The sequence below is a fragment of the Gordionus sp. m RMFG-2023 genome, chromosome 4 (genome assembly GCF_954871325.1).
Source record: "Gordionus sp. m RMFG-2023 chromosome 4, tfGorSpeb1-WG-v2, whole genome shotgun sequence".
Taxonomy (NCBI): domain Eukaryota; kingdom Metazoa; phylum Nematomorpha; class Gordioida; order Chordodea; family Parachordodidae; genus Gordionus; species Gordionus sp. m RMFG-2023.
The window spans coordinates 18,506,890-18,637,779 of NC_088778.1; the positions used below are offsets into that span (position 1 = coordinate 18,506,890).

The following is a 130,890-nucleotide window of genomic DNA, read 5'->3' on the forward strand; positions in this document are numbered from 1 at the left end:
GAAATTTATCTTATAGGGTATACTTAAAATAAATAAATATTCTATTAAAATTGCTAAAATTTATTATTAGAAAAATTTACAATCATTTACTTTGCAAAGTTGAGTATTGGTAGAATAATAGGTTTTTATGCCATTTAATATACTTTATCGAAAATTAATTAAATTAAGATATTATAAGGATATATTATTTATTACTTTGCAAAATTTGTAGCTAAGCAATATTTACAATTGATCTTGATATAGTAGGTATAATCAAAATAAATAAATATTCTATTAAAATTGCTAAAATTTATTATTAGAAAAATTTACAATCATTTACTTTGCAAAGTTGAGTATTGGTAGAATAATAGGTTTTTATGCCATTTAATATACTTTATCTAAAATTAATTAAATTAAGATATTAGAAGGATATATTATTTATTACTTTGCAAAATTTGTAGCCCAGCAATATTTACAATTGATCTTGATATAGTAGGTATACTCAAAATAATTAACTATTCTATTAAAATTGCTAAAATTTATTATTAGAAAAATTTACAATCATTTACTTTGCAAAGTTGAGTATTGGTAGAATAATAGGTTTTTATGCCATTTAATATACTTTATCTAAAATTAATTAAATTAAGATATTAGAAGGATATATTATTTATTACTTTGCAAAATTTGTAGCCCAGCAATATTTACAATTGATCTTGATATAGTAGGTATACTCAAAATAATTAAATATTCTATTAAAATTGCTAAAATTTATTATTAGAAAAATTTACAGTCATTTACTTAAGATATTAGAAGGATATATTATTTACTACTTTGCAAAATTTGTAGCCCAGCAATATTTACAATTGATCTTGATATAGTAGGTATACTCAAAATAATTAAATATTCTATTAAAATTGCTAAAATTTATTATTAGAAAAATTTACAATCATTTACTTTGCAAAGTTGAGTATTGGTAGAATAATAGGTTTTTATGCCATTTAATATACTTTATCTAAAATTAATTAAATTAAGATATTAGAAGGATATATTATTTATTACTTTGCAAAATTTGTAGCCCAGCAATATTTACAATTGATCTTGATATAGTAGGTATACTCAAAATAATTAAATATTCTATTAAAATTGCTAAAATTTATTATTAGAAAAATTTACAGTCATTTACTTAAGATATTAGAAGGATATATTATTTACTACTTTGCAAAATTTGTAGCCCAGCAATATTTACAATTGATCTTGATATAGTAGGTATACTCAAAATAATTAAATATTCTATTAAAATTGCTAAAATTTATTATTAGAAAAATTTACAGTCATTTACTTAAGAAATTAGAAGGATATATTATTTACTACTTTGCAAAATTTGTAGCCCAGCAATATTTACAATTGATCTTGATATAGTAGGTATACTCAAAATAATTAAATATTCTATTAAAATTGCTAAAATTTATTATTAGAAAAATTTACAATCATTTACTTTGCAAAGTTGAGTATTGGTAGAATAATAGGTTTTTATGCCATTTAATATACTTTATCTAAAATTAATTAAATTAAGATATTAGAAGGATATATTATTTATTACTTTGCAAAATTTGTAGCCCAGCAATATTTACAATTGATCTTGATATAGTAGGTATACTCAAAATAATTAAATATTCTATTAAAATTGCTAAAATTTATTATTAGAAAAATTTACAGTCATTTACTTAAGATATTAGAAGGATATATTATTTACTACTTTGCAAAATTTGTAGCCCAGCAATATTTACAATTGATCTTGATATAGTAGGTATACTCAAAATAATTAAATATTCTATTAAAATTGCTAAAATTTATTATTAGAAAAATTTACAATCATTTACTTTGCAAAGTTGAGTATTGGTAGAATAATAGGTTTTTATGCCATTTAATATACTTTATCTAAAATTAATTAAATTAAGATATTAGAAGAGCCCAGCAATATTTACAATTGATCTTGATATAGTAGGTATACTCAAAATAATTAAATATTCTATTAAAATTGCTAAAATTTATTATTAGAAAAATTTACAATCATTTACTTTGCAAAGTTGAGTATTGGTAGAATAATAGGTTTTTATGCCATTTAATATACTTTATCTAAAATTAATTAAATTAAGATATTAGAAGGATATATTATTTATTACTTTGCAAAATTTGTAGCCCAGCAATATTTACAATTGATCTTGATATAGTAACTCAAAATAAATAAATATTCTATTAAAATTGCTAAAATTTATTATTAGATACAATCATTTACTTTGCAAAGTTGAGTATTGGTAGAATAATAGGTTTTTATGCCATTTAATACACTTTATCTAAAATTGATTAAATTAAGATATTAGAAAGATATCTACTTTGCAAAATTTGTAAGACAGAAATATTTACAATTGATCTTGATAGATTCTTCATAAATCTGATTTATACGTACTCCCACTTCAATCAAATATGTCAATATCACTAAAATAAATAAGGTTAAATCTTAACATGTCAGTCATAAATGCCAATATCACTAAATTAGAATCTATTTAAATCGGGAGTTCATCTAAAACGTTACAAAACTGGTTTAATTCTAGGTCCAGTTTCTAACGCCTGAATTAACCAGGACCAATGGGGGTATGATTAAATACAGCATTGTTAAAATGAATTGCTAAAAAGCAAATAATCATAATCAATCAAAAAATATTATATAATATTTTTTTTAAATTAATTTTCAAAAACATTTTTTTTAATATACATAAATCAATTTTTTATTAAGTAAAAAATTGAAATAAAATATCAAATAATTAAAAATTCTATTACTTAATATTTTTGGAAAAAAAATATATTTACTAGCTTATTACAACTTAAACTTTATTTTTCAATTGAAAAATTTAACAAATATATATCCATAAGAGGGCGTTAAAAGAATAAATATCAAAATATATTCTTAAGAAACCAAAAACATTATTGGATAGCGCTTTTTTATATTTGGGTGTAAATACATGTGAAAAACCTAAAAAAAATTTAAAAAAATATAGGTTTCTTTTATATATCAATAACGGTGGTGTTGTATGGACAAGAAAAAATGTTTTATTTATTATAAATATATCTAAAACTAAAAATGATACTAAAAATAAATATAAAATAAGGTATATATATATGTATTATAAAAAAAAACAATTTAAATGAAATACATGGTTAAAGGTTAACATGTTTAAAATAATAGAAATTTAAGTTAAACAAATTTAAAAGGTCAATCTCGATTAACATTCCCCTTCTTCTGAAAAGCCTTCCCATAATCCATTTGAGCTGTCATAGAAAATTTGTCGTTCAAATGGTTGTTCATTTTGATTGTTCAAATCATTCATAGTCGTTGTAATCGTTGGCTTGATAATATCGTTCCGAATACGTAGGCTTGTCGTCAATCTCCGTCGTTATCATTGTCAATTTTACAAAATTATTATTATCACCAGTTGTAAAATTATCATTATTAAATAGGATTTCGGAATATATGAATAATTAGAGAATTGATCAAATTTGGATGTTATAATAATAAAGGATGATAAATCGACAAGATTGTTAGATAATATTTTTAGCGTTTTTATTTTTTATATGATATTTTTAGCGTTTTTATTTTTATTTTGCGTTTTCCAATTTATTTTTTTTCGCGTTTTAGTATTTAATTTAATTTTTCGTGTTTTAGTATTTAATTTATTCTTACATATTTTAATATTTTAAGTTATATAATCTTTTAGATGAACATGTTTTTGTCTACTTCGTATCGGTCTAGGAATCGGTGTTACAATATTTTTATCGTTAGTTTTAATATTTTTGTCCACACTTCCGTCCTTCTTAGAAAAGTCGTGGTATGCATATGTGTTATAGCATTCTCTCTTTCTTAATTGGTTCAAGTGTTACACTTCCGTAAGTTTCTGTTGCTATTGTTATACCGATAATTGTAATTTTGATAGATACCATCATTATACTGATTATTTCTATAGTTAATTATAATTGTTATTGTTTCTAACTTTACTAAAATTCCTGTTCCTGTTGTCGTTAACATTACTAAAATTGTTATAACCAAAATTTCTATTCCTACTGTCAAAATTTTGCCTCGAATAATAATTAGGTCTATTATAGTTACTATTAATCTCATTCCTATTAGAAGTACTTTGGATATCTAAATTCTTATCATTATTTCTATTATTGTCATTATTAATTTTTTATCCCTACTAAAAACATAATTAACATTGTCACTTTCTGATTTAACTATCTAATTTTCTTCCTATTTCAATCATTTCGTCTAATGTATAGTTAATGTTTTTATTTAATTTATTTTTTATATTGTCATTTAAACTAGATGTTCTCAATTTTTCCTTTATGCGATCACCATATAAAATTACATTGTCTACTTAACTTAGACAGTCTAAAAAACCAATCCAAAAAAGAATCCTTAACACCTTGTGAAGCAAGGTTTTCCCAGTAAATATCCAAACATCTTGACTGGGTAATAAAAATTTTAATTTTTTAATAATAATTTTATAATCTTTGATATCTTCCTTAGTACATAATGATTTAATTAAATTGCTCATCAATGTTTCAATTTTTACTGAGTTGTATAAAATTGTTTGAGAGAAATAATCGTCAAGTCTCTCCAAATAGGTATCCGTCAAGCACCCCTCCAATTTTGGGAACTTAACTTCCCTGTTGGACGAAATGCTAATTTTATCATCCATAATGCAGATTTTTATTTTAAAACCTTATTTAAATTAGCATAGAGATATATATTGTCACTTTTTTTTTTAATCCAAATTGCAAATTTTTATCTTAAAACTTTATTTAAATTAGCATAAAGATATATATTATCACTATAAAGTCATAATGTAATCGTAAAGTCGATAGACTTCCCTTGTCATAGGGTCGGAAACTTATTTAGGATACCCTCCTCGGGTGAGCAGAAATAAAGTATTTTGCATATAAATGCCAACACAAGGTTATAAAATTACTTTTTATCAAATTTGAATTAATAACCGTTTTAACTCACCAGGGCTATCCTGAAAAATTTCCGACCATTTTGTAATAAGCCGTGATTTATATACAATACTCCGCCATATTTTAGTTTACCAAATTGTAACCAATTGTATTATATTGATAATTGTTTATATCAATCGTCTTTACTTTAAAATTGTAGATATATAGTTTAAATAAAGACAATTAGAAGGGCCTAACAGGGCCTCAGCTTACCAAAATATGGCAGGAAATCAGACATTTTAAAAACAATATGATTTATAATCATATAATAATTTTAGATTTTAACTGCTAATAATTGAAATTATTATTTATTTGTTTATTATTTTTTTACGTACTTTCACTTTTCATTATTAGCTTTAGGAAAATGCCAAAATAATTTTTATAAATTTATAATTTTTTAAAAAATTTTTAGAATTTTAAATTTTCATGAAATTGAAAAATACTAAGCATTCAGGTAATCTCGACGGAAAAGAAGGGAGGAATAATTTTTTGTAATATTGAAATTATTTTTTGTGGATTAAATATTTATTATAATTAAGATTATTTATTAATTAGTGGGGTTTGAGCTCGGCATTCCGCCAAATCATAATATTTTTAAAATATTTTTTAGGATAATGATTAACACCTAAATATACACGTATAAACCAAAAATGAAGAGATTTTGATCTATAACGCTAGCAATATGTGCCTTACAAATTTTTTATTATTTTTCTATTCTAAACCTACTCATTAATTAAATGTCAAATAACCCTATATTTTTAAATTTTTTTTAGGTTTTTCACATGTATTTACACCCAAATATAAAAAAAGAGCTATTTTATTCTTTTAAAGCCCTCTTATGGATATATATTTGTTAAATTTTGCAACTGATAAATAAAATTTAAGTTGCAATAAGCTAGTAAATATATTTTTTTTTCCAATAAAATTAAGTAAAAATAGAATTTTAAATTATTTGATATTTTATCTCAATTTTTACTTAATAAAAAATTGATTTATGAACATAAAAAAAAATGTTTCTGAAATTATGATTATTTTCTTTTTAGCAATTCATTTTAGCAATGCAGTTGTATTTAGTCATAACGGGACTAATGGTACTGAAGTAATTAATATAAATAGATTATAGTCCAGTAATCAAGTTTGTAACTAAAACATAAAAATTAGCTAAAATACTTAATAACCTTATTCCAAATTCCCTTTCTTTGAAACTTTTTAGAGATTCCACTTCCCCACCTCATCATAGTGTTGTTGGATATAGTTCTGCATTATTTTGACACATTACTTTTGGATCCATCCAGACTTATCTTCATAAATTCAATATATCTCTACATCAACTTCAACACATATTTTCACCGGAAAAATCGAACCTCTTTCTGCTTCAATCATTTCATTTTAACAAATATTTAGTAACTCCCAAATACTATTGGCTGGCAAAATGTCTGAAGGATATGGACTTGATCAACCTTTCGTTTACAGATATTTTGGCACTCAGCAAAAACAAAAAACATTTAAAGGAACATCTATAATACATGCTTAAATATGGTCTAAACTAGAGCAGAAATCGTGAAAGTATTGGACTATTCTCGCACCGTCTTATTTCCAACCACTTATCCCGGGGCAAATGACAATTTAAGCTTCGGCACAGGTTATATTGGAATTATGGATTTAATGAAATAGGATGATTCCCTGTCTTTTTCCTTTCCCTACTGGATAAACGATTTTGACGAAGGCAATGATAATCTTAAGACCGTGAATAATAATAATAATGATTAACGATTCCAGGTTCACTATAATAATGATAATGTGGTAAATAATGAGGATCCCGAGCATCGCTTGCTTAATACAAACAAGGATTTACGGGGATACTATTAACTCTAGAATGATAGAAATAAATGAAGGTAAAAAGAAGGAAAAAATCAGACAAAGATAGTAAGCTCTTTAGGATAATGGGTTTAAGGGATTGAGACTACAATTACAGGGAAATTAGATGCCTCCGGAATAGGACACGCTATAAAGACATAACGTTATCTTCCAAGGATATACTTACCTAACATAAGACTTACTTTATTTTCCATCTCTTAGATATCTAAACAGGTGTCAGGTACATTATTATTAATATTGGTGACAATTTCTTAACACTATCTTGCCGGTAACGGAACTAATAGATCCCCTCTTTCTTACTCCTCTCTTCTTTACTATGCTAGCTGATTACATAGTGGTACCATCCACTATAATAAAACGGGTATACATCATGTATAGGATCTATATATTAGTGAATATACTTGGTGCACGCTACAACTCCTGGTGGGTAATAATTTCATTTGTGCGTGGTAATGAATGAATGAAAATGAAAATTTTTTATTCATTCATTCATTACAACAACCGTAGTTTAAAAAAGTCATGAATAACGAGTCTCTAATTAAATTACTTGAAGCAACTTTAAATCCTTCTCAAAAGGATATCGCAGAGAACCAATTAAAAGAGGTAATATATATTGCTTATTTTTCTTATTTAAAATTAGCTCAATGTTATACCTGGATTTTCTCAAATGGTTCTACAAGTTATTGTTTCCGAAAATTATAATATGCCAATACGTCAAGCAGGTATTATCAAGTTTATATATTATTTATATTGGTTATTTATAGCTGCAATATACTTTAAAAATTATATTACAAAAAATTGGCATCATATTGAGACAGATTTTCAGCATCAAGAATCAAAAATTGTAATTATTATTGAATCAGATAAAATTATTATTAAAGATAATATTATTGAGGCAATTATTCATTCACCTGATATACTAAGGTAAATAATATTTTAATATATGATTATCTTATATATGATGAAGATCACAATTGGCATTATGCGTAAATACGATGATTAAATATGATTATCCCAATAAATGGCCAAAATTGCTCAATAAATTAGAAATATTTTTAAAAGATAATAATTATGATATATGCCTTGGTGGTTTGAATTGCCTGCATCAACTAGTCAAAAATTATGAGTATTTTATTTGATAATATATTAAACATCTAGAAATTAGATATAGGAAATCCAAAGATCGAGTTCCATTATATAATTGTTTATCAAAAATATTACCAATATTGGGGGAAAAATTTTCATTCTTGTTAAATGATAACAGTGAGCAATCAGTTGCTATACAAAAACATATTTTTAAAACTTTTTATTGTGCTATTCAAGTTATAAAACTTATTATAAATTAGTTAATAAAATTACATCTAGTTTCAATTACCACCTTTACTTATGAATCAAATGTTTTTATCATCCTGGATGCAAATTTGTCTGACCTCTTTAAATATCCCTCTACCACAAGTACTTTTTTAAATTATATTATAAAGGTATTAAAATTAACCATAATAATTCATTTTATCTATGAAATAATCAATTTAAATTTATACTCAAATTATATTTATTTTTAATAAATTCTTCTATTATAAAAATTATTTTGATTTGTTGAAGCCCTGCTCATGCAGAAAATATTTATATTAGAAATTCTCAGATACCTATCAGCTACTATTAGCAGACAATTCAATTTTAACAGATACCAGGTGCCCCACACTCAACATATTTTTTTAGCCTGTAATTGCATATGAATTTACAAAATAAATCATATAAAAATCTATAAACCAATAAATTAGAAAAAATAAGATGAACTTTTCTAATGTTTTTAATAATTTTTTTGACCATTATTACAATATTGTATAATATTTAATAAAATTTAAATATATATAATATAATAATATTAATTAATTTTATATATTTTTATTTTAACATACACTCATCAGCACAGTTTCATGTCAATTCAGAGCCATTTTGAGTCAAGTTGATCTATAGTGTCTATTTTTGGCTCATTTTAAAAATTTTCTAGAATTACAGGGTTTCCCATTCAAAAAGGAAAAGTCCCAATCAAAAAAGGAAAATTCCCAAAAAGAAAGAAAAAAGGAAAAGTGTCAATCAAAAAAGGAAAAGTAAGTGTCAAACAAAAAAAGAAAAGGTCCAAACAAAAAAATTGTCAATTGAAAAAGGAAAATTCCCAAAAGGAAAGGAAAAGTGGCAATCAAAAAAGGAAAATTCCCATTCAAAAAAGGAAAATCGTAATTTTTTTAAAATTTTCTTATTTTTATTTATTTTTGTTATTCCATCTTAATTTATTTCTAAATTTTTGCGATTTCTTTACGTTTTTTTCTTACTGTATCTTTTCTCAATATATTTCTAACTTTTTGCGATTTTCTTTACTTTTATTTTTCTTACTATATCTTCTGTCAATTTGTTTTTCTTCTCATTTTTGATAATTCTTTAGTATTTTTAAAAATAATTTATAAATCTAGATCCATTTTTTTAAACAATTCTTTACTTTTTTTTTCATCATACATACAATATTCTTTTTACGATTTTTTCATTATAATCTTTTACATACATTTTGACCTTTTCAATCTTTTTAAGTCATTTTTAATCTTAATTTTTTTGAGCATTTCTCAATTTTTCTTCTTCTCATTTTTGATAATTTAAAAATAAGAATTTAAAATGATTATATTTTATTAATTTACATATTGTTTGGTATTACAGTTCAAACTTATTTAATTTTAAAAAGGTCATTATAACCAAACGATTAATTTATAATTTAGCAATTGTAATTATATTGTCTGCCAAAAACATTAAATATAATTTTAAAAAATAATTATCAAAAATGAGAAGAAAATAATTGAGAAATGCTCAAAAAAATAAAGATTAAAAATGACTTAAAGAGATTGAAAAGGTTAGAAATATATGTAAAAGATTACAATAAAAAAATCATAAAAAGAATATTGTATGTATGATGAAAAAAAAAACGTAAAGAATTGTTAAAAAAATGGACTTAAATTTATTAATTATTTTTAAAATACAAAAGAATTATCAAAAAGGAGAAGAAAAATAAATTGAGAGAAGATATAGTAAAAAAAATAAAAGTAAAGAAAATCGCAAAAAGTTAGAAATATATTTAGAAAAGATACAGTAAGAAAAGTAAACGTAAAGAAATCGCAAAAACTTAGAAGTAAATTAAGAAGGAATAACAAAAATTTTAAGAGAAATTTACAAAAAATTAAAAAAAATTACGATTTTCATTTTTTGAATGGTTTTCCTCTTTTGATTGACACTTTTCCTTTCCTTTTGGAAATTTTCCTTTATCGATTGACACTTTTCCTTTTTTGATTGGACCTTTTCCTTTTTTGTTTGACACTTTTCCTGTTTGACACTTTTCCTGTTTGACACTTTTCCTTTTTTGATTGAACCTTTTTCTTTTTTGTGTGACACTTTTCCTTTTTTGATCGGACTTTTTCCTTTCTTTTGGGAATTTTCCTTTTTTGATTGACAGCTTTTCTTTTTTTTTGGGCCTTTTCCTTTTTTTTATTGAACTCTTTATGATTGACCCTTTTCCTTTTTTGATCGAATCTTTTCCTTTTATAATTGAAACTTTTCCTTTTTTGATTGGGACTTTTCCTTTTTTAAACGGGAAACCCTGTATTTAGGTTGGTAAAAAAATAGATAAGAAAGCCATTTATTTTAGTTTGTTAGCACACAAATCCTCCTGTAAAAAATTTTAAATTGCTTATATCTCAAAAACTATTTAAGGTAAATGTAAAATAAATACCACATGTAGATAAAAAGATCTCTAAAGGTCTATCAAAAGAAAAGAAATTATTGCTAATTTGAAACTTAAAATCCGGATTACGTTTATGGTTCTACGCATGTTTTTAATTTTATACAATTAAGGAAGTTGGTTTTCGGAAAAGAATTTTTAACCTTTATTTGGGCACCTTTTGTTAGGGTTTAATGGCTGGATTTGGGTCTATTTTTAAAAATGGCCTGACATAAATTTTAGCCAAAATAATATTATGAACAGAGATTTTTCTCATAGATGTCAGAAAGGCTTGGACCTAGATTTGCTAAATCTCAGGCTTACATAATATTATTTTGGCTAAAATCTTAATCGGGCCATTTAACTGCAAAAACAATAGTGTGATAAATGATAATGGTGTCTATTTTATTTTAAAACATTAATTTTTTAAGAGGCTATAAATTTTTTTAAAATATTGTTAATTTTTATTTATTTAAATTAATGATAAAATATTAAAACAAATATATAATATGTAAAATTACTAAATAAAAATAAATATATATATTATAATATAAGTATCTAATGCTCTAAAATTTAATAATGAATATGTACCTAAAAAACAAGTATAATTGTGTTTAAAAATTTATAGTTCAAGTTTTTGTTTAAGAAATAAGGATTCGCGATTTTCATTTGTATGTTAAAAATTTTTCGTGATAAAGTTTTTAAAAAAAATATATAGACTGTGAAAATTGCCGTTAGTTGATATGACTATTGGCTGAAATATAGTTATTTATTTTTGAATATTTGTTAATTTTTTATTTTCCCCACAAGTAAGAGGGTTTGAATTAATTGATGAAGGAAAGGAGGAGACGCAGGTTGCGTCCCAAATAAGGGATTTCCCATTGGACCAGGGGGTGCAGGTTAAACCGTTGGGTCTGAGGCCGTACTGTAATGAGAGGTTGGTAGATTCAAGGATGTTAGGTATTTTAGCCTTATTAAAAGCGTTATGGATGATTTTATTAATTGCCTTATGCCGGAGATGGCGACCTTGGCTGCGGGTGCAGTTTAAACCGTATCTGGCTTTAGGTAGAAATGGTAAGCTGCATTGGTGGCAAGTGTGTGACTGTGTAAGCCAACATCCTAGTCTTAATCCTATAGTAACTCAGTTGGTCATTGGTTAGAGATTATTTAAGGTTTGGCTTGGAAGTGCTTCGAGTCATTCATGCCCGCCGTATTTATCTTTGAATTGTAATAGATATCGCTTCGGTAGGGTTAAGACTATTTTGTAATTTCCAATCGAAAGATGGTATCTACTAACCCCAGACGGTCAGACATACCCAACCGAAATTTCTAATAAATCAATCTTGGAACCTCTTATAAATAAACTACAAAATAGTCTTCTTAACCCTTCCGATATCAGCGATATACAACTTCTTCAACTAAAAGATAAATATGGCTAGCATGAATGGCTCGAGGCACTTCCAAGCCTAACCCTTGATGATCTCTTAACCAATGACCAACTGAGAGTTACCATAGGATTTAGGCTTGGATGCTCGCTTACACATTCACACACTTGCCAACTTTGCAACCTACCCCTTCAACCAAACGCAAGACACATCCTAAACTGCTCCCGCAGCCAAGGTCGCCACCTACGGCATAAAGCTATAAATAAAATCATACATAACGCTCTTAATAAGACTAAATCTAACATCCTAGAACCAACAAACCTCTCTTTACAAGATGGTCTCAGACCTGACGGTTTAACCTGCACCCCATGGTCCAATGGGAAATGGGTCATTCCACGTCAAATCGACCAAAAAAACGCGATTTTTGGACGACCATTTTTAAAATAAACGAAACCTGGCATGATAGTTATTTATTTTGTATATTTTTGTAAATTCTAAATTTTAGAGTGCTAGCTCAACCAAATCCAAAGATATACGCCTTCAAAGTAGAGAATCGCATAATGCGTGATTTCTTAAATCTTGTTTTTCTTAAAAAATACTTAAGATAAAATTACAAATAATATATCATTTTATAGCCCTTAAAATTTTACATTGGAAAATATTTAAAAAAAATTAAAAATTTTTAAGTGTTTTTTTATTTCCGGTAAAAATAAAAAATTAACATTCCTGGGAAGGGATATTTTTTTGGTGTTGATACTCTCTAAAGATGTTTATTACCTTTATATTAAACTATTTAATGAAAAATCTCGATAGCCATTTTTGTTTTTTTATTTTTATTAAAATTTTTATTATTTTTATAAATAAAAAAGGATAATATAGATGGCGTTATATTAATTTTAATAATAATATAAGGAATGACGTATATAGTGGAATTTTTTCTAAAAAAAAAATTAAAAATTCTTGAGAAGATTTTGTTATTGTTTCCAGATTACTATTATCAACAGGCACCCACTGTTTAAATGATATATGATCTATGTCATTTTGGGCAAACATCTAATTGTTTTTTAATTGAGAATGTGCCTGGACAATAGTTACAATCTCCTAAATAACAAATAGGGAATGCTGGATTGCATATTGTTTGAGCTAAAATATTTTTATAGTTATGTAATGGATATTCTGGCATAGCTAATAGTTTTGCCAAATTAGCATCTACAAACATAAGCTTAAAATTTTGATGAATTACACAAACACACACACTGTGTGTTCCACTGGCTCTAGCCAGAATACAATTTTTTGGCCGTAAATCTACAAATTTAGAAAATCCAACTTTAATTATCGGGTACCTCTCTTTAAATCGTTCATATAATTCTTTTAAATTGTTTAAAATTAATCTTTTTTGAGACTGCTCTCTTTTCCCCTTGATCATTATGGATTTATAGTCTTTTTTTCCCGGGCATCGCACGACTGACTTCATCAGAAGAGTAAAATTTTTCTATAATATTCACGGTTTCCTGAGCAATTGTTCGCCCAGGTTTTATATTGGGAGATGACATAAATCCTTTTAATTCTATTAGTTTTTTTGATTTACTTACCAAGTAATTCGTGGCTTTGAACTCCATCTCAATTTTTTTAAAGGTCCAAGAAGGGGGCAATATAGTAAGAAGTTGATATTTTTTTTCCTTAGAAATAATTGGATAATGATGTTTTAAATTTTGAAGAAGTTCGTCATTTTTATTATTTTGTATATCAAACTCAAGAAGGCGGCTTCTTAATATGTTTTGACTTAATGCTTTTGTTATTTTTTTAAGTTTTTCTTGCGAATATTTCTTTTCTCCTATTCTTTTCTTTTTTATTGGGGATTGGCCTATTTCTTCTAGCAATATATATATTATATCCAAAGTTGAACTGGATGGGGCTAGTTCGGGCTCTTCATTTTCAGATATATCCTCAATGGATTCCATATTTATCAAATATAAGCGACATGAGTGGCATAATGATTGGCTTATTGTTAATAAACCTTTGGATTTTTTAATCATCTTTGGTGTAACCTAATTTTATATATAATAAAAATAATCACGATATCCAATAATAAAAAAGATATTATATTAGTAAAAAATCCAGAATCTAAAATTAAAAAGGTTTTAATCCATAATATAAATAAACTTACCTTTTGTAGATTTTTTGAAATAGACTTATGGCCTTCTCTAATGAATGGATTACTACACAGTGATTTCATATTATTACAATTTTTAAAATTTAAAAAAAAATTTTAAGTAAAAAAAGAAATATTTTTTTAATCCTTATGTTCTTTTCAATCATGATTGATAATTAAATTTCCTATTTATCGATATAAAAATTTAATAGAAAGAAAGGAATGAAAAATAAAATAAGATGATAAAATCTTTAATTTCAAATAATAACGATAGTAGATCCAGAAGTGTGAAATATATATAAATTACCGCCTTAAGAATTTCTATTTAAGCGCAAAATGGATTGCGATAAATAGATATATTTTTATAATAGCTTGAATATAATTTTAAAGTATCTTTATATGGGCTGCTTCCTCATTTATTGCCCCAGGACATCATACTGGTTATACTTAATCGATTTCTTTTGATTTTAATACCGATATAAAATATATTATTATTAAATATAATATATTATTAATAAATTTAGTATAACGCCATCTATATTATCCTTTTTTATTTACAAAAATAATAAAAATTTTAATAAAATTAAAAAAACAAAAATGGCTATCGAGATTTTTCATTAAATAGTTTAATATAAAGGTAATAAACATTTTTAGAATCAACACCAAAAAAAAATCCCTTCCCAGGAATGTTAATTTTTTATTTTTACCGGAAATACAAAAACACTTAAAATTTTTTAACTTTTTTTCAATATTTTCCAATGTAAAATTTTAAGGGCTATAAAGTGATATATTATTTGTAATTCTATCTTAAGTATTTTTTAAGAAAAACAAGATATAAGAAATCACGCATTACGCGATTCTCTACTTTGAAGGCGTATATCTTTGGATCTGGTTGAGCTGGGGCTCTAAAATTTGGATTTTATTATAATTTACAACATAAATAACTAACATGCCAAGTTTCATTCATTTTTGAGATGGTCGGCCGAATCACTGGTCGATTTGTCATGGAATTATCCAAATCCCTAATTTGGGACGTAACCTGCGTCTCTTTCTTTTCCTCATCAATTAATTCAAACCCTCTTACTAGCGGGGAAAATAAAAAAATTAATAAATACTCAATACTAAATAACTTTATTTAACCCATAGTCATTTCAACTAATGACAATTTCTCACAATCAACATATATTTTTTTAAAAATTTTAGCACGTAAAATTTTTAACATTACAAACAAAAAACGCGAATCAATTTTTCTTAAACAAAAATTCCAATTAGAAATTTTTAAACATAAGTATACCTGTTTTTTAGGAACATTTTTACTATAAGCTCTTTTTAGAGCCATCGATATTTTTAAAATATACATTCATTTTTTATTTTTATATTTTGTTTACATGTTTTAAAAATAAATGAATAATAAAAAATAGTTTAGAGATTTTTAGGGATTCGATGATAGATGTATTAGAGATTTCGATTGAAAATATATAACCGTCTGGGGTAAGTAGATTCCATCTTTCAATTGCTCTGTTAAGATCATCATTGGGAGTTATGAATGATGAGATCGCATAATTGAGCTATTTGAAATAAATAGAGATAGGTAAAGTAATTCTAGAGGATCAAGTCGATACCACCTAGTTTAGCGGGTAATTGGGCTAGGTGCCAATTAAAGTCTGATGAAAGGTTGAGAATCCTTTCTATACTTTAAGCGAATATTGTGTTGAATGAAAAATTTTGAGGAGGTGAATGAGGAGGATGAGTGGAAGATAATTTTCGGATATATTATTATTGATTAATGGGGAGCCCAAGAGTTGGATCTCTTCTTTTTCGATAATAGTGTAACCTTTAAATAAATCTAAGGGAATCTCAAGGTTGAGGAAGCATATTTCAGTTTTAGTTTTGTTTAATTCTAAGCCAATTTTAAAGCATTCTCTTTCGAGGTGGTTAAGGGTTTTGCTAATTTGATATGGATTACCGCCCATCATCTAGGTACCATAGGTTAAGGTCCATGTCAAAATCATATTTAGGATCTTTCATCATATTGTGGATAGCTAAGTAGAAAAGAATAGGGCCGAGGGGGTTGCCCTGTTGTACTCCCTCTTCGGAATATATAACGCTACCATTAAAAATGAGGGGAGTGCTATTGTTATAGCAGATGTCTACGAAGCACGAGTATTGGGGGAAATTATCGTAAAAAGATTCGAGTGTCGAGGAACGTGATATTATATTGAAGGCATTTTTAAAATCGATAAGCAGGGAATGAGTATCGGATTTTATTTTTTTTGTAATAATTTTAGCTATCAGGCGTCTGAAAAATGAACCGATTGCCATTGATCGGATGCCTCCATTAGGTTTTTCAAAAGCAATCAAGTTAGCTCCAAATATAATTTGATGAGCTAATGTGGGAATATCTTTAGTAGTTATTATTAAGGAAGGTGGTAAGTGAGTTAAAAAAATTATTGGAATTATGAGATTTTAGAAATGTTTGGAAGTAAGATGGTCTATAGCCCCTGCTGCTGAAAATTTATTAAATTCACTTATTGTTTCGCGAATATCTTGGTTTGTAATTATGATAGGGGGGATATTGAGCGGTGGGTTTGGTAAGCTAGTATAAGAGGCATCTGGATGAAGAGATTTTAGGTCGTCAAGGGTCACGTCGTTAGATGGGACGAGTTTTGTGTGTGAAGAGATTAATTTTTGTGCACCGCATATGTCGCCTTCATTTATTTTTTTGGATATTTTGTTGCAGGTATTACGGAAACTTTCATTAGAATTATTGGGATTTTTAACGTATTCTAATAGTGTTAAATTTTCCAAATTTTTAAGTCTGTCTTTTATTAGGTTAGGTAATGAGATAGATTTGTATCTTTTGGGATTGAGAGACTTTTGAAAGGAAATGTGAAGAGATTATTCCAATGATTTAAATTTGACAAATCTTTGTTAATATTATCAAATAATTTAGTAAGATGGTCAGTGATCTGGTAATTAACACTAGATAGGATGTTTTATTGTTGGTATTTATTTTTAAAGTTAAATTCTTCTAGTGATTCGTTATTTACATCTAAGTGTTTGGTATTAATTGGGAGTTCTATTGGTTTTGTGCAAAGTATTAGAACCTGAGCAAGGGAGGGCTTGGGGGGTAATCTTTTTTTATACTGATAAGTTTGTGATAGGATGGGCAGATTCTTTTATGCTTATGATGAGAAGATGGTTTAATACCTGAAAAGTTTGTTAATTTGAGTCTAAGACAAAAATATTGGAGTAGGGTTATTTGCTGGTATGTTGGTATATGGGTAATTCCATGACAAATCGACCAACGATTCGGCCGACCATCTCAAAAATGAATGAAACTTGGCATGTTCGTTATTTATGTTGTAAATGTTAATAAAATCAAAATTTTAGAGTGCTAGCTCAACCAGATCCAAAGATATACGGGCCATTCCATGTCAAATCGATCAAAAAAGGCCCATTTTCGACCGACCCCTTTTAAAATTGTTAAAAATTTCTGGAATTATTTAGAAGGGGAAATAAAAGAGAAAGCCGTTTATTTTAGCTCGCTAGCACACCTGGTTCTTGAGATATAGGGGCTTATAGGTACAAAAAAGAGCCAATTTGGAATCTGTAAAATTTTTAAAATGCTTATATCTCAAGAACTATTTATAGTAAAATATAATATAATATATCATATTGTAGGTAAATAAAATCTCTAAAGGACTATCAAAATAAAATAAAAATTGAAGCCAATTTGAGTCTTTAACTTCCGGTTTACCTATAATGCTTTACCTGTATTTTTAAGCAAAAAAGGGAGTTTGTTTTCGAAATTTTTTTATTGCTTTTTATTTAGACACCTTTTATAAATATATGTATGATGTCAAAACCTTGGCGACGCTATCGACTCTTCCAAAATATACATTTTTATCAAAAATCGTAAAAAAAAATAGATGGCGCTAATGTTTAAAAAAATATTATTTCTAAAAATGAAAATATTTATAAGTTTATAAGAAATGCGATAAAATTTTCCAGTTCTGCTCCCCCCCCCACCATCCTTAAATTTTTTTACATATTTTAGATCTCTGCTTTACTACTATAACAGCGAATGACTTTTTGGCACGATAATGTATAACAGCTGCATTAAAAAAGAATTTATATTAGACATATTATCGATTATATTTTACGATAATAATATTTTAAAAAATTAAAAGTTTAAAACAATCTCTCTTTCTGTTTAATATAATTTTTTTTCCGATCAGATTAATTTTAAACAAGCCATATTCTAGGTTCAAATTAAATAAAATTTTATTCTATATAAAAGATGGATATACCAAATATTAAAATATCAAGATGTTGTAACCCATTTAATTTACAAAAACATGCATATTATCGCAAAAATCTAAGAAAGATTCAACCTTGGATGACCAAAAAAAATTTACCAATCAATTTAAATATGCTAATATGCTCTTCATGCCGACAAAAATTAGCAAAGCTTCCTTATAATGACAATGATATTGATTCTCCTCCTCATATAGTTAATCAAGAGGCAATTGAAAACATTAATATATCCCTACAATCAATTGGGGAATCTCCCATTAAAATAAAACGCTTACGTGAAAAGAAATATCCAAAGAAGAAAATATCTAGCGTGAAAAAAGTTTTAGCGACTAAAATTATACCATTATCTTCATCAAATGATGAAAAATTCGATGAAATTCTCGATACCTTAAAAATCAATTTCCCACAGTTTTCGATAACAAACAAATATAGATTACTAACATTATTACCATCAAATTGGACAGTAAGAAGAATTATAGAAGAATTCAATATTTCATATCATATGGCGATAAAATCTAAAAATTTAATAAAAGAAAAGGGGTTTTTTTCAACACCTAATCCTAAACCCGGCAAAACAATAGATGCCGCCACCGTTGATATTGTCAAATCTTTTTATAACAATGATCAATATAGTAGATCGATGCCTGGGAAAAGGGATTTTGTAACCATAATAAAGAACAGTGAAAAGATTCAAGTCCAAAAAAGATTAATTTTAATTAATTTACGAGAGCTATATCTTAAATTTAAAGATATTCATTCAAATATTAAAATTGGATTCTCTAAATTTTGTGATCTTCGTCCCGAGAATTGTGTATTTGTTGGCAGTAGTGGTACCCATTCAATATGTGTTTGCTCCATTCATCAAAACACAAAATTAATGCTGTTGAGTTTGCCCAAAATTACTTTAGATTTAATTAAGATTACATATAAGGATATATTACCAAAAATAATTTGTAATCCAGCATTACCAAAATGTTTTTTTGGTGATTGTGCTCAATGCCCTGGATCTTCTAATTTAAAGGCCATGATAAGTGAAATATTATATTCAATTGATATCGAATATATTACCTACAAGCAATGGGTAACAACAGATCGTACAGATCTTTTAACTATCACTTCATCAACCTTTAATTTTTTAGAAACGCTTTTCGAAAAGCTAAATATTTTACTATTACACTCATTCATAACAAAGCAGCAAACAATATTCATGAATTCTCTTAAAATTAATTTAAAGGAAGGAGAATATATCGTGCAGGCAGATTTTGCTGAAAATTATGCCTTTGTGGTTCAAGATGAAGTACAGGGGTTTCACTGGAATAAATCTCAAGTTACCATTCATCCTTTTGTCATTTATTACAAGTCACTTAATAATTTAAATCATTTAAGTTTCGTAATAATATCTGAATCTCTCGTTCATAATACAATTGCGGTTCATATATTCCAAAAATATTTAGTTCAATACTTAACAAAGAAATTTCAATGCCTGCCAAAAAAATTCTTCTATTTTTCAGATGGAGCAGCAGCTCAATATAAAAATCGGAAAAATTTAATCAATCTTTGCCACCATGAATATGATTTCGAGATAAAAGCTGAGTGGCATTTCTGGGCTACATCTCATGGCAAATCAGCTTGTGACGGGGTCGGAGGTACCGTCAAGCGTTTAGTGGCTAGAGCAAGTTTACAAAGACCTACTTCAGAACAAATAACTTCTCCTAAAGAGTTTTTTGCCTATTGTAAGGAAAATATAAAAGGTATATGATTTATAATTTATTAATATATATATTATAATTTTTTTATTAAGGAATAGAGTTCTCCTATATTATGGAAGATGAATATGAGAAAGAACAAATAATTTTAAAAGAGAGATTCGACAAAGCCCGTACTATACCAGGGACGCAAAAATTTCATGCTTTTTATCCAATTTCTCAGGATAAAATTGAAACAAAATTTTATTCTAATTCAACAGAATCGCAAATATTAAATATAACATTTCACAAATTTTAAATTATGGAATGAATATGATTGTCTATCTGTATTTCTATATTATTAATATGAATGAATAATAAAAAAATTATACAAAAGATTTATTATTGGAAATATATTACATTATTAAGTGTCTAATGGGCATTTACCCACACTGCCCCTCAATTTATTTAGTATATTTAATAGAAATTTAAAATATTTTTAGTATAAAAAGTGAAAATATCCGTTTATTGATAAGTTTGCAGCAAAATTTTAACCAAAATCCGTAATTTCATAAAGCGCCATCTATTATTTTTTAAATTTTTGGAGTCGATAGCGTCGCCAAAGTTTTGACATCGTATATATATTTATAAAAGGTGTCTAAATAAAAAGCAATAAAAAAATTTCGAAAACAAACTCCCTTTTTTGCTTAAAAATACAGGTAAAGCATTATAGACAAACCGGAAGTTAAAGATTCAAATTGGCCCCAATTTTTATTATTTTTTGATAGCCTTTTAGAGATTATTTTTACCTACAATATGATATATTATATATCTTTTTACTATAAATAGTTCTTGAGATATAAGCTTTTTAAAAATTTTACAGATTCCAAAGTGGCTCTTTTTTGTACCTATGAGCCCCTATATCTCGAGAACCATGTGAGCTAGAGAGCTAAAATAAACGGCTTTCTCATTTATTTACCCTTCTAAATAATTCCAGAAATTTTTAACAATTTTAAAAGGGGTCGGTCGAATCGTGATCGATTTGACGTGGAATGGCCCATACGCCTTCAAAGTCGAAAATCGCGAAGTGCGTGATTTCATTAAATTGTTATTTTAAAAAATACTTAGGATAGAGTTACAAATTATATATCATTTTATAGCCTTTAAAATTTTACATTGGAAAATATTTTAAAAAAATTAAAAAATTTCAAGTGTTTTCTTATTTCCGGTAAAAATAAAAAATTAACATTGTTAGGATTCACTAAAAATGTTTATTACCTTTATATTAAACGATTTAATAAAAAATCTCGATAGCCATTTTTGTTTTTTAAATTTTATTTGAATTTTTATTATTTATATAAATAAAAAAATGCAATATAGATGGCGTTATATTAAATATTTTTATAATATGTAATTTTTAATAAAAATATGAATAGTAATGTGATTAAAATTAAAAAATCAATTGAGTATAACCAAAAATGATGTCCTGGGGCGATATGTAAGCAGGCATCCGATATAGATATGATTTTATTAGGACGCTATATTGCAAAATAAACATATTTCAAAATTTTATACACAAACAATATAAAAAAAATATCTCTAATTTTAATCTTATACCATTTTGTGCTTATTAATAGAATTTTTTGAGACGATAATTTCTAGGTACATCCTGTCACTGCAATAGAATCTACTACTGTTATTATTTGATTAATGGGTAACCATATATTTTCCGCAATTGTGTGGTAAAAGAAGGATGGTGATGGTCCATGGGGGATGTAAAAAGGAAATATATATCTCCTCAGTAATTTCATTCTTTTTTAGTACTGTGGCTAACCACCAAAAATCGTCATAAACACATGTTACGAATCCTTTAATATCGGCAGAAGACAAATTATCGGCATTTGAGATATTGTTAATTTGAAAGTCCTGGATATATTTTTGATCTAAGTTTACTTAAACTCAAAAGAAATAGAGCATGTATTTCCCGAGTTAGAATGGGACAAGCTAAATTAAATCTTTCTCGTAATTTAATCTCTTGTAAATTGTATTGTTCGCTTGTTATATATGTAAAATTTACTGATGACATATTTTGTTTTGCAAATTGATATATAATTCAACTGGCGTTAAAATGTGTCCAGAACTGATGCGCTGAAGGCTTAAATGCGCTGCTAATCTTTTTATGTTCCGCCAAGGCCGTCACATGGACCTTTTCCATGGGATATAACTGAAAAATACCATTCAGCTGCTACACCAAAATCTGATTCATGATAACAGATTTATAAAATAATTTCTGTTTTTATATTGCGCAGCTGATCCGTCAAAGCAGTAATATAATTTGTTTGGCTTTTTGCTGAATTGATTGGTCAAAAATTTTATAATTTTAGTCTGGTATAAATCTACTGCAATAACATTATGTTGAAGTGACTCTGATATTATCATATAATTAAGGTTTTTTATATTGCCCTTATTATTATAATATGCTATCATAGGATGGATAGTGGCTTGATTATTATTCCAGTGGAATCATTGACAGCGTCTTGGATTATAAATGCATAATTTTCAGAGAAATCACAAATTATCATAAATTCATTTGGTTGTAAAAAATGTTTAAGTTTTGAAATATATGATGATTGATTGGTAGCGATGATAGGAATAAAAAAATAAAATAAGCTGATAAAATCGCTATTTTCAAATAATAACGAAAGTAGATTCACAACAACGAAAGGATATATCTACAAATTATGGCCTTAGGAATTTTTATTAATAAGCGCAAAATTATAATAGTTTGAATATAAACTTTTAAAATATGTTTATTTTACAATATAGCGTCAATGAAATAATATCTGTATGGGCTGCCTGCTTACATATCGCCTCAGGACATCATTCTTGGTTATACTCAATAGATTTTTAATTTTAATCACAATACTATTCATATTTTTATTAAAAATATATTATAAAAATAAGTTAATATAACGCCATCTATATTACATTTTTTTATTTATAAATATAATATAAATTCAAATAAAATTAAAAAATCAAAAATGGTTATCGACATTTTTTATTAAATCGTTTAATATAAAGGTAATAAACATTTTTAGTGAATATTAACACCCAAAAAATCCTTTCCTAGCATTGTTAATTTTTTATTTTTACCGGAAATAAGAAAACACCTTAAATTTTTTTAAAATAACAAGATTTAATGAAATCATGCACTTCGCGATTTTTGACTTTGAAGGCGTATATCTTTGGATCTGGTTGAGCTAGCACTCTGAAATTTTGATTTTATTAACATTTACAACATAAATAACTAACATGCCAAGTTTCATTCATTTTTGAGATGGTCGGCCGAAAATCTCGTTTTTTTGGTCGATTTGACGCAGAATCACCCATATAAGGGTTTTGTTGTAGATGGAATCAGAATAATTAATTATGTATAGTGCATGTGAGTGGTGTATCCTAGACAATGTGTTGTAAGTAATTTCAATTGAGAGTGAGCTTGTTATAAACTCTGAAGCTATAGGTGCAGGTGGTATAGAAAAAATTATTTTTCAATCCTTTATATAAGTATTGTCAAATTAGTCTTTTAAATGGTTTTTAACTGATTAATATATATTTTGAGTTTAATTGCATATTAGCTTTAATACAAAAATCAGCTGTTAGGATCCATGAAAATTAAATATATAAAAAAAAATAGGTTGAGAGATCGACTCAATGATGGAGAGCTTTTATTTTTTACCTTGATAAATTTATATAAGGATTCTCAAGCTCAGAATTAGCTTAGAAAATTTATTATATAAATATAATTTTTTTTTGTTACCCTCTTCTATCCTTTTCTTCGAAGTCTTATTTAAGTTGAGCCAATATTTATTGCCTGATTAATACTTATCATTTATTATTTTATCAATCAGTTTTGCGTCACTAAACAAAAACGAGTTATAAGCTAAATAAAAACTAAAACGTCACGCCGTAGACTGCGTCTTTATCGAATTTTGAACAGCGATTAAAAAATCAATTATATCTATGGCATTTTTTTGTCATTCATTTATGTTAAATAATTTATCATCCATATTCCGATCTTTTGATACCGGAAACTCAAACAAATATTTTAAAATTCTTAAAGTTTTTTCTAATTATTTATAGAGTATAAATCTTATAATAATATATATAACTCATTTATTTAGCCACTATTAGAGAATTAAAATTATCAGACCACCAATTTACAATCTTAGTTGTCGATAGTTACAATATCAAGCATAAAGGAGTTTGAAATATGGAGAAAAAGTTTATATCAATGAAATCATCTAAAACAAAAAAATCTAAATAATTATAAATTAAAATACATATGATATTTTCCCACAATATCCCTAATTCTCTACTATTATAAATTTATCTTGTATAATAGAGTATTTTAAAATTTTTTTGATTATAACTTTGCAGTTATTGAAATAAGGAAAGAATCCAGAAGGGGGTGAACAAAATTTTCAAATTAATTAGAATAATATTATATCAGAAAGTTATATCGAAGTTAATTATATAAAAAAGTGAAAACTTGGAAGGCATGCAATAATGTGGTATGAATCTATAACTGTCTTGAAATATATCGCATTGGACGTTATACATAATTTCCATTTTAGGTTTATATTATTCAAAAATTGAAATTTATCAATATAAAAAAAATCTTTTGCCACACCTTTAAGTTCACGGGGTTCAGATATTTAAACAATTAAAAAATATCAAAATTCAAACAAAAAAATAAATTCGGAGAATTTAATGAAAAAATTCTGAGAAAATTAAAATTTTTACCTAGCAAAATATCATCTATAATTTTAAAAAAATCAGAGAAAATTATAAAAATTTTAGCTTACAGTATTTTTGATCCTGAATAAGTGAGGGGAAATTATAAGTATTTCTGCTTAGTTGTTCAATTTTACTTTGAATGCATAAAGCGCATTTTCAAAATTTATGTTGAAGATGGTTGGGGGAGGAATTTATTAGGCATAAAACTGAATCAAAAGTAGGAAATTGGTTATTTTATCGTCAGATAAGGTGACATATAAGCCTTTTGCTTACTTAATAAACAATAAGTAACGAAATATCCTAAATATTTTATTGAATATGTCGTTTCTTTTAATAAATGCATTCGCTATATATTTATTGTTTCACGGTAATGCTCTCGCGTTAATAACTTCACGCAAATACATTCGTGGTTAAACAATAGCTAGAAAGGCGCGATTAAAGTTTTGCTAATGAGTTCGCGATGAAAGTTTCACAAAAATGAATTCGCTCCAAAGGGTTCAAGGTTTAGAATTTGCCTAAATAAATTCGCAATATACTACTTTTGCTGTAAATGTTTTGTGATATCACCTTCATTTTAAAATTCTTTCGCGTTATACGACATTAACGATCAATGTTTCGTTATAAAGTGTTCCGCTGTGGAAGTTTCGCTGAATTGACCTGATACATATCATCACGGTATATAAAACAACAGAGGATGAATATTAGTTTAAGGGGGATCAAAGAAAAAATTTCTAGATATAATAGGTCACATTGGATTAGGGGCCCCTACATTTTCTGAGCGATAGAAGCAGAAATACCCCCTAAAAATCCCCTCCTTCGAAAAAATGGTTAATTATTTTTTGAGGCCCATAAATTTTAAAAATAATTTTTGCATCAATCTTTAATATATATAAATAAAATGTAAAAAAATATATACTTTAAAAAATATTAATTTTAAATGAATAATTTAGACAAATTAGGGGAAGAGAAAACGAAGGAATTTATAATTTTGAAGAATTAACATAGAATTATTATTAATTCTCTTTTTTATATAATATTCATATTCAAATAAGTCAGATTTTTATTTTGTTTTATTATTATAATTTACATTTTTGATGTCTTTTAATCAAAAACAATTTTCCTTTTATATCTTTTTTTAACAATAAATAAATCATCAAATAACTAATTATGTCGTTTAAATTTAGAAACAAATTGATATCAAAAAAAATAAATCAATTGCCAAAATAAATAAAACGTTAATATAAAATTATCGATCACCATCAATATTTAATTGTTTAAATAAAAAATTTTCCATTGAAAAATGGCTAAATTATTAAGAAATGGATCTTTATGGTACTACGAAGTCTTGTTTTAATTAATTTAATTTTACTCATGACCCTTTCGGCAGTACATGAGGTAGTAGGAATGGTTAATAAAAATTTATATAAAATTGTTAAATTAGGGAAAGCAGAAAAATTTAAAGGTAGACGATAAGGAAAAATAAACCAATAATTTTTCCAGTCTAAGTCTCAGAATTATTATCATTAGAGGAAGAATAACTAAATAATGTATTAGTGAATATATTTTAATTAAATAAATTCACAATTCTCAGAATATGACAAATCTTTAGATTCTTTAACCTCTAGGTCATGTGTAATAATTACATCCCCCGTTTTAGCATCTTATAAATATTTCAAAACTTCAACATTTCTTCTATAATTTAACTTGAATTTAAATGATAAAATTCACAAATATCCTCGATATCATTTTTAACGATTAAATTTTCCGCCATTCCCTTTGGTGTAATAAATATGTTTGATTTAAAAATTTCATCTATTCATCATTAAAAATTACTTTTCTAAGCGTCAAATTTTGAGAAATATTCTTAAAAGCTATTATTTCAAAACTTTTCTTTATATTGTTAATATTAAGCCCACCATGTCTTTTTCTAATGTAGTCTGTCCATTTATCATTTCTTATATTATGACATGTGCAATTATAAATTAAGCATTTGTATTTTTTTTGGTTTATATTTTTGAGCATATTTTGAAATTGGAAAAATAATTTTATGACATGTAATCTCGGATAACAACCTAATTTGCTAGACATCGACCAAAATTTATTAAAATGTAATTTAATATTAACGGAATCACGAGGTCAAGTCCTATATCATAATCAGAAATCACCTTTATGGATGAGTGTAGTAAAACAATAAAAGAATTTTTTTTAAATTGTAGGGGCAACTGCATTGGATATGCCAGATCATAATAACACCAATCCTTATACTGATAACTTTTTTCCAATTGCCGATTCTAATTATGATATCACAATATACAACTCTTATAAAGACTTTAAATTTAATTTTCTAATCAAATGGCACAGTAAATTAGTTATACTCTAAAATTTTTCCGGAGTTAAAATAAATTAAACTTTGTTTTAAAAAGAATTGAAAAACATCAGGGTTTTGAAATAAAAGTATTCTGTATTTCCGATAAAAAAAATATTTTGAAAAGTGGCCCATTTAAAACGATGAAACTCAGGAAATGTGTTTATTATCAATATTATATATTTAAGTAAAAATATATATGAAAAAAAATAAGAATATTTAGTTTTTTTATAATTTTAATTGAAAGATCAATTATAAAGAACGTTTAAAATAATGAAACTCATCAAATATGTTTATACCATATTTAAATATTTAAGTCAAAATCTGGAAAAAATAAGGATCTAAATTTTATTAATTTTTTATAATTTTAGGAAAAATCAATTATAGAGGTCACTCTCTATTAAGATAATTTATTTTCATCTTATTATGGTACAAAAAAATGTATTTTTGGAAAAATTTTAGTGTATATAATAATTTTATAAAATAATTAATTGTTATTTATAATATAAAATGCATATTTTTATTTATAAAATACATTATAATTAGGGGTGTACCGATACCACTGAGGCCTATACGATATTCCCGATATTAAATTGATATCGGCCGATTACCCATCCGATATCCTATCTAATTTTGTATTATGTAAACATACCAATGGTTTTAATTTTTAATATACTTTTTATTAGTATAACCTCTATAATTTAATACCATAACATTTAAATATATTATAATGATCAGTTATAGTTTATATTCAATTCAATTGCAATTCTAAAAGTAAATAAAATATTTTTATTGTTATATCACTTTTATATAATAAGTAATAACATTAATCTATATACTTAAATAATCAAATATATTATGAAATTTGAAATAAATATTTAAAATAATATTTAACAATATATCTAAGATTTCTTTTTAGAAATACCAAAATTTCCAATTTATCATAGGTCAGCCTGAGGCGATGGTAACTGTCGATATCACCAGCTTCACTAAAAATAGATTCTGAAGAGATTATCGCACACTTTTATAGACAGAATGCCCAAAGAATAACAATATGGCAGAATGTTTATTAATTAATTATTATTTAAAAAAATATACATAAAAATGGATTTCGATTTATTTATAAAAATAAATGATTTTAGATATAACTTTTTTTAAAAATTTTATAACATTTTATTTTTGTTAAAGGCGCCATTTTATATCGGATCGGATCGGGAAATTTTATAATATTGACCGATAACCGATATTTTTAAATGGGTGAAATATCGGCCCGATCCGATAAAAAATATCTGTACATTGCTAATTATAATTATAAATATCTTTTAAAATAACGCCCTCTATGATTTATTTATTTCTAAATTTGTAAAAATTGATAAAATTTAAATTCTTATTTTATCCGTTAATATTTTTACTTAAATATTTAAATATAATGGTTTTGGTATAAGCATATTTGATGGTTTCATCGTTTTAAATGCCCTTTATAATTAACTTTTCTATTCCTAAAATGATAATAAACTAAATAAAATTTTATTTTCTAAATTAATATTTTTATTTAAATTTATAATATTAGTAATAAACATATTTATCAAGTTTCGTCGTTTCAAATTAGGTCCTTCTCAAAATATATATATTTTTTCGAAATATAACTACACTAAAGATATTTTTAAAATAATTTTTGTATTTTCTTCAGAAGAATTTTGAGATTTACAAAATTATATATAATTTGTTACTTTGTACCAATTTTCTTTGATTAATTTGAGATTCCTTAAAAGAGGAAAAGGTTCTTACAGTGAAACGAGTGTCATTAAATATACAATAAAAGGGAGTAAACAAAATAAGATTTTATTTTAATTTAATATATATCAGAGACCTGCAGAGGTACCATTTGCACGGCCCGGCCCGGTTTTAAATTTTTTAGGCCCGGCCCGGATATTTAAAAAAAAATTTTTTACGGCCCGGCCTGGCCCGGATTTAAAAATTTAAGGCCCGGCCCGGATATTTTTTAAAAAAATTTTTAACGGCCCGGCCCGGATTTAAAAATTTAAGGCCCGGCCCGGATATTTTTTAAAAAAAAATTTCAGGCCCAGCTCGGAATTTTTTAAAATTATATTCGACCTGGTATATACAAAAATTCACCTATGAGGTATTTTACCATATTTTTCAGCGAGTATTATCGCTTATTATTTAAAAAATGCATGTAAAAAGCTAATATTTTGAGAATATTATATTGAATTTATAAAAATTATAAAACTGTTATTTATAAAAATGGATATTTTGAGCATATACTATATTTTATATTGCATTTATAAAAATAAAACTAATATTCATAAAAATGGTAATAATATTTGTCATATACTATATTTTATATTACATTTAAAAAAAATAAAACTAATATTTAATTTATAAAAATGGAAAATATTTTGAGAATATAATATAATGTATTTAATTTACTATTTAATTTATAAAATAAAAATAAATCGCTATTTAAAAAAATGCATGTATAATAAATAGTATTTTGAAAATATAATCTAATTGCACAATATTAATATAATTTATTTTATAATATAAATTTTTAACAAAAGAAGATAATTGTATTATATAATATTGTAAAAAAAAATAATGAAAAATGTTGGATTAAAAACTTTCATGACTCAAGGTAAATATAATAAATGCAATAAATATTTGACAGTTTGCAAAGTAAAAAACCAGCATGATTGACGAAACCCTATACTCAAGAAAGATATTAAAAATTCACAAATTATCATGAAGAAAGAGAAGCATATCTACCTTTTCAGGTTGAAGATTACTTCTTCTTTCTTCAAGAATTCTCCCAGTAGTGGAAAAATTCCGCTCACAGCTTGCACTTAAAGCAGGAATTGCCAATTTTGCTAAAATTGGAAATTCGCTTTGATGAGCCGCCCACCACTTTAACAAATTATCCACCTTAAATGTTTTGTCTATTATTTATGTAATTATAATATTCATCATCGGGTATTGACATATTACCAGAATTACCATCGCCCCATTTGTCATAAAACGATTCAGTTTGTTTAACAACAGTCGTAATTTGACTGGTCGATGGTATTTCATTTACTTCCTGAGCCTCTTGTAATTTAATATAATTTTTTATATAGTTTTCCGTCATTTTGCGATCTGTCCCTGACTACATACGTAATTGCTTGAATTTGGGACAGAGAAAAAGAGAAATAAAATGATACTTGTGTAAAACAAATTTTTCAATTAAAAAATGCTTTATATTAAGTAAAATCAATTACAAACTTTAAGAAGTGATAATCCTTTATTTGATTGTTTTGGTAAAATATATTCTAAAAATTTAGATATGAATTATAAAAAAATATATTAATAATACTTGAATATTGGGGCTTATTTAAAATATTCCTTTATTTGATTGTTTTGGTAAAATATGTTGTAAAAATTTAGATATGAATTATAAAAAATATATTAATACTTTGAATAAATTTGCAGGAAATTAATAATTAGATCGATCTTTGGGTTGTTAGGTAGTGTTAACCATCACCCAATATTATATTAATCATAACTATAATATAATATAATCTTATAACCATTAACTCATAATGTAAAAATTTTTATTAAAAATATTAAAACCCGGCCCGGCCCGGGTTTAACAATCTTAAGCCCGGCCCGGCCCGGATATATTTAAAAAAAATTTTTTTAGGCCCGGCCCGGATATATTTAAAAAAAAATTTTTTAGGCCCGGCCCGGATATGTTTAAAAAAAATTTTTTTAGGCCCGGCCCGGCCCTGGTATATTTAGAAAATTTAAAATACGGCCCGGCCCTGCCCGGGCCGGGTCTAGGGCCGGGCCTGCAGGTCTCTGATATATATTGTAGTTAAATATAGACTAGCAATTAATTAAAAATAATCGTCATATTTAAATAATAAAAAGAAATTATGTTGTAAATATATAATTTGTGATGAAAAATGGAAATTTTTTTAAAATCTTTTTTGAGAATGCTCATGTAAGATTTTTGATTAATATTCATCTAAAATTCTAAATCATTTTTTATAAAAAGTCTTTATTTGAATCGAATTTCAATCTTTTTTTTAATTTTGTATCCATTTATTTCGATAAAAATATGATAAAACTATAATCTTTTATATAACTTCGATAAAATAATTAATACATAAAAAATATAATTAAAATTTATCAAATCATTCCTTTGTTCCACGAATTTGATGATGATACCTTTTTAAAAATTAAAAGAGTTAATATTATAATCAAGAGAACTATTAACTAGTTCTATATCTAAGAATATTGTCAATGGCAATTATTAAATATAAGGTGACGCAACTCAATTTTAAAACATGTGGCTGCTTATGAATATTTAAAAACATTATTCGATTTGATTCATCAAATATTCTATTCGAAAATTAAATTCCTTAAATATATTTTCAAAAATGAGAAAATTAGAGGATGTTAAAAATTTTTGAATTAATCTTTGAATATTTTTTTTTTTAAATTTGTGATTTCATTTAGAAAGTTCTTGTGCATGAAAATTATGAAAGGTTTAACTTATAAAAGATTTTTTTACTAAATATATTTAAAATTTTAGATAAATTTCTTTAAAAAAATTCAAGAGATTTTTTTTTTCAAACCCTGGAAAAATTAGATTATTAAAATTTAAAAAGTAATTTATGAATGTATATAGAAATAAAATAAAATATTCCGTACGGAACATTTTAGATACAAATAATTTTAAGAATATCGGATATATATATACTATAAATTTTGTGTAATACAGATAAATCAAATTTTACTAATAATTTCAAATGATTCGATCGTATAATGGATAAAAAATTATTACATATAATATGTTTTCGTTATTCATATTCAATTCAATATTTAATAACGAATAACTCGTTTTAGATATACTCTTTAATAATTTTTATAAATTATGTTAATTATATTTATATTTAATAAAACTGGAAAAATTGAAAATAAAATTTGTTTCATACCTATTTTTTTAAAGTTAAAGATTAGAAAATTAAGGTAGCCGAACATTAATTACGTTGAGTTATTAATAATATTATTAATACATTTAAAAAGCATGTAAATGATTTGGAAGAAGATGAAAGAGCCAGTAGCGTATGGTGGAAATGTAAAAAATGGATACTACATATTTTGTGCAGGATATGTGAAAGGTTATAATGACCAATCAAAATCATATAATAAAATCAGTTATTTTTTATTTTAATAAGATGGGGGTCAAAATGACTTCAAGCTTTTTTAAAATATTAATAAAAGAAATGGGTGAATATTTTAGCCCAATTTTTTAATATTTCATTTAAATTTATCGATTCTTTTTTGATTATTTGCATTTAATTGAATTTAAAGTAACCCAACTCCATGTGTGACTTTTTTTAATTTGAAAAAAAAAGTATACTCAGAGCAATATATATTTTTGGAAGAATTATGAATATAACAAAATCCTTGCGATATAATTGCTTAAATTTTTATTATAAAGAACCAAATATAATATTTATAATAAAATTTTACCCAATATATGATGTCATTTTTTATATTTGATTTTTTTGGGAAAAATAAATTAAAATATCATGATTGAAAGACATTTTGTGGATTAAATTGGTAATTAAAAAATATTGAAGGGAAATGGGTACCTTAGAAAAAAATCATGCAATAACTGTTAAACTTAAATATTTTTTTTAGATTAGTATATCATAAATGTTGTGAGAATACATAATTTTAGGTTTGAATATGCACAATTTGAGATATATCTTTTTTAAGGCTATACCGATAAAATAATTATTTGATTATTTTTCATCGAAATATTCATGATTGGGTGAAATTTTCTTATATATCTAGTTACACTTTTGAAATTAATATATTCGATTATTTATTATATATTTTTTTAATAAATAGATATGGGACTCCTGCCATTGTTAGCAAAGAATACAAGGATTTCGCACACTATTATATGATTACTTTTACAAGTTTACATTTAATTTTTTAAAATATGAATAATAAAATATACGAATTATAATTTATCCATTTGAATTTTTTTAATAATTAAATTTTCTCATTCTCTTAATGATAACCTTAAATATTTATGGTGGCCATAATATAAATCTTATTTTTTTTAACCCGTAAAAGATTATGTGGGATATAACTAATGATGTGAAATTCTATGGAAATTAATTCTTGGGGAAATTCCCTAGAAATAAGCGGGAAAATAAAGAAAAAGTTTTTTATTTATATATATTATTATAATACAATTAATATAATATAGCTCTTTATTGATTGTTCCCATTGTATTGGAATCTGCGAGAATTTTATCACGCAGTTGTTGATTAAATTTTCTCACTATTTCAGAGTATAGTCGATTTATTTATTATCTTTGTTTGTGTTTTTCCAAAAGTAGACCAAATTTTTTCTGAGGCTGCACAAATATTTTTGACCCTAAGTCTGAAAATTAAATATTAGAAATATCCTCAATTATCATTTTGTTTCATCAAAATGTCAATCATAATCATATTTCATTTATTCATTTACATAATTTCCATTTTCCCAAATTAGTTTCTACTGATTCTGATTTGTATTGTTACTAGTTAAAACTCGAATACTTACATACATCATATTCTATCAAATTTATTAATATATATTATATTCTACATTTGCCAACATAAAATCTTGAATATTAATCAAATTATAATAGTTAAGAATATTTTCATTGGTAATTTTTGTTTTATCTAAGATCTAGGATCCAAATTTATAAACAATTTCTGGTAAGATTAGAATTCAAGAAGTTGAGACTAAATAAAATACAAATGGAAAATCTGAATTATGGAGGAAATCCCTACTTATATTTAATAAAAAGGGTGCAAATTTCAAATTTTTTTAGTCTGGCTGGAACATAAAATTGGCCTTGGATGGGTTCGGACACAAAAAATTATAAATTCTGGCTGGGGCGCAAAAAAACGAAATTTTAAAAAACCTTCTATGCTCCAATATTTATTTAGAGGGTAAAGTAACACGGGTCTAAAAAATTTTCAACAAAATGGAAATCTAGACAGCAAAATTTTTGTAAATATTTCTGGTACATCAGATAAATGGGATTTTCCCAATGCACCTATCAGATGAAGATAATTATAATATGGTTTAAGAAATAACTAATTTATAAACATCTCAGAATCTATATATAGTGAATTCCTTATCAAATTAACCAAGATTTCAACCCGACCCTTTCAAATTTATTTAAATATTTTTTATATTGGTTGTATATACTATAACTAAGAAAAAAAATGAAATTTCATACGCCACTTACTCGCTAAGATATAGGCGTTTAAAGAGTGGAAAAATTGTACATTTTTGACAAAATGCACTTCATTAATTTTCAAATATCTCAAGAATAAATTAAGTTAGAGCAATAATTTAAATTTTATTATGTAGTTTTCGTTTTTTTGAAAAAAACAATGAACGGCGTTCCTTTTATTTTTGACGAACTTTGAACGTGAACGCGTTCCTTTTTTATGACGAACGCGTTCCTTTTATGACGAACGCGTTCCTTTTTTATGACGAACGCGTTCGAATTTAACGTTCGTTCAATTTTAAAAATATTATTTTTATTTATTTGAAAAATTTAATATTTCCGAATTTTTTTATAAAATGTATTATTTATATTTTTTAATCGGCTGTGTATTTCCTTTTCACATTTCAATTTTTTTAACACATAGTTTATTAACTTGAATATTATTGTTTATATTTTAATTTAATAGATTAGCATAAGCATGGATATTATTATTTAATCCTCATCATCTGATTCTGAAAATTTATCATTACTATGACCAAATATGATAATTGTTCTTTCTTTCTTTCTTTCTTTCTCATTAACATCTTATTTGATTTTATATGATATAACTTAGTTAAATCATTAAATTTGAAAAAATAATGCATTTGGGATATTTGACCCCAACAATAATGATAGTTATTTTAATATTAAAAAAATTAGTGACCTCAAATATGGCCAACTATTGATATATTAAATAGGATTAATAACAGGTATTAAACCTATCACTCTCAATTAATTACATATATTTTATTTTTTTAAAGATTTGAACATATATATAAGGTTCAATATGTTCTTTCTGCAATTATACATCCAGCATTCAAACTTTAATGGCCATGGATTAAACTTCTACAGAACGAACCTATTAAAAATAGACTTATAGCGTTATTAAAAAAAATGCTTTGAAAACCCTAGAGAACTCTTAATTTCGAGATATTCTTATTTTTTGTCAAGTGTAGAGAATGGATTGGAGGAGGATAACTTATCTCAATTTTTTGCAAATAACAAAACAATATTTTTAAATTAATTTTCCTCGTTAAAAGGCTGTTTATTAAGTATAATACCGCAATCCCCTCATCTTCCTCTGTAGAGCGCGTTTTTAGTATATATAATGCCATATTAACTGCCAATGGTTCCTGTCTATCAGATAAATATTTTGAAAACAATTGTTATTAAAATTTAATAAGAAAAATTTTTATAAATAAAATATCTTTTTATTCGCTATATTATATTATATTATATTTTATTTATAATTATATTATCAAAATAAAACTATTATATTTTAACATGGCTAAAATATATTGTATTAAAAAATATAAGTTTATTATATTTAATTAAATTTAAAAAAAAATCATAAAATTTTAAACGGTTTTATTAACGTGAACGCGTTCCTTTTCTTTGAACATGAACGTGAACGCGGATTTTTGTCAATGAACGTTGAACTCGAACGCGTTCGATTTTTTAAAAAATGTTTACAGCACTACATAAATTTGATAGAAACTCGATTAACGGAAATGGTCATAGAAAAAAAATATTTTTTCAAATTTTTTAATTTTTTTGGATGAACATGGGTCTAGGAGTTATGACCTTATATGTAGCTAGAATTGATCAAATTTAACTTAAATATCATCATATTTAAGTTTAATGGTTTAAATTTAATGGATACTTATGTAAATTTTTATTTAAAAATTATATAAATGAGATAGATGCCTTTATCCCAAAATCATTTTAATGATTGTAGAGGTTAATAAACGTTTTTGTATTTTTATATTGGGTATGCCCCATCAGAATAATTTTGATTACTTTGCCAAATCTTTTTTTAAAGATAAGATCAATTGTTTGAAATAAATAAAATGCACATGCGTTGTTCTTTAAACAATCAGATTTAACAACAAAATTTATTTGTTTAATTAAGCCATCTTAACGGTTATAAATCATAAAAGGTGTATAGTGACCTGATTATTGAACCAATGGTATCCTTGTGCATGGTTTTGCTCTATAAATGCACAATTTCTGAAAGGTCATTAATAACTGAGAATTCTTCAACATATAAATTGGATTTTAATAAGTATTGAAATAGAAATTGAAACTATAAGAATGATGTATCAAATTATTTAATTTTTCGATTAAATAATTTCCAAATTAGTTGGCAGATTATATCAATGTTTCAAGAAATGCTATATAATCTATTGAATTTGGAATAATAAATAAGTCTTTCTTTTATTTTTAATTTATGCTAAAATTAAAGTTTTATCATTTTGCCAAGTGATTTCAAAGAAAGTTTAACCAAAGTGTTCGGGCCCCGTCCATTATTTATAACAATTTAACTCGCCCGTCCATTTATCTAAAAATTTGTTTAACCTGCCCGTCCAATGTTTTAAAATTGTTTGATTGGTAGGTTTGTCTTTTATTTATTGTATTTTTATTCAAAACTATAATAATTATGATGAAATAAAAGAATATTTTTAATAAATATTAGCCCGTTCTGCTAATTTCGTTCTAAAAATATTTCAGATTCATGGTAAACCGCCCACTCATATGTTCAATGTTTTTAACCCTTCCTCTCATAGTATAGATTGGCTAAAAATCCGTCCCCTCATGGTATAGATGGGCTAAAAACCTGTCCGTTGCAGACATTTGCTTCACTCTACCACTTCCAATATTATTTTTTTTACCTGAAGTAATTTACAAATGGATTAAATGACTTATTTTTTAATAGCTCCATTACTCGAAACCATCTTAAAATTTTTAGACTTTTATCGGCAAGGGAACTATGTATCGCCTCGCGTTATAAACTTTTGTTTTGCATACCTGTCGGAATGGTAATCATTTATTTAATAAATTGCTTAATAAGAATTATTTTATCTTTTTAACAATAATCCTAACCGACCCATATTTTTAAATTGCTCTTACATCGAATAAAAACTCCATTTTTATCCATTTCGATATTATATATGGAATCGTCCGATATTATTTCCACTTATATCTCATTGATCAAATTTTAAAATATAAGTTTGTTTATATTATATTAAAAATATGATTATTAAATGGATTGACAGAGATACTTTATATTTTGATTTATATTTTTATAATATTCAATTTTATTTTTTAGTTTGATTCAATCTTATTGTTGGAAGTTATTGAAGCCTCACGTTGATGTAAATTATCGAATTAATTATATTATAGAATATTTATAATTTTAAACGTTCCGGCCAGACGGGGGCATCTAAAAAACCTTAAAGAGCCTCGTTTCGTCATGAAAATATTAGCTGGAACGGACGTTTGACCTTTTCTAATTATTATTTGTTTAAATTTAAATTGCATTTCTTATTTAGATCATAATTCGTGAAATAATATTTAAATTAATGAAATACGATGATGAAGACGAATTTTTATGGGAAAATGATCCTATCGAATATATTCGAACAAAATTCGGTAATTTTTTAAGCTTATAGTTTTTATCTTATTGAATTATTTTGCAAACCTATCATCTAAATTCCTGTTGGGCCGAATGACTCTATCCTATTTAAAAATTTTTTTAACCGGATCATCTCGTGTTTATTTAACCAAAACAGCTCCGACGCAGGATATATAATGTCATCTATCTTTCTGATAAAATCATATGATAAAGATTTTATTTAAATTTATGATGTAACGATTTAAGGTCATGACAATATGCCCCATATCTGTATCTTCACGGGTTTCATATTTATAGTCCACTTATATTTTTTAGGTCTCCCTTAAGGCTTATTTCAACCTTTTACAAATGTATATTTCAAGCAAATCGCTGCCGTAGATAAACTACAATAACACTTCTGATTAGCCATAGCAAAAATCGAAGTCATGTATCTATAATTTTAATCATAAGTGGGATTCAGTATTTTTAAAATCATTGCTTAGTATCACAGTAAAGAAATTAAAACAGTTAATTAGTTAAGATTTAGACATTAAATGATATATAATATACATTTTTAGATATATACGAGGATTTTGTATCTCCGGTGACAGCAGCTAAGGATTTTTTATTCGCTTTGTGTTCCAAACGCCAGGGAATGCTTCACCAAACCGTCAACTACTGCGTTTCCGATTTATCTACGTCCCCTCATCCTTCCTATCCATTGTCACTTGATACTTCAAGCGAAAATAAATTTAGGGCTATGGATGGATACCTTAATATGATAGGTTTAATTATTTTATTCGAAATCATTTAATTATGCAATTCATGATAAGATTATGGTTTGTGAGTCATAATTACCATTGGTTATCTTTTATTTATATATTTATCAGGATTGGTTGATTTATTTATTTTTATTTTTTAAATTTTTTTTTGTTGAATGATATTTTTATTATCGAAAACCATTGGTTATGTTATTAATTTTTACGCATATTTTTTTTAAAATATTTTTTTGTTGTATGATTATTTTTAATATAGAAAATTGTTGGTTGTTAATTTTTACAAATATTTTTTTTATATTTTGTAAAAAATTTGATTTTTTTAATTTTAAGCAGTTATTTTTCTCAATATTCTTTGAAACTATATAAAAATGAGATGGACAGTATACAATTTAAATATACGCTTAGGCAAATCGGGTTAAAAATCTTTACGGATTATAAAGATGCCTTGTAGATTTATAATACCAATATTGTTGTAGATGACATAGTATTTACACTTTGATACCTTTTCCAATTGTTTTTCTTGCTTAAATTGCATACTTTTATGAATTATAATTTTTTTAAAAATAAATATGATTTTTTCTAAGTGGCCACTTATATTATTACTTGTAAACTTATCTGAGCAATTAAATACTTGACTTTTTATTTAAAATACTAGAAGATAGCCCGTCAAAAATGACGGGGAATGAGAATTTTTTTCTTACTTTTATGATAGATGTTACCTGTTATTTGTAAATAATATCCAATTTTTATTATTTTTACCCCCTCCTAGAGGTCTGCATTGGGCGGGTTTTTGGACAAAAAGCCCCCCACCCTATGTTAAAAATTTTTTTAACCCGGCTGCCCAACCAGCCCAAAGTTTTCAAAAAAATTCCATTTGTCTAAATTTTTTTACCCGCCCGCCCATTATTTATAAAAAATTTTAACCCAAGTCCACTTATAAAATTTAATAATGGTCATTCTTTTAATTTTTTAAGCATCTAATAAAAATATTTCAGCATTACACCTCTACAAAAAGTTTATAATTTAGGAAATTTTAATTTTTTAAGCATCTAATAAAAATATTTCAGCATTACACCTCTACAAAAAGTTTATAATTTAGGAAATTAATTTAAGCATAAAAAAATATTCAATTTAAATTATGAACAATTTATCTGATCAAATAGAATATTTATGATATAAATATAAATATAAAATTGATAAATGCAAAAATAATAATGAATTAACATTTTCTAAATTCAAACACGTTCTTCTTTGTTCTAAAAACCTTCTAGCAATGCTAAATCCTCGTTCAGAAGAAGCACTAGTTGCAATAATTGCCAATATTTTTCTTACTAATCTTGATAGCTTTGGCAAATATCTTGTCGTTTCCACCAAAGTAGGATATCTGTCTGAAGTATATCCTCTTCCTCAAGTGAGATCCGGATGTTCCGTATGAAATATATGTAAAACTCTTCTTTGAAGTGTGTACGAAGATTAATCTACCTTTCCAAAATAAAATACCTTGCTATTTTCGTAATCGTTTCATGCTATTCAGAATAGAGAACAAAATACTATACAGTTTTATAAACCAGACCTCGAGTTAATATTAAACAGATGCATCTAACTAAGGATTTAGAGCTGTATTTATGCAAAAATATGTTCGAATTTCCAATAGCTTACACCTCAAGAACTTTACAAGACGGTGAAAAAAATTATTCTACAATAGACAAAGAAGCAAAAGCAATAATAAACGGCGTAGAAAAATCTCATAACTATTTGGGACGAAAATTTAAAATTTGAACAGACCACAAACCTTTAATAAAGATATATGGTAATAACATAGATTTAAGCCATTAACAAACCAAAGATTATTATGTTGGGTTTATAAATTATCAGCTATAATATAATGTACAAGAATGGAGTTAATAAAATAATTGCAGATGCTTTATCGCGAAACCCAATAGAGAAAAATGATGATAGAATAACAAGTGAAAATAAAACAGTGAAATATATAAGAAATCTTACTTATGGACACATTAACTCTATCAAGAAAAGAAATGGTACAAATATACAAAATACCAGATTTACAAGCTTTTAGAACAAGAATAGATGAAAATAGAAAATGATGACGGTATTTTATTTTGGAATGGCAGATTAATCATTCCGTACTCACTTCAAAAAAGAGTTTTGCATATATTGCATACGGGGCATCCGGGTATTACAACAATGAAATCCATTACGAGGCATCATAATATGGTGGAAAAAATTAGATAAAGATGTCGAAAAACTAGTAAAGTGTTCTTCACTTAAAAGAACGATTGGTACAATAAAAAAAGAAATATTGTTATTGATCATAATTAATTAGGATATCTTTAATTTGTTTTTGAACAAAAATTTTAAATTTCCTTAATCCGCCCGCCCGCCCATAGTTTAAAATTTTTTTAACCCGCCCACCTGCCCATTCTCAAAAAATTTTTCAGCCGCCCATTAGCCCGCCCACTTAGATGGGCTGACCGAAACCCCGCCCATTGCAGACCTATACTCCCTCTTCAGGCTGGGTTCAATCCATTAAAACTAAGTGTAAATACTATGGTTTGAGTAAGAATAAATTTAAAGTTTTAACTTGATAATACCAATATTATTTGTTAAGTATTACTGAGCACTTATACCTAATATTTAATATTAAAAAAAATTCCCGGGCAAAGTACAAAGCCATAATAATTTTGAAAAATTCTTCCAAGCCCAATGAAAGATCATAATAATTTTGGTAGTTAAGAACTGAAATAAAATATTTAAATAATCATAATGAATTTAAAAATACAATCAAAATCAGATATTCATGGGCCTTGGTTTTTCGATCAGGTCAAGCCCAGGCCTGCAAAAAAATTGTTTTAGGCCAATGTCTGACCCATAATTAATAATAAAAAAATTATCAAGCATCCAAGTTAATAATAATTTTGAAAAATTTTCCCCAAGCCTAGCCCAATATAAAAATATTTTCCAAGCCCAGCCCAACCCATTATAATTTTATAAAAAAAATTTCTCAAACCTGGCCAACCCATAGTAATTTTCAAATTTTTTTCGATAAATCTCTAAAAACCATATCTATTTTTTATTGTATTTTAACCCAGCTCACCCCGACCAAGGCCAACCCATTAAGACTAAGAGTGAATACTATTTTTTTGAATAAAAATATATTTAAATTAGCTTTTACCTGAGGGCCATATAAATATTCTGTATTAAATATTACACATATGCTTAATATTAAAAAAATTCCCAAGCCAGCTCCTCGCACTTGGGAAAATTTTCTCAAACTCGCCAAAGACTTTTGATAGTTGAGAACTGAAATAAGATATATATAAAAAGTCACAATGCATTTAAAAATACAATCAGAATATGAAAGTTGCATGGGCCTTAGTTTTTAATCAGGCCTTGCCATGTCTTCAAAAGAAATTTTCAGGCCAATTTCTAGCCCATATTTAAAATTAAAAAATTTACAGGAATCTAAGACTATAATAATTATGAAAAATGTTTCATAAGATATGTCCAAGTCCATAATAATGGTGAAAAATATTTCCCAAGTCCAGGAAAACCCAAAATAATTTATTTATTCCTTTCACCCAGAAAAATAGGTCTGATTAAGGGGTTTATAAGAATTAAATCTGTCTAATATGTGCATTTTTTGCCATTTTATATGTAAAATTATCATCAAATGAAGGGTAAATAACTGATTAACCTATCATTCTACTGGTTAGCTCCTGGTATTTATATGAAATTCATGAATACATATTAAAGTACTATGCAGAAAATATGTTCATCTTAATTTAAATTTTAGACAAACCACTACCCTTCCAAATGATATATTACTTAGTTACAAAATATAAAATTAAATTTAAGACTGATTAAATTACAATAGAAAAAATAAAAAGATATGTCTTAGTTAACAAATAATAGGAGGTTAACTTCAATCATAATCAAATAAGTAAAACAAAAAGGTTATACATTTAATCAAAAATGTTATAATAAGTTATGAATAACATACATTCTACAATTATGAAGTTATGAGAAAATATACAAAATTTTCCTATCTTATGAGGTGTTATTTAAAAATTTATATTTATTTGGGGTTATTCTAAAATTTTCCATTATTTTTATAAAATATGTTAATCAAGTATATATTTAGGAATATGAGTTATTCATTTGTATTTGTAATTTATAATCTAAAAATTTATTCCTGCTAGATGAGAGTTTTATGTTACCAAGGTGTGCTTTGTGCCTTACTTATTAAAAGACCTTAAGGAAGGATCAATTCCATAATCTAAATATTTGAATTTTATACAACTATATATCTTTCAATTAGGTAATTTTTATGCATAAGTAAATATTTGCATCTCTCTTATCTTTTCTGAAACCCCAATATAATGGTATTAAATTCTAAATTATACATAAATTCAAGAATTAAAATAGTATTTAAATAAATCTCTTATTCCTATTGAATTGATACTTGATGCATTTAAAGTTCTATTGATCCCTAAATATTCAGGAATATGTATAATATTAGTGTGTATTCAATGCATTCAATGCACATTGTTGTTCTTCTGGACTGATATTTTTCATATAATTTCATATGGATCTATGATATGCATAGATTTTAGGAGAAGGAATAAAAAATGTTCGATTTTCTAACTCTAAATTAATTAAAAATTATTTATTAAATATTAAAAATTTACTTTGATATAAACTACTATTTCTGAAAGTGCCATCATTATTTTATTTTCACATCTTATAACAAACAATTGTATCTATAATTGTAAAAAGCTTTTAATTTTATAATGAGCCAAGGCAGTTTGGAAATCCATATTTCTCAAAGTATTCTTGTGAAATTTCAAAATATATTAAAATCTAAATTTAATACTTTCTCAGAATGTTTTCTAGTTGGAACTAGATATCTTTTAAAGTTTTCCATATACAGTGGCGTAGACAAGGGGGGGGGGTCCGAAATTTTTTTTTTTAGAATTTTTGTTTTAAATTTTTTTTTTTAATGTTTCAATTTATAAATAAAATAGATAAGAAAATGAAATATATTTAAAAAAACAAATAAGAATTTTAAATGATAACATGGTTTAAAAATATATATTAAAAATTATAGGTAAAATATTAAATAATAATAAAAATATATTGTAAATTTTTTCTGGCATAGTTAAATTAGATATTTATTAATTTAATAATAAAATTTATATTGTTAAACTAATTAGATAGTTTTAAAATTTTTTATGATTTTTAAATAAAGGAAAATCATTTAATTTGATAAATGTAAAGTAAAGGTGATCGCTAATATGTTTGGAATTAAAAATTTTAAACCTAAATTAGTTTATAGATAGTCCAATCACTTAAATATTGATGCATCTACGATTGAGGATTTTTATAAAATAAATATTTTTACTCCCTTTGATACATTTTTATTTCAATTAAAGGAAATATTTATTTGTCACAATTTTATTTTAAACAGCATTTATTTTCTTTTGCCGGTTGAGTCACTTAAAACGCTAGAGGATATTAAGAAAATCTCAGAGTTTTATTTTGCTGAATTATCAGGATCGTATGATAAATTACTTTGTCGAATTTTGGTATAAAAATTTTGACAGAATAGAGTACTCTTTGAGACCAAAATATGCTTAGCAGGCCCTTTCCATGTGTCATTGCACTTAAGATTCCCTGTCTAATATCAAAACATTGCCTTTTATTTTAGATACCTTACCGATTAGCACCTGCACTAATGAAAGGTCTTTAACAACTTTGAAAAGGTTAAAAACCTATTTAAGAAATAGCACCGGTGAAAGCCTTTTAAAGATTCGCTATATTAAATATTTATAAGGCATTATTTTAGATAAAAATTTGATTCTAGATGAATTAGTCAAATCTCAGAGAAAAGTATACCTCTCTTTATAAATTCATACAATAAAATTAATATATTTTAATATGTTTTTAGTAATAAAGTTTTTATATACAAAACGTAATTAAAATGAATTCTTAGTCATAATATTTATTTATTATACTATTTTTAATAAAAATATTGCATTTGCAATAAAAATTAGTGATCTGCATAGGGCCTAATTTTTCAAACCCGGCCCTATTTTAAAAAAGTTTTTGCAGTCCCGAACCCCAAATTTTTTTAAAAAAGTTTTGACGGCCTGGCCCGAATTTATTTATATATAGAAATTCATTATAATTACTCAAAATATAAGATATATGTTATATGGCTTCTAGTTTTTATAAATAAAATCAAATATTTTTATTTTACATAAAAAATTTAACATAAAATTGATATATTTAGATATATTTTAAAAAATTTCCAAGGCCCGACCCAACCCGGCCTGAATTTTTTTTAAAAATATTAGGCCCGACCCAGCCCGAATCCGATTTTTCTACTTTTGCAGATCTCTAATAGAAATTATTTATGTTTTATAAATATACTCATTTGTATTTATTAAATTAGATTTTTTTAAATACCATACAAGAATTACTCATATTTTATTGTAATTTTATTTTTTTTAAATATAGTTATTTAGAATAAATTTTTAATATAATCTGTATAAAATTTCTACATTTTGGAATTTATTTTATGATATATTATCATTAAAATAAATACATTGTTAAATAAAAGGGTGTTATTTACTAAAGTATTTTAATAATAAATAAAATCTTTAATGAAATTCTCTGCAAAATTTTGTTATATGTAAAAATTAAATTAAATAATAATTTTTATCAATAAATAAATTGAGTGATCATAAAAAATGGGAGGTTTATGGATGGGGGGCGATTTTTTTCTTCTTTCTACACCGAATGGATTGAATTAATTTACAATTGACTAAACATTGATAAAATTCTCAGAATAATGCTTTCAGTCACGTAATTAATGATAAATTTGGTCAAAATTTTATTACTAATTTTTTTTTTCATTTATGCTGGCTACTATAGTAGCACAAAATATTAAATTTTAAAATGTGGTTTGGGGAAACACTCAAAAATATTTTTAAAACCACCCCTCCCCTATGGATCGATCCTGGCTACGCCACTGTCCATATAGCATCACATACCTCTGAAATGATGATATAGTTATTATGCGAACATATTTGCCATATTATAAATCACATGGCATGGGAATTATTATTGGCTTGAAATTGCTTGATAATTTATATTGGACAAATATTTTTTTTAAAAGAACACTATTGGTTAAATTTGATTGACGTTTTTTGAGGATTACTATAATAGATATGGATTATAGAGATGCCTTGCAAATTTATAATATCAATGTTGTAAATAGTTTGTATATGAGTTCTTAAACTATTTTTAGATCTGTTACCATTTTTATAAATTTTATGGGATATATCTAACATTGGTAATGAATGAACCGCAATTAGAATAAGGTTTAGAAACTAAAAAAATATTTTAAGTATTTATTCTCATTAATAAAAAGATTATAAAAATATTAAAAATTCATAATGAAAATTTAGATTATTAAAATTTAAAAAATTTATTGAAAAAATAAATAGTAAAATTAAAAGAACACTTATGAATCTTTAAAAATTTCCACAAAAAAAGATATAAAATAAATTAATTAATCGTAAATTAATAAAATCCCTCCAAAAATATATAATTAAATAAGCCAACGGTTATGGTCACAAACCATAATCTTACCTTATTTAAATCCCAATTTTTAAAAAGTAAATCATTATTATAATACTAAAAATGATTTTTAATTCTTAAGGTTCTATTTATTTATCTGATCTGAGTATATTAAATTTTTAAAATTATTAATTTTTTATATACTTTACTTTTTTGTGTGTTTCATTTTCAACATTAATTTCAAATAATTACTAGTTTACTTAATAACAAATGTTTTATATTTATAACTATCCATTTATGACCAGAACTTAGAAGTTGAACCCTCTTTTAAAATTTATGAGAACCAGAACCCATTTTATAATTTCTGAAACGTTTCCAAAACCGTTTCTAACAAAAGTTCAAATAATTTATGTACATAAATAAGAGTTTTCATTCAAAAGTTTATTTATTTTTTTGATGCTTTAACGGAGCTTTAAACCCCAACCTGGAACCATAGGAACTAAGAACCCGCCTATATTTTAGGAACTGGAACCAGAACCAGAATCACTTTTTAAAAATATTTTGAACCGAAATCAGAACACTTTTCATCCAGGTTTCAAACTTTGACCCATTAAATGGAATTAAAATGCATAATCTATTTAGCTTTGAGACTTTTCTTGATTCTTTTAATATTTATATTTTAATTTTCGACATTATATTCAATGAATTATATAGGCACACTGGCCGATGCGCTTATAGCCAATGCTAGCCATTCATCGGATACAACTAAGAATGCAAAAAAGAACGAATCGAAGGATTATTCTCACATCACTTATATTTTAGTCAATTTTGTTTGTCCACTTCTAACCCATCCTAAGGGTTATTTAAGAGCTAGGGTAAATTTTAAATCTTTTTAAAAAATAAAATCACAATAGTACATTTTAATATGTTAAGTGAACTTCCTCTAGTGCCTGAGTCTTCTCGGCACCTTATGAAAGTTTTATTACATCATATAATTAAAAAATTATTTAATATATATAACAATAGGCTTGCTGGATGGTACACCAATTTAAGAAAATCAAATACGACCCCTCACAAACCGATAATCTAATATCTATATTAAATTCGCTTATCGAATTGTTACTCAGGGATCCATGTTTACCAGTTAAAGTTGAGGCCTCAATCGCTATAAAATCTTTAGTCAGTCGAAACGAAAAAGGTTTTCTTTCATGAAAATGATTTATTATTCTATTATGTCACCCACCAGATATTATAATATATTGCTTATAATTAGGGCTGTGCCGATCCATAAATTTTTCACCGTTCCGTTCCAATATTTCTCGATGTTACAGCAAACTCGATCCGATAACAGATACGATATTTATATTGATTGAACACGTCATAAAAAATTAATTTTCTATTCAAAAAAAACCAACTAACTTTCACTAATGATTAAGTGTATTTAGTTTTTTTTATTCTCCAAAAGGTAATAATATAATTTAAAATAAAAATGTTTATGGTTATTAATGTAGTGTTGCTAAAATTTCGATTTGGCTGATTTTTAAAAACGATTATTACCTATATTTGGAAATTTCAAAAATGCCAAACCTTTAGCATATCTGAGCAAAATCTCCATGCATAGATATTTTTGGAAATTTTAATTTAACCTTTTTTGTAAATATGCTAAACAAGTCGTTTGCAACTCTAGCTGAATATTATCCGCTAGATACTAAATAACATCATATTTTTCTTTTAAAATAATTCGATTTTTATAAACAATATATTGAATTTTAGTTTTTTTTATTTTTTTATTATGAAATTAATTATGTGTAAAAAAATATTTTTATATACAAGAGTTTTTAAAGCAACTTGATATAACACTAGATATTGAAAGAATCAGTATCAATACCTAGATACTATTTAAGAAATATCTGTATTTATTTTTTGATAAATTTAGATACAATTTTATTATGCTTTTTTATTTTAAAAATATTATTTGAATTAAATTCATTTAATAATATGACCGAGTTTATTTCATTACAAAAGCAAACCAGACAAATTTTATTTTACGCAATGGATGAAAACAACATGGTAAGTTTTATATTATAACTTATTTTATTTATATTTAAAAAATATGTATCATAATTAATAGATAAATATCTAAGCAATTTCTGGAAAAATCAAATAATTTAAATTCGATTTTTTGGGACAACCTTTAGATGTTATAAATATTGATATATGCTTAGACACTTATCAAATTATGAAAAATTAAAAAAAAAATGAGTGTTTATTTTATTGTATTTTATTAATTATTACAATCATCTACTGCTAAGTGTCCTGGTATAAAGGGTTTAGTATGGCTAAAAGTGTCTTTACAATATAACGTGGGTGCCTTAATGATATTTTGAGAATATTTTATTACAATTATTTATAATCATTTAATTATATATTTTGTATATGAATTATTAAAATCTAACAATCATTATGGTAATTATATATTTGTATATAGAAGTGGTATCAGCTTAATAAATTTTTTAGCTCACTTTAAAATTTGAATTTTAACAACAGAATCCTAAATTTGAGCATTATGCCACACTTTACATAAGTTTAACTTAAAAAGTATCTATATGTAGATTAAATACGTTTATAGATGTATCTAGATCCATTTTTAGAATATGTATCTGTAAATCTTTTGGAAAATGTCTTTTACCATCTCTGATATACAATCATAAAATAACCAACAATAAAAATATCAGATCGGATTGGCTTTTTTGAAAATATTAGTTTCCCTGGTAATAAAAAAAACACAAAATATCGGCCCCGATTCTTTATTTAATATTGGCACAGCTCTATTTATGATGTTAAAAATGTAAAATTTAATTAGATGTTGGTTATGGGTTGTGCTAGATTCAATTTTTTATATATAATATACTGTTGCATCAAGATAGGTATAAACAATAATTTTTTTAGTGTTTTTAAGATATATTTAGTAGCGAGTTTCAAAAATTAATATATTTTTTAAAAAAACCTTTTTCATGATTATATAAAATTATAATTTTTTTTAAAAATTTTATATTTAATATTCAGCTAAAGAAGCACTTATTCCTCGTCTTAAGGAAATTTTATCTGGTAATAAAAATTATAATTTCAGTTTTATAGTTGATATTTATAATAATAACATTTAAAAATATATCAAATTATATATGCTTGATTTCTAGAGTTATTAAACATCTTAAAGCTAACCTTGAACGAAGAGATGACAATAGTGTTGAAAAAAATTATATGCATTTATAGCGACCAAGTTAAACCCCTTATATTGGAAATGTTGAAACATACGGTTTTTAGTTATACCATACAATTTTTTTATGTATAATTTTAATTCAATTCAAGTACGAATTGACCCTTGAGTGGTGTGAAAAATAAATAACCCTGTATCTATCAATGTCAAATCGATCAGGACAAACTAAGGTTCGTGTAACCTATATTTGAGCCTCTAAATTATACTTTTAGAGATGTCAGGAGTGGTAGCATGAAATTTTTTATGAGTGCCAATTTTCATTTAATTATTAATTAATTAAAAATTACACATTTGTAAATAATAAATTTAGTATAAATTATACACTTAATATTTTTAGAAAATAAATACAAATAATTTTGGGCATCTTTTGCCCACATATTATTTAAAAACATCATATAAAAAATGGGTAGCTCCGATTTTGATAAAATTTTAACAAACATTATTTCCTTTATATGAAAACAATTTTTTAATTAGAAATCAACCTTTACAACATCACTAATAAAATCGATGAAAACTAGTAAAAGAAATTTTTATACTATAGATGGCGTATATTTAGGGTGCTGGTTAAACTTTGAATTAGGTTGTGAGGTCCCTAAACATAAAAATATGGCACATGTTCTTTTATTTATTAATTTCTTTTTATTAACGATCAATAAAAGTATTTAGACCATATTTTAATTAGTGGAGACCTGCATGGCATAGTATGCAAGCAAAATCCAATTATAGTAAATAATTAATGGATAAATTTTATTAAAACATTGGTTTGTACCATAAAATAGATTTTGAGTTGCCTGGCTCATAAATTTTTAACCTAGTCTAGCTTGCGGGCTGAGTCAAATATTTAAAGCTGCATAAATACTTTTATTGATTAAGATAGAAAGAAATCCATCAATAAAGGAACCTATGACATTTTTATGTAAAAGATCTGAACAGCCCATCCGAAAGCTTATCCCTCATTCTGAAGTCTCGTACACGGTCCAGGCATTGAAAATGATGTGATAGGAACCTTTTACATGATTTATTATTTAAGAAAATACTATATAGAAATATTATCATTTATTAAAAGAAAATAAAATGCGTAATTTTTTATAAATATTATTGCTCATTTTTTACTAGTTTAGTTTTTATAGATTTTACTATGATGTCATAAGGGCTCATTTGCCTCTAATTTTTTTTATGTAAAAATATTGATGATTTAAAATTTTATTGAAATCGAATCGACCTATTTTTTGTACGAAATTTTCAAAAACTGCTCCTGGCGAAAAATGCCCAATAAATTTTAAATTTATTATTTACAAGCATGTAGTTTTAAATCAATAATTAATTAAATGAAAATCGATACTAAGTTTCTCCCCCGGATAACTCTAAGAGTTATCAGCTGGGACTGTTTGCACAATTATAGGTTACACGAACCTTAGTCTATATACTAAATTTTGTAAAAAAAAAGCATGAATTTAAAAGAGGTATATTTCAATTTCACTCATTTATTTATATAAAACTTGAATATTATAAATAATAGCATTCAATTTGTTATAAGTTTTAAAATGGTGACAATAAAATCACTATAATTTATATTCAGAACTCCTTTAGACAAGGACCAAAATTTTATAATATTAAATCAAATTTATTTTCAGAACAAATTGTTGATTTTATTTGGTTATACTCTTAATTTACAATTTATTGGGAATATAAGATTATCAATTCACTTAGTATTAAAATGAATTTAATTTTTGGAAGTATAAAATTTTAACGTAATATATAATTTTACAGGGTTTCCCATTCAAAAAAGGAAATGTCCCAATCAAAAAAGGAAAATTTTTTATTATAAAAGGAAAAGGTCCGATCAAAAAAGGAAAAGGTTCAATCAAAAAAGGAAAAGGTCCAAACAAAAAAGGAAAATTCCCTAAAAAAAGGAAAAAGTCCGATCAAAAAAGGATAAGTGTCAAATAAAAAAGGAAAATGTTCAATCAAAAAAGGAAAAGTGTCAAAATAAAAAGGAAAAGATCCAATAAAAAAGGAAAAGTGTCAATCGAAAAAGGAAAATTCCCAAAAGAATAGGAAAAGTGTCAATCAAAAAAGGAAAATTCCCATTCAAAAATAATGATTTTTTAAAATTTTTTGTCAATTTTTCTTAAATTTTTAATTATTTTTGTTATTCCTTCTAAATTTATTTCTAAATTTTTGCGATTTCTTTACGTTTTATTTCTTACTGATCTTTTCTCAATTTATTTCTACTTTTTGCGATTTTCCTAACTTTTATTTTTCTTACTTTTTTTTTTTAATTCAAAATCCTTTATTTTCAATTTTCAAATAATAAATAATATAAAGTATTAAAAAAAACGAAAATATAATATTTTATGTTTTAATATAATTAAAAATGATTGAAAAATATATAATAATACTATAAAAAAAAAGAACGGAGATGGTGTGACGCAGGGAAACAAAAATGAAAAAGGGACGTAAGTGTTGTCTAGGATAGCTCTTTGGCTAGAAGACTACCATTGAAACTGATATAATTAGCTTTGAGAATCGCTATGGATAATCGTTGACGAAGAAAAAAACCCTCTCGAGGTTCTTCTGAGAGTTTGCTGATTTGTGATCCTAAGTTTTTGAAAAATGCTAAGGCGAGTTTGCCGAAGGTGCCAAGAGTGGTTGATATGATTGGGATGAAGTAATGATCGTTCATTATTTCTGTGTATTTAGAAGTTTTAAGTTGTTCCTTCTGGTCAAGGATGTTGATGGCATGGTTGGATGAGGCCAAGGGGTCAATACAGGAATAGTCCCATACCAAAAGTTGGCCTCTCCTCCATGAGATTTGAGAGATCACATCAGGACGTTTACCGTCAGATCTAAAAAGACCCTGTGGTTCTAGAGTGGAAGGAATTTGGGCGGATTTCAGTGCATGTTGGATGATTGTATTACATTGCTTGTGTCTGATGAATCGTCCATTGCAGGAGCGACAATGTAAACTATGTCTACCCTTCGAGTCAACTGGCGAGTTGCACCCTGAGCAGATGTGAGGGTGAGTGATGGAACAATTTAGACGAATGCCGATGGCGTGGGTAAATTCATTGTTGGATAGTTGAAGCTGAAGATTGGTAGATGGGATGGCCTCAAGAAACTCATGTCCCGTACCATTGAGCAGGGAAGAGAATAGGGTGCGGTCGGTAGATTGCATGCTAGATAAGAGAGTTTCAACGCAGCGAGCAACCACTGGTGCATCCCAGTCTTTCTGTCTATGGGTTGTGGGGGGATGAGAATCAGCATTGATCCTTGTTTTCCAAATATCCATAGCCACGATTAAGGAAAGGTCTTCTTTAGAATTATGGGCGGTGGTTATTAGCTTTGTCAAGAGACTACTCGATATGAAAGTAGTTATTGCTAAGTCATGTGGAGATCTGATGCCGAGACCACCAAATTTGGTTGGAAGAGTTGCTTGGGCCCAAGCGGTTTCGTTGAATCTGATATTTACTATTTTTTCGGTTAAGTCCTTTATTCCTTTTTCGTAAGTTTGGAGAGGAATAGGATATTTAAAAATTGGTGTTGACCGAAGTGCGTAAAGAATCCTTGGTATAAAAAAGAAATTTTTTAGCAAAAAAAAGGACTTGTGTGATGGAAGAAGTGTAAAGATGTCCTCCAGTTTAAGGAGTATGTCAAGTGTGGAATGAAGAAAGGTGCTTATTGCCGCGTGTCCTCCTACAGGCGATCCTAGATGTGTTAATTCAACGCTTGATGTGAATTTGAAATCGTGAGTGTTGGGAGCATTAGAATTTAAATGTGAGAATTCAGATTTGCTCTGGTTAAGCGAAAGTCCAATGGCTGTGCCCTTTTCTTTAATTATGTTGAATGCTTTGGCAATTTCACTACAGGGACCACTCAAGATTCCATCATCAATATACCAAGCGTGGAGCGATAGAGTACATGAAGAGTTTATTGATTTTATCATGTCGTTGATTCCAAGACTAAAGAGAAGGGATCCGAGAGGGTCACCCTGTTGGATACTCTCGACAGAAAGTATCTTTTCTTTGTTGAATTGTAAGATTGTTGGTGATTGGTAGCAAGAGAAAAGAAATTTAGTGTAAGCGGGAAATGGAAGCAAGTTGAATGTAGGAACGTGTTGCGCGAAAGAGTGTTGTAGGCGTTAGAGAAGTCAATTTTTACTAGGGATTCGTTTTTTGGGTTATTTTCAAGGTGAATTCTTGTTAAGTGCACAGCAGCTTCACACCCACCAGGTATCCCTACACCAAGTTGGTAGGGGCTTAGAATGTGTGCGGCATCGTGTTTGATTCTAGATGCGATTAATTTAGCGACCAATCTACGGTAAGTAGAACCAATGGCGATGGGCCGAATGTCCTTATTTGGTTTTTGGAGTGCGATGAGTCTGGCACCGAAGAGTAAGGGGGTAATAAAGCTGGGTACGTCTCCATTTAGGATTTTGTTGACTAAGTTTGTGATTTTAGTGAGAATTGAAACCTGTGTACAGATCACAAGAGAGGTAATGTCCTGTAAAAAAATTGGTCTAATCCCATCTAGACCATGAGCCGAATCCCGATGAAAAGATAGGATTGCTTTCCTTACTTCTTCCTGTGTGAAGTCTGCTGTACAATGGGAGTAGGGTTGGGGCAATATTGGCATAAATGTTGTTGTGGGATGCTTTGATCGAAACTTAATTAAGGTATCTAAATTGGATTCCGCCAGAGTGTCATTGGTTGAAATGAGTTTGAGGGCCCCTTTGATATTAAGACTGTCAATTTTCTTCGAAATCAATGAGGCTTTTTGTTGAAGTGGGGTTATTATTTTTTTGTTTTTGGGATGTCTGGAGATTTGGGACTCATGAAGATGAGTGTTGATGTTTAAACAGGCATCTTTTATTTGTTGAGTTAAGGATTTTTGGAGTGATATGTCAGGTATTTTGAAAGTATTGTACCCGAAGTTTAGAAATTTTAACCATTCTTCTTCTTTGTTAAAATTTTGCAAAAGAGAAGATATGCAGTTGCTGAGAGATTTAGCTACTTGTATTCTCGCTCCTTTGGGTATTCTCGTTATGATACTTGGTTTTGTGGAGTTAAGAAAAATATCTGAGAATGAGGCACCAATTACTTGGTTTAGGAGGGGAAGCGAGTAAGTGATCTGAGAAAGAGGCGTGTGTTTTGAATGCGGACACCTGTTAGAGATTGGTCCATGAACAAAAAATTCTCCATCATTTGTTAAATGTATTGGTTTCATGCAGGATGGGCAGATTTTGCGTTCATGGGGGATGGCCATAGGTATAAAAAAAAATGCTGCCAATAATAAAGCAAAAGCGCCTGTGAGAGGTCTGTTGATTGAAGAGCAAAAATAGCGAAGGAATGATTATATCTTACTTAATTTATTTTTCTTACTATATCTTATCTCAATTTATTTTTCTTCTCATTTTTGATAATTCTTTTGTATTTTAAAAAATAATTTATAAATTTAGGTCCATTTTTTTTTTCATACATACAATATTCTTTTTATGATTTTTCCATTGTAATCTTTTACATACATTTCTATCCTTTTCAATCTCTTTAAGTCATTTTTAATCTTTATTTTATTGAGCATTTCTCAATTTTTTTCTTCTCATTTTTGATAATTATTTTTAAAAATTATATTTAATGTTTTTGGCAGACAATATAATTACAATTGTTAAATTAAATTAATCGTTTGGTTATAATGTACCTTTTTAAAATTAAATAAGTTTGAACTGTAATACCAAACGATAGTAAATTAATAAAATATAATCATTTTTAAATTCTTAATACAAAAGAATTATCAAAAATGAGAAGAAAAATAAATTGAGAGAAGATATAGTAAGAAAAATAAAAGTAAAGAAAATAGCAAAAAGTAAGAAATAAATTGAGAAAAGATCAGTAAGAAAAAAAACATAAAGAAATCGCAAAAATCAGAAATAAATTGAAGGAATAACAAAAATAAATAAAAATTGACAAAAAATTACGATTTTTCTTTTTTGAATGGGAATTTTCCTTTTTTGATTGACACATTTCCTTTCCTTTTGGTAATTTTCCTTTTTTGATTGACACTTTTTCTTTTTTGTTTGGACTTTTTCCTTTTTTGATTGAACCTTTTCCTTTTATGACTGACCCTTTTCCCTTTTTGATCAGACCTTTTCCTTTTATGATTGAAACTTTTCCTTTTTTGATTTAGACTTTCCCTTTTTTAAATGGGAAACCCTGTATATCAAAATACAAATATCCACCTTAGGTGTAAAAATACACTTTAATAAATGAAATGACAAGTTTAAGATATTTAAGGCGTAAACCCCAGTTTATCATTTAAGGGTTTAAGTAAGCTCAATTTAAAAATTAATTTAATTTCTCTACTGGTAATTTTTTTCATTTAATCATAGAGAGATGAATGATAACAGATTTTTCTTACTACGATACTTAAATATTTTTGTAAATACCAATACCTTAGAGCTCATTAATGCTGAATGTTTAAAAAGAACATTATCAATAAGCCAGTCTCACAACGATCCCCTAGAGCCAAAAATTTATTCCATAAGTGACAATTTTTTTATTTTAAACTTCGCTAGCACTTTTTTCTCACAAATGAATTCTAACCCAAAAATGATCGGCTAAAATAAAAAATATGAAAAACTGGCAAATTTTATTTTTAATTAACTAGTTATACTCTTTCGGAATAATATCCTACCCTAACCCTTACTTTTTTGTGCACTTTACCAAATTGAGAACTTTTCTGCCCGACCTTTTCAATTTTAAATAAATTTTGCATGTCCAGAGAACATCATTATAAAGCATTGAATCTAAAATTCGCCAAACATTTATAGCGAAGACAATATAGCTAATCCGATGTCGGCAATTTATTTCCGCGAATATATTTTAGCGAAGCTTTTATCGCGAACTCTATAGCGAATTTTCTACCGCAAATATATTTGTGCAAAGTCATTATCGCGAGCGCATGACCGCGAAACTAAATATATTTCTAATTTATTTATTTAAAAGAAAACAATATATTCAATATAATTTACCTACTAAAGTTCATTAAATCATAAACGCGAAAAGTTGTTACTTACTGTAACTTTTATCGATGTGATAGAAAATAAATTAACTTTGCTGTCTCTCACTCATAGTTTTAGGTACGGCAGAGACATTTTGGTTCAAGTTTTTACCACAATAAATTCCCCCTCTGACATATATTTTAAAAATGTGCCTTTTGCCACTAAAAGTATATTTTAATAAATATTCTGTGTTTTCCAATCAAGGTAAAAACTGAAAGCTTAGAATTAAACTGATTTTCTCAGATTATTTTTAAAAATCATAGTGTTAAGTAATTATTTTATTAAATTTTTTGATTTAAATTTTTTAAGATTTTTCTAAATTGTTGTGTAAATAATGAAAGTGAATCTTTTTAAAAAAAAATTGTTGTCTTTATCGGAACCCAGAGATAAAACTTGAAATGTAAATTATATATAACGACTTAATATAATATATTTTAAAAAAGTTTCATAAAATGTATGCCATATTTTTTTATACACCTCCCAATTATAATTTTTGCATAATGATCGATATGACTTTTTATAATAGTCTTAATATTATATTCAGATTACTATCAAATTTTTTGAAAATATAACTATTATTTTAATAGTAAACAAAAAAGATAAAAGAATGATATAAAAATATTTTGAATTTAGGAATTCCCTTATTTTACTTAGATGGAAATATTTTTTTGAATCGCCATTTAAAATTCGATTAAGACATTCTAATTAGTGATCTGCATCGGGCCTAATTTTTCAAGCCAGGGCCCAAAATTTTAAAGTTTTGCCGGCCCGAACCCGAAATTTTTTAAAAAGTTTTGCCAACCCGGCCCGAACCCGAAATTTTTTTAAAAAAATTTACCGACCCGGCCCGGCCCAAATTTATTTAAATATAGAAATTAATTTTTATAATTTCTCAAAATAAAAGACATATGTTATATGTCGAATAGTTTCAATTAATAAAATCAAATATTTTTATTTTACATAAAAAATTCAATATAAAATTGATAAATTTAGATATATTTAAAAAAATTTCCAAGGTCCGACCCGACCCGGCCCTATTTTTTTAAAAAATATTAGGCCCGGCCCAGCCCGAACCCGATTATTTTAAATAGAATTAGGGCTTCGTTCGGGTACTGGCCGGGCCTAAATTTGCAGATCTCTAATTCTAATAAGTAATTTTATATATTTTATTTAGCTTATAACTTTGCTTTTAGTTAGTAACTGTCAAATGGATGAATTTATAAATATATTTAGTCCTCATCAGAATTGGCCTAACTCAGATATCAATTTCTTCAGTTAGGATCAAGGTTTAAACTCTTTGATTAATATATTAATAAAGTCTGAGTTCCTTGTGCGCGATTCTTATAAAATAAGACTTCGAAAAAAAGCATTGGACAGGATAGCGACAAAATTATATTTCAATAATAAATTTTATAAACCAAATCTAAGTTCATTAACTATTATATTAATTTATTAAGGTTAAAAAAAATTAAAAACTCCATCAATGATGTACTTATTTTTTTAAAAATATTATTCAATAGTGATAAATATATTTTTATTTTAATGGTGATATTAAAAACTTTTTTACAAAAATTAAAACATCAACATTTTCTAAATATAATAGTCACTATTAGCAATTATCACGATATTAATATCTTCGCGAAATAGTTTTCACTAACTATTATTGATTCGCGATAAAGTTTCGTTCAAATGTATTCGCTTTACAGGTTTCGCTATAAAAAATTAGCGGTATTTGTTTCCCGGAATAGTATTCGCTAATGTAGATTAAATTTCGCGATAGAAGTTTCGCAGAATTGTCATGGAAACATAAGATTTTTCTAGTCTCCATTCCCATAAAAATATTTTTTGATTATTAATTTAAGCAATAAAAATATCTCTCATATTAACTTAACTTATAGTAGTAATTTAATTTATTGTATGTTTATTCCAGAGTTTAGTGTTTGAAATGCTCTTTAAAATTAAAAATCTTCGGAGATTTTTGTTCTCTGAAGATTTTTAAGCGCTCAAACAGGATTTATAATTTATAAATAAATTTTTTGTGAATTTTGTATAAAAAACCTTTTATGATGAAATCATAAATTTTTGATCTTTAATAAAATCTTTAATAGGAAAATTTTACCAGCGCCTTATCTTTTGGATTTTTTTTTTTATCAAATCATGGATTAATGCAGGCCAATTTTTTTTAATTGATGAGAGTTAATCACGATTTTTGGTTATCGGTCACTGATATTGGTTAAAATTGAAAGTAGTACAAATTAAATTCATCACTTTCATACATAAAGTTATGTCTATTTAATAATCAGAAATTATATTTTTGGGCTCATTTTTATAAGATGCTGTCAGGTTTAAGATTTTTGGTTTTTTTACAAATTATTAAATTCATTAAAATATAACTTCGTGTAATAATTTTTTAATTCACTTAGTATAATTTTTTAATTTCTAGTTAATTAAATTATTTTTAAAATATATATAGGGATATATGAATCGACCAATACTTAATACGTTAATAATCGGTGCTGCTCCCATTCTAGCAATTTTTTTTTGATTTAATTTTTAATTTTTTTGTATAAATTATTTATTTTTTTTAAAAATTATTTAACTATTAACAGTATTCGATACTTGATACTACCCATTCTAGAAAAGAGGACGAGGAAGTGAGGATGTTTGTCAGTGGTCTTTTAGAAATTATTGAAACCCTTATCGATTTACTTGACGACAATAAAGATGTTATTATTAACTATCATATTTAATTTATAATATGAATTTCTATATATTTCACATAATTCTAATGTATAGCATCTATATTAAGTAGTGCCGAATAGAAACGTGGCATAAAGTAACGTCGTTACATTGTTACTAATAAAACAGATAATTACGTCACTGTTGAAAATAAGTAACGAATTATGGTAGCGGGTTATCTTTTTTCGTAACATTGCTGCTTTACAACTTAATTATATTAATTTTAATATTTTTTTTTAAATAATAAAAATTAGTGCTCCGATTTTACAAGTTCAATCTAATACTTCCTTTATACGAATAACATTCGCCAATATCTATCAAATTGTTCGAACAAATTAATCATATTCGAATATTTATCACCAATATAAAAAAATTGTTATAAAAAAAATTTTGAATAAAATTAATACTCTAATGAACATAATAATATAATTGAAAATATTTTATTATATTATTACATAACACTGGTGTCGAATGCTAAAAATTTTAAGCATTTGCAAAAAAATAACGATAGACCTACATAGATACCATTTACACGGCTCGGCCAGGATTTTAAAAAAATTTCTGCACCGCCCGGGTTTTATATTTTTAGACCTGGTCCAGCCCGGATTTTTTAAAAATATATTATATATTTTTTTAATTTTTACAGATAATGACTATCTAAATGTTCTGCTCAGTCTGGCCCGGGTTTTTCTTAAATTTTTTTTTTATAATCGCCAGGATATATTTAAAAAATTAAAATAGGGGCCTGAGGGCCTCTGATATATATATTTTATTTTTTCATTATAAATTTTAATAATTTTTTTCATAGTGGGAATTAGTGATCTGGATCGGGCCTAATTTTTCAAGCCCGGCCCGGCCCGAATTTTTTTTAAAAAGTTTTGCCAACCCGGCCCGAACCAGAAATTTATTTTAAAAAAATTTACCGGCCCGGCCAGGCCCGAATTTATTTAAATATAGAAATTAATTTTTATAATTATTTAAAATAAAAGACATATGTTATATAGCGTTTAGTTTCAATAAATTAAATCAAAAATTTTTTATTTTACATAAAAAATTCAATATAAAATTGATAAATTTAGATATATTTAATAAAATTTCTAAGGTCCGACCCAACCCAGCCCGAAATTCTTTTAAAAATATTAGGCCCGGCCCGAACTCGATTATTTTAAAAAGAATTAGGCCCGGCCCGAAGCCCGTTCGGGCCAGGTACGGGCCGGACCTAACTTTGCACATCTCTAGTGGGAATAAATGCTTAAAGTATATATTTGAGAAATAATATTGTTTTTATACCTAAACTTTGTTTCAATTACGGTTATATAGCAAATTTTTACATAGATACATCACATACAATTATAGATATATGTATAACCGACAAAGCTTATAAAAATTATATAATTGAATCGAGAAATAATTCTTTGTTAAAGAAATTTTATATTCATAAAAGTATGCAAGCTAAATCAAAAATATTGGTACAAATCTTCAAGGCATCTCTTCAATTCCTGTTTATTTTTTACCCGATTGCTCTGCCCTTTATTTAAATTTTATCCCATCCATCTAATCATATTATAAAGACAAAATATATGCTTAAAATTAATTAAGAGCTAATATTTTTTTACAAAAAATATGTTTGAAAATTAATAACCATTATTTTAGATAATAAATATTAAAAAAAATATATATAAAAATTAACAAGCAATTTGTTTTCGATAATTAAAATATCTTTCAATAAAAAAATTTAAAAATAGTAAAATAAATTAAAATAAATTCTGTAATAAATATATGTAATAAAAGATCCAAAAATTGAAAGAAAATTAATCCAATTAATTATATCAGATAAAGCGGATATGGGCAAAAAATATTTATAAAAGAAAAATAAACTAATGAAAAAGTATTACATTGGTTTCATATATGATAAAAATATTCTGGTATTATATAATAGGCATCAGGGTACATAGCGAGAACCTTTGCCTTCAGGGCGGTAGGGGGCACAGGTTCAAATCCTGTCGTTTGCAAAAAATTTCTTTTCTGAAGTCAGATCTCAATCAAAAACCGATTCCGAACTCGATTTGGTCGGGCCGGGCGGATAGATAGAAAATTTAACATTAGGTTATATAGTCTCCCTCAATTTTATAACATTAAAATGATAGAAAAGTTGATAAATAAAATGAATTAACATTAAGAAGATAGGAAAACCATCACTTATAGCTTACATAGATACATATTAGATTCGCAATTGAATAACTTTACCATTATAATGATGAATCATTTTATAATTATAATGATAAATCATATTTTAATCTATATATTTTACATAAATTGTTTAACATTTTAATCTGAAATATTTTTGATTTCAAAAAATAAAATTCAGGCAATTAATATGGTAAGTGATACCGTTATGGAAATCGTAAATTTAGTATTAAATAAATTCCATTCTGAAGACTACGATGAAGGTGTGTATATATTATTTTATTTTGCTAAAATGAAATATTGAATTGTTACAAACAATTATTTTAGGTTGAATTATTTTAAATCACTCTGAATACTTCATTAGAATACAGAGTAATCACTCAGCGTGTATAATTATAATTAAAAGGCGTAAATATTTTATATTTGAGCAAACAATTTTTTATGACAACACTTAAAAAATTGCATAAAAAATTGTACTTCTCACACTAATAAAAATTATTTAAGGCGAAAACAAAATGTCAAAATTTTTTTTATATATAATTATCCTTTTATATACTCTTTGTATATTTTGTACATTTTTTTATATTTTATTTAAAAAAAATTATATTTATTAAACATATTTTTTTTAAGATTTTTATGACGAATTAATATCGATATGTTATGCATTAACCTGTCACATTATTCCTACAAATGCTTGGAGTTTGTTACCTATCCTTTATGGAATATTTTTGAAGGACAAAGAATCTTTTTTTACAGGTTTTTTAAAAATATTTTTTTCAGAAAATATCTCATTACTAGTGGGTGCCTCGATGATAGGAACGCCATTAGTAATGCCGTAGCTAAATTTAAATTATATAATACCGTGATTTTCGTGTTTTAAAAATTTTTATCGATTCAGAAAATTGTATAATATTTCTATACCATATAAAATCGTCCTTATTATTTATTAAAACATAGAAATGCTCTCTATTTGGCATAATTTTATAACGAATGACACCGAGTCATTTTTAAGTGACCCATCCAGGCTGCAAATTACGTTCGCCATGTGTCAAAATGTAATTTCTTTTGCTCTTATTCTATATATAGCATAATATAAAATACTGTTTAAATGCATTATTTTTAAACTGTATTCATTCTAAATTTCTATTTCAAATCTTTAATAGGTAATAAGCGACCCAGAACATGATGATGATATGGAATTACATGCTTTGAAATTGTTTGAAGTTTTATTATTTCAATGTACAGGTAGACAAGAACAGGTTTTTTTAAAAAAAATATATTTTGATAAGGTTTTTAAAGTCCTCAAGACTGGCCCATGTACAGGGTAACATTAATAAAATATAGACTGTCGGTGGCCCGAAAAAATATTTTCTTTCCTATTCTCCCTTTTTAAAATGAAATTTTTAAAAAAATTAGGAAGTGAAAAATATTCATTTTAAAATCATATATAGAAAATAGTAATACATTATTAAATGGCATATATTTAAATATTCCTTAATAATATAATATCGTCCTTAAATTTCATACTAAAAATCAGGACTATTGTCTTTAAAAGAAATAATTTAATATTACTTAATTTTACATGATATCGTCCTTAAATTTTCATACTAAATATCTATATTATTATCCTTAAACGATCAAAGGAATAATTTAATATTACATATTTTTTTATATAAATTACATTGTAATTTATTTTTATCTTTATTAGCACTTTGGTCATAGACCTATCCAAAGGTGAGCGTATGTGAATTATATGAAGGCCCATCCTCCATATAATTATGCCGATTTTTTTTTTCATGGATACCAACAAACCTTGTAACCCAGATATGAAGTTATATGAGGGTGGAACAATACCCGAGCCATATACATAAGTGTAGTAATGAGTATAGCAATGAAAGAAGTAGAATATAAGAATATAAAAGGTCCTCCTTCCAAAAAACTTATAAAATTAATTCTTTTTAATTAAATAAATTTCCTAGAGAAGATATTATAAAATTTAGGAAAAAATTTAATAATAAACATAATGGATTTATAATAATCATATTGCGATTATTAAAATTATGTGGGAAAAAAAAATCGGTATTCTATTTAAATACAGTAAAACTTGTCTAATTTGGGCTCTTGATATTTCAATTGAGTTCCTATCAAATTCCTATTAATACTATTTGAAAGTAAAAAGAGGCTCAATATTTAAAAACAACAACCCAATATTTAGACAATCTGGATAGCAATATTAAACATTTTTTTTTAGTAAAATACCTTATTTTTAAATTTAATGTACAAAAAACGTTTTTATATTATATATTTATCATTAAAAACCTTAAATTTTAACAATAAAATAAATGTTATCAAATTAAATGTAAAAATAAAAAATTGCAATTAAAACGTTTACATTTTTAATATAAAAATAAATTTATTAGCAAAAACAATTTAAAATCAAAACACGTTTTTTAACATAAATATTAATTATATTTTTCATAAAAAAACTTCAAATTCTAATAAAATTAATTTATCCTTATTAAATTTCAAAGTTATTGATGAATATTTATATTTAATGCATAACATTAAAATACGGGATGATAAAAGCTTTTTTGTTGGTTTAAAAAAATTTCACTACAATCCTATGGAAAATAAAATCCACCAATTTTATTGTAAATTTATTTTTCACAATCATCCTAAATATATTTTATCAAAATTTTTTTAGAAATATATTATCACGATCATTTTATAACTTGCTAACTTTGATGGATTGGGTTTATTTAATTTAATTTTTTGAGATTTTTAAAATAATTAGCATATTTTTTGTTCTGGTTTTATTTTGATATTGAAAAAAAAAGTTTTTTAGAAAAAATATATCTTAAGTTTATTTCTTTTTGAAAAAATTTGGCTGGGACTAGATCAAAAAGATTTAACTACTAGGCCTCGGGCGGACGTAGGCTGAAAACCGATTTTGCAAGTCTCTAATTATTTCATATTTATGATTTTACGCGATATTAAGCACACTAGCCCTAAACGCATATATATAACAGTTATATATACAACAGAGCAACTCTTGTTTCTCTCATGAAAAGCCCATTAAACCGGGATAAAAGTTGGGAAATAATTAACAGGACCATCCACGTTTTTTGGGCAAGCCGCAGTTACCTATGCGCGCAAGAGACAAAGCCATTTACCTAAACGCCCATAAGAAATAAGAGGAGAGAAAGCTTATGCCCGTTTAAATAAAATTTTTTATATATTATATTGGCTATGTTAATTTTACTTTTAATTAACATTGTAAGAACCTAGAAATAAACATATTTAAATAAAATAAAAATACCAGTACATATACAGTACAATCACTTATCAATAATACTAGTTATTTATATCCAACTTTGAAGATAATCCCATTCTATATTTAATAACCATCATACCAGAAAGAACCGAACCTCCTATCAAAAATTAAATTAAATATAAATATAATCATCTACTAATAAACTTATACAAAATATATTTATTTAAGATGAATTTGTACGTTAAATATAAATATAAATAAACATAGTAATAAGTATGTAATAGTAAAGTACAGAATAATAATTTTGTAACTTAAACTGTAAAAGTGCTAGGTCTGTAATAAGTGGGATAGAATATATAAATAGTCGAATTAATAGAAATAAAGGGAAGAGGAGGAAATATGGGTATTAAATACAAATCAAGTGTGTATAAGACTGGCTGCAAGAATATATATGACTCGGCAAATTTTATAATTTGTTAAAATAAAAAGACCATAGTTTACATATACAGGCCAAAATGCCGAGCTCTAGGTATTTATTGGAATAATATAACCCGAAACTGGTTAAGTGGAGCAAATACTGGGGAAAGGTGTTGTAAACTCCGGTTGAAAGAATGAAAATAACTCAACCTCCAAAAGAAGGAATATTTACATAAGGAAAACTAATGTTTTATGTGAGATAATTGGTTTTTATTTTAATTAATTTATTTATAGAGCTTTTATTATTATTGGTGTTAGGCTTATATTCATATTTAGGATATCCATTATAGTTTTGTTCAGCCAATAAGTCTTGTAATTACAATATCTTTTGTTCTTATTTACCGGAAACAAGCTAAGGGCTTCATAAGTCAGGTTATTCTCAGAATTCCTCATATGTGCATACAACTGAAATCTTGTTTTCCTTAGTGATACTGAGGTATGCTTTGATAGTCTCCATAAACCATCGTTATATATGACTCTAAGATACATGTAGCCATTTATAAATCTCAGACATCTATTTACAAAAACCTGAAGTTTTTTAGTTTGTGTTTTGTTAATGTCCCAAGTATCACTTCCGTACAGAAAAATGGGAATGATCATTGAATTAAACATTTGAAGTCGACTTTTCAGAGACCCGGAGTGAACCGTAACGAACCGTTAAACCATTATAAACTGTTATAAATACAGAACCGTAAACGAACCGATATAATTAATTCTTGAAGGAGTAAAAAGAACCCTTATAAAAAAAGGTAAACCGGTTCAGTTTTTATATTTTAGGAATCAAAAAAATTTGAATATCCAGAATTATATAAACTTGCTCTTATAGTACTGATGGTTCCCGCAACACAAGTTTCTGTAGAAAGGGCCTTTTCGGGGGTGAAATTTGTGTTATCGTTACAATAAACAAATATGAATCCATCTATATTAGAAAATATATTACTTATAATATATTTAAAAAGTTATTTTGAATCTTATATATTTTTTTAATATAATTCATAGATGCTTATAATAAAAATAAATTAGACCATAGTGTTGCTTCAATAAAAAAAAATTCTAACCTTAATGAACCTTTATAATATTAGCTGAACCGAACCTTTGTAAATTTTTTCTAAAGAACCGTAACCAAAACGTAACCATTATAATTTTTTACATACTGAACTGTTATAAATAACGGTTCGGGTCCCTGCTTTTCACGAATATTTGAAATATTTATAAAAAACAAATTTCGCATGCTTCAGTCTCATTTCAATACCTCATTTTTTATATGACCTTTATTGTCTAGATTTACTCCGAGGTATTTGAATTCAATTACCGATCTTATTCCTAACAATTCCATGGTATGATTTGAATCTATTACTGCCCATTGAGAATGCATAATAACTGTTTTATTTAGGTTTATGGTAAGCCCAATTTCCCCACTATATGATTTCAATATATCTTAAGGTTTCTTTTTAAATATATTATAATGATCAGTTATAGTTTATATTTAATTCAGTTGCAATCCTAAAAGTATATTTTTATAACTTCTCCTTTATTTAGTTTTATAACTTATTTTATTTAGTTTCCTTTAAAATACTTTTTCCAGACACATTTTAAATTCTATAACTTCTTTATTTTAAATTCGCGATACAAAAAAAAATTAATATTCTATGTTAAAAATAATCAATATATTATTAAAAAAAATATCGCAACAAAAATACATAAACAAAATCAATGGTAAAATAAAAAAAATATTAAAAATAAATTATCTAGTTTTCCTCTTTTTCATTTAAAAATATATTACATCCAACAATCAATTAACCCCCAAAAAACATATACATAATATTACAACAAAAATCTTGGGCAAAATTATATATTATTTGTCACTATATAAAAAAAATCTATCAGCGTATAAGCATTCAATAAATAATTCACATATTTTTTGAGCATTATTTTTATGTTTGTATTTCTTCTTTATCTCATACACTCGCTCTGATCTTCGGGGATAGTCATCTCAGTATTGTTTCAATTGAATTAGTGAATCGATTCTAATGTTGCTATCCTTTCATTTAGGCGATTTTTTATAGTAGCCGTTAGGGGTATACCGATATCACTTTTTGGAGGCCGATCCGATCCGATATTCCAGATATTAAATTAATATCGGCCGATAACCGATCCGATATCATATCTAATTTTGTATTCTGTAAAGATACCAATAGTTTTAATTTGTAATATACTTATTATTAGTATAACATCTATAATTTAATTATACCATAACTTATGTCATTTAAATATATTATAATGATCAGTTATAGTTTATATTCAATTCTATTGCCTAAAAATATATAAAATATTTTTATTATAAATCACTTTTATATAATAAGTAACAACATTAATTTATATACATAATAACTTATAAGTAATAAACAATTATATTATGAAATTTAAATAAATATTTAAAATAATATTTAACATTAATATATCGAAGATTTCTTTTTAGAAATATCAAAATTTCCAATTTATCCGAAATCAGCCTGCGGCGATGGTAACTGTCAATATCACCAGCTTCACTAAAAACAGATTCTGAAGAGATTATCGCACACTTTTCTTAACAGAATGCACAAAAAAAACAAAATGGCAGAATGTTTATTAATTAATTATTATTATTAAAAAAAATATGGATTTCATTTTATTTATAAAAATAAATGATTTTAGATATAACTTTTTTAAAAAATTTATAACATTTTGTTTTTGTTAAGGACGCCATTTTATATCGGATCGGCAAATTTTATAATATTGGCCGATAACCGATATTTTATAATAGGTGAAATATCGGCCCGATCCGATCCGATAAAAAATATCGGTACATCCCTAGTAGCCGTCATACATTTGTAGCTATCCTAATTACGTTTGAACATACGATGTTCGTGGACAGTGGTTGCTTATGGATGACACGATTATTTACACTATTGAAATCTACATTTTTATTAACCAGGAACTTTCCTTTAATAAATTTTTTTTCTCTTTAAACCATTTCTATGCAACTCTTCCTTAATTGATCTCTGTGCCTGACCCCTTCACTGTTATCATCAAATTTTACCCTATTTAATTTGTTTCCCAAATTTTCTGTTACTACACCCATCTCCCATTTCTTTGAACTTCCATATAATCTAATCCATACTAATTTTCCAACCGAATATTCCAATTCCCTTTCTATAATTACAGCCGTTTTACTAGGTACTAACATATCCAAAAACATCCTTACCTTCCGGCCTATCATTTTTTCTGCCGGAGACAAACCATCTTTTCAGCATTATTATAATACAAATGCTTCACCCATATTTCTCCCTTTCCACTTTTTGTCTTCTTCAACCATCCTTTAACCGTCGCTACCATCCGTTCCGCCTGTCCATTGCAACTGGGGTGATATGGTAGCGCTAACACATGATATACACTCGTTCTCTCACAGAACCTCTTGAATTCCTCACCGATAAAAGATGGTCCCCCATCCGATACCACAGTTATCGGAATACCAAACTTCGACCATCTTTCTTAAAATGTTTAATCACAATATTCGCAGTTAACCCATTAATTTCTTCAAATTCTATCCATTTGGAGAATGCATCTACACTTAATATATACTTTTTTCCTTCATATTCGAAAAAATCAACATGAATCCTCTCCCCTGGTTCTACAACTTTTGGCCAGGTACTATTTTTATCCTTACGGTGCATGTCGGACCATGCATTGCAAATCTCACATTCCTTTCCCAACTTGGCAATATTCTCGTTCATTCTCGGCCACCATACGTATTCTCTTCCCCATTGCTTCATACGAGTAACTCCTTGATGACCCGCATGTATAACATTCAAAATTTTTTCCCTCAAACGCCGGGGTATAACGGCTCGGGGTCCCCTCATAACACAATCGTCCACTACTGTTAATTCTGTTTCAATATTTTTATAAACTTTATTATCATCTTTCCATGACCTTTTTCCCATTAGACATAATTTAACTACCGCTAATTCTCTATCTTTCCTTGTATACTTTTGTATATCTTCCTATGTAGTTGGGCTACCCTTTATACCTCGCATTACCATACGTACTAGACATTCTTCCCGATTATCGATTTTCAATACATCAGATCATCCATGCTTTCCCCCTTTCCTAATCTCGACAAAATATCAGGTAATTGATATTCCTTTCCCCTCGCTATTTTAAGTCCTTATCAAAACTTCCTACTAACAATAACCATCGCTGAAGTCGAGGCGACAACATCAATTCTTTATTATCTTTTGTAAATAAATGTATTAATGGCTTATGATCTGTAAAAACAACAAACTTCCTACCTATAAGGTATTCGCGACACTTTGTTAACCCAAAAATCACAGCCAAAGTTTCTTGTTTTATCATTGAATATCGCTTTACTACTTCTCGAAACACTCTCGAGAAAAATAAAACAGGTCTTTCTATCCCATCTATTAAATGCAACATCGCTCCACCTACGCGTCTACAACCAAAATTACTTCCATCACTATTAAAACACCAGAATTGGCTCTTTCCCAGTTCTCTCCTTTAATGTTCTGAACGCAATCTCTTGTTCCTCCTCCCATTCAAAATGTACTCCTTTCTTTAATTCATATAAAAGAGCAGCTACTTCCGCAAAATTCGATATAAACCGATAGTAATAATTCACCATTCCCATAAACGACTGGACCTCTACTTTACTGGTCGGCCTATTCAAATTCTCAATACTCAACAAATTTTTATCCAACGGTTTAACCTCTATTCCATTAATTTTATGACCCAAATATATCACTTCAATTACTCCCAACGGGTTATTCCATGTCAAATGAGCAAAAAAATCAAGATTTTCGGCCGACCCCTTTCAATTTCGATAAAAAGTTGTAGACTGGTTATATATGTTCCCATTAGATTATAAACAAAATTTTAGCGCATTAGCAACTATATTAGCCGAGATAATCGGGGTTAAAGCTCCAAAAAACGTCTTTTTTTGCTTTTTACTGATGTCAAATAATTAGTTTTTAATTTAAAACTAAATATGATCAAATATTGAATCTAATATCAATAGCTAAGTTAATAATTGATAATTATGGCAAAAACATCAAAATTAATTTTTTTTAAAATATGGGTCATCTTATGGTCAGTTGAAAATTTGAAATTAATATTTCGAAATGAAAATGATCTCCTATTTTTAATTTTTTTAAGAAATATTATCCTTTTACTATTTTTTTAATAATTTCTTCAACAATTAACATGGCTGGATATTTATTTTAAAAAATATTGCGATTTTTATACTTTAAAAAAAATAGATGGCGCTATATATAATAGTTTTAATATGTTAAAATTTATTTTTTTATTGATTAAAAATATTTTAATGTATAATATATCATAAAATTAGATTATATAACTTTGTAAACCTTATTCCCTTGAGATATTCGCAGGATAAAAAATTTTAATAATTTTTTTAATATTTCAATGTAAATTAAAAATAATTAAAAAATCCGACTAACATGCAAACAAAAAAGCAGGATTAAAGGAGTGCAGGAAAATTATTAAGGGAAAAATCGAAAATCATATAATTACCCGGCCTACCCCCACCCCCCCCCCTCCAGACTAAGTCATACCCATCAAGACCAAGAATGTTATAAAATTGTCATTAACCAGAAAATTTCAAAGATTTTTAAAAAAATTTTAAGCTATATAATTAACAAAAAATTAACTAGTTATAAAATTTTGGGTATCAAATGAATTTGAGCATTCTCTATAAAATTTTTGATCAAAGTCTTTGAATTTTGAGCATATGTTTAACACTGAAAAAAATAATAAAAGTAAGTCAGCTGTTTTTATCTTTGATCAATGCCCTGGTATAGAATCTCTTAAGGGACAATTATACCAATTGTTTCAGAGAAATCGTATAGAATATGTCACGTTTAAACAATGGATCACGGTGGATAGAACAAATCTTGAAACTATTATAAAGTCCGTTGATGATTTCATCGATTATTTATTAGAAAAAGTTCAAATTTTACTGCGTCACTCGTTTATAGCTAAACAACAAAGTTTATTTTTGAAGAATTCCAAAGAAAATTTAAAAGATGGGGAATTTTTAACAATTCTAGATTATTCTGAAAATTATTCCTTCATTTTACAAGATGAAGTTCAGGGATTTCATTGGAACAACGTGCAGGCCTCTATACATCCATTTGTAGCATATTATAAATCTGGAGAAGATTTAAAAAATATAAATTTTGTTATTATATCCGAATCATTAAACCATAATACTAGTGCAGTCCACCTTTACCAAAAAAAATTTCTTAATTTCTTAACAGCCAAATTTAATTCTAAACCAGAAAAAATAATATATTTTTCAGATGGAGCCGCGTCTCAATACAAGAATCGCAAAAATTTTCTGAACATATGCCTTCATAAATACGATTTTAATATTCCTGCCGAATGGCATTTCTTTGCCACTGCTCACGGCAAAAATGCATGTGACGGTATCGGGGGAACTGTCAAAAGATTAGTTGCCAGAGCTAGTCTTCAAAGGCCAAATAAAAATCAAAACCTAACCCCATTAGAATTATATAATTATTCTAAAGAAAATATTAATGGAATTCAATTTGAATATATATCCAATCAAGAATATATCGAAGGGGAATTAGCCCTTCGCAAAAGATTTAATTCTGCGCTGCCCATACATGGGACCTTAAAAATTCACGGGGTTATTCTCATTGATCAAAATAGACTAAAAACCAAAATATATTCAAATTCTAAAAAATATAATATAAAACAAGTTTCGTTTTTAAATGAAAAAATTATATTTAAAAATATTAATGGATATATAACATGTGTATATGATGATAAATGGTGGTTAGGATATATAATCGATAAATATGATACAAATGAAGAAGTAAAAATCCGATTTTTACACCCTTGTGGACCTTCAGCCTCATTTAAATTTCCCCTGAAAGATGATATTTTAGTGTTACCTAAATCTCATATTCTTTCGCTGGTCAATCCTTCTACTCCCACCGGTCGAACATATATATTATCTCCTGAAGAAATCTCACAAGCTAGCCAGGCTTTGTGTTCCTTTAGATGAAGTAAGATTTAATTAATTTATAAACTATCTTAATTAGGCTAAATTTGTGAAGATTTTAAAAATTTATGATCTGAATTACAAATAAATATATATAATGGACATTGTAATCGATTTAGTATGATATATATACATTAAAATATTTTTAATCAATAAAAAAATGAATTTTAACATATTAAAACTATTATATATAGCCCATCTATTTTTTTTAAAGTATAAAAATCGCAATATTTTTTAAAATAAATATCCAGCCATGCTAATTGTTGAAGAAATTATTAAAAAAATAGTAAACGGATAATATTTCTTAAAAAAATTAAAAATCAGAGATCATATACATTTCGAAATATTAATTTCAAGTTTTCAACTGACCATAAGATGACCCATATTTTATCAAAAATTAATTTTGATGTTTTTGGCATAATCATAAATTATTAACTTAGCTATTGATATTATATTCAATATTTGATAATATTTAGTTTAAAATTAAAAACTAATTATTTAACATCAGTAAAAAGCAAAAAAAGACGTTTTTTAGACCTTTAACCCCGAATATCTCCGCTAATATAGTTGCTCATCCGCTAAAATTTTATTTCTAATCTAATGGGAACATATATAACCAGCCTACGATTTTTCATCAAAATCGAAAGGGGTCGGCCGAAAAGTGATTGATTTGACATGGAATGACCCCAACACACTCTTTTCACGACTAGCCTTTATTTCGAATTATAATAAACACTTCTTCCAGCCTATCATCATGCTGTTTCATCGTTATCCCAACAACCAAAACATCATTCATATAATAAAAACACCCTCTAAACCCTAGGAAACAGCTTGTACGCTGAGAAATAGGGGCTGATACACTTAACCCAAACGGTAACCGACAAAAAGTAAACAATCCCTTGAAAGTCGTAATCGTCAACAACTTCCGAGTCGTTTTTGCATGTGGGTAAAAGATTACAATGAAAAAATCATTAAAAGAATATTGTATATATGATGGAAAAAAAACGTAAAGAATTGTTAAAAAAATGGACCTAAATTTATAAATTATTTTAAAATATACAAAAGAATTATCAAAAATGAGAAGAAATATAAATTGAGAGTAGATATAGTAAGAAAAATAAAAGTAAAGAAAATCGCAAAAAGTTAGAAATAAATTGAGAAAAGATCAGTAAGAAAAAAAACATAAAAAAATCGCAAAAATTTTGAAATAAATTAAGAAGGAATAACAAAAATAAATAAAAATTACGATTTTCCTTTTTTGAATGGGAATTTTCCCTTTTTGATTGTCACTTTTCCTTTCCTTTTGGGAATTTTCCTTTTTCGATTGATACTTTTCCTTTTTTGATTGAACCTTTTTCCTTTCTTTTTGGGGATTTTTCTTTTTTGATTGACACTTTTCCTTTTTTGTTTGGAACTTTTCCTTTTATGATTGACCCTTTTCTTTTTTTCATCGGACCTTTTCCTTTTATGATTGAAACTTTTCCTTTTTTGATTGGGACTTTTCCTTTTTTTAATCCTGTAAGTAATAACATTAATCTATATACATAATAAGTAATTAGCAAATATTTTATGAAATTTGAAATAAATATTTAACATTAATATATCGAAGATTTCTTTTTAGAAATACTAAGATTTCCAATTTATCAGAGGTCAACCTGCGGCGATGGTAACTGTCAATATCACCAGCTTCATTAAAAACAGATTCTGAAGAGATCGCACACATATAGGCGCAAAAAAATAACAATATGGCAGAAGGATCGGGTAGATATTTCACCCATTTTATATCGGATTGGCCAATATTATAAAATTTTTCGATCCGATCTGATATACAAAAAAAAATGTTTTAAATTTTTTAAAAAGGGTTATATCTAAAATCATTTATTTTTATAAATAAAATCGAAATCCATTTTTACGTATATTTCTTTAATAATTAATTAATAAACATTCTGCCATATTGTTATTCTTTTTTCGCATTCTGTTTATAAAAGTATGCGATAATATTTTCAGAATCAGTTTTTAGTGAAGCTGGTGATATTGATTGTTACCATTGCCCCAGGCGACCTCTGATAAATTGGAAATTTTGGAATTTCTAAAAAGAAATCTTCTATATATTAATGTTAAATATTATTTTAAATATTTATTTCAAATTTCATAATATATTTGTTTATTACTTATTATGCATATAGATTAATGTATTTAAAAATATTTTATTGAATTGAATATTAACTGATCATTATAATATATTTAAATGACGTAAGTTATGGTATAGTTAAATTATAGATGTTATACTAATAAGTATATTTAAAATTAAAACGATTGGTATCTTTATAAAATGCAAAATTAGATATTATATCTAATTTAATATTGAGAATATCGGATCGGCTTTCAAAAAGTAGTATCGGTCCTTAATGTTTATTAATTAATTATTATTAGTATTACAAAAATAAACATAAAAATGGATTTATTTTATTTATAAAATAATAATTTTAGATATAACTTTTTAAAAAAATTTTATAACATTTTATTTTTGTTTAAAACGCCATTTTATATCGGATCAGAAAATTTTATAATAATGGCCGATAACCGATATTTTAATTTGGGTGAAATATCGGCCCGATCCTATAATAAATATCGGTACATCCTTATACAATAAATAACGGAGATTGAACGTTGTTCGCTTTGAAAGTAGACGAGAGCCGTAGTGATTACTAGAATTTTTATAATATTTGAGTCTACGCCACTGTCACTTATATTTTACAAAACAGTGAAAATCCTGTCATGTAGACGCTGATTACAGTTCAAAAAACATGTCCATAATTAGGGTTCCACAGGTACCAAAACCTTTCTTTAGGTGTAACTAAGGGATTCACAAATGCAAGATCATTACAATTCTTTATATGTCCATAATTAGGGTTCCACAAGTACCAAAACCTTTCTTTAGATGTAACTATCTATGTATTGACCATGATTCAAATGTGGTGGCCATTATTTTTGAAGTTGAAATTAAATGTGTTGAGAAATCAGGAAAATTATTTTAAAAATCCGTCTAGCTAATAAATCACTTTTTTTAAATTAAGTAAGAAAGAAGGAAATAAATAAACTAAGCTCTTGACATTACAAGCACAAAATGTTTCTTTTTAAAAATTATTTAAAAGTAAGAAAATTATTTTAAGAAATCCGTCTAGCTAATAAATCATTTGAATTAAGTAAGAAACAAGGATAAACATGGCTCTTGACATTAAAGAACAAGAAGTTTCTTTTAAAAATAAAATAAAACAAAATATTATTTATTAATAATAATGCTTCCGTAAATAGGGAGTAAATTTTTTTTTGATTTCATCTCCCATATTGCTTTTTATAATAATTTTAAACCTTAATTTGTTACTCTTATTTTTTTTCGTAGGTTTTTAATTTTAATATATACTAGGGTTGTGTATTTGACCGGTTGATAAATTAACTAATTATTTTATATAATTTTCTTTTTGGTATAAGTATCATCTTTCAGTATATTCCTTTTCCTTTTAAATAATTAATTATGTAAAAGAATTAATCTTTAAAAGTAATTTTAGATTAAATTTATATATTATAATAATTTACATTTATGTAATATATATGTAATATTCTGAATGTGTTTTCTTTTACTATACTAGGTGTAACAGCATATCCTTTAAACTTTTACTCCAAATTGTATTATATATTCATTTCCATAAAATACTTTATCTTACATACTATGTTAGAAAACAAGGGATCTTTATAAATATCTACCTACAGAAACCATCTATAATAAAATAATAATTGCCCTGCAGGAAACACATATGAGTAACGATATAAAATCATTTTTTAGAGATTTTATATTGCTAAATTCTGGTACGACTATAAACAATTGGTCAGGTACTATCTTTTTAATCAAGAATAAATTTACCAATTTGTTTATATAAGAAAGAATGCCTGCCCTATATATTAATACAGCCTTTAAACCAACAATTCTCTTAAATATATATGCCCCCCAACTCTAAAAGAAAGAATGCTTTTTTTTGATGGGAAATGTCATTGATACATTATCCAAAAGGTACAATTTGATAATTTTAATAATAAAATTGGAAAAGACGAAATTTATTTAAATATAATATTATTGGTATAATGCTACTGGTCTCTCCCAAACAGTCCAGATAGTTATTCTTTGCTAGAATTATGTAGAAAAAAACCTGAAGGTTGAAAATATTCTTTTTCATAATGAATATCAACTTATTTTTACCTTTTACAGAAATAACTACTATTCACAGATTGATTTTATATTGTCTAATATTCATAGTTGGTTTTATGACGTAAAAGTAATGGAGAAATAAAAATACAAGTTGTGCTGTTATTGAAAAATTGCCTAGACTCAACTTTAAATATAATTTTAATGACTTAAAACTCCCCCTGGTCAAGGATGTAGTCTCAACTAGGCTATGTTGGATATCAATCAATTCATGCTTACAAATCGTAACTCAACTTTGGAAGATTGTTGGAGTGACTTTAAACATATATTATTATCTATGTGTAAAGACTATACAAAAGTCTGAGGCCCTCCCATGAAAAAATTGATATCCCCGATTATGGAATCCAAAATATTAGAACTAAGAGTAAGGAGTCATCAAAATAAAGATTTATGGAAAATTATCTAAAAGGTTCATAACGACAGATAGACGAAAGTATATAGCTGATAAGGCTAAAAAGATTGATGCAGATATAAAATATAATAGACTCTATAATGTATATAAAAAACCATAGATGTTTGTAAACCTTCAAAATTCTACCTAGACTTAAAATAGACAATAATATTATTCGCGACCCAGAGAGCAGATGAAATTATGGCTGAACCATTATTCGACAATATTTAACTCCAACACCCAGTGCCAATTATAAGAAACGACCAAGTCTCCTCAAACTCAAATTTTACTACATTGGAGATAAAGAAGGTAATAATCAAGTTAAGGAATAATAAAGTTGCTGGACTAGATAGTAAGAGCTGAACATTTAGAATCTCTCCTGACTATATTTCAACTTTTTTATTAATTGTTTTTAATAAAATTTGGACTTCAGGTGTCACTCCGAAAGATTGGAACTTATCTTTATCTGTAATTTCCCAAAAATTTCAAATCCATTTGCTTTCGATGACTTCAGAGCTATTGCGTTTACATCCATAGCATCAAACGTTTTCATGGTATTAATAAAAAACTGAATACTGGATTCTACTAAACATTTACTATCTAACAATATGTGCATATAGACCTGACAGCAGGGTTGGGCAAATTTTCAGAAAATTGTATTCAGATATAGATATTTTATAAATTTTTGTCAAGATATTATACTTTCAATAAGATACAAGACTTGTATCTTTTAAAAAAACTATCTAAGATACAAGATACTTTTTTAAAAATACTTTAAATAGTCAAAATCAAAATGAAAGCTTTATTTTCTTATCTATAATATAAATTTATAAATAATTTGAAAATAAATTATCGAAAATAACAAATTTATTATATAGGATAATGCGATATTTTTTTTAATAATACTATAATTAGTAAATATTAATTCATCAGCATTGTTTTTTAATATTATTAATTTTTCAAGTAATTTATCGTTCAATCTTTGACGATTTGGTCTGTTAACCATATTAGCAAAGCTAAATAATCGTTCAATGAGGGCAGAGGAGGGTAATATTGTGTTATATTTAAATATTTCTTTTTTAATTTTATAAAGAAGATTATATTTTAAGTATATATGTAAAAATTAAAAAAAATACATATGAAAGGTGGATTTAATATTGCTAAGTACCATCTATCATATAAAAATGGTTACCAAATATTTGGATTATATTTTGGCCTAGTATTCAAATTAACAACCTCTTTTTTTTCAATATTAGTTTTCTTATTCTGTTCATAGATTTTTTATATATCATTTTAATTTTATTATCAATCAATAATATAAAAATTTATTTTAAAATACTTCTAAATTTAGCAACAGATATATGTGGAATATGAATTGATAATGAATATATTATACTTTTAGATGCTTGACAAAATTTGATGACGAGTCCGCAGAACCACTTATAGATTTGTGGCATTCTTTAGATTCTGTAATAATTTTATTATGATCATGTTGAAGTACTTGTGAAACTTGACAAAATTTCTCATTTAAAATACTTAGTTTAAATTTATATTTTTCGGTTGGAGAATCATCTGAAGACGAAGATAAACATATTATTTTATTTTCTTTAATAGACGGATATAAAACGATTTAAATAAAATATGGTAGTTCTAATTGTTAGCAAATTGCTATATGACGACCAATGTAGTATATCATACATTATCTTAAAATATCTAAATTCTGATTAAATTTTTCATTTAAATTTTAAAACAATATCATTTTAAATTTTAATACTATTTAAATTAACTAATATAAATTTTTTTAAAGTATCTGTATCTTTTTGAATACAAAGTTGGTTAAGATACAAATACTTTTAAATAATATGTATCTTAGATACTGGATACAAGATACTTTCCAAAATTTAAAAAAGGATATACAAAAGTATCTTGTATCTTAGATACAAATATCCGCGATACTGCCCAACCCTGCCTGACAGAAACATTCTACAGCCAATTTTGGCATTAAAAATTATCTTACAGAAAAGCTACAGGCATAAATTACCTCTACTCTTTATCTTCAGGGATTTTGGGAAGGCTTTTGATAGTATTAAACAAGAAGTATTATGTAAAATTCTTACTATGGCTTAGACTCAAATATTATAAAAATTCTTATTAATCACTACGGCTCTCGTCTACTTTCAAAGCGAACAACGTTCAATCTCCGTCTTTTATGGTACGTAAAGGCGTTAAGCAGAGTGCATCTTGTCGCCGATTCTATTTAATATAATTATGAATACAATTATTGCAGATACACTTAGGGTTTTCAATCTACTAGGCTTATCCTCTCGTGATGACCTCTACTTGAAGCATCACATAATATCCATGCAGATGACAGTAATCATTACTAAGTCCATGGAAGAAACCTCAAACATATTGGATATATTGAAATCATATAGTGGGGAAATTGGGCTTACCATAAACCTAAATAAAACAGTTATTATGCCTTCTCCAAGAGCATTAATAGATTCTAATCGTACCATGGAATTGTTAGGAATAAGATCGGTAAATGAATTCAAATACCTCGGAGTAATCTAGACAATAAAGGTCATATAAAAAATGAGGTATTGAAATGAGACTAAGCATGCGAAATTTTTGTTTTATAAATATTTCAAATATCGGTGAAAAGTAGACTTTAAATGTTTAATTCAATAATCATTACCATTCTTCTGTACGGAAGTGATACTTGGGACATTAACAAAACACAAATTAAAAAACTTCAGGTTTTTGTTAATAGATGTCTGAGACATATAAATGGCTACATGTATCTTAGAGTCATATATACCGATGGTTTATGGAGACTATCAAAGCATGCCACAGTATCACTTAGGAAAAGAAGAATTCAGTTGTATGCACATTTAATGAGCAATTCTGAAAATAACCTGGCTTATGAAGCCCTTAGCTGGTTTCCGGTAAATAAGAACAAAAGATATTGTAATTACAAAACTTATTGGCTGAACAAAACTATAATGGACATCATAAATATGAATAACAAATAACAACAAAAACTATAAATAAATTATTTAAAATAAAAACCAATTTCCTCATAAATCATTGGTTTTCCTTACGTAAATATTTATTCTTTTGGAGTTTGAGTTATATTCATTATTCCTCTTCTATTACTTTTCATTCTTTCAACCGGAGTTTACTACACCTTTCCCCAGTATTTGCTCCACTTAACCAGTTTCGGGTTATATTATTCCAATAAATACCTAGAGCTCGGCATTTTGGCCTGTATATGTAAACTATGGTCTTTTTATTATAACAAATGTTAAATTTCCTATTATAAGTACAAAACTTTATTTGATGATTTAACTTTTCATATTCATGGCCGAGTCATATATATTCTTGCAGCCAGTCTTAAACACACTTGATTTGTATTTATTACCCATATTTCCTCCTCTTCCCTTTATTTCTTTTAATTATACTATTTATATATTCTACCACACTTATTACAGACCTATCTTGATTATATTTATATTAAATTTAATTTTTGCGAGGAGGTTCTGTTTTTTCCGGTATGATGGTTATTATATTAAATATCGAATGGGATTATCTTCAAAGTTGGATATAAAGAAATAGTATTATTGACAAGTGATTGTACTGTATTTATACTGGTATTTTTATTTTATTTAATCATATGTTTATTTATAGGTTCTCATAATGTTAATTAAAAGTAAAATTAACATAGCCAATATAACCTATCCATAATCAAATTTTTTATTTAATCGGGCATAGGCTTTTTACCTCTCCTCTTATTTCCCAAACATGTTTAAATAAGTGGCTTTCCCTCTTGCGCGAACAGGTAACTGCGGCCTGTCAAAAAAACGCGGATAGTCCTCTTATTATTTTACAACTTTTATCCCGGTTTGATGAACTTTTCATGAGAGAACCAAGCATTATTCTGTTGTATATATATAACTCTGTTATATATATATGACGTTACTTATTATATAATTTAAATAACCTAATGATCACATCTATTTAATTTTTTAATCACCATGTTATAATAAATTAGCTAATACCACCAAGTTTAGAGATAGTCTTCAAACGGTTATGGCTCATAATAGGAAACAAAAATAAACTGATTACCAACAATGAACTCGAGACGAATAATTTGACTAATAACAAAAATGGTTTAGATGATGAAAGTGAAAAAGATGATAAAATTTCTGAAGAATGCAAAATGATGAATTTACAAATCGTTATCGCCTGTTTCTTCATCAATCCTCAACTTACGCTTAATAAGTTGACCATTTTGGAAAAAGAGTTTCGTGAAAATGACTCTCGCAATGCGAATAATATTAATTTTGGTCCTATATCTTTTATCGATAAATTCGTGGACGTTTGGATGCAAAATATTGAATACTTTTTAGGGTATATTCTAAAGCTTTTTTAAATATATTATTACTAACTCATTTCTGTAAAATCATTTTAAAAAATTGAATTCGAGGCCTTTAAATTTATTTGTCTTTAATAATAATAAATCATGTATTGTGAGTAGTGTTGTTAAATAGTTATTTTGGTCGAATTATCAGGATTTTTGGTTAAAAAAATGAACCAGACCCAATCCAACCAAATGGATCGATTTTGTCGACAAAATCTATCGTCCTGAGCACCTACCAAATCTATCTCTGAGCCCAACCCAACCAAATGGGTTGATCACGTCGACAAAATCTATCGACAAGAGCTCCGACCCAATACCAGAATAATATTTTATTGTTTATTTTTTGTTCATTCATATTTTTATACAATATTTTAAATAAAAAGAGTTGAAATTGAATTTTCTTATTGTAAGGCTTGGTGTTGTTCAACTCCGATTCAGAGTTTATAGTTAATTTACTTGCTAAGTTCAGAATTTGAGTTATGAACTAGAGGACAAGTAGTTCAATATTATCATCGAAATAATTGTTTTGTATTAATTAATTAGAATCCTTTCATACCAATTGTTCTCTTCATAATTTGCAAATATTATATATTTTTTATTTTACACTACCAACTCGAGTCATAATTGTTAACCCAAGTTATGAACTCGAGATTTTGAATCCAGATGGACTCGGACTTCGGCAAAAGAATTACATTTTAGCAAAATTAATAATTTAGAAAAGTAACTACGGAAATGTTTATTATCCTTCAATGTTTATAAAATTTCCGATTTCATTAAAATATTGTACCTTTTAAAACTCCAATAAATTTTTTTTGGATCAAATATTTAAAAAAAACATTTTTGGTCATTGCGAATTGAATATAAATTTAAAAGGTAATTTTTTTTATAAAAACATAAATTTATTAGGGCCATTTCAAACACAACGTTTTTTTAATCCATGCGATTTTGCGTTTTTTTAATATCAAACTAATTTGATATTTTTAAACGATTGAATGAAAGTGAAAATATTGGTTTTAAATATTATATTATGCAATAATTTTAAACCAGATGAGACATACTTGCTCAAATAAAGTATTAGATGAATTGTGAATTTTACATGCTAAAAGGTTTTAAGAATATAGAACATTGGTTAATAAAATTATTAACTTTATTGCAATAAATTTTTCCTGGTATAAATTTTATTTCAACAAAAATATAAAAATAATTCTTTCTTTTCATTGATTTAATTTACAAAATTAAACTCTCCATAAAAAAATATCCATTAACTTCGAACCATTGAATTTAATATTAGATTATGACATGTTTCTCCTAAAAAATACAAATCACACGGGGTCTTAAAAAGATTAAGATGCATAATTTAATTACAATATATTCGGCAAAGATTTGTGATGTTTTTTCTTTAATGTTCTTTAGGTGTTCCGCATTCAGTCTTTGTCTTCTAATCACCGCAGGCGTGTACGCAGTGGGGGGAGGGGGCAGGAGGACAAATCCCCGGGGGAACAGGGGGACAAATCCCCCCTTCCCCAGCCAAAAAATGCAGATGCCGGATATATTTTTCAAAAATATTATTGTTTATATTAATTTATATATGTTAAAATTTATTCCTATCTCATATTAAATATATACTTAATTACATTTATTTATCACATTCATCTAATAAGTTATTTTATCAATTAATTTCGATTTCAAGTTTTCCTTGGCGTAATATTTACTTATTATTTTCAAATTTTTAGTGGCGTAATATTTATCTACCATTTTCAATTTCTAGTCAAATAATAATTATTTCTGAAATTGTCCAACAGGGAGAAAGAAATTGCAACCTTGTCCAACGAGATAGAGTCTCCACCATCATGAAGTAACAGCTTTTATGGATAGAAGGTATATCTTAGATACAGATACATTTATAACCCAAATAATTTAATGGTTTTTAATTCATCATGCAGCACTTACCAATCTGCAAATATTACTTCCACAAGCCTTCCCAACCTTTTTCAGATGATGATAGAAAAAAAAATATTTGTTAGATTTTTATCATGAAGATGTTAAAGTATCTTATGATGCCTTATTAGCTGAATAACTATGTTTATAAGATCAACTATGGTTGATATAGTTCCAAAAAATGCTATGGATGCTCTGCATTATTTCAAACAATTATTGTATTTAAAGGGCTTATATATATTAGTAACTCTTCCCAGTAAACTAATGAGAGAACATTCTCTTTTTTAAGAAGAATAACAAAGCCCTGCAGAGGTACCATTTGCAGGGCAAGGCCCGGGTTTTTTAAAAAAATTTTCAGGCCCGGCCCAGCTTTTTTTTAAAAAAAAATTCAGCCCCAGCCCGGGTTTTTAAATTTTCAGACCCGGCCTGGCTTTTTTTAAAAAAAATTTCGGCCCGGCCCGGCTTTTTTTAAAATAAAATTTTCAGGCCCGGCCCAGATTTTTAAAATATATTATATTTATTTTTGATTTTTATAGCTAATAATAACTATTTCATATAGGCTGTTTTAAAATATAGAGCCGGCCTGGGTGTTTTTTAAAAAAATTTTAGCCCAGCCCAGGTGTTTTTTTAAAAAAATTTCAGACCTGGCCCGGGCATATTTAAATAAATTAAAATACAGTCCGGCCTGGGGATCCGACCTGCAAGGCCTCTGAAAAACATACCAAGAATTACAACTTCTGAAAGTAGATTCAAAGGTTTGGATCTTTTGAATATTCATAGGCATTTGACGATAAGTAAGGATGAGATAATTGAAAAATTAGCTCAATCCCAACGAAGATTGGATTTTACATTGTAAATATATAACATACAAAATACAATTATTCTTAAGAAATTTTTGGTGTATTAATTTATATTTCCAACATTTAAATTTTTTATACTTTATAAATTTTAAAGGCTCATAAAATTCAAATTTCTATTTTAAGTCATTTAAGTGATTTTTACATATAATTTTTTTATAATTCACATAAATTTAAAATTGTATATTAAATATAGTTATTAGTCCTAATAAATATTTTTAAAAAACAATAATATTTCTTAAAAATTTTATTATCCACCCCCTACCCCCTTCTTAAACCAAATTCCTCTGTGCGCGCCTGAATCACCGTCCATAACCATCTTTTCAATTCATCGACCATATCAATCATGTACTCAATCATTTTTGAGAATTGAACTCCAATTTAGTATCATCTTGGGCATTCATAATTATGTATCATTTAAACCTCCAATATAGGCTTAATAATTTTTGATTTATTTTACTTTTTGATACTTTTATTTTCAATATCCAGCGTTTAACCCCGTGTATTTTTTACCATATATATCGATATGAAATACATATGTCAATACTTACCCCTGTATCTTGATCCCGGTTATTATATCAATTATGTTTAAAATAGTGAATTTTATTTGTATTTCTTTTGTATATATATATATTTATATAATTATCATATTTAACTTCTAATAGATGCAATTTGATTAACTTCGATAATATAATATTAAATGTAGGAAAGTTATAATATTGTATTACAAATATAATATTCAAATGATAACCTTTTAAAATATATAAGATATTAAGATATAACACCGGCCACAATTCTTTCCTCATTTATCAATGTAATTACCCGCAATTTTATTCATTTATTTAAGGTAGTTTTAATTTACTCTTTAAAAATATATTCATAATTTCCATAAGTTTATTGCAAATTTAGTCTATATTATAACGTACTATATGACATTTTATCCCAAAGTGTATTCATTATTTTAACCCCATATATTAGTTCTACGAATTTCACATTAACACGTTTTTAATATATTACGATGTTTTCAGGTTACAATTCTATTTTTTATAGTACTTCAATAATTTTTGGATAATATAATTTTTATAATACTTTACTTAAAAATTTTAAGCTATTAGTTAAAAATATCAAGAGAATTTTAAGAAATAACTGTTTTATATAACTGGGATCTGTATATTTCCACCTGTGCTATGAAAGGTTAAAAAATATTTATAGCCCACGGGTGAGTGGCAGAAAGTCTGGACATCTATTAGCGAAATCTCAAGGCATATGTTATATTATTTTATAATTAAAATCAGCTAAATCGAGCTTCTTAACGATAAAAAAAATGGTTGAAAAAATCAGATGAAGGCGATTGGCAAAATACTACCAGTTTATTCAGCAAGCAATGAGTAACCTTTTCAACTGCAAGCAAATTTAAATATAATACAATTAAATTTAATTAATGTTCATATTCCCTTTAATATTATATTTATATTTTATACTAAATCAAAAAAATTTAGCACTAACTTTTTGTCCTGATCTGTCCAGGAACCTATATTCAAGTATAAAATTTTTTAAAAAAATTAATTTTAAAAATTTGAAGTTGTAAAATGATAAAAAAATAAATAAAGATCCGGAAAAAAATTCAAAATTTTCACATATGTTCATCTGATCAAAAAAGTTTTAAATTTTTTTGGAGTGTTAAAAAGTGCGATATTGAAATCGGAATATTTATAAATATTTTAGGATAGATAATAAAGATTTCCTAATGATAAAATAATTTTTTTTGTCGAAGTCGAGTCCATTTGGATTCAAAAAATATTTTAAAATCAAGGTTCCTGTCTAAGAAAATGCCTTTCCCACCTGGCCCAAAATGTTAATTTATTTTTAGTCCCGATTTCTCTAATTTTTATTTTAAACTCGCTCCCTGTTCCAAATTTTTAATTAATAAAATATAGACTGCCCATTTTTGATAATATATGTGAAAATAAAATCACTAAACTGACAAATTTCAATTAGTAATTTATTTACCGGCACTGCAAGATAATTAAAATTAGATATTAATTAATATTGAAGTGAACTAATTGTCTCCGACTTGATAACTTGGGTTCACGATCACAATCCGAGTTGGTAGTATAAAGTAAAAAATATTTATATATTAAAAAGAGAACAATTGATAAAAAAATTCTAATTTAATAATTCAAGATTATTTTTTTTCAAATATTGCTTTTGTTACTACTATCAAATAAAATTATATTAAAATTAACATATCAAATATAAAATAAAAGAAAAGATTATTTTATAAAAACGGAGGGGACTTCAAGTTCCCAAAAAAACATGAATAGTTATATTTTAAAATAGTTATTTGCAGATTTTGTTTTAAAAAAGAGCATTCTTTTGGTTCTGATGTAAGGGCTCTTATCTTATCACTTATATTTTTTAAGAATTTTAAAGTTCCGCTTGGCATATGTCCAATGGAAGAGATAACGATCGGTATAAAAATATAATTTGTGAATTTGGAATATTTCATTGTTTTTTTTCTCGGCTATATCAACCGGATTAGAATTTAAATTTTTTATAAAGATACGCATGTGATGTCCCAAATTAAGGATTTCCCTAAAGATCAAGGCACGGAAGTTAAGCCATCTGGCCTTAACCCATCATCTAATGATAAATTTGTAGGCTCCAGGATGTTTGGCATTCGGGCCCTGGTAGGAGAACAGCTATTAGCTAAATTAATTGATTCATGCCTTGCATGCCTGCCTTGACTATATATACAATTTTGACCATGTCTCCCTTTGGAGTCAACTAATATATTTGGTTGAACAATGTTACATCCAAGTCGATGGCCTATGGCAACTCTTAATTGTTCATCTGATAAGAGGTTACCTAGGTTACGACTTGGTAATGCTTCCAACCATTCATAACCACAAGTACAGTCAGCATTCTGTAATAGTTGAATATACTCCAAAGGGGGGGGGGTTTGATGAGATTATTTAATTTTTTTAATTAAAGGTTCAAAAATAGATTGGTGTGTTAAGATTGTGGGTAAAACAGCTTCAGGTGGAGCTAAAGATACCCAAGCTGTCAAGGCTGAATTTAAAAGGTTATCTTTAGGAGAGATAAAAGAAGATATCATGGCGTTATTCATCAAACGCGATGCCAAAAATGAGGAAAGAGATATATGATTTAATGGATATAAATCTAAACCACCCATTTTCGAGGGTAATTGTAAGAACCCCAATTAAAATCTTCCAATTTAATATTTAAAATATTTTCTAAAAAATTCATGAACACGATTAATAATTTCATTATTTAAAAAAAAAGGAAAAAGATCTAAAAATATGTAAAATCTTTGGTAAAAATAAATATTTTTTTAAAAGAAAAAAGCTTTGGTGTGAAGGAATTTCTTTTAAAATATTTTTAAGTCCTAATAAGCCTTCAAAAAATTTTTCCACGAACACCTCACAATTGGAAAAACTGCTTAAATGTGAACCTAGAAGATTAATTTCACTTTTTTTAATGATTTTAAATTCTTGGACTTCGAGAGTATTTGAATTAAAAGGCATATTTCAGATTTAGCTTTATTTAGAGTAAGGCCTATGTTTGAATTCTTCTCTATATATTCTATTGCTGCAAGAATATTTTTAGAAGGTCCGCAAATGGTACCATCATCTAGATACTATATATTTAAATTTAAATTAAAAAGGATTTTAGAATGAACTAGGTTATTATTTCGATATTGATATTAATATTGAAATACTCTTTCTGTTCATAAATCATGGTCTGAACTATTACTATCATCAAAAAATATTAATGAGAAAAAATATACAATAAAATATTATATTTAATTGATTTTGGGTCGATAGATTTGGTCCACCAGATCAACCCATTTTTTGGTGTTCATTTTTTCGACCAAAATGTAAATCAACCATTTAACAACACCAATTCTGAATTATAATCACTGATATCTAGAGCTACTTTATGTTAAAGAATAAATAGATTTCTAAAAAATTTGACTTATGTTATGATTTAAATGGATAGCATATAATTAAAAATAACTACAAGGATCTCGAACTAAACCATGAAGCCGAAATTACCGGTATTTCGAGCCTGTTCATAACAGTTATTTAAATTATTTCTTTTAAATGATTATACAATTATTTTTTAAATAGTAAAATTTTTGTGTGTGTATGTTTTTACTTAATTTGTTAACTATATTTTAAATTGTTAAAATATGAATCTGAATGGAACTGAACCATTATGTTTAACGGTTCGACGCCCTGCAATAAGCAGAAAGATTTCAAAATTTTGAATGAAGCCTTATATAGTGAAAGTTGAAATATTTTTTTCTATATAAGTACAATATATGTTGTTTTATAAGATTACACGATAATAAAGTTTGCGCATTAGGACTTTGCACCCTTATAAACTTACCAGCCGAAAGTAGACAACATATAACTTCTATTCAAAAACACTCCCCTAAATTTATATCTTCACTTATCAAAATATTGGAGGATATCAAGAAAATCAACAATGGTAAATAAATCATATAACATTTTTCATAAATGATAATGCATTGCAATAAAAAAACTGTTTTTTATAATAACGCCCATTTTCTTTGATCTTATATTGATAAGTATTCCTAGAGATACATATTCTTATATCAAATTTCCTATGACACAAATTTTTGGTACATAATGTCTAACTTATCGGCTCCCTCCTATTTTATTTTGGGAAATTTCTCCTGATCAGATTACTCGGAAAAAATTTATATAGATATGTTCCACTAAATATATTTATTTATTCTTATAGTATTCTATATTATGTACATTAATTTAATGAATAAAATGTATAATTTAGCACGGATACAGAATAGCGAATCTTCATGGGAAGACGCAGATGAAACAAATAATGCAGATAGTTCTGATGACGATGATATAGACGCTATCAAAAGTTTTTGTTTATATAAATTTCTTTAATATTGATAAATATTTATTTATATATTGATATCTTGGTAAGATGGGAAAAATAACTCAATTGGATGGGGCATAACACAACTCCCCACCCCCCTTTTAAAACTGTTATATATGTCATCATATCACGCGCATTTATTTCCAATATAAATTTCTATGAAAATTATAAATGTTATTATTAGATAAGAAACGTAATTTGAACTCGATAGCTTACCCGAGATATTAAAAGCTAAGTATGCAAGAAACGCAATTCTACCCTTTTCGGATATATTTATAAAAATAGAAAAAGTTTGTAGTTATTAAAAACTAATTGAATTTGAATATTTAAGGGATATAACACTAGTAAAAGGTTGATAAGGTAACAATGTAATCTTATGTCTAGTATAGAAATTATTAAATTCTTACAAAGACTAGTAGAGGTTCGCACGGCCCTTAGAAATTTTCTATATTTTCGGCCGGATACATATTAATTTTTTTATGAAGAAAGACGACATAAATTTGCCTAATTATCAGCTTTAAATACATTTTCAATATTTAGTCCTTATTCGTAAAAATTTTTTGACCAATTTGTCTGACCAGGCTACACTGACATCTAATGACTATAGGACTTACAATTTATGCAATTTTTTTCCCGTTTTTTTTAAAGATCTACACTTTTTATTATTCTATTAAAATATATAAAATAAACTACATATCAAATAACAAATAAAATTTAAAAAAAGCATAAATAAAAAATTAACTATTAAAAACATAATTGAGTCCCTAAAAAAGAGCAGTAATTATATTTAAAAGTTCTATTTGTATTTTTCGTCTTAAAAAAAAGGAATTCTTTGGTATCCAATGTTTGGGCTTAAATTTTATTAGACAAACTTTTCAAAAAAAAAGAAAGTATCAGGGCACTCAGGATGTAGCAATTGGGTTAAAATTGAAATTTTATATTTATTTTTTTGGTTTCTGATTGAGTGTTACACATTCATGGGAAAAGTGGTAACTTAAGTATACTCCAATATGAGAGATTTACCCATAGCCCATGGGCTAGTTGTGGGTTCAACATCTGATTAAAAGTTACGAGGTTCTAAGATATTAGGATTCGAGCATTATATTCGGGATAGGCTGAGGAGTTTATTTATTGATGAATGACGCTTCTGACAACTCTGGCTTTTAATATAATTTAACCCATGTCTGTCCATAGAATTGACTGTTAAGTTACAATTCATGCAACTATGAGGTTGGCTATGTCACTTCCTAATCTATGACCTGGATTATCACTTAATGATCATAATAATGATGATTAAAACTTCTTTCAACGAATATAATCTCCGAACCAAGTCCAAGATTTTCACACTAAGTGAAGAAAGTATAAAACATATATCTGTGAAATTGATAATGAATCGCGATATGTAAAAAAAATATTAAAACTTTTTGTTGCCATAGTATTTATTTCTTTTACATAAAGTAAATAAAATACATGGCCAAAGACAGGTTTATTTATTTATATATATATAATATATGGTAAATTCATGACAAATCAACATGAGTTTCAACCCGACTCCCTCAGATTTTTCTAAAATTTTAACTATAGTTTGCCAATATTATAACTAAGAAAAAATAAAAATTTAGCCTTCAACTCAAAACAGCGTCTGATATATGGGCTTCTAAAGGTCGAAAAAATGGGGCATTTAGGGAAAAAATGCTTTTCCTTCAATTTTAAATATCTTTGGATATAATTTAGCTAGAAGCGTCATTTAATTTTTTTTATATAGCCTAATGGTAAGCCTTTAAAGTTATATAATATTAAATATGGTAAAAATGTTTAAATGTCAAAAACCGGAAATAGTCATAAAATCAAATCGGCATTTTCCGGACTTTTTTAAATATATTATTTTTAATTTTATAGATAAAAATGGCGATTTAAAATATCCCTACCCTGGATGTTTTAAAAAAAATTAAATTACGGCAAGTCCCTTGTACCCAGGTTGGTGGGTATTGTAAAATCAATACGGTATTTCTACAATATTGCAAAATCAATACCTTATTAATAATTTATGATCGAACCTCAACTTTTATGAATAAAATCTAAAATATAATTTACAAATCTTTGAATCAATATTTATAGTTAAATCGACAATTATAAATTAGCACATCACAAAATATTATATAGGATATCAAGAATTGTAAAATAAATAAATTCTTTGAAAAAATTATATAAAAGAATAGAAAATCATTTTTATAATCATTTAAATATATTTAAAAACTATTAAATCTATTTTAAATAAATTTTTTAGAAACGATGAAAAAATATATAATAATAAATATTTTACAATTTTAATGGCCGCCAATATATTTGAAGCTATATCTCTTAAAAGTCAATATGGTTATTGATTCTACAATACCAAAATATCACTACGGTATTGAATATACAATGATAATATTGTGATAATTCTCAACGCTTATAATAAAAAAAAAATCAACACTCAGTATCTTTTTATATTTTTCAACACAATAAACGATCAACACTTATATCTTTATATCTATCTTTCAATACAATTTCCTTATTCAAAATATCTTACTTTAATCCTTTTTTTTTAAACGGATATTTCTCACTTTTTAAAATTTCTAGAATACTATTTTTTTTTGTGTTTCTACAAATTCCCTTTTTTTTTGAATTCCAATTTTTTATTAATTTTTATTTTTTTTCAAAAATTTAATCAAAAAAATATAATGAATTAAAAACAAAAATTTTCTTTTTTCAACAACTTTTTTTTAAAAAATAATAATAATATAATAATTTTTAATATTATTTTTTTTAAAATAAAAATCAATAATACGTAATTACGAATAGTAATAATAATATTATATATTTAAGATTAAAAAAAAATCGATAATGCGTAATCAAAAAAAAATTGACAAAATCAATTAAATTTAAAATATCATCAATTATAACACGCTCGATAATGCGTAATCAAAAAAAAAATTGACAAAATCAATTAAATTTAAAATATCATCAATTATAATACGCCGCCGCCAACAGAAGACCATTCCTTCATTCCCCCCTCAGGAAAGCGTCCAATTCCAAATCCGTCATTTCTTTAATCTACTATTTCTGGTGCTTCCACTGGTCCATTGCTTGTAGTATCCAATGCTTCCGCTACCGTAGGCGCCACCCTCGACACAGGTACCTCCTGTATCACTGGTCCCGTCTGGATATCTCGGGTTGGCTGTCTTTCTAGTTGTCGCCTTGGTCTCCGCGGACACCGATCTTGTAGGTGGTCTCGGGATTGGCAGAGATAACAAGTCCGTGGAGGATTTCGTCCTCTTCGTATCGGGCTGGATTGAACTGCCGGCGTATGGAATTCGGATAAACGCTCCTCAGTATTTTGCGTATATACGCTTATTCTTATGATCATCCTTTTAGTCAGGCTTGCAGCTCTTTGTCCTTAGATATTACAAATTCACAAAGATAGAACTCTTGTTTCACCCCCTCTTTTTATATATTACAACTCTTTATTTCTGATATTTCACTTGGTCAATCAGGTTTTGCATCTCTTTGTCCTTATATATTACAAATTCACAAAGATATAACTCTTGGTTTCACCCCTTCTCTTTTATATATTAAAACTCTTTATTCCTGATATTTCACTTCTCTCTCAACACTTCACCTCCCGATCTCAACCGCCTCGGTTCAACTCCCCTCCGTATTTGATCGGAATGTCTTATACCATCTCTTCCATCCCTAAACTTGACTTTATATAATCTGCTCCCCAATTTCTCCATTATTATTCCCAACTCCCATTTCCTTGAACCTCCATAATTTCTGATCCACACATTTTGACCTATCACAAATTCGCAGGTCTTATTCACCACTTGCTCATCATTAACCTTTGTCATTTGCAACTCATCCGGCGCGGGCTTCAATAAATCCAATAGCATACGAGTCCGACGCCCCAAAAATTTCTCCACTGGAGATTTTTCCTCCTCTTTTTTGCTATTATTGTAATACGCTACCGCTATCCAAATCTCGCCCCCTCCATATTTAAATTTTCTTAACCAACTCTTTACTACCGCCACCATTCGTTCCGCCTGACCATTGGAACTCGGATGGTAAGGTGGAGCTAATATATGTTTTGCACCCGTTTTAGCACAAAAGGTTTTAAAATTCCTACTTACAAACGCTGGCCCTCCATCCGAAACAATTATTTTTGCAACCCCAAACCTGGCCCACAGATTTTTTAATGTTTTTATCACCACTTGCGTCGTTAAACCTCTCACCTCCTCATATTCTACCCACTTTGAATAAGCATCCACCACAAGTATATAGATCTTGTTCTCAAAATCAAAAAAGTCGATGTGAACCCTGTCCCACGCCTGAGTAGCTTTCGGCCAAACACTTTCTTTATCTCTACGAGGCATTCTGTCCCAAGAGTTACACATCACGCAACCCCGGCTTATATTTATAATCTCCTCATTCATTCCGGGCCACCACACATATTCTCTTCCCCATTGTTTCATTCGTTCAACCCCTTAATGCCCAGCATGAATCATGTTCAACACGGCTTCCCTTAATTTCCTCGGAACTACTCTACGATTTCCTCGCACCACACATTCATCCACTATTGTCAACTCTTTTTCTACATTTTTGAACCTCTTGTCCTCAATTCCATGGTTTTCTACCCGCTATACACGCCTTAATTCGCGTCAACTCTCGATCCTTCAATGTAGCACTTTTCAGCCCTTCCCATGTTACGGGTCCTCCTCTAGATATTGCCGCTACCGTTCGAATCATCCCTTGCTCATTCTCTTCCTCATCCCCTTTTTTTTCATCACAAATTTCTCCTGCTCCACATCTGGATAAAATATCCGGTAAATAATTCTCTCTCCCACGCCGATATTTGACTTGAACGTCAAAACTACCCACCAATAATACCATCTCTGTAATCTTGGCGATAACATCAACTCTTTATTATCCTTCTTAAAAAGATGCACTAAAGGTTTGTGATCCGTATATATAACAAACTTCCGCCCAATTAAATATTCCCTACACTTGGTCAACCCAAATATTACCGCCAACGCTTCTTTTTCAATAACCGAGTACCTCGTCTCCGCTGATTTAAAGATCCAGGAGAAAAATATCACCGGTCTTTCCAACCCATCTATATAATGTAATAAGGCTCCACCAACCCCTTTATTGGATGCATCCACTGCCAACACAACCTCCAAATCATTGTTATAGCACATAAGCACTGGTTCCTTTCCAATCTTACATTTCAACGCTTCAAACGCCTCCTCCTGCTCGTTTTTCCACTCAAAACGTGCTCCTTTTTTCAACAATTCGTATAATGGTGCCGCAATTTGCGCAAAATCCTCCACAAATCGATGATAATAAATGACCATCCTTAAAAATGATTGTATCTCCACTTTATTACTTGGCCTACACATATTTGTTATTTCAACCATATTTTTATCTATAGGTCTCACCTCTTTTCCTGTAATTCTGTGTCCCAAATACACAACTTCTGTGACCCCCAACACACTTTTTCAGCACTTGCTCGCAAACCCTTTTCCTGAATTCTCCTAAATACCTCTTCCAACCTCTGTTCATGTTGTTCAGGCGTTATTCCTGTTACCAACACATCATCCATATAATAGTAAACCCCTTCCAACCCCTGGAAAACAGCCGCCATGGTCCGCTGAAAAATCGGAGCCGATACGCTAAGTCCAAACGGCAATCTACAAAATGCATACAACCCTTGCGGAGTAGTAATTGTTAACAAATTTCTCACCTCTGGCCTCACTCGCAGTTGTAAATACGCATTGGAAAAATCCACTTTGGAAAAATATAAACTCCCCTTTAAATTGGCCAATATCTCCTCAATCCGTGGCAACGGATATTTTACTTCTACGACCCACGGGTTTAAAGTTACCCGGAAATCTGAGCACAATCGAAGCTTCCCATTTGCTTTCTTCACAGGCACTAAGGGCGTTGCCCACTCACTATATTCCACTGGACATACGATGCCCCTTCTCACCCATTGATTCAACTCTATTTCCACCTCCTTTCGCCATTCAAACGGTATTCTTCGCAACGCACAAAATTTTGGTACACAATTTTCCTTTAATTTAATATCTACTTCGTAATCCCTTAAGCATCCCAACCCTTCGTCAAAAATCTCCTGATATTTGTTAACTAATTTCTTAACTCCTTCCCGCACTCGCGCCATTCCTAACTCAATATCTTTTTCACTTCTCAATTTTTCCGTCTCCAACTCTTCTCCTCACAACTCAATTTCTCTTTTTTGCAACCCATTGCATGACATTTCGCGATCCTCTCCCCAAGTCCCCCCTTTAAAATTCTCCCCTATTTCTAAAAATTTCCCTTATTTCCCTCCTAAAATTTTCCCTTATTTCCCCCCTAAAATTCTCACCTATTTCCCCTCTAAAAGTCTCTCCTATTTCCCCCTAAAATTTTCCCTTATTTCCCCCCTAAAATTTTCCCTTATTTCCCCCCTAAAATTTTCCCTTATTTCCCCCCTAAAATTTTCCCCTATTTCCCCCCTAAAAGTCTCCCCTATTTCCCCCCTAAAATTTTCCCTTATTTCCCCCCCCCCTAAAATTTTCCCCTATTTCCCCCCTAAAAGTCTTCCTTATTTCCCCCTTAAAATTTTCTCTTATTTCCCCCCTAAAATTCTCCCCTATTTCCCCCCTAAAAGTCTCTCTTATTTCAAACCTTCCCTCCCCTTCTCCTATCTCCTCTATTAAATATAGTCTCAACCCCTGGCAACCTTTGATTACCCGAATATATCATACTTTCAATTTCATCATCACCTACAATGGGCAAAAATATACCACACCATGCAAATACACCCCAAAAACTATACCATGGACCAATGCGTACAATCCATTCCCATCCCAAAACCGTTTCAACTCTTTTATCAATGATCCATAAATCCAACACTTCTATTCTGCTCTCTATCATCAACTCAATCTCGACTCTTCCCATTATTGTCATCTCTGATCCATCGAATTGTCGAACCTTTATTTCCTCCCGTTTAATTCTACCATCTGGCCAAACACTTTGATATGTATCATATCCCATCACTGTAATCGCCGCCCCTGTATCAAATAACATTGACACAAAATTTCCATTAAAATTTAACAACACTCTGGGACAAATATCATACGCCCTCCCTTCTTGTAACATATTTATATCTTTTTTTTCTTCTATTTTACTATTGTAATACATATTTTTCAACCCTTTTTCTTTACTTTTTCCAATTACATCCTTGGATTTTATATTTTTCAACTCTTTTTCCTGCCCTCTTTTAATTATATCATCCACACTATCATATAGTCAACAATTTAAACAATCTCTAGCCACATGCCCTTCCGACATTTAAAACACATCGCATTCAACGCCTTTCCTTCCTCAGTATGTTTCGACACAATTATTTCTTCGCTCCTCTTATTTTCTATAGTTCGCACAATGGGAGTATTTTGTTGATCCATTCCCCTTTGTGGGAAACCACCCCTTGTATTATATCTATCTACATTATAATCCTCTTTATTATGACCAAATCTCCCGCACCCGGCGCATCTCAATTTTTCTTGTTTCTGCGGACAAAAGGGGGCTATATGACCACGTTTGCCGCATCCAAAACACTTTGTTTCTTGACAATCCCTAACCATATGTCCTTGTCCACCACAATTATAACAAGTTATGTCTCCTCTCTCTCGAGAATTAAATCTCGGTCTCATCTCCGTTCTATTTTTCACCAGATTTTCTCTGTCTCCATATGGTCTCAACACTTGACTTCTATACCCATATTTTCCAAATACATCGCCTTCAGCACGTCTATTTATTAAATTATTTTCTGATAAACCTAATACTTCACTATCAGTCCAACCCTTTATTAATTCCTGCACTGGTAACCAAGTTACCTTTCCCATCACATCCTCCTCTCCATTATTTCCTTCTATCGTTAAAGTCTGCCCTTTGATTCTAACACTTCGATTGCGCCTAGTCCTCCTTCCTAGGATTAAACTACACATCCATATACCCAATACTAGCAACGCTCCAATAATATTATATTGTACCTCCCAGTATTTTATAAATTTAAAACTTTTCATCTCACAAAAAATTGACAATCACCTTTAAAATAAATATTTTAATAATTTGTAGTGTTAATAAATAAGACAGTATTAATAACGTAAATACTCCAAATATACACTTATACATATATTCAACTCAAAATTTTTTCTACTCTAAATTCGTTTCGAATCTCTTCTCTAATTTTATTTAATATCAATTTATCAACAATTTCCTTGTAAAACAACTCTGTTTTATGCCAATTTATTATTACAACCTGTTATTACAATATAACAACCTTTAATACAATTACAATATAATTTCTCAACACACTTGTATATTCTGTTCAACTTCAACTCTTTAAAATTTATTCAATAATTTACAACACTTGTATATTTTGTTCAAATTCAACTCTTTAAAATTTATTTAATAATTTACAACACTTGTATATTTTGTTCAAATTCAACTCTTTAAAATTTATTCAATAATTTACAACACTTGTATATTTTGTTCAAATTCAACTCTTTAAAATTTATTCAATAATTTACAACACTTGTATATTTTGTTCAAATTCAACTCTTTAAAATTTATTCAATAATTTACAACACTTGGGCTTTGGTCACGGCACCACTGTGATAATTCTCAACGCTTATAATAAAAAAAAATCAACACTCAGTATCTTTTTATATTTTTCAACACAATAAACGATCAACACTTATATCTTTATATCTATCTTTCAACACAATTTCCTTATTCAAAATATCTTACTTTAATCCTTTTTTTTAAACGGATATTTCTCACTTTTTAAAATTTCTAGAATACTATTTTTTTTTGTGTTTCTACAAATTCCCTTTTTTTTTGAATTCCAATTTTTTATTAATTTTTATTTTTTTTCAAAATTTTAATCAAAAAATATAATGAATTAAAAACAAAAATTTTCTTTTTTCAACAACTTTTTTTTAAAAAATAATAATAATAATTTTTAATATTATTTTTTTTAAATAAAAATCAATAATACGTAATTACGAATAGTAATAATAATATTATATATTTAAGATTAAAAAAAAATCGATAATGCGTAATCAAAAAAAAAAATTGACAAAATCAATTAAATTTAAAATATCATCAATTATAACACGCTCGATAATGCGTAATCAAAAAAAAAATTGACAAAATCAATTAAATTTAAAATATCATCAATTATAATAAATATCAATACGGTATTGAAGCTACAATGGGTATTGATTTCACAATCCTACATACCAGATAGTAATTACACTCTTATCAGGTCTATAATAAGTGAGGTTATTTGGAAAGCGCTTAATATTTGTTTGGTAGATGATTTCTAAATATTTAAATAGGGTTGTATAATGCAAAATATTACGTGCAAATGTAAATTATCTTCTATTCTACTTTTAAGTCGATATAATATATTACTGGAAATCACATTAAAAACGAGGCAATACTTTAATTGATCAAATTATTTACACTCTTAGAGGTGTAATAGTTATGAAGTCAATGAGAAAAATGATCCTAATATTTTAGGTCATTATATCACTTATACTGCTCAATAATGGGGAGTTTATAATTTGAAAGTTAAAAATATTTTAATATACCAAAAAAATTCGACCTCACTATTTGATATCCATTCATTTTTATATTGAATATATATTCTCAATTTAAATTTTTATTATGTTATCTATTTTTTTATTGTTGAATTTTTACACTCAATTTTTTACGCTAATTATTTATATATGGGAGAAAGCGTAAATTAATAGACGGCGTAGAGTCAACTCTTTTATCATTAAAGAGAATTATTAATTCAGATAGGCATTCTAGTGTGATATAATGGTTTTATTAGGACATTTAAAATAACATAACTGAAACTATTAATTTTGGAAATGTTTTCAAGTCATTTATAAATATTTGATTACATATGTTTTATAATTGAATCCATAATTTTATATAAGATTATTTTATAATATTTGTAAAATCATTAAATTAACCTATCCTTCCAGTATAAGCCAATTCTCATCTTCCTTTTTGTATATTTTTATGTGTTACTTTTCAAATAAAATCGTATATATCAATTTTTTGTTAAAAATTTTATCAGCCCCCCCCCCCCCCCAATTGTGAAGCTAGAATCGGGCCTTGATATGCTACATTCCTACTAATAAAAAACAAAGAATGAAATAAATATTAACAATTTTAAAATTTATCGCTAAAACAAAAGAGTACCAGTTGATTTTTTTTTTATAATTAATCTCTTTATTGGTCAAATTGAACGTTAAAAGTAAAACATACATATGTAATTTAAAAATATATATTAAAAATATCATGTAAACTATTTTAAAAATAAAATCTATATTAAAACTGTATTAAAAAAATTAGTATAATAAATTAATAAATTGTATGGTTGAGTGGGAGGAGGTCAAAAAAGGGAGCCGTGGATGGCAATACAGTTAGATCTGCATATATCAATAGATACACGCTGTCGAAGATAGAAGCCTTCCCGTGGGTCACCAGTAGTGTTGCGTAATCGGCTAAAAACTACGCCTAAGCCTAATAAGGCTAAGCCTAATTAGGCTAAGCCTAAAAATCGGCTAAGCCTATTAGGCTAAGCCTAATAATCGGCTAAGCCTAATTAGGTAAGCCTAAAAATCGGCTAAAACTAAAATTCGGCTAAGCCTAATTAGGTTAAGCCTAAAAATTGGCTAAGCCTATATATATCTGCTAAAATTAAATTAGTCAAAATTCTGCATCGATGCTTAGTATTAATTATTATTTATTTATTTTAGTAAAATAAATTTATTTTATTTATATTTAATGTAAATATTTTATTATTATCAACAAATAAACATGATATGATTTAATATTTTTTATTTATATTATTATATTTTGAAATGAAAATAAATTTATTTATTTGATGTTATTTTAATAAAAAAAATAATATGCTGCTATATTGTAAAATTGTAATATTCTTTTTAATATAATTTATTAGTGATTTTTACAATCTTCTTTATAAATACATCTTTTATTGAGGAATTATATTGTAAATTTTATTAGATAAATAAACAATCTTTTAGGTGAAATCTTTTATAATTTTTTTATCATTTAAAATTATCTATTTTTTATTAAATGAGGTGGATTTTATGAAACTTTTTTGATGATTTTATATGATCTTTTTAAGATAATATTTTAATGTGACAATTGTCATAATCGTTATTTTATAAGTTTTTTGAATTTTTTTGAAGAAAATAGGTTAAAAAAAGTATTAATAACATGTGTAAATATAAATTTAGTGAAGATGTACCAAAGAAAAGTGACAATTGTCATAATCGCTATTTTTAAAGTTTTTTGATTTTTTTTGACGACAATATGTTAAAATAAGTATTAATAACATGTTTAAATAAAAATTTAGTGAAGATGTACCATAGAAAATTGACAATTGTCATAATAGTTATTTTTAAAGTTTTTTGAATTTTTTTGAAGAAAATATGTTAAAATAAGTATTAAAAACATGTTTAAATAAAAATTTAGTGAAGATGTACCATAGAAAAGTGACAATTGTCATAATCGTTATTTTATACGTTTTTTGAATTTTTTTGAAGAAAATAGGTTAAAATAAGTAGTAAAAACATGTTTAAATAAAAATTTAGTGAAGATGTACCATAGAAAAGTGACAATTATCATAATCGTTATTTTATAAGTTTTTGGAATTTTTTTGAAGAAAATTTGTTAAAATAAGTATTAATAACATGTGTAAATATAAATTTAGTGAAGATGTACCATAGAAAAGTGACAATTGTCATAATCGTTATTTTATACGTTTTTTGAATTTTTTTGAAGAAAATATGTTAAAATAAGTATTAAAAACATGTTTAAATAAAAATTTAGTGAAGATGTACCATAGAAAAGTGACAATTGTCATAATCGTTATTTTATACGTTTTTTGAATTTTTTTGAAGAAAATAGGTTAAAATAAGTAGTAAAAACATGTTTAAATAAAAATTTAGTGAAGATGTACCATAGAAAAGTGACAATTATCATAATCGTTATTTTATAAGTTTTTGGAATTTTTTTGAAGAAAATTTGTTAAAAAAAGTATTAATAACATGTGTAAATATAAATTTAGTGAAGATGTACCAAAGAAAAGTGACAATTGTCATAATCGCTATTTTTAAAGTTTTTTGAATTTTTTTGAAGAAAATATGTTAAAATAAGTATTAAAAACATGTTTAAATAAAAATTTAGTGAAGATGTACCATAGAAAAGTGACAATTGTCATAATCGTTATTTTATACGTTTTTTGAATTTTTTTGAAGAAAATATGTTAAAATAAGTATTAAAAACATGTTTAAATAAAAATTTAGTGAAGATGTACCATAGAAAAGTGACAATTGTCATAATCGTTATTTTATACGTTTTTTGAATTTTTTGAATTTTTTGAAGAAAATAGGTTAAAATAAGTAGTAAAAACATGTTTAAATGAAAATTTAGTGAAGATGTACCATAGAAAAGTGACAATTGTCATAATGGTTAATTTTAAAGTTTTTGAATTTTTTTGACGAAAATTTGTTAAAATAAGTATTAATAACATGTGTAAATATAAATTTAGTGAAGATGTACCATAGAAAAGTGACAATTGTCATAATCGTTATTTTTAAAGTTTTTCGAATTTTTTTGACGAAAATATGTTAAAATAAGAATTAATAACATGTGTAAATATAAATTTAGTGAAGATGTACTATAGAAAAGTGACAATTGTCATAATCGTTATCTTTAAAGTTTTTTGAATTTTTTTGACGAAAATATGTTAAAATAAGTATTAATAACATGTGTAAATATAAATTTAGTGAAGATGTACCAATGAAAAGTGACATTTGTCATAATTGTTATTTTTAAAGTTTTTTGAATTTTATTGACAAAGATATTTTAAAATAAGTATTGATAACATGTTTAAATAAAAATTTAGTGAAGATGTACTCTAGATAAGCGAAAATTGTCATAATCGTTATTTTTTTTAATATTTATTTTAACATATTTTCTTCAAAAAAATTCAAAAAACTTTATAAATAACAATTATGACAAATGTCACTTTTCATTGGTACATCTTCACTAAATTTATATTTACACATGTTATTAATACTGATTTTAACATATTTTCTTCAAAAAAAATCAAAAAACTTTAAAATTAACGATTATGACAAATGTCACTATCTTCACTAAATTTATATTTAAAAAACTTTAAAAATAGCGATTATGACAATTTTCACTTTTCATTGGTACATCTTCACTAAATTTATATTTACACATGTTATTAATACTTATTTTAACATATTTTCGTCAAAAAACTCTAAAAATAACGATTATGTCAATTGTCACTTTTCTATGGTACATCTTCACTAAATTTATATTTACACATGTTATTAATACTTATTTTAACATATTTTCGTCAAAAAAATTCAAAAAACTTTAAAAATAGCGATTATGACAATTGTCACTTTTTATTGGTACATCTTCACTAAATTTATATTTACACATGTTATTAATACTTATTTTAACATATTTTCGTCAAAAAAATTCAAAAAACTTTAAAAATAACGATTATGACAATTACTTTTCTATGGTACATCTTCACTAAATTTATATTTACACATGTTATTAATACTTATTTTAACAAATTTTCGTCAAAAAACTTTAAAATTAACCATTATGACAATTGTCACTTTTCATTGGTACATCTTCACTAGTTATTAATTCTTATTTTAACATATTTTCGTCAAAAAAATTCGAAAAACTTTAAAAATAACGATTATGACAATTGTCACTTTTCTATGGTACATCTTCATTTACACATGTTATTAATACTTATTTTAACAAATTTTCGTCAAAAAAATTCAAAAAACTTTAAAATTAACTATTATGACAATTGTCACTTTTCATTGGTACATCTTCACTAAATTTATATTTACACATGTTATTAATTCTTATTTTAACATATTTTCGTCAAAAAAATTCGAAAAACTTTAAAAATAACGATTATGACAATTGTCACTTTTCTATGGTACATCTTAACTAAATTTATATTTACACATGTTATTAATACTTATTTTAACAAATTTTCGTCAAAAAAATTCAAAAAACTTTAAAATTAACCATTATGACAATTGTCACTTTTCATTGGTACATCTTCACTAAATTTATATTTAAACATGTTATTAATTCTTATTTTAACATATTTTCGTCAAAAAAATTCGAAAAACTTTAAAAATAACGATTATGACAATTGTCACTTTTCTATGGTACATCTTCACTAAATTTATATTTACACATGTTATTAATACTTATTTTAACAAATTTTCGTCAAAAAAATTCAAAAAACTTTAAAATTAACCATTATGACAATTGTCACTTTTCATTGGTACATCTTCACTAAATTTATATTTACACATGTTATTAATTCTTATTTTAACATATTTTCGTCAAAAAAATTCGAAAAACTTTAAAAATAACGATTATGACAATTGTCACTTTTCTATGGTACATCTTCACTAAATTTATATTTACACATGTTATTAATACTTATTTTAACAAATTTTCGTCAAAAAAATTCAAAAAACTTTAAAATTAACTATTATGACAATTGTCACTTTTCATTGGTACATCTTCACTAAATTTATATTTACACATGTTATTAATTCTTATTTTAACATATTTTCGTCAAAAAAATTCGAAAAACTTTAAAAATAACGATTATGACAATTGTCACTTTTCTATGGTACATCTTCACTAAATTTATATTTACACATGTTATTAATAATTATTTTAACAAATTTTCGTCAAAAAAATTCAAAAAACTTTAAAATTAACCATTATGACATTTGTCACTTTTCATTGGTACATCTTCACTAAATTTGTATTTACACATGTTATTAATACTTATTTTAACATACTTTCTTCAAAAAAATTCAAAAAACTTATAAAAGAACGATTATGACAATTGTCACATTAAAATATTATCCTTAAAAAGATCATATAAAATAACATCAAAAAAGTTTCATAAAATCCACCTCATTTAATAATAAATAGATAATTTTAAAAAAATGATAAAAGATTTCACCTAAAAGATTGTGTATTTATCTAATAAAATTTACAATATAATTCCTCAATAAAAGATGTATTTACAAAGAAGATTGTGAAAATCACTAATAAATTATATTTAAAGAATATTACATTTTTACAATATAGCAGCATATTATTTTTTTTATTAAAAAAACATCAAATAAATAAATTTATTTTCATTTCAAAATATAATAATATAAATAAAAAATATTAAATCCTATCATGTTTATTTGTTGATAATAATAAAATATTTACATTAAATATAAATAAAATAAATTATTTTACTAAAATAAATAAATAATAATTAATGCTAAGCATCGATGCAGAATTTTGAATAATTTATTTTAGCCAATTTTTAGGCTTAGCCCATTTTTAGGCTTAGCCAATTTTTAGGCTTAGCCGATTTTTAGGCTTAGCCAATTTTTAGGCTTAGCCGATTTTTAGGCTTAGCCTAATTAGGTTTAGCCGATTTTTAGGCTTAGCCTAATTAGGTTTAGCCGATTTTTAGGCTTAGCCTAATTAGGTTTAGCCGATTTTTAGGCTTAGCCTAATTAGGCTTAGCCGATTTTTAGGCTATACCTAATTAGGCTTAGCCGATTTTTCCACCTAAAATCTCGGCTAAGCCGTTTTTAGTCGGCTAAAATTAGCCGATTACGCAACACTAGTCACCAGTGATGGCGCGAATTTTTTTTTTACCAAGGGATTTGAAGAAGGTTAGGGCATGATTGCCAAAAAAACCGGTTGTGTCGGATACAATTGGTATGAGATTGCAATTGGTTAGGGAAATGCATTTATTAATTTTAGAGATTTCAGTTCTAACGCCGGGGTGGCCTAATTGGTTATGATGTATGCTTGGAAACAGAAGGACATAGAGGACGCAGATTCAATTCTGGTAAAGAGCATAAAAATTTTCAGGTTTTTCTTCGATGACTGATGTGTGTAAAGACATATGATAAGATGAATTTCGGAGCTTAGAGATGACACCCCGGTGTCACCGACAGGCCTGGACAGCCGGGTGCAAACGGGTTGCAAGGAAGAAGAGAAAGATGACTTTAGAGAGGTCTGCATTGGGCGGGTTTTTGGACCAAAAGCCCGCCCATCCAATGTTTAAAAAAAATTTAATCCGCCCGCCCAGCCCGCCCATAGTTTTCAAAAAAATTTAACCCGCCCGCCCAGCCCGCCTATAGTTTTCAAAAAAAATATATAGCCGCCCATTTGTCTAAAATTCCTTACCCGCCCGTCCATTAGTCTAAAATTCCTTACCCGCCCGTCCATTAGTCTAAAATTCCTTACCCTCCCGTCCATTAGTCTAAAATTTTTTACCTGCCCTCCCATTATTTATAAAAATTTTTTAACCCAAGCCCGCTTATAAAACTTAATTATGGTCATTCTTTCATTTTTTTAAGCATCTAATAAATTTTTTTATCATTTCTCCAATTAGGAAATAATATTTCCTTAAGATCCTCAGTAACTTTGGATATGTGCCTGCTAACGGTTATGGGGCAAGGAATAATTTTTTCGGCTTCCAATTTTCCATATATGGCCCCTAAGTCTAAAAATTTTTGTAAAATATTTACAAATCCTGGTCCTTGAAAAGCTTGAAATGGCCTAAATAAAGATAAAAGAATAATTTAATAAAAATTAAAATACCTAATATCTCTAGCGCAATATTCTACAAAATTGGCGATTAGACCCGATTTTATCGTTTTGTTTAATTGAGAATTGTCTTTTTGAAAATATCTGGATATTTTTTTATTATCTATCAAATCTTCACAATTTGCAGATGAACATTGATGACGAAGGAAGAAGGATGTGCTACTTTTGTTATTATATTTATAGATAGATTCGCAATCATTGCAGCGAATCCAATCTAGCTTTTTGTCATTTTCATCGAAAATGATTTTAAATTGTTTCCACATTAAAGATTTTTGTTTATTATTATCTGAATTTTCTTTTAATTTATATAAATTATTTTTTATTTTTTTAGATATATTTTCTTTATTCATAATAAAATTTTAAAATAAAAATTAAATTAAAATATATTTTTTTAATAAAAATTATGTTATAAATTTTTTTTTATATATTTTATAATAAAATAAAAATGAAAAGGGCAATTATAAAGATAAACAATTATTACTAAAATGAAATAATACAATGCAGATTGCAAACCCAAAAAAAGGAAGTTTTAAGAGAAAAGTTTTATTACATTCCCATAAAAGGAAATTTTTAATAGACAAAAATGTTTATTTATTTCTAAGAAAAAAGTTTTATTGTTGTGTTTATCACATAATATAGTTAGGTAAATGTTCACCACTTAAAAAAACGATTGGTACAATAAAAAAAGAAATATTGTTATAGTTCATTTAAACAATTATTATTTTTAGTTTATTTTAAATTTCCTTAACCCGCCCGCCCATTGTTCAAATTTCTTAACCCGCCCGCCCAGCCCTCCCATAGTTTCAAATTTTTTTTAACCCGCCCGCCTGCCCATTTTCGAAATTTTTTTTAACGCCCATCCGCCAGCCCAATGCAGACTTCTACTTTAGAGCTATCCTTGATGAAGCTGTAATGGAAATCCCGAAGGATGACCTAGTCATAATAGATGGTGACTTAAATGCACATGTGGGAAAATTAATAGATAGCTACAAAAGGCATCATGGTGGTTTTGGATATGGAGAAAGAAATGATGAAGGAAAGCATATATTGAAATTTACGCAAGCCTTCGACCTTGCCTTAACCAACACCTACTATAGGGAAAAAGGCAGTCATTTAACCACATATGAAAGTGGTATAAGGAAAACAAAGATAAATTACATGCTAATCTCTCGTAGAAGATTAAAAGATGTAATAGACTGCAAAGTCATCCCAGGAGAAGATATAGCCGCGCAACATAAACTACTAGTCATGGATTTACACATTACAAATAAATCCACTCAAAACAAGATAAAACTGAAACCATGCATCAAATGGGGTAAATTAAAAACAATGACAGAAGCCTTTGCAATCAATGCAAACATTGAAACAATAGATTCCTTACAAGTCAGTGAAAAAATGTGGACAGATCGTTCATCCAGATCAATAGACACTGCCAAATCGACACTAGGCTTGACAAGGGGAGGTAACAAATCAAAGAACTATGGTGGTGGAATGAAGAGGTACAAACCACTATACAGGAGAAAAAAGCCCTTTATAAAGTATGGTACAAATCCAAAAACCCAGATGACAAGACAATATACAAAAAATCCAATAGAATAGCTACAAAGGAGGTGGCTAGGGCCAAATCTATGGCATACGATGACATGTATGAAGAACTACATACCAAAGAAGGGCAAAATAAAATATACAGATTAGCCAAACAGCCAGAAAAAAATTCTAGGGATATAAACGGAGCTCCGAAAATAATCAAGAATAAAGATGGGAAATTGATAATAAAGGAAAAAGAAATAATGAATAGATGGAAAGAATATTTTAAGGAGCTTCTCAACTTTAATCCCCACTTACTACATTTAGATCACTCCCCATGTCAAAACCTTATACAACCAATAACAGAACAAGATAGGGCGTGGGGGTCGGTGGGGTTATTGTTAAGTGATAGAATAATTAAACGGTAGCTTGATTCTGAGGCTAAAAAGGCAGCAAGGCTGAGTGTCGCAGTTAATCTTAGGCCAAGACCCCCAAATTTCGAAGGCAAGGAGGCCTGCATCCAAGAATTAGGGCTGAATTTTATATTGAGGATGCCTTCTAAAGAGTCTTTGATTGTTGATTCTATTTGGGTGAGAATTTCCGGGAATAAGAAAAATGGGGCAGTGTGAAAGGCATGTTGGATTTTTGGGATAAAGAAAAAGTTTTTGAGAAGGAAGAAAGCTTGATGGAAAGGAAGGACTTGAAGTATTTTATGTAAAAGCTGAAAATTACGGAGAAATTTTGTTTTGAAATCATAAAAAATTGTCAGAGTAAGTTTTAAAAATTTTAAAGAATTGGATTCTTCAATATAGAATAAAATATAATTGAACACAAAGATTTGATTTAAATCAGCGGCCCTTCTCAACATTAGACAAACATTCTCGTCTTTCGTTTAATATATACTTAACTTACAAAACAAGAAAAACATGTCATAAAGCTCTCTTAAATATAAATTTAAAAATTTTTACTAATGTTTTCACGCAAAGACAATATCTCACTTAGCAAATAAATTTGCAATATCGCTTGGCGTCGTATGTTCTTTAGGTAATTAGCCCATATCTAGCCTTCGCTTAGCCCACATAATAAATAAAAATGAGAAAATAAAAAAAATCCCCACTAGGATTCAAAAATGGTTCAGAAACAACAAGTTCAAAGTTAACTGATTTTAAAAAACGGTGAAATCAAAATTTTAGCCTAAATAATATTATCCAATCCTGTAGATTTTATGACTTATGCAGATAATATGATGAGAAATTGAACATGCGCCTTGAGGAAAGACATTGGCGAATTCTTCAGGCTTGGGTAATATTATTTTGGCTAAAATCTTGATTTATCTGTTAATTAACTAAATCGAGCCGTTTAACAACACTACATTACATTGCTAAGAGGTTTTAGAGTAATAAAAGTTGAGTATTTATATTAAAATATCTCGCTCAAACAATATAAATCATTACTTACTCTTTACGCAAAGTTACATTTTTAAGAGCGCGTTCTTTAACAATAAAATTGTTTTTCACCTTCTATTACAATTTAATTTTCAATATATTTCATTTATTATATCATAATAAATTTAAAAGCACTTTTGAACGATGACCAAGATGATTTTGATGAAAGCAAACAAAAATATCTCGAAGCCGTTTCCCCTTCAGTAATATAATATTTTTTTCTTTATAATGTGGATTAGTAAGTAAATTATAAATGAAGATGGTAAAGACTATGTAAATTATAATAATGGTAATAAAGGCGCTAGTCGAAACTTGAATTAAATATATTTTGCTGTAGATGCTAAATAGCAGAGGTGTTAAAATGTGTATCTTTATCTTGATCGACTTTTATTTAAAGTATCTGAATCTATATACTCTTTTAGAGGTAGCTAATCTATTTTTTGAAACATTTTGATATAATTTTATTTTACGTTTTTTTATATTAAAAATAATAATATTTTAATTAGATTCATTAAATAGTTTATTTCATTACAAAAACAAACCATAAATTTTATTTTCAATGGATGACAACATCATGGTGAATTTTAGTTGATGTATTAGTTTTTATTAAATTTGAGGTACAAGGATCTCTGAGAGTAAAGGAATTAGATTATGAGGATTAGCTTTAATCATGGTGGACGATGGTGGTGGATTTAAAATAAAAAGGCACACAGTAGGTGGCATAAGTCAATTTAATTCTCGATTTTCTTTATTATTTCCTAGAGTAATACACAAACTATATACAAAGTGATCAAACATAATCAGTTAAAAAAATTAATATTACCCAAAAATAAAACAAGTCGACGAAATATGTAAAAGTTATAAAAAAAATTAAGTCCATGAACACAAATAATACCGTAATTATATAAGATTTTCCCCTCAATGTATGTGCTTATATTTTTTTAAGCCAATGAAAACACCAATAACCTGGCGGGATTATTAGGTGTTTATTCGAACAACCAATAAGAAATCTTTTACTCCCCAATTGCCAGGTGGTTATACATATAGCTGTATAACATGCCTTTGTCTTTACAAAACTAAATTGTATAGTTGTTTATGACTTACAAATTTTGTAAATGTTAAAACAATAAGAGGAAAAAACAGAATAATTAAAATATGTTGTAAACACATCACTCCCCGCTAGAATGAACTTCGGGGGGAAGAGAAAGGGGTTCGACCTAGAGTGACAAGGAAATATTTCACCTCGGATTGGTTGAAGCCATAAGATAGGCGCGTAGTTTTTACACCCTTGGGTGTTAGGGAAGAATTAAGAAAATATTGATAGTATTGCTCTTTATTATGATAAAAAAAACAAGTGATAAGTGCATAAGAACCGCATTAGAATAACCTCTAAATATTGGTATTTCAAATAAAATACGCTTAAAATAATATTTATTTTGTTTTTGTTAGTAACTCTTCAAATTTCTTCAATCCATTGAGTCCACGATTTCCGATTGCGATAGGTTGAGTTGGTGGTCCTTTTCGTCGTTGGTTATTACATCTCTTTCCCGTGTAGCCTCGTATTTGGTATTCCCTCCTTTATACTGTATGTTTTCGGTCTTACACATAATCTTGGACAGGGATGCGAACCCGTCAAAATTTTTGCCCGGATTCGATTTAAGGTTAAAAAAAATAGATAGGTTCGGTGCTTGGAAATATTTTCGAATCCGGGTTTGGTTCCAGGTTCAGCTCTAGTTTAAGAATTTTTGAATTGTTTAAAAAAAGATTCTATAAAAACTAGACATAAATTTAGTATAAAATATTAATTTTTTATTTTATTAATAGGTAAAATATAGTTAAAAATACAAAGCATAGTCATGTATCAATTTTAAATTTTATTTAGACGTATTAACATAATATCTTCCAAGAGTTGTTCACTCATACTCGATCTATGTGGTGAAAGAATGAATTTCAAATGTGAAAAAGATCTTTCAACGCTAACCTATATTAAATATATTTATGTGAAAATATGATAAAACTTGGGTTACAGGAACAATAAAATATATAAATCAGGGTGTTTTCCATCTTAGCAGACTCCCAAAAATGCAAAATATTTTCCTTCTTATCTAATCTTTTAAAATCGCTAAATCCGGTATTATAGTTCCAATATTTTTTTCTGCAATTGTTGGTCCTTTTTTAAATATTTTCTCCTCCCTTTCTTTAAGTTGTATCAATTTCTCTCTAGATTATCTTCTTGTTCAATAAATTCATCGGAACTAATATAATCAAATAAAATCGGCGTTGTTATGCTTATAATCCGACTTCATAAATTGACAAGATGCCTTTTATCACAAATCTTATCATCACTAATTAATACCTGTAATATTTAAGGATTTGTATTTAAATAAATGGCAATACCATAAAATAACAATTTTAATATAAATCCAAAATAATTAATTTACTAAGCTCTAATATTAACCTTGTATCTTGGGTCCAAGTATATGGTAGCTAACAAAATTTCATTCTTTATAAAACTTTCTTCCTTGTTCTTAAGACAAGAATATACTGGGATAAATTAGAGCCTGTACTGACTTTTTTGGAATTTATTTATAACAAAATTATAATTTTAGAACTGGATACAGCTGTATTATCTGACTTACCAGAAATATTCTGGGATATAAAAGATAAACTCAATTCATCATCTTATTTTTAATGAAAATGATTTGAAAAGTGTTAAAATGCATATTATAAATGAAAGAAATTTTGTTGCCGAGAATATAATTATTCAACAAATCTTCTGGATCCTAGATATTATGATGTGAAAATAAACCGCTAATTAACAGTGGCTTTAAATTTAATAAATATTATTTCAGGCCAAATTAATTGCGATTTTGGAAAAATTATGGATAATTTTGAAGAATATCGTTCAAAATGTTTCTATAAAGGAGCTGGGAGAGCTCTATCCATATCAAACCATTCATATGGTGGAAAGAGTTGTGTGCAAATCAACCCCTTTGTCAAGTGACAGTAAGATGTCTTTCTACCACCCTCAAGTGCCTCGTCAGAAGGAGTCTGGTCAGCATTTGGAAACATTCATTCAAAAACGAGAAATAGAATAAAGAATGCAATCAGGCATAACATACATTTAAAGGATCACACAAATATCATGTTCGGGATATCATCAAAAGAGTTCAGATTCCTATTTATCAATATCAAATGATAATGATGATATTTCAACAGTGTTGTTAAACGCTACTTTTAAAAGTAGCGCGCTATCGCTATTTTATAAAAAAAATAGCGCGCTACCGCTATCGTTTTCAAATGAATAGCGCGCTATTAGCTACTTTTTACGCTATTTTGATTTATTTTTAAAATATTTTTTACCTTTATTTCCACAAATAAAATATTGGTATAAAAACATGACTATAATTTGTTACATATATATATATATATAATTTATTTATTATTGCACTTTAATAATAAAAACATTTCGGTACTGTCAATCCCCAAGTCTAGAGCGATGATCAGAAAGTATAAGCTTTGCCATACTAAATAAGCGTTCAGCACTAGCACTTGAGCGCAACGCAGTATTAAATTTAATAAACACACTTTTTATATGAAAAAAATTATCAAAAATATTTAAATGAGTATTTTTAGATTTAAAAAAAGCATCTAGAGGTTCAATATTATTATTATTTATTTCAAAAAAATCGTCTATGGAAGGTCGCGGTTTCGATCTTGCTATAGTATTAGTATCGTGGTTAGGTATGACATTTTTTAACCATTAGTCTACCAAGTTGCCCTTTAGATTCAGTCAAATTAATGTATGGCCAATTTAACTTGAAACTAGGATGAACGATAGCAGCTATTACATTATCATCATCATACAGATCTGGAAATGTAATTTATATAAAGCGATTGTATTTATTATAAAAAAAGAAGAATACCTTTTTAATTTTTCAAAATTTAAATTTATCTGAGATTTAGATTCATTTATAAAAAAATACTAAAATAGCAATAAATTATGGTAAATAAAGATTTTAAAAATATAATTATTATTCACAAGGTAATTAATAATATATTAATTTTGAATTTTTTATTAATACTATATATTAATATTATAGAAAGGATAATCTATATTTTTCTCATTTTCCAAAGAAATTTCGCTATCTTCAACAATCTCACACATTTTTAATAACAAAGATTTATAATGCTAACTAGATTTATAATGTATATTTTTAAATATAAATTTCAAAATAATTAAATAAAAGGATTATAATTTTAGATTTAATAAAAAATATATTTTAATAATTTTTAGATGTATTTATTATGTAAAATTTTCCAAATTAGTAGCGAGCTACCGCTATCGCTATTTTCTAAAAAAAATTAGCCATCTAAAGCTACCACTCGCGCTACTTGTAGCGGGCTATTTTAACAACACTGTATTTCAATTGCATCTTATGAAGATGTTTGTTATAAAGATGATAACGGTGGAGATTATAATTTATAATAATTTTATTCTAAAACTAAAATGATACTTAAAAATATTATAAAATAAGGTGTATATATATGTATTATAAAAAAACAATTTAAACGGTTAAAGGCTATAATAACAATTTAAGTTAAATAAAAAAACAATCGATCAACAATGTTGATGCTATTTCATTAGCATCCCATGAATTTTAAATGTAATTTATAATCACGCAGGTTTAAAGTGTATTTTGTGGTTATTTTTTAATTTTCCCTTTTTTCCCGGGGAAATTTACATCTTTACATGTGATTGTATAACATAATCGCCTTTATCTTTACAAAAAAGAAATTGAATAGTTGTTTTTTAAATGATTTGGGGATTTTAATATAAACCAGGGATGCCTTAATAATAAAAATCTTGAGAAACAATTACTTTTCCACGTCAAATCGATCACGATTCGGCCGACCCCTTTTAAAATTGTTAAAAATTTCTGGAATTATTTAGATAGGTAAAAGAGTAAGAAAGCCGTTTATTTTAGCTCGCTAGCACACTCGGTTCTCGAGATATAGGGGCTCAAAGGTATAAAAAAGAGCCACTTTGAAATCTGTAAAATTTTTAAAATGCTTATATCTCAAAAACTATTTTTAGTAAAAAAAATTATAATGTATCATTTTTGTAGGTAAAGAAATTCTCTAATGGGCTAACAAAAAATAACAAATATTGGCGCCATTATAGGCTTTTAACACGGTTTACCTAAATTGCCATACCTGTATTTTTAAGCAAAATAGTGAGTTTGTTTTAGAATTTTTTTATTGATTTTTATTTAGACACCTTTGATAAATATATAAACAATATCAAAACCTTGGCGATGCTATCGACTCCAAAAATTGATAAAAAATAGATGGCGCTTTATGAAATACGGATTATGGTTAAAATTTAGCTGCTAACTTATCAATAACCAGATATTTTCACTTTTTATACTAAAAGATTTTGATTTTCTATTAAATTTACTAATTAACTGAGGAGCAGAGTGGGCATATGCCCATAAGACACTTAATAATGTAACAAATTTCCAATAATAAATATTTTTCATATAATTTTTTTAATATTTAAGGTATCTACAATTTCATCGAATTTTTCACCATTTGATGAAGATAATGGTATAATTTTAGTCGAACTTTTTTTTTACTCTAGATATTTTTTTCTTCAAATATTTTTTTTCACATAAGCGTTTTCTTTTAATGAGAGATTCCCCATTTGATTGTAGGGATATATTTATGTTATCAATAGCCTCTTGATTAATTATATGAAGGGGAGAATCAATATCTACATTGTCATTTGAAGAACCATTTCATAACAGACCATCCCTTATACAAAAAAATACTCCATATAAACAATAAATTGATGCACTATTTTGATATTCTATTTATCTTTTAATTGAAAGAAATCTATTTTTTCACAATGTGATTTTCATTTATTTTTAAATTTCAATAAATTATTTATGCTACCTTACAGACATTTATAAGCGTAACGGGGGAGGGGCTCTCCCTCGGAAATTTGCCTGTTTTCGTAAATTTTAAGCTAATTTAATGTTAATTTCATAATGATAAATTGATATATTTAATCATATTTATATATTAAAATTAACCAATACCAAAAATTATTTCAAAAATTTGATACTAGATACTTTCAATATAAAAGTATTTTTATGCAGCTACAAAATGTATTGTATTTTCTGGATTTATATAAACTTAAATCTTAACATACATGTTGTTTATCAAATTCTCACTCATATAAACATACAAAAACCTTATATATTAATTAAAAAATTCTAAACTTTTACCAGGCTACAGATATCAATACGGATGCTGCCGCTAGTGGTGATTCAGAAAACCACCCTGAAATTGATATGCAAGAAGGAGAGGGAACAACAAAAATTAATGAAGAATATGAAGAAGAGGGTGATGAGGAAGAAACTGTTTTTGAGGCCTTTACATGTATCATTGATAAAAAAGATAGCCCCATCGACGAATTTCTTCTTTTCAAAAATTCATTACAAAGTAATTTATTATACTATTTTAAATATTTTGTTAGAATATGTGATTTAACAAATATGTTTTAATATCATTTTTATTTTATAATTATTTGTCACGATTTTATATAATACACATTTATTTTTATCAAATAGATATCCAAATTAATGATCCAAATTTCTATTCGCAAATTATTTCAAATTTAACGAATTCACAAATCAAACGATTAAATGATCTATTTCAAATAGCTGATAAGCGGAAGGCAACATTAGGTCATAAATAAAGGCATATATTCTTATTCCTTTAATAGTTATTAAAGATTATTTACATAAATTTTTTATGGTATGATATTTGTATTTTACCAGAATTGGCATTATTTTGAATAGTACAAAAAATGAATTTGAATTATGACAAATTGTGCGAGATTTTCATTTTTAATTATTCACATTTTGAGATGAATTGTTATAATTTTTGCGTGTATTTTTTTAAAAATAATTGAACATGTTAATAATCTACATAATTCACTCATAGAATTATCAGGTTATGTTAATTTTGAATATTAAAAAAAACTTATTTTTTTCGTGGCGAGCAAGTGGGCTAAGCATTTTTTTAAAATAAACACTACTATGGACAGACAGGTGGGTTAAACATTTTTAAAACATAGAACGGATTCAAACCTCTAGTGTATATAAGACAATATCGGTGTAAAATTTGGCAAAAAAACTTATTTTTAGTTTAACTGATAGACTTTGATTTCCATATTGAACCCAGATTTTATATAAATCAGAGACTTTCATTTAAATTTAGCTTTTAATGTTAACTTAAAAAAAATATTAAAATTTTTTCATCTATTAATAATAAATTTCAGTATTACAAACGCAATGATTACCTAATAAATAAATGATTGCCTATACAATAAATTGAATTTTTGGATTTGATTCAAACTTTGGAATTTTTTACTTGTTATGGGCTTGGTAATTTTTTACAATATTAAATATGGGCCGGGTATGGGCTTATAAAAATTTTTTAAAGTAGGGCTGGGCCTGTATGAAAATCTCTGATACAAATAAAGGCAACTATTTTTTTAAAAAAATAATAAAAATTAATGGTTCAAAATCTTATATTTTTTTTGTAAAATTATTTCTTAATTTGAACAAATATATCCAAAATTATTTCCTTATATTTTAAATTCCACTAAGTATCAATTAAATTAAACTATAGAATTTGGATACACAGGTGGTTGTCACAGTCTAACGCATATTTCCTAATGATTTACGGTGATTTGAGAATTAAATTTAATTATTATATATTTTTAGACACATGGTGTACTCTTTCAGTTACTAAACTTTTCAAAAACATAGAGCCTTTTACTTGTTAACTAGATTGGAAAGGACATTTTGTTTTTGGAAAAGAACACTATGTAGCCAAATAATCTATATTTCTTCTTTGAGCACTCTTAAGGCCAACATTTTGGCCGAATTATATAATTTATTATTTTAACAATTTTAAACCCCTTTTTGCATAAGTTAATTATAAAAAAAAATTATTTTTCTTTATGGTGTAATTTTAAATATCTTAGGAAGGGTTGGCAAATTTAAAAAAAATGTAATTAATGGTGAATTATCAACATAATATAAACACTATCAACCCGACCCCCTCAGATTTTTCAAAAATTTTTACAAGAGTTTGTATATATTATAACTAAGGGGGAAAATTTTTAGGGAGGGGGGGTAGCAGGTGGCTTTGGTTAATTTATTTGATGAATTAAATTTCTCTCCTCATAAAAATATCAATTTTTTATTATAATTTTATTGGAGACAAAATTAATTTTTATATATTGAATATTCACAATATGAATATAATTTAATTTTCCCTAAGAGGTAATCCATGAAGATCGAAGATAAATTTAGATTCAAAATATATCTCTCAATAAAGTTAAATTAAACATTTAATGAGTCAGACATAATTCAAACTATAATTTGGTCTTGTGCATACTCTTAACAATATTCCAACTAAAGATTATTCTTTTTCCATACTTTATAAATTGACTACACCTCTTAGTATAAAATTGAAATACTATTATAATTATGACTCCGATTTATTCATATTCAAGAGATTCTATTGAAAGATGATTCCATTCCATCAATATTCACTTTCTAAGCCACTTGATGTATTATTATAAAAATCTTAAAAAAAACTTTTATGACAAATTTTATTTTAATATATCAAAATATATAATTATCTGAAATAGTAACTTCATTATAGATAATATAACCTAAGTTGTCATATTTTGTTTTCAAGATATATATTTTGGAGATTTTTTTGAACCAAATTCTTATAAATAGATTATTAATGTTCAAATATTTAGACAATAACAAATTTTAATTCAAATATCATAAATTCACCATTAAAAAGTGATTTATTATATCCTCAATTATTCAATTAATCCTCTCCCAAAGCAAGATATAATCATAGAACAAATGGAGATTGATCTTTATAATAATATAATTATTGAACATGGTAATGGATACAACCATTTTCAAATTATTTTTAAACCTAAATATTCCACCAAATAATGTCCACTGCTTATATATATATATAATTGCCAAAGAAGCTTACCGCCAAGATTTCTCTGACTCAATCAATGATGAAAATACCTATCTCAATCTTATATAGTTTTAAGTTAATTTATCTACTTGATTTTATATTTAATTTTTTTTTAAATAAATTTTATTTTTACAACCATCTAACCCCAAATTTTAATACATATTTTTCAAAAATATAGATTTTAAGTTAGTTTGTATTATATTTTTTAAAATATAAATTTTTTTTTAAAAAAAAAATTATACAACATGAATTATTATATTCGTCAATTAGATATGGTTATAATGATTATATATAGTTATAATTAATATAATGTTTGGTGAAAGTTAACACTAGCTAACACTCATAGTATCTAATTATAGTTTTCCTGCCATGGAATAAATACGCAGAGGATTAAATACATTATTATATTATATATGTTATATTTTTTATTAATTTAAATATCAGTTTTATTTTTTTTTATAAATACATTTAATATAGTATATTCTCAAAATATTATTTACACAAATTTTTTATAGTATCAATTTGTAATATACTAAATATCTGTTTAGAATAAAAAAAATAAAATATATAGTAGTGTTGTTAAACGGCTAGTTTTCTTCTCCGTTTTATGGCGATTTCCAGGTTTACCCGGGTAGGCCAGTTTTCCCTCTGATTTTTCTTCTCCATTTTTGACGGTCCTGAGTATCAATATTTGTAAGATTCATGCTTCTCATAGTCATCTTGGGCCTTTCTCTTAGTCTTGATCCTCCTACTTCCATCAAAGTGCATCTCTTTACCCAGTCATCTTTTGTCATACGTTCCACATGCACAAACCATCTTATTCTATTTCGTCGCATTACCACTCCAATCATTTCTGTACCCAATCTTGCTCGCAATTCCTTGCTAGTTTTTATATTTCTCAGAGATACCCCACACACCCATCTAATCATCCTCATCTCTGTTCTTTTTAATTTGTCTTCGTGAGTCGCTTTCATTACCCATGTTTCGCCGCCATATGCTAAACAACTTCCTTACACAGCTTACGTAAACTTTCCCCTTTAACTTCAGTGAGACTTTTTTATTTGTAAGAATAAACGACATCTCTCTGAACTTCTTCCAAGCTTGTCTGCCCTTGCAACAACAACAGAATCTACACCACCATCTGCGTTTAGCATATCACCCAAATAACAAAACTTATCCACTTTTTCTAGGGTTACCCCATTGCCAATATTCAGACCACCATTTTCTACGTTATCATTATTATGTATCCCTTTCATGCATGTTCTACAAATAAAGGTCATTCTTTCTAACATCAAACTTCCTTTTTTCCCTCTACATCTATTATGGACCCATTTTTGGCATCTAGTGCATTGGATTGAATTTCTAGCAACTCCTTTCCCACATACATCACAAGTCCACTTACCGGATTCCTCCATCTTTATTTTTCCCACCAATCATCACCTTTGTCTTTGATGCATTCATTTTCAGACCCTTTGCTTCCATAGTCATCTTTCTAATACTAATTTTATCCCTCAATTATTCCTTACTGTTTGCCATTAATACAAGGTCATCTGCATATAATAGCTCCCAGGGAAGTCCTTCACGCATTTCTCTAGCCACCACATCCATTACTAAGATAAATAATAATGGACTCAGCACGGATCCTTGATGAAGTTCTACTTTCACCCAAAGCTTTCACTGTCACCATAATCTGTCCGTACTGCTGTTTGTGCTCCTACATATATTGCCATCACTGCGATAACCAACCATTCCTCCACACCTGATTTTCTCAAAGCCCATCTAGTAACCTCGCGCGGCACCCTGTCAAATGCTTTCTCTAAATCAACAAACGCATAATAGAGTTTCTTTTCCTTCGCAAGATACTTCTCCTATATTTGCCTCACAAGGAGCAAAGGTCTAGACATATAGTATCAAAATTTCGAGGCTTAGTCAAAATTTTTCTGGCGAAAATATTGAGTTAGCCGTTTTTAAAAATCGGCTCAAAACGAGCCGTTCATTAGCTAATATGCTTGCTTATTAAATTATAATACTCGCAGAAAAATATGATAAAATACCAAATAGATGAATTTTTTAGGTCGAATATAATTTTAAAATTCCGAGCCTGTGCAACGTTCTAAATGAATTCCGTTTTAAATAAATTCCAATTTAGTGATATTGACATTTATGACTGACATGTTAAGATTTAATATTATTTTTAGTGATATTGACATTTATGACTGACGCGCATATATTAAATATAATATTTTTAGTGATACTGACATTTATGATTGACGTGTAAAGATCAAATATTATACTTTCTATTGTTATAGATTTTTAAGTGAATCCCTGTTTTAAATAGATTTTAATTTAGTGATATTGACATTTATGACTGACATGTTAAGATCAAATATAATATTTTAGTGATATTGACATTTATGACTGACGTGTAAAGATTAAATATAATATTTTTAATAATACTGACATTTATGACTCATATGTAAAGATTAAATATAATATTTTTATTAATACAGACATTTATGATTGACGTGTAAAGATATAAATAAGATATACGATATAAATAAGACATGCGTTATTAAGATATGCAATATAAATAAGACATGCGTTATAAAGATATGCAATATAAACAAGACGTACGATATAAACAAGACATGCGATATAAATAAGACATACAATATAAATAAGACATGCGTTATAAAGATGTGCGATGTAAATAAGACATGCGTTATGAAGATATGCGATATAAAGATATGCGATATAAAGATATGCGATATAAAGATATGGGATATAAATAAGATATACGGTATAAATAAGATATGCGATATAAATAAGACATGCGTTATAAAGATGTGCGATGTAAATAAGACATGCGTTATAAAGATATGCGATATAAATAAGATATACGGTATAAATAAGATATGGGATATAAATAAGATATACGATATAAATAAGATATACAATATAAATAAGTAATTAAAATTTATTATGCGGTCAAAATGTTCGCGATAATTTCTTAAATATAGATTCAAATTAAATTTTTTAATGTAACTTAATTTTTTAATTGGTGTGTAATATGCCCATTTATAAATGGTATGGATAATTATATTTGTTTGAAGCATAGTTGTCAATGCAACTATCTCCACCTCTGTTCCATAAGTTGCATTTTGAGCCATGCGTGTTCTCTCCAAATATTTGTCAACGGGTTCTCCCAAAAACCCCTCCATCTGCTCAGCAATATCCTTGCTACTCATAAAGATAATGCATTGCTGTCTCAGAAAATCGTAGTGGCATTCGTCATCACAAACTTCTTTGCTTATACATCTACAATAATGATTAACAATAATTTATTTTAAATATGTATACCTGAAGAGACAATTTCCATCACCAATAATCCGCTCGGTAGAAAAATTATCTCCCATTACACCATTATCATATTTTGGATATCTTTTCTTGATCGCAAAATGAAAACGTTCAGAATGATAAATTTTCCATGTTGGTGGGAAGAAATAGATTTGCATCATCTTTCTTAGAAATTACAGTCTCTACTGTCAATTCATTATCTAAAAAATATGCATAATTAAATAATAACACATATTAATACCTTTCTCAATAAACAGTCCTACTTTGTCAATTACAGCTGAAATATTAGGATTAGAAGGCATAACTAATAATTTAAAAAATAAATTATATCGATTTATAAAAATATTACTATTTTCTCGATGGCTACCAAGCTCTACCATCTTCGTTTCATCATTTAATATCTTTATCCTCTTAAAATCTGCATCATCTAAAAAATACATATAATAATAAATATTTTATATTTTTGGTCTTCACAATTTTTATTCTTTTCCCCAATAATCGTGTTGAGTAATTTTGAGACTAAATATTTAAAAAAATTAATGTGAGCTTTATAAATAATACCGTTCAAGTGATTTTCTTGAGCATTTAACTCCTCTTTATAACTCACTACCTCACAGTTTTTATCATCTAAAAACGTGATATTTTAATTTAAATTTAAATTAACTCCCTTTAGTAATACTGACATTTATGATTGAAGTTATATTATATTTTAATAAAAAATATCATCATAAAATTTAGTAATACTGACATATATGACTGACTATAATTTTAAAAGTTTCTATTATTTGTAATACTGAAATTTATGCTCATGATTTTGTGCTTATAAAAGTATGTGAAAGTTAATATTAGTATCTTTGTTGTATTTATTACGGAATCATTTTGCAGAATCCCAACGTGGAGATTGGGGATTCTAAATATATATTTTTTTTAAACTATTAAATTATATTTTTTATTTTCTAATAATTATTAATTCATTATTATGTAAGCTACTGTACAAATTTATAATTATAGTTGCTTATTTGAAAAAATAAAATAATATAATTAGCAGTCTAGCTGGCACCTGAAAATTACGAGATATTTTATTTTCTTTATTTGTTATAATAAAATAACTGATATAAATTATCAATAAATTTATTTTTAATATGAATTAATAATCATATTGGGCGGATTTTTTCATAGAATTTCTAAATTATTATATTTTGAAATGAATTTTTTTTTTAAATTTTAGTTTAAATTTTTTTTTACCCATTTAAGAAAATTTAACTGCGCTAGTGCTCTGCCATCAAAAAAGCAAAGAATTCTCGAAATTTTAAGAAATTTATTCTACCAATTTGGGCCACCAAAAATTTTACAAAATGATAATGGTAGAGAACTCAAGAGTAATTTATTATTTATAAACTAATTAATTATTTTCTGGTAAGAACAGAGTTTTTATCCATTATGACTATTCATTCTAGGCCTAGGCACCTTGAGACAAATGGGCTCATCAAATGAGCAATTTCTACCTTGGAAACGATTTCTGCATATATGCTGGAAACTAACAAGACTGAGCCCGCCAGCTTCCCAAAATTGTTTCGAAAATTAATAACAATTATAGTAGAATCATTAAGAGCACACCTTACCAGGTATTTTATGCGAGTAAGGATAACCAGGAAAAAAATATCTAGTTCAAATGAAATGGATTTAACATCATGTTCTGATAATGGTATTGTTTTTTTATATTGATTAAAAAAATAATGTAATTTATTCTTAATTTTTTTTAAATTTAGATTTTTTTTGCAATTCTAATGAACCCTCAACAGTATTAAAGATAAATTTTAGTGCATAAATTTTAGTGCATAAATTTTAGTGCATAAATTGAATAATATTTAAAAATATAAGATATATGAATGATTGATACATCATATCAGTTGCCAGACAACACATCTTCCGATTCAGATAATACTTATTACGTTCCTTACCAGGATCGATCCTGGGACCTTCTGTTTCCAAGCCTACATCATAACCCACTAGGCCACCCCGTCGATAGGAACAAAAAGCTATACATGGTTTTTCTCGATCTAGAAAAGGCCTTTGATAGAATCCCAAGAAAACTTATCTGGTGGGCGCTACGCCACAAAAATGTTCCCGAAAAATATATAAGAATAATACAGGATATGTATATGGGCCATACAACAATGGTCCGTAGCACAACAGGTACTTCAGCAGGCTTCACAATAGCCGAAGGAGTTCATCAAGGGTCGGCTCTCAGCCCACTGCACAGTCTATACCTCAAACAGTCCCGTGGAATATGATATTTGCAGATGATATTGTGATACTTGCCGAATCTAAGGATGAAATGAAAGAAAGACTAGTGAGTTGGATAAATATCCTAGAAACGCACGGATTAAAAGTAAATAGAGAAAAGACGGAGTATATGGTGATAGGAGGAGATGAAATAAATGAATGGCAGATATCGGCAATTGAAAGCTGTAAATATTTGGGCTCCACTATACAAACAAACGGCACAATAGAAAAAGAGATAAAGAGTAAGATTAATCAAGGGTGGCTAAAGTGGAGATCTTTATCTGGAGTGCTATTTGATAAAAGAATCCCACACAAATTAAAGGGAAAAATTTACAGTTCCATAATACAACCAACTATTCTATATAGTTCGGAAACATGGCCAACCAAAGAATCAGACGAGAGAAGTCTACAAACCATGGAGATGAGAATGCTGAGGATGATTGCTGGGGTAACAAGAAAGGATAAAGTGCGCAGTACAAGAATACTAAGTAGTTTAAAGGTAGTGCCCATTAAGACTTAGTTAATGGTAAACAGACTTAGGTGGTATGGGCACACAATGAGAAGGCCTATGGAACTACATAGGAAATAAAGTTAAGACTTTGGAAGTGATGGGCAAACGTAAAAGAGGAAGGCCAAAACTTCAATGGGGCCATAAAGTTAGAGCCAATATAAAGAAGTATAAATTAGATAAAAGAGATTGTATTAATAACATAAAGTGGAGAGAGATGTTGAAGGAGCCAGAAAAGGTGAAAGCTAAAGAGAAAAAAAAAAAAATTTTTTTTTCAAATAAGCAACTATTAATTATAAATTTGTTTACAGTAGTTTACATAATGAGTTAATAATTATTAGAAATAAAAATATAATTTAATAGTTTTAAATAAAAATTCAGAAAAAAACGTGGGGAATCAAGATCTCGAATCCCCGCGTTGGGATTCAGAATCCTACATGATTTCTTATCCCAATATGACATATTGATAACATTCTAATTAAAACATTTAAATATTTTTAAGCTTAGGGACGACTTAATTTTGATGCTTAATTGCTTATTAGTCTAGGATAAAAAGCTTTTGAACTTGAACACCCTATTTTTGATTTGTTTTAAGTATTTGATGGCATTGCTAATTTTTTGTTTTTTCTTAAAATTTAAATTTTTTCTTTTTGTTTTTATGCTCAGAAATAAATCGAATCCAATATAGAAATTATTTTTATAGTAATATAAATAACGCATCAAAATGTTATATTACTGATTAACAACTATAATGGGGAACCGGAAGCAAATATTGAGCATCACATAAAGTAAAACAACCCTCTAGAACTCAATAAATTTCACAAAATATCATAACAAATTAAATATATAAATCGAATGTAGGTTTATATACAAGTGTTCCAATCCGTTTTTATAGCTTCGAACCGAACCTATATATTCTTTATCCGAATCTGAACCTAAACCGAACCGATATTCGTTTCGGTTCAGATCCCTGGTAAGTATAAAGATATTGTAAGTACTTTAATTTAAGAAATAAAAGACAAAAATTTTATGATATATTTTTTTTTATTTTCGGTTTCTCAAAAATTTTTTTGTCGCGAAAACAATCAAGGGGAAAATGCTAACATTTTAAACTAATTTAGAATTATATATCAATGTACTCAGAATTAAAATCCCTATTTAGAATGATTAGATGTATATTTTTACGTTTTCGGTTCGAAAAATTAAACTATTTAAAAATTAGATTGCAAATCTTATATTGCTGATAGTTTCAGCAGATAGACCCCAGGACTTAAAGGAGGGGGATGCCAGAAAAATAATTTAATGATATACCCCCTTTTAAAACTTTAAACTATTTAAAAATTAGATTGCAAATCTTATATGCTGATAGTTTCAGCAAATAGAAGAATCTTTAATTACCTTCCAAAAATTAAAAATAATTATTATATCATTGTACACAGAATTTATCTAAAAATGCTTAGATGTATTGTTTTACGTTTAATATATATTAGTTCTTTTTATTTTAATCCGCAATTTTTTTCTATAGTTTTATATATGGATATTCACAAATAAATAAAAAGGCTATTAAAAATGTTCAAGGGATAAAGACAATGAATTATGCTATCATTGCGAGGTAACATGATGTATCTGATTTTTGTGATGGATTATGTTCCATTTCATCATAATCATACAATTAGAGAATCGATAGAAAAAAGAGGGCATACATTGAAATATTTACCACCTTACAGTCCTTATCTTAATCCCATTGAAAATGTGTTTTTTCAATAAAAAGATTTTGTTAGAAATCATGATCCTATAACGAGGAGGAATTAATTCATTTTATAGAGCAGGGAGAGAGAGGAATATCTGAGGAAAATGCCAAAAAATATTTTAGAAATATGGAGACATATATTCCAAAATGTAGAGGGGAAATTATTATGATCAATATAAATTTTTGTACTATATTACATATATATCTTAATTGTAATTAAATAATTTTATATGTAAAAAATTCTAATATAATAAACTGTTTGTCAAAAATTTAGAGAAAATTAAATATAATTCCTAAAAAAAAATTATCAAAAAAATTGAGAAAAGATCAAAAAAATAAAGATTAAAAATAACTTAAAGAGATTGAAAAGGTTAGAAATGTATGTAAAAGATTACAATAAAAAATCACAAAAAGTAAAAATATTGTTATGCATGATGAAAAAAAAGTAAAGAATTGTTAAAAAATTGGAACAGGGAGGTGAAAAAAAATAACGGAAAATTTATAAATTATTTTTCTAAAAGACGAAAGAATTATCAAAATGAGAAGAAAAATAAAATGAGAAAACATATGGTAAGAAAAATGAAGTAAAGAAATCGCAAAAAGTTAGAAATAAAATAAGAAGGAATAAAAATAAATAAAAATTTAATAAAATTAAAAAAATAATGATTTTCCTTTTTTGAATGGGAATTTTCCTTTTTTGATTGAACCTTTTTTTGCTAGGATTCCTAAGTCTTTGGGACTTTTCCTTTTTTAATCTGAAATTTTCCATTTTTATAAAATATGTTAATGAAGTATATATTTTGTACATTTAATTTATGTGCACAATAAATAAAAATTTCAACAAAGTTTTTATTTCTTGCTAGATGGTTTTGTGGGAAAATATTAAGTAATTATGAAAAATTCATCTAGCATATTAAAATTGATAGGTTTAAATTACAAATACAAATGTATAAAAACGCAGTCAAAATATTTATTGTGCACATAAATATAATTTTTTCATATATTATGCAGCTGATAATGAAAAAGGTGCATTCACACATATGTTCCAATTATTTGTTCATATTGGATTATACGATACTTAATTGACATATTTTACAAAATTTCTGAATTAACACTCATCAAAATAAATGTAAATTTTTTATTACACTTTAGAAGATGGGCGTAATTTCTGATTTATCCATCATCAAATAAATAAGAAAATTCTGATTCCCCGTCATTCTTGACGGGCTATAACTAGTATATATATATAGCTAGTTCTTATATTTAAAACATAATCTATATATATCGTAGACCTGCAGGCCCGGTGTAACGTTTAGAATGAACTCCCGATTAAAATTCTAATTTAGTAATATTGACATTTATCCTTATTTTTTTTAGTGATATTGACATTTATGACTGTATTGGGAGTTCATTTAAATCAGATTTTTCAATTATAATGAATATATCTATCTAATATCTTAATTTAATCATTTTGGATAAAGTATGAAAACATAACCAATTGCTGGCCTACAAAGCAGGGGCGTTGCTAGCCTTTACAATCTCAGGGGGCTCAACTAAAAAAAAATTTAAGGGGGGCTTCACCTTCCATACCCCTTATTTGTGGGCCTTCGGCCCACTTTTGGCCGGATTTTATATTTTTTAAAAATTTGCTAACTCTGAATAATTATTCTAAATTTCATATTTTGTCATTTATCATATTATGCATACAAAATAAACTAGCGTATAAATAATTAAAACAATATAAGACATTTCTAAAAATATTATTTTTTAATACAAAATCTATTTATTACAGTATAAAATATTTTCGATTATTGATATAAATTTTGCATCTAAAGAATTACAAATGATAAAACAGGTTAATTAATTCATACATATGCCTCAATTGATAATGGTTTTTAAAAACTACATATTATAAAATTAACAACTTACATTGACAAAAGGTCAAGAAACTAATATAACACTCTGTTAACATTTTTAGAAAATGTTTTATAGAATGGACTAATAAGGAAAAATTTATAGGCCTAACCAAATCAACAATTCTTGGAGAAGAGAATATATACGGCCAATATACATCATAAAACTATATGGTGGTTAGAGCTCTTAAATGACATGATGGAATCTAGATAAGTAATTGAGAAAAAAATTGTGAATTAAATTTCTAAAAGATTATCTTCCATTTTTAATGATATATAAACAACTACACAGTTGACCATTATTGCTTATAAAATATGCTAACATACGCTCTCAGCAGCTTTAATAATAATCTTAAATTACATAGTTACACAAATAATAGATGCTGGTTAATTTGCAGTAATAGTCATGACACTCACTATATTAACTTATGTCAGAATTTATTATGCTAGAAAAATTGATAAAACAAACACTAAAATTCTTTAGAAGAAATTATGCAAATGTATTGAAGCCTTAAGTTAAGGCAGGGATGCAATATTAGAAATGAAATATTTTGTAACTATAAAATAAGTACCAAAGTGATATGATATGATAAAAGAAATTAATTAAGATTTTATATATTATTGTTGCACCACATCTAGTTGGTATATTATATCTTAAAATTGTATTAACATCAAAAATATACTAGTATTAAAAATTTAACTCAAGATTGTTTTTCAAATAAAAAAAAATAGCTTTCCTAAAAACACGTAAAAAAGAGAAGAAAAGTAATCTAATTTATTACATTCATACTGGGATAAATAATAGGTTAAATTTTTAATAATATTTCTAAATAAATAGATGGCGTTATATTTAAAAGCAATTTATTACTTATATTTATTATCAAAAGCATTCATTGGCGTACGCAGCGGGGGGGGGGGGGGCAGGGGTCAAATCCCCCCCTCCCCCCAAAGCCAAAAAATGCAGATGCCGGATATATTTTTCAAAAATATTATTGTTTATATTAATTTATATTTGTTAATATTTATTCGTATCTCATATTAAATATAAATTTTATTACATTTATATTATCACATTCATAAGTTATTTTATCAATTAATTTCGATTTCAAATTTTCCGGCGTAATATTTACTTATTATTTTCAAATTTTTAGTGGCGTAATATTTATCTACCATTTTCAAATTTCTAGTCAAATAATAATTATTTCTGAAACTTCTGGTCCAACAGGGAAAAATAAATTGCAACCTTGTCCAACGAGATAGAGCCTCTTCCATCAAGCACTAAAAGCTATTAAGAGTTAGAAGAGCCAATTATTACGGAAATATCAAAATGGCCTGAAAGAAATATTTACTCAGAAGCAAGAAAATTATTTGATTCAATGCTTATTTCAAATTTTATTTCTCATTAGAATGTATTATTGAATTATACAACTATTTTAAATATTACTTTTCAAAAACATGACATTGATTTGATTAAGAAGATGAGAATAGCAGAGAGCATTTTATCAGAACTCAAGGAAATTAGGGCTAATGTTGATGAAGAATTTTATATTTTATTGTTGAGTCTAAAGCAGAGCTATGCGTTTTAATATTTGTCTCCCTCGACTTGTAGCAAGGCAAGCTCATCGTTAAAACATTAATATAGAATCAATAGAAGAGTACATCTTAAATATAGATACATTTATAACCCATTAATTTATTATGCAGCACTTACTAATCTGCAAATATTACTTCCACAAAAGCCTTCCCAACCTTTTTCAGATGGTGATAGAAAAAAAAATATTTGTTAGATTTTTATTATGAAGATGTTAAAGTATCTTATGATGCCTTACTAGCTGAATAACTATGTTTATAAGATTAACTATAGTTGATATAGTTCCAAAAAATGCTATGGATGCTCTGCATTATTTCAAACACATTTTAGATTAAATTCCCAATGTATTAAATGGGTTTATAAACTCTTCCCATTAGTAAACTAATGAGAGAACACTCTCTTTTTAAGAAGAATAACAGAGGCCTGCAGAAGTACCATTTTCAGGGCACTGGCCGGATTTTTTTTAAAGATTTCTTACGGCCCGGCCTGGGTTTTCTTTAAAAAAATTTCAGGCCCGGCCCGGCTTTTTTTAAAAAATTTTTAGGCCCGGCTCGGCTTTTTTTTAAAATTTTCAGGCTCGGCCCGGCTTTTTTTTTAAATTTTAAATAAAATTTTTAGGCCCGGTCCGGATTTTTTTAAAATAAATTATATTTATTTTTGATTTTTATAGCTAATAATAACGATTTATAATATAGGCTGTTTTAAAAAATACAGCCCGGCCTGGATGTTTTTTTTAAAATAATTCAGGCCCGGCTTGGGTGTTTTTTTAAAAATATTCAAGTCCGGCCCGGGTGTTTTTTAAAAAAATTTCGGGCCTAGCCCGGGTATATTTAAAAAAATTACTGCAGGTCTCTGAAAAACATACCAAGAAGTACAACATGTGAAAGTAGATTGAAAGGTTTGGATCTTTTGAATGTTCATAGGTATTTGACGACAAGCAAGGATGAGATAATTGAAAAATTAGCTTAATCACAATGAAGATTGGATTTTACATTGTAAATATATATAACATGCAAAATGCAATTATTCCTAAGAAACTTTTGGTGTAAAGGCTCAAAAAATTCCAAATTTCTATTTTGGGTCATTTAAGTGATTCTTTACATATAATTTTTTTATAATTCACAT

At 26.8% G+C, this 130,890-nt stretch overlaps 2 protein-coding genes across 2 annotated transcripts; one reads left to right on the plus strand and one right to left on the minus strand.

Moving 5' to 3' along the window:
- The first annotated feature begins 7,384 nt into the window (after positions 1-7,384).
- Positions 7,385-116,503, plus strand: LOC135927740 (importin-7-like). The gene is made up of 27 exons (XM_065463894.1): positions 7,385-7,509; positions 7,547-7,628; positions 7,671-7,830; positions 7,874-8,032; positions 8,072-8,228; positions 8,272-8,361; positions 32,459-32,553; positions 33,293-33,363; positions 37,435-37,537; positions 37,828-37,873; positions 38,051-38,150; positions 38,691-38,897; positions 47,211-47,371; positions 47,523-47,694; positions 49,563-49,604; positions 49,694-49,812; positions 59,440-59,556; positions 61,938-62,019; positions 62,387-62,512; positions 62,714-62,811; positions 62,920-63,015; positions 81,316-81,674; positions 88,843-88,997; positions 89,322-89,414; positions 109,403-109,473; positions 115,567-115,780; positions 115,909-116,503. Exons 1-27 carry the CDS (start codon positions 7,426-7,428, stop codon positions 116,034-116,036), a joined length of 3,387 nt encoding a protein of 1,128 aa, XP_065319966.1. The 5' UTR covers positions 7,385-7,425; the 3' UTR covers positions 116,037-116,503.
- A 2,480-nt stretch (positions 116,504-118,983) lies between these two features.
- On the minus strand, positions 118,984-119,334 carry LOC135928691 (uncharacterized). Its single transcript, XM_065465147.1, has one exon. It carries the CDS (start codon positions 119,332-119,334, stop codon positions 118,984-118,986), a length of 351 nt encoding a protein of 116 aa, XP_065321219.1.
- Between the last annotated feature and the right edge of the window lie 11,556 nt (positions 119,335-130,890).

Bases quoted from the DNA above. Each gene is read 5' to 3' on its own strand.
- LOC135927740 (XM_065463894.1), top strand. From the start codon at position 7,426: ATGAATAACGAGTCTCTAATTAAATTACTTGAAGCAACTTTAAATCCT. The intron at 7,831-7,873 runs GTAAATAATATT...TATATGATGAAG, and splicing joins CATTCACCTGATATACTAAG to ATCACAATTGGCATTATGCG. The intron at 62,812-62,919 runs GTAATTTCTTTT...AATCTTTAATAG, and splicing joins CGTTCGCCATGTGTCAAAAT to GTAATAAGCGACCCAGAACA.
- LOC135928691 (XM_065465147.1), bottom strand. From the start codon at position 119,334: ATGAAAGCGACTCACGAAGACAAATTAAAAAGAACAGAGATGAGGATG.